Raw genomic sequence first — 144179 nt, forward strand, 5'->3', positions numbered from 1 at the left:
AATGATGTCTATAGCCCTCGCCTTTAAACAGATGAGAACATTAGTATTTAATAGGGCTATTCAGTGTTTCATTTATTTCAAAGTAGGCCTACACATGCACACTGCAAATTTCTTTGCTGTATTCTGTTGTTGTAACAGTTAAAATTAAAAAAAACTTTTAAAAGTTTATAAACTGTATTATGTTTTGCGGCTCCAGACTTTTTCTTCAGTGGAAGAGGGGGCAAAATGGCTCTTTTGATAGTAAAGGTTGCTGACCCCTGACCTAGAGGTAGTATCCTTCTTTCGTGAGAATAGTTTTCATGGACTAATTGCTCATGACTCTGAGTAAACCCTCTGTAACATCCCTTCAAACTACAACTCCCATGCCCTCAAACTCAGTTGGAATGGGAAGAATTTGGCCACCAATCAGTTTTTAATGCAGGAAGTTGCCAAGCAGTTTGGCCTAAAAGATGAGCCTCTTTCCAATTTTTGCAGCTCTCTTAGGTAAGTAGATGAAGTAGCAGCAGTGTGAAGAACACATCTGGTAGTGCCCTAGACCACAAGCTTCCAATTTTAGTCAATGGGAAATTGCAACATATTCTTCAGCCTTTTGATTAGCCTAAAGAATGAAATATATCCTATACACATACTAGCCTCTTTTTAATGGAACAGTCATTGATGTGTACCATCTTTATGGACCCAGCATTTTGCCGCTTTAGTGTTTTCAGTGCTGTGAACATACACCAAACCACTCCAAATTGCCACCCCACCCAATTCATTTCTGTAGAAATTGCTTGTGCCTGTAAATACATTATTGCATTAGCTAGCACTTGCAAGCTGTTCCCATAAGAATGAATTGACAAACATTTTGCTCAACAAAACCTTTGGTGTTCCATTACACTTATAGGAGGGAAAAGATATCATGTTATCTCACGTTCTCCACAAAGTGCACACATATATTCACTTTATCCTTTCCCTTCAGCTTTCTTAGTCTATAATTTGCCTTCCTCTCCCTTGTGCAGCTAAATTTTAACCATATCCTGTCCTGTGTAGTAACCCTTTCCACAATACCCTCTCCCCACTTATTGAAATACATTTTGCATATAAATGTAGCTGCATCCTACAAGTGTTTATCAGCCCTGTCAAGTCTCTATAGTAAAGACACTGGGATGACAGAACTTATCTTTAAAGGAACAGTAACACCAACATTTTTAACACTTAATTCATCCTCAAATAGCTGTAGTACTAGGTCTGGTTTACTCTAATTTTTTTTTTTTTAAATCTTGATCTTGAATCTGACTTCCAAAGTGCTCCATAGCAGAAAGGTGACGGCAGCTTGAATTCCTCTGCTATGCTGAGCTTACAGGAATTGTTCAGTATGAAAATAAAAACTGGGTAAATAGATAGGCTGAGCAAAAAAAACATGTTTATCATATGGTTAGTTAGCCAAAAATGTAATGTATAAAGACTGGAGTGACTGCATGTTTAACAGAACAGGAAACTACTTCCTGCTTTGAAGCTCACTTGGTTTCCACTGATTGGGTTTCTTATAAAACAAGAACATGAGTAGATTTCACTTTCATTCTTCTTTAACTTTTTAGTGTTTCTTATTTGTTCCATTCTCACCCCACCCACCCCATCTATATGTTACCCCTCCCAAATGTGACCAATACCCAGAATAAAGACACACACAAAGCAACTTGATGTTAAATCTGTGTAAGTCACAGTTTTATTGATAATAGTTAGATAAACTGCGCTATTTGATCCAGAGGAAGGCAAAAAACCTATGGCAAGCTTGAGACAATCTGCTTACTAGAGGGGAAAAGTCCTTCCTGACCCCTTAACGGCAATCGGATTTGCTCCCAGGATCAATTCGCCAAATAAAATCAAGGGAAGCAGGGTGAGGGAAACAGAAGGGAATATGGCAGCATACAAGAGCGCCTTTAAGCTACTAGGTGAACACTACATTCCATTCTATCGGACCCCAGGCAGCCTGTAGATCCGGCTGCTGCAGTCTGAGGGATGGAGTGGACAGGAATGCAGGGTCTACCGAGTGGCTTAAAGGTGCTCCTGTCTATGGAACCATATTTAGGGGGAAAGAAGGGATAATGTGGTTGGAATTGCGATGGAGGGAATGGAAATAGAAGGTAATATGGCAGCATACACACGAGCAACTTTAAGCTACAAGGTGAACACTGCATTCCTCTCCATTCCATTGGACCACAGGCAGGGATGAGGGATGGAAAGGAATGCAGAGTCTACTGAGTGGCTTAAGGGTGCTCTTGTCTATGAAACCATATTTAAGTTGTAAGGGGGCCAGCGGGGTGGAATTACGGTGAAGGGAATTGAAACAGAGGGGAATATGGCTGCATATACATGAGCACCATTAAGCTACAAAGTGAACTCTGCATTCCTCGTCATTCCATTGGACCCCAGGCAGCCTGCAGACCCGGCTTCTGCAGTTTGAGGGATGGATTGAAAAGGAATGCAGGGTCTACCAAGTGGCTTAATGGTGCTCCTGTCTATGGAACCATATTTTAGGTGTAAGGGGGGAGCACCACTGGTGGAATCATGGTGTATTGGAGTGAAGGCACCGCTGGTGGAATTGAGTATGGCTCACTCTGTGCCATGAAGATCACCTACACAGATGTGCATCGATACGTGGTACCGTGTAAACTGCAATGGTGCTTGTGGCTGGTGGGCTCTCTGCAAAACCAAAATAACGTTAAACTTGCACCCAAGGGTTTTACCTTAGCAAGTTATATCTCTGTAGAAATTCTATAACATTTTGGGGGATTTTAATCAGAAATATGGCAGTTATGCAAATTAACATTACTAAATGCGAATGTACCATTTCCCTTTGTGATTATGGGACAAGTTGCAAATCGCAGGTTTCTCTGCATTTTTAAGACATTTGATCCCAATCCCAATTCCTTGCCAAAATGATGAAGACAAATACAAGAGTCCTCTGCACTCAACCCATTATCAATATATTTAAGACAGAGACATTTTTTGCATACTGCTACTGAAAAATGCCTTACCCAAAACAGGGATTGTTTTTCCATATATTGCAATATATTTAAGCTGGCCAACTACGTCAAAGTCATCCCATATCTGGCCAGTCCTATGCTCAATTTTATCTGATTCATTAAGAATTCTATTGCTTCATTATACATTTTACAAAGGGACTAAGTTTTACCTGTAACTTACTAGCTGCTTTCAAAGTAAAACTCCCAAACTTGGCTGCCCTTTTATTAGACACCAGTGTGATCACCTGACTATAGCTGGGAAGGGTGGGAGCTACAACATTGAGCTGGTCACTGCTCCTGTATAAACTATAACAAACAAGGGAAAGTTGTGCTCACCACTATTTTTTAAAACCATTAGACGGGGGTGAAATGAGGCTGTGACCACAAAATACATATAGACAAATACAAGAGTCCTCTGCACTCAACCCATTGTCAATATATTTAAGACAGAGACATTTTGTGCATACAGCTACTGAAAAATGCCTTACCCTTTAAACAAAACAGGGATTGTTTGTCCATATATTGCAATATATTTAAGCTGGCCAACTACGTCAAAGTCATCCCATATCTGGCCAGTCCTATGCTCAATTTTATCTGATTCATTAAGAGTTCTATTGCTTCATTATACATTTTACAAAGGGACTAAGTTTTACCTGCAACTTACTAGCTGCTTTCAAAGTAAAACTCCCAAACTTGGCTGCCCTTTTATTAGACACCAGTGGGATCACCTGACTATAGCTGGGAAGGCTGGGAGTTACAACATGGAGCTGGTCACTGCTCCTGTATAAACTATAACAAACAAGGGAAAGTTGTGCTCACCACTATTTTCTAAAACCATTAGGCGGGGTGCAATGAGGCTGTGACCACAAAATGATGAAGATACACTTCCTATTGGTTTCTATGGCATCTCAATAGGTTTCAGCTGCGCAGGATTTATATGTTCTTTTTGTCGTTGTTTTTCACAAAATCACAGCATTGCAATGGCTTTCAATACATCAGCCCTATTACAAAATGGTAATAATTGAACAAATATATTCATTAGATACTGTACCTGTATATGTTTCCATGTACTTCCTGAAAATTGCCCAGTTTATCTCCTCTAGTTGTTTGTAGAGGGATTTCAGTTGGGCTTTGGCCTTCATCTTGTCCTGCAGGACCTCAGCCATAAATCTGATTTTCCACCACCTCGTTAATTCCAGGCTGTCTCTAGCTATACAATAATCATAGCTTGTCCATTTTATTTCGCCAATGATGTCCTTCCTCATGCTCTCCAAATCAGTGATCTTACAGATCCTCTCCTCCTTCCTGTAGATCCACTGTGAGCCCTAGAGAAATGTAAGAGAAATGTAAGAAAAAAGAAGACATTAAGGTTTCCAGCAGTTTGTGTTTAATCCCCAGTAATAAAAGTGACAATTTCTTCCCATAGGCACAATAAGCAAAACAATTGTATTTATTACCACTAGGGGAGCTGTTACATTGATCGTCGTTGCAAAGCAAAAGCTTTTTGGTTCAATAGAAGTGTTGGTGTTGAGGTGGGTAAAAAAAGACATGCTTTTAAGGCTTTCAAGTTAGCTGGGACAGCCGAATCATTTATAAGGTACAAGGAGGCCAATAAATCATGCAAAGAAGCTATAAGGCAAGCTAAAATTAATATGGAAAAGAATATTTTTTAAATATGTTAATAGTAAAAAATGAAGCAGGAAGGGATGGGACCTTTAGTATCAGAGGGTGGTCAGCTGGTTGATGAAAACAAAATAAATGCAAAGATTCTGAACTCATATTTTTCGTCTGTCTACTCAAATGAGGAACCAGTTAATGAAGGTTTCCTTCTTAATAGTCCCAATTTAAGTGATACAACTAATGATGCATGGTTCACACATGAGGAAATTCAAAAGTGACTAGAACACGTTAAGATTAACAAAGGTCCGGGTCCAGATTGTATTCATCCCAGGGTACTTAGCGAGCTTAGCTCTGTGATTACCAAACCTCTTTACTTAATTTTTCAGTATTCATTGAGGTCTGGCATTCTGGGATGGCAGTGGTTACTGGTTAAATAAAGGAATGTTGGCCTGGAACATAGTATTTGTACCTGGATAGCAAACTGGCTAAAAGATAGACTACAAAGAGTGGTGGAAAATGGAACATTTTCTAATTGGACCAGTGCTCGTTAGTGGAGTACCGCAGGGCGGTAATGACCTGGAGGTGGGCATTGAAAGTACTGTTTTATTTTTGATGATACTAAATTGTGCAGAACTATAGGTTCCATGAAGGATGCTGCCACTTTGCAGAGTGATTTGTCTAAGTTGTGAAACTGGGCAGCAAACTGGAAAATGAGGTTCAATGTTAATAATTGCAAGGTTATGTAAAATAATATAAATTCAAGTTATACACTATATGGCGCTGTATTAGCAGTTTCCTTAAATGAGAAGAATCTAGGGTTTTTTGTAGATAACAAGTTGTCTAATTCTGGGCAGTGTCATTTTGTGTCTACTAAAACAAATAAAGTTCTATCTTGCATAAAAAGGGACATTAACTCAAGGGATGAAAACATAGTTATGCCTCTTTATAGGTCACTGGTGAGGCCTCATCTTGAGTATGCAGTGCAGTTTTGGACTCCAGTCCTTAAGAGGGATATAAATGAGCTGGAGAGAGTGCAGAGACACTCAACTAAATTGGTTAGAGGGATGGAAGACTTAAATTATGAGGGTAGACTGTCAAGGTTGGGGTTGTTTTCTCTGGAAAAAAGGCGCTTGCGAGGGGACATGATTACACTTTACAAGTACATTAGAGGACATTATAGACAAATAGCAGGGGACCTTTTTACCCATAAAGTGGATCACCGTACCAGAGGCCACCCCTTTAGACTAGAAGAAAAGAACTTTCATTTGAAGCAACCTAGGTGGTTCTTTACAGTGAGGACAGTGAGGTTGTGGAATGCACTGCCGGGTGATGATGTAATGGCTGATTCTGTTAATGCCTTTAAGAATGGCTTGGATGATTTCTTGGATAGACATAATATCAAAGGCTATTGTGATACTAAGCTCTATAGTTAGTATAGGTATGGGTATATATAATTTATGTGAAAGTATGGAGAAGTGTGTGTATGGATGCTGGGTTTTCATTTGGAGGGGTTGAACTTGATGGACTTTGTCTTTTTTCAACCAGATTTAACTATGTAACTATGATCTCTACAGACAGAGCAAATAACATGGCAACTCTCACTAGTAAGTAACTCTAAATATGGGAAATGTGACACTTAGGGCAAACACTTAACTAAACCCTGTTATATTTCTATTTAATTACATTTACATGGGATGATTGCGACAGTTGGAAAATGACAGCTGGCAAATGACCGTTGGCATTTACAGCAGAGACAGAAAAAATTGTCTAATACTTCAAATGCAAGTAAACCAAACAAGTAAACCAAACAAGTAAACCAAACACCCATTGCCTTAGAACTATAAGGTTTTTTTTTTTCAAAACTTTTTTATTGGTTTACAACATTATATTAATTTATATTGTGAAGTAACCATTTTTCTTGTTTTTTTTCTTTTCAGATAACAGGTGTTCACCTACACAGAGGGAAGCACCAGCATTACAATCAGTTACAGTAAAAGATGATGTGCCATTTTTATATTGCATACCAATAAAATTAGAACTATAAGTTTTTATGGTCTCACTCCCATTAGAGATGGCATATGGGGAGATTTTATTTGACACCCACGTGTTAGTTCTGATGTCAGGGCTGCCATCAGAAACCCATTTTCAGGTGATACCCTGTATAAGTGTAATATCTAGGTATCTGTATCCAGCTAATACTGAGTTTATTTGAATATATGTTCAGTGCCTCTCAACAGGCTGCAGTTCCCGTGTACAATTGCAGAAATTTCACGTTTAGAAAGTAATACCCAGAGAGCACAATGCATCTTATACAATCATAGTGTATTTATTGCAGGAATGTAATGCCAAGTTGCCTTAAATTACCCCCCCCCCCCATTCCTGCTTGTCACACAGATGCCATTTGGAACAGTTTCATGACAAGCAGCTCCCCAAGCAATTAGATTGGTAAGCAGTGGGGCAATTTTGGGAGCGATGGCCCCACTACCCAAGCTACTATAAATGATGGGTGACAAAACCCCCAAAATTGCCCTTTGTATCATCTAAATATGCTCCCCTATTCCCCGTGTATGGATCTGCTGCACTTACCTCGGATTCCAGAAATTAAATAACTGTCATCTGTACCTGAGCCATTAAATCACCTTCCTTGCAGCTTTCAGCCAATCAGAGCTGAGCTGGGAGTGATGTCACAGAGATAAGGCATGATATCCCAGTAACTGACAGCCTTTCGCATACATATCAAACTTGCACATTCTGAAACAACACTAATAAACTATAAACATAAGCAGCTTTAGAACCAGGGCCCCCATCAGATCTCCTGGGACCCCCCTGTCCCCATTTGCTACCATGCTGGTAGTTGTATACTCCAGTATCTGAAATAACATTTTTTCTATCATATTCTTGCATACCAGCTTAGTTATTACCACATTTGACTTTACATGTCTAGCGGCAGGCTGTGTCAGGGTCGGGCTGTTGGTCCGGGGCCCACCGGGATTACTGTCTCAGGGCCCTGCCCCTGCCGTACCCCCCCCAGTGTTAGCAGCTGTCAGTGAGCTTTTGAGAGACACATAGGTACAGAGGTTTTTCTGCTCACAGTGAAAGCTGCAGGGGTCTGTTCTGAAGCACTCACTGAAGCACTTAATTACTCATGTCCAGAGAGAGTCGCTGACTAAAGGTGGCCATACACTATTAGAGGTCACTAAAAGAGCGAATCTTAACACGATATGCCCACTAGGGATGTCGCGGACTGTTCGCCGGCGAATTTGTTCGCGCAAACATCGGCTGTTCGCGTCCGCCGCAAGTTCGCGAACGTCGCGCGACGTTCGACATTTTGGGTTCGCCTTACCTGGCGCTTTTTTTTGACCTCTCACCCCAGACCAGCAGATACATGGCAGCCAATCAGGAAGCTCTCCCTCCTGGACCACCCCCACACCCCCTGGACCACTCCCCTTCCATATATAAACTGAAGCCCTGCAGCGTTTTTTCATTCTGCCTGTGTGTGCTTGGAAGAGCTAGTGTAGGGAGAGAGATGCTAGTGATTTCACTGATTTGAGGGACAGTTGATAGTAAGTTTGCTGGCTAGTAATCTACTTGATACTGCTCTGTATTGGAGGGACAGAAGTCTGCAGGGATTTGAGGGACATTTTAGGGTAGTTTTGCTGGCTAGTAATCTACCTTCTACTGCAGTGCTCTGTATGTAGCTGCCTGCTGTGGGCACTGATCTCTTCTGATCTCATCTGCTGACTGCTGTAATAACCCAATAGTCCTTGTAAGGACTGCTTTTATTTTCTTTTTTGTTGTTTTACTTTGCTACTTTAACAGCCAAGTGCTATTAGTCTAGCAGTGTTGGGGAGTGGGACTGGTGTGCTACTGTGCTGCTCCTAGTAGTTCAGCAGCACCAACCCGAGAATATTTTTTTTTTTTAATATACATATAATTTTTTTTTTATTTTACTTATCTTACTGTTCTTTAAGGTGTCCAGTGCTGTTTGCTGTTCTTCATAGTAGTGCACCAATAGTAGTGCACTTGCAGGCATTATTTGCCCAGTGGCCATCTAGCTGTGTGAGCTTGTTCACATTCTGTCTAAATATCAATAATAATACCGTCTCCAGAAACACCACCTGAGTGACGTTTTTCAAGCAGCAATAATATATTCCGTATCCACCACTGCTGTAGTGTATACGTTGACCTTGTAGGCATTATTTGCCCAGTGTGTTCTTCATTTTCAAACCACTGCCACTTAGCTGTGTGAGCTTGTTCACATTCTGTCTAAATATCAATAATAATACCGTCTCCAGAAACACCACCTGAGTGACGTTTTTCAAGCAGCAATAATATATTCCGTATCCACCACTGCTGTAGTGTATACGTTGACCTTGTAGGCATTATTTGCCCAGTGTGTTCTTCATTTTCAAACCACTGCCATCTAGCTCAGTGAGCTTGTTCACATTCTGTCTAAATATCAATAATAATACCGTCTCCAGAAACACCACCTGAGTTGTTGTTGTTTTTGTTTTAAAAATAATGCCAGGCAAAGGCAGGCCGCCACGCAGAGGCACTAGGGGCCGTGCTGCTATGCTATCCTGTGGCCCTAGGAAATTGCCCAGTTTTAAAAAGGCAATGACCCTGAACTCCCAAAATGCTGAAGAGGTAGTTGACTGGCTTACACAGCACACCCCATCCTCTACCGTTTCTAACTTTACCACAACATCCTCATCCTCCACTGCTATGGGCACCCCACGTAACACTTCCTCCACCACCGGCGCCCCTTCTTCACTGGAGTCAGAGGAGTTATTTTCACATGAGTTTCTTGAACTGAGTGATGCGCAACCATTATTGGCAGAAGAAGATGAAGGAGATGAGGACGTTACACCAGATTTAATTCTGGCAGAGAACACAACAGAGATGGACATAATGAGTGATGACGAGGAGGTCCCCGCTGCTGCTTCCTTCTGTGAGCTGTTAGAAGAAATTGATGCATCTGAGGAGAATGATGATGAGGAGATTGATGTTTTGTGGGTGCCCAGTAGAAGAGAGCAAGAGGAGGATAGTTCAGATGGAGAGACGGAGAGTCAGAGAGGCAGGAGGAGAATAAGACTTAGAAGAAGCAGGGAGGACAGCTCGCAGGGAACAGTAGGGCAACAACATGTATCGGCACCTGTGGTCAGCCGGCCAACGCACCCGCCATTGCCGCCAACGCCGCCGACTTCTACTTTTACCCCCAGATTGCCAGCCTCAAAAAGGTCAGCAGTGTGGGATTTTTTTAATGTGTGTGCCTCTGACAAAAGCGTTGTAATTTGCAATGAGTGCAGTCAGAAACTGAGTCTTGGGAAGCCCAACAGCCACATAGGTACAACTTCTATGCGAAGGCACATGAACGGCAAGCACAAAGCACTTTGGGAGCAACACCTCAAAGGCAACAGGCAAACTAAAAGCCACCCTCCTTCTGGTCCAGCATCTTACTGCTCTACCTCTGCTGTCCTTGACCCGTCTGAACCACCCTCCACTCCGCCTTCCACCTTGACCACCAGTTCCCATTCCCAGTCATCTGCCCCCAGCCAAGTTTCTGTGAGGGCCATGTTTGAGCGTAAGAAGCCAATGTCTGCGAGTCACCCCCTTGCCCGGCGTCTGACAGCTGGCTTGTCTGCACTCTTAGCCCGCCAGCTTTTACCATACTAGCTGGAGGACTCTGAGGCCTTCCGCAAATTTGTAGCAATTGGGACACCGCAGTGGAAGGTACCCAGCCGCAATTTTTTTCAAAAAAGGGAATACCACACCTGTACCACCATGTGCAGAGCCAAGTCACCGCATCTCTGTCACTTAGTGTTGGGCCAAAGGTCCATATGACTACTGACGCATGGTCCTCCAAGCATGGTCAGGGCAGGTATGTCACCTACACTGCCCACTGGGTGAACTTGGTCATGGCTGGGAAGCAGGAAATGTGTGGCTCAACAACGACAGTGGAGTTGGTGTCACCGCCACGGATTGCACGCGGTTCTGCCACCACCTCTACTCCTCCTTCGCTCTCTACCTCGTCTTCTTCCTCTTCTTCGTCCTCTGCTGCTGGGTCCTCCTCCTCCTCCACAGCTGTGCACCCCCAGCTCCCCCTAGGCTATTCGACGTGCCAGGTACGCCGTTGTCATGCTGTCTTGGGGATGACGTGCCTGGAAAGCAAAAACCATACCGGATCTGTACTCCTGTCATCTCTGCAGTCACAGGCCGATCGGTGGCTGACCCCACACCAACTGAAGATCGGAAAAGTGGTGTGTGACAATGGAAGCAATCTGTTGGCAGCACTGAGACTGGGCAATTTAACACATGTGCCCTGCATGGCACATGTTCTGAATTTAATAGTACAACGTTTTGTCTCAAAGTACCCAGGATTCCAGGACGTTCTCAGGCAGTCCAGGAAGGTGTCGGCCCATTTCAGACGTTCCTATACAGCCATGGCACGCCTTGCTGACATTCAGCAGCGGTACAACATGCCAGTCAGGCGTTTGATTTGCGACAGCCAGACTCGCTGGAATTCAACGCTCCTCATGTTGGAACGTCTGCTGCAACAACAAAGAGCCGTCAACGAATACCTGTTTGAACTGGGTGGTAGGACTGGATCTGCAGAGCTGGGGATTTTTTTCCCCCGTTACTGGGTGCTTATGCGCGATGCCTGCAGGCTCATGCGCCCTTTTGAAGAGGTTACAAATATGGTCAGTCGCACCGAAGGCACCATCAGCGACCTAATACCCTTTGCTTTCTTCCTGGAGCGTGCCGTGCGACGAGTGACAGATGAGGCTGTAGACCAGCGTGACGAGGAGCAGGAAGCGCACGATTTCTGGTCGGAATCACCAGAACGAACCCAGGCACCTGCTGCAACGCAGGGAGAGGTGTCAGAAGTGGAGTCAGAGGAGGAAGGTGGCTTTGTGGAGGAGGAGGACCAACAGGAGCAGGCTTCCCAGGGGGCTGGTGGTGACCTTTTGGGGACCCCTGGTCTTGTACGTGGCTGGGGGGAGGAGACCGTGGATGATGCAGTCCTTGATAACGAGGAAGCGGAGATGGATACCTCTGCATCCAACCTTGTGAGAATGGGGTCTTTCATGCTGTCATGCCTGTTGAAGGACCCCCGTATCAAGAGGCTTAAGGAGAAGGACCTGTACTGGGTCGCGACTCTACTAGACCCTCGGTACAAGCATAAAGTGGCAGAAATGTTACCAACATACCACAAGTCTGAAAGGATGCTGCATTTACAAACCAGCCTGCAAAACATGTTGTACAATGCTTTTAAGGGTGATGTCACTTCAGGAACTCATCAACATTCCAGGGGCAGAGGTGCCAGTAATCCTGCCACGAGCGCACCTGCAAGGACAAAGCACTTTGGCCACTCTGTAACGTCAGACATGCAAATGTTTTTCAGCCCAAGGCAGCGGCAGAACCCTTCGGGATCCACCCTCAAAGAACGCCTCGACCGGCAGGTAGCGGACTACCTGGCATTAACTGCAGATATCGACACTCTGAGGAGCGATGAACCCCTGGACTACTGGGTGCGCAGGCTTGATCTGTGGCCAGAGCTGTCACAATTTGCCATGAACCTCTTGTCTTGCCCCGCCTCAAGTGTCCTCTCAGAAAGGACCTTCAGTGCAGCAGGAGGGATTGTAACTGAGAAGAGAACTCGCCTAGGTCACAAAAGTGTGGATTACCTGACCTTTATTAAAATGAATGAGGGGTGGATCTCGGAGGGTTACTGCACGCCGGAAGACTTGTTCTGAGTTTCTGATTCTGACTCCCCATGCAGCTGTCCTTCTCTGCACGCCTCATGACTCCACATACAGCTGTCCTTTAGCGTCCTCCTCCCTCCACCACCGTTACAAACTAGGGTGCAAACCCTACTGGTTTAATTTGAATCCAGGTAAATCCTGAGTTTTTCTGGCCTCTGTGCTTCAGTGGCTGCGACCAAAAAAAACAGAATATTTTCAGCATTTATATGGCATATTTTTTCTGGCCTCTGTGCTTCAGTGGCTGCGACCAAAAAAAACAGAATATTTTCAGCATTTATATGGCATATTTTTTCTGGCCTCTGTGCTTCAGTGGCTGCGACCAAAAAAAACAGAATATTTTCAGCATTTATATGGCATATTTTTCCTGGCCTCTGTGCTTCAGTGGCTGCGACCAAAAAATTGAATATTTTCAGCATTTATATGGCATATTTTTTCTGGCCTCTGTGCTTCAGTGGCTGCGACTAAAAAAACCAGAATATTTTCAGCATTTATATGGCATATTTTTCCTGGCCTCTGTGCTTCAGTGGCTGCGACCAAAAAAATTGAATATTTTCAGCATTTATATGGCATATTTTTTCTGGCCTCTGTGCTTCAGTGGCTGCGACTAAAAAAAACAGAATATTTTCAGCATTTATATGGCATATTTTTCCTGGCCTCTGTGCTTCAGTGGCTGCGACCAAAAAAATTGAATATTTTCAGCATTTATGTGGCATATTTTTTCTGGCCTCTGTGCTTCAGTGGCTGCGACAAAAATAAATGAATATTTTCAGCATTTATATGGCATATTTTTTCTGGCCTCTGTGCTTCAGTGGCTGTGACAAAAAATGAATATTTTCAGCATTTATATGGCATATTTTTTCTGGCCTCTGTGCTTCAGTGGCTGCGACTAAAAAAACAGAATATTTTCAGCATTTATATGGCATATTTTTCCTGGCCTCTGTGCTTCAGTGGCTGCGACCAAAAAAACAGAATATTTTCAGCATTTATATGGCATATTTTTCCTGGCCTCTGTGCTTCAGTGGCTGCGACCAAAAAAATTTATATTGTTAGCATTTATATGGCATATTTTTCCTGGCCTCTGTGCTGCAGTGGCTGCGACAAAAAAAAAATTAATATTGTTTGCATTTATATGGCATATTTTTTCTGGCCTCTGTGCTGCAGTGGCTGCCACAAAAAAATTTTTATATTTTCAGCATTTATATGGCATATTGTTTCTGGACTTCTGGTTCAGTGGCTGCGACAAAAAAAACATAATTTTTCAGGAAAGTACACATGCCTAATTTTTCAGGGTTCTGCAACAGTGGCAAAATCGCATCTTTTATGGTCAGGTGATCAATAAAGTAGACCAAAACTGGGCCCACACTGCAGAATCAGTGTTTTTTGGTTCGCTTCACTGTACATTGAATTACCTCTGCCTGACCGTGCACGTGCGCACAAGCACGGTGACTGCTAAACACACCACTACAGAAATATTGCCACCAACAGGACGAACATCCTGGAGGTGACAAGCAACTAGTAATTAAAAACTATTATTTGCTCACTTGACGGTATCATTCATTAAAGCTCTTTGCGTCTTTTTGCGTTGCAGTAAGCACCGCGTTTCGTCTTTGCATGTGAACAGGCTGTAACTTTTACACGACTTGATTGGCATGTAGACGCCGGACGTTTTAAAGCATTTTATTACACAGGTTTAGAAATGTAGTGTGATTTCTGCCCTTTACAGCACAAAACGCAGCGCTGTGTCAACAATGGATTTTTTAGAAACATTTTTGCCCTTGATCCCCCTCTGGCATGGCACTGTCCAGGTCGTTGCACCCTTTAAACAACTTTAAAATCATTTTTCTGGCCAGAAATGTCTTTTCTAGCTTTTAAAATTCGCCTTCCCATTGAAGTCTATGGGGTTTGCGACGTTCGCGAACCGTTTGCATTTTTGACGCAAGTTTGCGAATATGTTCGCGAACTTTTTTTCCGACGTTCGCTACATCCCTAATGCCCACTAACAGCTGCGCGATATCAGGTTAGTCCGAACATTCAGCCCTGGGGCCGAACGATCAGATTACAATGCTGTGAATGGGCGCCGACGGGTCACAGGACCGCATCAACTAGCTGATGCGATCCTGGATCACAGAAAAAAACAAACTTGCTCGATCTGTATCTGCCCGATTTTTGGCCTGATATCGATTGGGGACCTGTTGGGAGTCCCCACACACGGGCAGATAAGATGCAGAATCGGTCTAAAGGACCCATATCAGCATCTTTAATCTGGCCGTGTTTGGCCACCTTAACTCAGAGTTGGAGAGCTGAAAAGCAGGAAGTTGGGTTCTGTTCTATTCTGTTCAACATCAAATCACTACAGCCTTTATACATTACATTTTTGGCTAACTATATTGAAAACATTTTTTTTATTTTGCACAGTCTATCTATTTACCCAGTGTTTTAATTTTACACTAAACTGTTCCTTTAATATATATGCTCACAATATTACCCCCAAAACTGTCTGAAGGAAAATAAACAGACATTTGAACTGCAGATGCTTAAAAAAAAAAAAAGCTTAGGTGCTTTAGGTCATCCACGTGAAGCTGACTTCTGGTTCAGCACACAAAGGAATTCAAGCGGCCATCACCTTTTCACATTCTGTTATGAAGCACTTTGGAAGTCAGATTAAAACTCAAGATTTACTGCTGACTTATATAGCAGTTTGGGGGGAATTAAGTGTTAAGCTAACTTGGTGTTACTGGTCCTTTAAAAAAAGGTTTAGGGGCAATGATCCTCTCCTTAAATAGAAGTCCCTCTCATGACCGTTATCCCATGTTCTATTACTTGACTGGACGCTCCACATTTTCCGTCAGCTCAGCTCACACCAAGGCAACAGTTTCTATACAATTTATTGTTCCTAAATTGTCCATTACATTATTCTCCATTAAGGGAGACTTTCAGTGCATGGCAGAAAAGCAAAGCCGTTTATGGTTAATGAATAGAATATTATTATGGCTTTGTCAGTATGTCTTGTCTTTCATTTTTATCTTGCCATTGTTGCACCGTAATTGTGTGAGAGTAATGGTAAAAAAAAAAAGCCAGCACCAACAACAATCTTGTAGCTGCATTTGGATGTCTAAATATTGAATAGAGTCTAGCTGACATTCATTCACTGGGATTCCACCTCATCCCACAGAAATTCAGAGGCAGTGATCCCTTCAATCCCTACAAACATCCAGCAACACAATGAACTGCCCCAAAACCTGAGGTAGAGGTTACAACCTGTACTAAACCTACAATACAAGTTGGCAACCCTGGGAATTTAGTTGCAGGTCCTGTCAAAAGACCACAGCCCGCCACTAGTACCCATTACTACTTTTCCATGTTTGAATTTGCCGCTCACGAATAGGTAAGCCGCAGTGGATCACATGACCGTGACGTCAGGGTCCTTTCCAAGGATAGGAACTAGCCGCTACCGTGATCGGCATCAATTGCTGCGTGCGTGTGAGGTAACATTGGTGTGGAGGAACGATTACTAAAAAAAGCTTGTCTTGTCTGCTGCTGGCTCATGGTGCGGGGCCCTATTGGGAGCAATCGGCCTAAGGCCGTCACTGAGGGCTCATACGCGGCACTATACAGTCATATAGGGGGTAACACACTTCCCATACTGCACCGCGCCGCCCCGGTAGAAGCACTGGGAGACGGAAGAGAAAACACATCACTTGGCGCCTACAGGTAGCAGAATATTTTGGCTTAAACCCCATGGACTTTTCTGGTGTTGTCACGAGCTTTAGGCGGCGGCACGGGAGTTTGTTAGCTGTAAAACAATTGGCTGCAGATACAGAAATCATTTTAGGAGAGCTGAGCAGGGAGATGTGAGTGAACAGGCACTGCTGCCTCAGTTAATCGCATACTGGAGAGTGATTTCTTCTGAGCATGTCCTAAAATGGTTTCCGTAAGTGAATCACGCGCGCTCTGTTGGGAAGGGGATGGAAGGCAGATTCTTCCACTCTTGGAATTTGTTTTATAGAAAATTGGTTTCTGGTTGCTGCAGATTACCCCTCCCAGCAGTATAAGGGGAAGGGTTTTATCAATGTACTGCCTACTACCACTCCCCGGCCCCAACTCAATTTCTTACACTCATTTGCCTAGAGTTTGTCACACAGTCACTATTAACTCTTTCCTTGCTTTCTGTGAATCTGTCACGGCTATGACTTCTCAGGGTATTTATATATGAATTTGACACTGTGTCACCCAGCTGTGAGTTTTAGGGATAAACAGAAAATGCAGGGTTAAAGGTCTTCGTACAAGTTGATCCAGAGACGGGTCCAATTGCATCTTGGAGAAGTTTAAGGTGGAGTTTTTCTAATTTCTCTGGATCAACTATAAATTTGTCAGTTTTCACTTAGACCCAAGATTGTCTTTTTTCTTCCAACATAAACTACTGCTCCCACTGCTGTGGTTTGGTTTTCCTGAAAATCCTGTGAAAGCACGTGGTAAAGTGGGTTGTGTCAAAGGCAAGATCAAAAAATTGCAACAGTGCACCCACCGGTAGTCGCCCTCTTCCTAGCCCCTAACCAAAAACATCTGCAGCCTATGGTTACAGGTATGGTGGGATCGTTATTTGGGAATCCAACAACTAGAAACTCTGTGTCCCATAGAATCAATTTTAGGCAATTGATTCTATTTTTCTTTTCCCTGAATAAAACCGTGCCTTGCACTTGATGGAAACTAAGCTTCATGCATTCATAGTGGTGGAAAAACAATCCTATTGGGTTTATTTGCTGTTCAAATGTTTTCAGTAGGTTAAGTAATGGTGTTCCAGAGTATAAAAACACACCATAATAGCAAGAGCCGAGGCTGCAAGCATTCTGGATAATGCCTCCCATACCTGTCCTCTAAGTTACATATCACCTTCATTAGCTCCTTGCTGATGGAAAACACAGTCTAGTGTGTAGTTGTAAACAGGGACGCCATCAGAAATCACAGGGCATATACAAAAAAAAATTCTGGGTCCCCCTGGTCCCAGCCCTAAATCCTAACCTACACCACAATGAAAAGGCCACAAAGACAACCGCACTAAAACAGAAAAAAACACTCCCACAAAAAAAGCCATTGGTGGCCAGGCCCCCACAATGTATCAGAAGCCATTGGTGACCAGGGCCCCCCTATAAGTTAAAAAAATGTGTAAGTTAAAAAAAAATGTAGTGGCCATGTCCAAGGGCCCCCCATAAGTTTAAAAATAAAACTAGCACTGTTCGTCTTGGCAGGGCATGATGGGAATTGGTTTTCATTTTTTATTATTTGTGATTTTTGAGTTGTTTAGCTTTTTATTCAGCAGCTCTCCCATTTGTAATTTCAGCCATCTGGTTGCCAGGATGCAAATTATCCTAGCAACCATGCACTTAGGGTTGCCACCTGTCTGGATTTGACCCGGACAGCCCATTTGGAAGGGCTGTCTGGATTTCCAAATTAGGAAAGCGGGACAGGACGTTGAAATGAATGACATGGTGATCAACCAATCGCTGATTGCCACGTCATTAGTCCCACCCCCAATGTCGCCAACTGCCCCCCCTCTCAATATTACTTGTCAGCCCCTGACTTCATCCACCCCACCCCCTTCACTTTTTCCCCATCTGTAAAATAAGACACTGGAATATGAATAGGAGAGGCCTGATCAGAAAGATGAGTAATACAAAAGTAGCAATAACAAAACATTTGTAGCCTTATAGAGCGTTTGTTTTTTAGATGGGGTCACTTACCCCCCCCCCCATTTGTAAGCTGTAAAGACTCAGAAGAAGGCAAATATTTGAAATATATAAAAAAGAAAAAAATGAAAACCAATTGAAAAGCTGTTTAGAATAGTCCGTTTTATAACATGCTAAAAGTTAACTTCAAAGTGAACCACCCCTTAATGGTCCTGTCCCACAATGACCCTGTACCTGGACTGACAGATGGGCATTGTTATGTCTTCCATATCACTTTCTGTCCTTTATGATGTGCGTCGTACAGGACACGTCACTTGCATCCCATGTATCCTGTCAAATCCCCTTATCCAGATCCCAAGCATTCCATTGAATAGAAGCCATTCCTGTATTATTCTCCTTTATTAATCGTGCATCTCCTTCTAAGTTGAGTCATTTTACATTAACATTACTCTGCAGATCTGGTTTCATTAAGGGAATCTGACTAATGGAATTGGGTTCATTGTGTGGTTCTTTTCAGATCGGAGCACCATGTCACAGCAGAGGAGGAGAGGTCGGCCCAGTTTGCTGCGGGACGTGTCCCACCTGCAGGTAACAGGAGAGGCAGAGACGTACTTATGTACTAGAGCCAATAATCTCTCTAATCTGTATGCGAATGGGGTGCACTCTGGCCTGCAGGCCAGTTAAATTTGGAGTGTAACCATACACTCTATACGCGGGCAGCTGCCAATATCAGTCCTTTAGACCAATTCGGCATCTTATCTGCCCGTGTGCGGCTGCGACCGACAGGTCTTCCCGATCAAAATCTGGCCAAGAATAAACCAGATGTCGATCGGGCAGGTTTGATTTTTTTTCCTGCTATTGAGGACCGAATCGGCTAGTTGATGTGGCCCATTTCCTTAATATAATGCGATTGTTTGGCCCTAGGGCCAAACATTTCGGATTAACCTGATATCGTCCTGCTGTCAGTGGGCATAGCATGACCTCGCCAAATGAACGGATCTTCTAGTGTATGGCCATTTTAAGATTAGTGCTTATTCTGAACTGAATATTAATGTCACCTTCTTTTGCAGTAAGGGCCTCCTGAGCCAATAAATAACCACAACGGGGAGCCCAGTACTAAATATCTGGAAACTTTATAGACTGACTCACAAATTGCACTTTACGGAGCATGGACATTTTAAATGAACAGTTCAGTGTAAAAATCAAAACTGGCTATGTAGGCTGTGCAAAATAAAAAAAGATGTTTCTAATCTAGTTAGGCAAAAATGTAATGTATAAAGGCTGGAGTGATTGAATGTCTAATATAACAGAACAGAACACTACTTCCTGCTTTTCAGTTCTCTAACTCTGAATTAGTCAGCGACTTGAAGGGGGGCCACATGGTACGTAACTGTTCAGTGAGTTTGCAATTGATCCTCCGCATTCAGCTCAGATTCAAAAGCAACAGATATGACCCATGTGGCCCCCCCTCAAGTCACTGATTGGTTACTGCCTGGTAATCAACCAATGAAAACCAAGAGAGCTGAAAAGCAGGAAGTTCTGGACATTGTCACTTTATACATTGCATTTTGGCTAATTAACTATATTAGAAACATTTTTTATTTTACAAAGTTTTTATTTGTATACTGAACAATTCCTTTAATATTTCTAAACTTCTATCCAGATTTGCAGGCAGCCATCCTTCAAAACTGACACAAAAATAGTGATTTTGTTCCTATAGCTGTATTTTTACCATTGCACCACAAGTCTTAAGTTGGGCATACACTGTGGAAGATTCCCTCGTTTGGCGAGGTTGCCAAACGAACAAATCTTTCCCCCGGCAGGCCCACGTTTGGTGGGAGATATCGAATTACAATGAAGGGGATACGAAACATACACTGTGGAAGATTCCCTGTTTGGCGAGGTTGCCAAATGAACAAATCTTTCCCCCGGCAGGCCCACGTTTGGTGGGAGATATCGAATTACAATGAAGGGGATACGAAAATTCAGAGCAAGGACTGCATCAATGAGCCTATCTGGTTCTTGTCCAACATAAAAATCAAGCCTACTCGATCGAGACCTTGCAGATTTTTGCCCAGATATCAATTGGGGAGGACTGTCAGAGGGCTCTATGGGGGCAGATAAGCTATGGAATTGGTCTAAAGTACCTGAATCAACAGCTTAAACCTGTGTATGGCTACTTTTAGGGAGTAAGAATTTGCCAGTGTACTGAGGGGTGCACTTTCCCTGAGGTATCAGGGCTGGTGAATCCACACATACCAACATCCAAATTACCCTAGCAACCATGCAAATTTGTAGCCTTATAGAACATTTGTTTTTTTATATGGAATCAGTGACCCCCATTTGAAAGCTGGAAAGGGTCCAAAGTCAAATAATACAAAAACCATAATAAAGAAAAAAAGACCAATTGAAAAGTTGCTTAGAATTAGCCTTTCTATAGCATACTAAATGTTAACTTAAAGTTGAACCACTTTAAGCAAATATGCTTCCATTGTGTATTATATTTCATAACTATTTTGCCAATGCCACACTGCCGTTCCACTTGGATATTTGTACGTGTTTTTTTTGTGGAGGAAATGTACAGTATGTCTGCGCCACTCTTTGGAATACACATACATTTATTGATGGATAAAGTTTCCTATGCAGATTTACTTCATGCAAATGTGTTTTAGTGGGAAAAAAAAACGAAAGCAGCTGGGAGCAACAGTGTCCGCATTCCATGCTTAAAGGAGATGAAAGAAGTAGCTAGATATGTTGTACATTATGTTTTGGGCTTCTGTACCAGCCCAAGGCAACCACAGTCCTTTAGTAGGGAAGATCTTTGTCTCCAAAGATACCCCAGTAGCTCCCCATCTTCTTTTCTGCTGATTCGCTGCACATGTTCTGTGCTGCTGTCACTTACTGAGCTTAGGGACCCACTGTAATTAATACAGATAACTACTACATGGCAGCACAGAAACCAATGCAATTAGCATTTAATAATCCACTCTGTAGCATCAGTGTATATTACAGACCAACCTCATTTTCTGTTTGATAATTTGCGACTCCCTAAGATTAGCTTCTCAACAGCTGCTCGGAGCCCACTGAGCATGTGAGTGTCTTTCCAAGATGGTGACCCCCTGTGACAAGTTTGAAGTCCTGGATCATTGCTGCTATTGAGAAGCTGAAACTTTAGGCTGGTGCAGTAAGTTCAGTATATAAAATGTAATTTTTTAGCCACATTCATTTTTAGGGTTTAGTTCTCCTTTAAGCAGTGTGGAAAGATGGCTTAGGGGTTTAGTATCTATTGACACTGTAGACTGGTTTGTGTGTTCAAATCCATGTTTTCTCACATTGGTGTGCACAGAGCTGCCTTGGGCGAGACTCCTCCTTGGCTGTTTATAACACACCACACAGTAACTCTGCTCTGCAGTATAATGTGCAGGAGACCCTGAGGGTTGTGGCCTTCCTGCCCTGGAGAGCAGCACACCGTATTTGCCTGTAGAAGATAATCAGGGGGTCTAATTTAGAATCATTTATGTAAAATGATTAAAACAACAAAATTATTCTGATCATTTCTATATACAGAGGAGATGTTGTACAGAGATTGCTCATTGTTATTAGTGCCCACTGTTGGAGAGGTCCTAGAGAAGTGTATCTAGCCAGCCACGTACTGTCAGATTGGGGTGATCATTCAGAGAACATAAGAGTACTGGTCCTGTCACAGAGGTCCCATACCAGAGTAGAGGCATGGCACACGCAGGGAGCATAGGGCAGACAGAGTATGTCACAAGCTGGTTGAGTATGGCACACCCAAGGCGTATAGGATGAGCAGAGTATGGCACACACAGGGGAGCATGGGGTAGACAGAGTATGGGACACATGTAGCATAAAGCAGGCAGAGTATGGCACACACAGGGAGCACAGGGAAACCCATCAGGGCCACTCTAAGATGTACTACATACAGTGCTGGTGCCTCATTAACATTTTGAATAAAATGTGAATAATGTGGGCAGTTTCAGTCTTGGTCTCCAGTGTGAACAGTACAGGGCTTTAGGATGTGAACAATAGAGGTGTCACAGGTGTGAACAATACAGAGGATTACAGTCTGAATTTGAGGCCAGTTAATCTTTGTAGTGATACCTTTTAAATCTTACACATGGTAAGTAGGAGACTTTCATGTGGAGGGCCACACGGGGGGGGGGGGCGTGGGCCACCAGTTGGACAGCCCTGTCATTTGCGATTATTCTTTACTATTTCCTTACAGAGTTCTTTTATTTCCTATATTGAATTAACTCAATCCAGGGAGAAGACGTGGATATGGAGGAAGATTCTATAATGCCGACTCAGTCCTTATCACAGGTTCAAAGAAACCTTCAGAATCATTCAAAGGAACAAGTGGACCTGAAGGTATTTGTGGACGGGTAATGATCTGATGCAAAAACCATTAAAGCTTGATTTACAGTCGTACTTAGAGAATAAAATGTTTAGTGCAATGTGAGGAGCGGCAGTAACTATGGTAACCCACAGATGGAGTAGGTGCACTTTGCAGTCCATAGTTACAATATATAGCAATTGCTCACAGCACACACCTGAACTTCACGACCAACACTCTGTTTACTGGATGCCTTCTCCAGCAATATTTGATCAAAGGTAAAACTCTGTGATACTACAGTTATGGGATTTGTTGTCCGGAAACCCGTTATCCAGAAAGCTCAGAAGCAAACCCAGCCTATTGGGTTTATTTAATGTTTAGATGATTTTCTAGTTAACTTAAGGTATGAAGATCCAAGTTATGGGAAGATCTATTATCTGGAAAACCCCAGGTCCTGAGCATTCTGGATAACAGGTCGAAACCCTGTAAAGTATGAGATTAATTGTGACCATTTCTTAATTTAATTTGAAATGTAATCACAGCTGCCTGGCCTTGCTTTTCAGTGGGAAATTCAAAAAGATTGGCCAAGTTGGCTTTACTCTGCCAGTACATAGTGGTGACATTTATAGTGCATAAAGCTGTTCAGGGTGTCTTTCGTCAGATCGTCTCGCGTCGACAACGCAGGAGACAGGTTGGATGTAGTTGCAGCTGTCCAAATATAGTGGGACTGAATGAAAAGTCACTGGTAAAAACTACATACCATCCGACACGACTGTCAGATGTGAATGCAGAAAGCTGTGTCTTCATCCAACAGTCTTATCGTGTGTAGTTTTTACCTGTGACTTTTCGTTTAGTCCCATTATATTTGGGCGCCTGCAGCTACATCCGACTTGTCTCCTGCGTTTAGTCGCCACAAGATGATCCTACTAAAGACGCCTGTGGAGTTCAGCCCTAAGGCTTCTGGCACACTGCCATCTGGTGGACAAAACACTCTTGTCCGCCTGTCCTAGGTGCCAAAGTACTCACAATAGCAGTGGATTGAATTCAGCCTTGTAATGACTTTTTATCCCCCCCCCAGGTGGGTGAAGTGGTACAGTACCTGTTGATAAAAGATCAGAAAAAGCTCCCTATAAAGCGGGCAGGTGAGTTGATCTGCAGTCTTGATCATCGTGTTGAGGTTATTTTCATACTGATGATTCTTTGTGCTTTAAGGTATTTCTGTTGGGAAGGAATAAGCTGGATCTATACCCACTCGTATAATGTAAAGGCAACTATCCTATCAAAATTATTTTCCCTAATGGTGGTGCAGCCTAACAAAACCCACAAACAGCAGTATTACTTCAAGAACCACCACCCTCTCTTGAGCGTTATTTCCTTTGCTATGAACCAGAGCTCCCACTGCAGGCAGCCTTGTTGGGGCACACACATGTATTATGAGTGCTCTCGCCTGCTCATTAAGCACATGCATGTGACATAGGATTGCGGTATGTGCGGTTCTGATCTACATCACACACATTCAAACAATGAGCAACTTGTTCCTTATAAGTAGGGATGCACCAAATCTAGGATTTGGTTCGGGATATTACTAAGGATTCGGCCAAATCCATCTGCCCAGCCAACCCGAGTCCTAATTTACATATGCAAATTCGGAATTTGGTTCGTTATTCTGCCGAATCTTTCACTAAGGATTCAGGTGTTCGGTTCAATCCAAAATAGTGGATTCGTTGCATCCCTACTTATAAGCATGTCCCAACATGGCCGCCGGCACTGGGCATTCTTTTCCACAAGAGTGAATATCTGTTACATTTATACCCAACAATTTATAATCTGCAAATCATAGTTTTTTTTTATTCAATTTAAGACTAGGCCAATGGCACTATTAAATCCAACATAAAGTTACCTGCAGACTGTATGTTTAGCTTGAAGTTTCCTAACCGGTTTAGAGCTAACAATTACATTTGGGGTGGGTGTATATTTTTCTGGTATTTGTGGACTGTAAAAACTACACACGATAAGACTGTCAGATGTGAATGCAGAAAGCTGTGTCTTCATCCAACAGTCGTGTCGGATGGAATGTAGTTTTTACCAGTGACTTTTCATTCAGTCCCACTATATTTGTACAGCTGACCTAGGCAACCTGGCCGGCCAGCCCGCTATCCACTGTTGACCATAAAAGAGGGGAGGGGAGAGCTTGAGAGGGCAGTGAACACGGACTAGGGATAGGCAGAAGAAGCTTAATAGGTAACTGTGAAGCACCTCGTTATAGTTGCACCCTAGGCAGGTGCCTCCTCTTCCTACCCCTAGTTCAGGCCCTGTTTGTGGAGAGATATAAATACAAACTTTTACAGTGCTTAAAATGTATAAAGTAGTAATGTTGATATTCAGTGCTGCGGTGTTAAGCATGGCTGCTTTGTAGCAACGGGGTCCTAGGATTCTTGTTCAGCCAAAGTACAGGTAAACTGCCTGCTGATAAACTTGCCCCTAGTATTGTGTAAATGTGATGAGGGCCTCGGACTGTAAACTTCACTGGGACAGGAGCTGATGGGAATAACGTGAAAAATGCTGAACAATATGCAAGTGCTATATAAAGGATTATACTAAGTTGGCATGTTAGTCTTGTAGTTATCAAAGTTAATTTGTAAAACCCTCCTGTTAAGATATTGTGAGAAACGTTGTGAAGGAATACAAGGACGTTTACCCCGAAATCATTCACCGTGCGCAAATCGCTCTGCAACAGGTGAGTTAAGCAGCTTTGTGAACTGGAGAAATAGACTAACGGTCAGTCTGGAGGGGTTGGTTTAAAGGAACAGTTCAGTGTAAAAACTGGGTAAATAGATACGCTGTGCAAAATAAAAAATGTTTCTAATATAGTTAGTTAGCCAAAAATGTATAAAGTCTGGAGTGACTGAATGTGTAACATAATAGCCAGAACGCTACTTCCTGCTTTTCAGCTCTCTAACTGAGTTAGTCAGTGATTTTAAGGGGGGGCACATGGGACAAAACTGTTAAGTGAGTTTGCAATTCATCCTTAGCATTCAGCTCAGATTCAAAAGCAAACAGTTATGACCCATGTGCCCCCCCCCCCTTAAAATCACTGACTAACTCAGAGTTAGAGAGCTGAAAAGCAGGAAGTAGCGTTCTGTTATGTTAGACATCCAGTCACTCCAGTCTTTATACATTTTTGGCTAAGTAACTGTAGTAGAAACAAATTTTATTTTGTACTGTCTATCTATTTACCTAGTTTCATTTTTATACTGAACAATTCCTTTAAGTGTGCATGCTATTTTATATTCCACCCAAAGGCTTAATAACACAGAACTGAGCAATGTTTAGACTTGTTTTAAAGGTCAACTGAAAGCAGTTTGGTTATCTGCCCTACAGCCTTGTTGGTGCACCAAGTAAAGCAGAATCTGAATTTAGCTCTTTACTCACCTTGTATATGGCAGACAGGCTGTGTTTTTCATTTAGGTCACCAGGTTTGATCTTGATTAGTGCTGGGTTGCCAATAGCAGGAAAAGTATGCCCTTTTCCCACAGTTATCAGCTGGCATTGAGCAAGCATTCTTAAGTATCCAACAATAGTGTCATGCTTGTATTGAAATTGCAATTCACCCCCATATTGGGTTTTATTTGCATAAACTGTATGTATTATAAACACTGGGCAAATTTTATCCTGGGCAGTAACCTATGGCAACCAATTGGATGTTTGCTTTCACTGGTTAACCTGCAGCTGGCAGAAAAAATAAATAAATTATCGCTGATTGGTTTCTATGGGTTACTGCCCAAGAGCAAATTTGCCCAGTGTTTATAAATGAGCACCACTGTGCCAAAATGCAGATACAAACTCACATAGATTCTATAGAGATGGGCACATAGATCAGTAATTCAGCCAAACTGAAATGTCATTTTCCTTTTGGGGTCTGGATGTCTATACTTCAAACACCAGTAATCCCAAAATCAGGAGCTGTTAAAAGAAATAAAATCTTCTCACACAAGAAGCCCAAAACTTTGTATAATCTTTGGCACTAATAAACACAGAAATTCACCATTTCGGAGTGCTGTAGCGTGAATTCTTCTACTGTAATTTTTCTTCCAACCCCATAGGTGTTTGGATTTCAACTGGAGGAAATTGACACAAAGAACCATATATACATTCTTACCAACAAGCTGCAGCGGGTACAAGGAGATGGCATGAGCGTGTAAGGGATGCATGTTATTGTTGTATGTGCTTTTTGCTAGAAATATTTAAATCTGATTGCCATTGTTTCCCATAGGATAATTTGGGAAAATTTAGGGGGAAAGGATCACTGACATTTCACGGCTTGTTTGAATGAGTGAACATTAAAGGGGAAGTATAGTCTAAAATAGAATAAGGCTAGAAATGCTGTATTTTGTATACTAAACATAAACATGAACTTACTGCACCACAAGCCTAATCAAACAAATGATTTCTGCTTTCAAAGTTGGCCACAAGGGGTCACCATCTTGTAACTTTATTAAACATCTTTGCAAGACCAAGACTGTGCACATGCTCAGTGTGGTCTGGGCTGCTTAGGAATCATCATAAATTAGCAAAACAGCACAAGTCAAAAAAAATCTGACAGAAGCTAATACAGTGCAGTCTGCAATCGGCAGACTGCACTGGGTCCTGTGTTGTCATGTAAATTAATGTGGATTTTATAGTTTATATATTGTTTAATACAAACTTTTTTCCAACTCTGCAGAACCAGTGGCTGCAGCAAAATAATCCTCCAGTTTATCTGTTTTAATCTGGCTCCATGATCTTTGTCACTGCTGCTGGAGTTGGAAACCGTAAAGGGAAAAATTAAATCCAATACAAATCTCTACACAGTGGCCGATTGCTCTACAGGGAAACAAACAAAGCTGCTTGAGTTCTGCACGGCTGAGAAGTAAGGCGGGTGCTCCCCCTGCTGTTGATAAATGATTGTTTCCCTGCAGAGCAGTTAGGGAATTGACAATTCCTATCCACAGCAGTAAATGAAGGGAGAATTTCACTGCATACAGTCAGGTTTCTTATAAAAACGGTACCCATTTTTTAATTTAAGTATATTGGAGATAGGTTTCTTTTTCATTATATGCCCTTTAAGAAATGTACTTATCTATTGTAGGGATGAGAACACATCCAAGCTGGGTCTGCTTATGGTTATTCTGAGCCTCATCTTTATGAAGGGCAATACGGCTAAAGAGTGTAAGTGCATGGTCTACTGTGGGATTCCTTTTATAGAAAACTGTTTCATTTTAATTGTGGGGAAGTGGTGCAAGTTTGCCTCTTATTATTCCGGGGAAATACTAGTCATGTAAAACTGCTGTTTGCTTCAGAAACACTACTATTGTTTATATAAATTAGCTGCTGTGTAGCAATGGGGACAGCCATTCAAAAGAGAAAAGGGTCAGGTTACACAGCAGATAAGCTCTGTAGAACATAATGGTGATCTGTTATCCACTATTTAACCTGTTTCATAGATCTTTTTTTTTTTTCTTCAATTTCTGCCATTGCTACACAGCAGCTTGTTTATATGAACTATAGTAGTGTTCTGAAGCAAACACAACAGATTTACCAGTGCAGGGCAACAATACATTGTATTTTCATTACTTTAAAACACTTTCATTTTTTGGTGTAACTGTTCCTTTAACCATCCAAGGTGCTGCTGTATTGTGTTTAGAGAATATATTAAACCATAGCTCCCTTAAACCATAGCTCCCTCTATTGGATTGGGAAGGTGAATCTGATCCACCTTAGGCCTATCGTCACTGGCTATTTTGACTACTGTTATGCTCAGCTGAGAGAAATTACAGGTGTAACATTCACCATGTCCTTCTATGGTGACAGTCTGCTTTGGGCTTTTTGACTACCTCCACCTGAGCACAGTGCTGTGCAAAATCCCTTAGTATTATAACCAGTAAATAGACTTGCTGAGACCCATTATCCCTCTCTAGAACAACCCTTGATTACATACAGACTTATGTCACACAAAACAGTGGTCACACAACTGGCATGGAGTATGGCATTTGTGTATAATTGTCAGTTGGAAATTGAGCAACTCCTTTTGGAGGATGCTCTGTTCTGCTTAGGAAAAACATTTGAAATCTTTCTGAAATATTTCCTAAGCAGAAGAACTTCAGTGAAGCCTCTTTCTTTCTCCTGACAACTTCCTTGACTACTTGGTGGTCAGACTGGTGGGAAAATGAACAGCAGGTGGCGCTGTTGTAACAATTCATATTAACAGTACATGTAATCTTTAATTTCTTGGAATAAAAAAATAATGAATATACATTGCAAAAGTTCTTAGAATTGCACCCTCATCAATATTACATTCACTTATTTTTAAGGCTTACTTATCCTTTAAATAGGCAAGCTGTGTCTAGCAGTATCCAAAATGCACCTGTACCAATCACACACCACTCACTAATTGTGCTCCTTGTTCTTTTATTGCAGCCGCTATTTGGGAAACACTAAGACGCCTGCGTATTGAACCAGGGTAAGTTTGTGTAAAAAGTACCCACTTTCACGCTGTCATTTTACATATGTTTCAGTCACCTGAATTCTTTCTTTTTTTTTTATACAAGAGAGAAGCACTCTGAGTTTGGGGATGTGAAGAAGCTTTTAACAGACGAGTTTGTTAAACAGAAGTACGTAACATGTAAAGCATCTATTATATAAGCTGCATGTGAGGCTGTCAATAAATTTCTCTAGTTGGTGTTTGGAAAAAGGGGAGAACACTATTGTACTCCTGCATTGTTATTTTATGGCATGGCACACCATACGGTTATACATATACAGGTATGGGTTCCTTTACCTGGAAACCCATTATCCAGAAAGCTCAGAATTACAGAAAGGCCGTCTCCCATAGACTCCATTATAATCAAATAAACCAAATTTTTAAATGATTTCCTTATTCTCTGTAATAATAAAACAGTAGCTTGTACTTGATCACAACTAAAATATAATTAATCCTTATTGGAAGGAAAACCAGCCTATTGGGTTCATTTAATGTTTACATGATTTTCTAGTAGACTAAAGCTGGCCATAGACGCAAAGATTTCATTGTACGAATCTCCGTTTCGTACGATTTTCGAGCTATGTGTGGTGTCCCGACATTTTTCGTGACATGTTGATCGGTCATTCATCAGATCGGACAGGTTAGAAAATTTACCGATATCTCTGCGTCTATTGCCAATCTGACGATATCAGTGGGAGACTGTCACCAGCTTTTGTTGGATTTCACCAGCTTTCTTACAATTGCGGTCAGGGGCAGAACATCATCTTTATTTGATCCGAATGGTCAGTGGCAGGTCGGGAGATGGCATATCTGCACGTCTATGGCCAGCTTTAAGGTATCTAGATCCAAATCACGGAACGATTCCTAATCCGGAAAACCCCAGGTCCTGAGCATTCTGAATAACAGGTCCTATACCTGTAGTAACAGCCCTTGGTAATTTAAAGTTGTCTTCAATATCAAAATGAATGAAAAAAAAAAAAAAAAAATGCCCTCGATCCAGATAGATCCATCGATATGCATGATATCCAGCATATTCATATTGAATACTGAAATTGATGCAGTATGTTCCCTTTAACTGCATTCTTTAATATTGATAACTAAGGGGGTGGCAGCCTGAACCCCAATTAAGAGTAATATTTGGGTCAGAATGCTTCATGACCCTACTTCTGACCAAATGTTAAAAGTTTATTATATAAAGCATAACTGTCGTCTCCTTAGATATTTAGAACACCACAAAGTCCCACACACAGATCCTGTAGAGTATGAATTCCGATGGGGCCAGAGAGCTTTTAAAGAAACATCCAAAATGAAAGTGCTGGAATTTGTCTCCAAGGTAAGGCAGTTCCTGTGTCCCCTTTTGATATTTGTAATACAATTTGCAGGTACCTCTTCCCAACCCATGCTGTTTATAGCCAACTGTATGTTCTGTATGTAGCCAACAGCATGTTCTGATACAAGAGCCTGGAACTTGTTCTCAATGCTTCCAATTAGCATGTTATTGCATGATCATAATATGCAGTAGTCATCATGATTCTGTTGAAGTAATGCTCTAGAGCCCAGGCTGAGTTATCAGTGTTTGCTGTAGAGCTTTTAACTAAAGAAGTAGCTAGAAATGTTGTACATTAATTGTTGGTTTCTGTACTGGCCCAAGGCAACCACAGCCCTTTAGCAGGGAAGATCTGTGTCTCCAAAGATGCCTCAGTAGCTCCCCATCTTCTTTTCTGATTCACTGCACATGCTCTGTGCTGCTGTCACTTACTGAGCTTAGGGACCCACTCACAATATACAGTACACATACAATAGAAATGTCACAATATAAGGCCGATTAGTTATAAATACATGGCAGCACAGAAATCAATGGAATTAGCCTTTAATAATCAGCCCTGTAGCATCAGTTTGTTATACACCAACCTCATTTTCTGTTTGATAATTTGCGACAATCCCTAAGCTTAGCTTCTCAACAGCTGCTCAGAGCCCACTAAGCATGTCGCAGACACTTTCCAAGATGGTGAACCCCTGTGACAAGTTTGAAGTTCTGGATCATTGCTGCTATTGAGAAGCTGAAACTTTAGGTTGGTGCAATAAGTTCAGTATATAAAATGGCATTTTTTAGCCACATTCATTTTTAGGGTTTATTTTTCCTTTAAGCAGTGTGGAGAGATGGCTTAGGGGTTTAGTATCTATTGACACTGTAGACTGGTTTTTGGGTTCAAATCCATGTTTTCTCACATTGGTGTGCACAGAGCTGCCTTGGGCGAGACTCCTCCTTGGCTGTTTATAACACACCGCACAGTAACTCTGCTCTGCAGTATAATGTGCAGGAGACCCTGAGGGTCGTGGCCTTCCTGCCCTGGAGAGCAGCACACCGATTTTGCCTGGAGAAGATAATCAGGGGGTCTAATTTAGAATAATTTATGTAAAATTAAAACAAAATTATTCTGATCACTTCTATATACAGAGGAGATGTTGTACAGAGATTGCTCATTGTTATTAGTGCCCACTGTTGGAGAGGTCCTAGAGAAGTGTATCTGGCCAGCCACGTACTGTCAGATTGGGGTGATCATACAGAGAATGTAGAGTACTTAATACATGGCAGCACAGAAACCAGTGCAACTATGATTAGAATTTAATAATCCGCCTTGTAGCTTCATTTTATATTACAGGCCAATCTCATTTTCTGCTTGACAATTTGTGACGACCCCTAAGCTTAGCTTCTCAACAGCTGCTCTGAACCCACTGAGCATATGAGTGTTGGACACTTTTCAAGTTAGTGACCCCCCTGTGACAAGTTTAAAGTCCAGGATCATTGCTGCTATTGAGAAGCTGAAACTTTAGGCTGGTGCAATAAGTTCAGTATATAAAATATGGCATTTATATATTTTAAATATGACACAGTTTTAAGGTTTAATTCTCCTTTAAGATACAGTGGGCAGAACGATATTAACCATTGCATTTCGGTACAGTGGAACAGCTTTATGTTAAAGGGGTTGTTCACCTTCAAACAACTAGTTGTTATCAGATAGATCACCAGAAATAATTTCTATGTGTCACGGTTTTTCTAATATTGAAGTATAAAGTGTCATTTCTCTCCTTCTGAAGCAGCTCTGGGAGGGGGGGGTCGCCGATCCTGTAAACTGTTGTAAATTGATACATTTAGTTGATACATTTCTTATCTTTGTCCCTGCTGAGCAGAATCTCTGGGTTTCATTACAGGCAGCTGTTAGAATTGATACAATTGTTGCTAATACTCCAGAGATGCTGCTGAGAAATGTATCAACTAAATGTTGCAAAATTGTAACAGTTCAGAATCTGCACCTGGATTACTGAGCTGTCAGACTCAAACACCAGAGACAGGAACATTCAATTTTAAACTTAGATTTTGGAAAAAACATAAAAAATAATGGAAAGTAATTGGAAAAAGTCATTATTTCTAGGGAACAATCTAAAAACAACTAAATTGAAAAAAGTGTTTGGAAGGTGAACAACCCCTTTAAGAGTACCAATGTTGCACTGCCCACACTTGGGATAAATCCCGCTCACCATTCTGATTAAATGGGATTATCCAACCAGTTATCGCCCAGCTCCAACACATTATGCCTTTGTTTTCAGATTCAGCAAAAAGACCCCAAATCATGGACAACACAGTACAAAGATGCTCAGGAACAGACACCGGCAGCAACACAGGTTGCTGGACACTGAAGGAACAAGAGTCTGTTCTGTTACAGGAACAAAGAACATCAAGAAGCAGCGTCAATGACCATCTTTTCATGGGATGTTTATTTAAAGTGGCAATACATCTCCAGGATGTTTGGACTATGTTCTGCATTTTGGTACTAGCGGTCCTCCTCAGTCATAACTCACATGAAATTGAACATCTCAAAAAGCCGTCAAACCCATCCATACTTATCTGTTGCTATAGACCAGACAGGCAATGAGCAGCTGTTTCTTCACTACTGTTCACCTACCAGAGCTCGGCTATGGCCGTCGAACAAATGAGTAGTGTAACTCAGCTTAAATGGTTGCTATTGCTTTCTTAAGCACAGACTTATCACAGCTTGCTCAGACTATGGTCTTGTAGGAAAGTTTTTGTTTTATGTTTTAATAAAATACTATTTCTTTGCAATCTGTCCTTTGTGCTGCTGTGATTCCATTGGGCCCAACTATTCATATTCTAGCAACACAACTCCTGCTCTAGTGATGGATCATTTGCACCCTGTACCCTCCTAAAAAGGAGGGGACTAAATGTACCACAGGGACACCATCATCTGACTGTCCTCCAGATACCAGAGTTTATAAAATTATATTTTAAAAAAAAGTCACTAAACATGAATAAAATAACCAGACCCAAGTATTGAATATAGAGACAAATCACTAAGCTAGCCCTGAGTGTGTTACTGGGTCTCTGCATAAATGGATTATAACATCCAGTGGCCAAAAGTTTCTTGTTTACCGGCTAAAAAATAAAATAATGAACCCCACTGGCTACTCCCTCCTTTGTGCATCCTTACTGCAGTCAATTTGGCCTCTCTCATCATCAACCCAATGGCAAGACCCCCTCCAAGTTAAATACATTCTGATTGGCTCAATTGGAAAATGAATTAAAAATATAAAGATAAACCCTTCCATTAAAAATGTTCAGGTACAGTGTCCAAAGCTTCATCTGGCTCACGGGAAACCTCTACATTCTGAAACAGAGGAGAGATTGACAATTATAGTCACTATTTAATTAAACCAGCCCAGTAATTAACAAGTTATGTATTTGCTTTCAATTAAACTGGACAAAAACATAACCAGTCAAAGAAATTGCCCATCAATTGCCTGACTGGAGTGGGCGTGGTCCCAGGCTGCTACAGGATCCTATTAGAACGGCACATGGTCTCTGGGCAAAATATCCATTTGACCAATGGTGGCCATGCAGAGGAGTGGGGCACATGTTACACCTTGTGGTTAATATACCAATCCGATTAGGGAATTCTTGGGGAAATACAATTTTGTGCTACAACAAAGTTTCATCTAGGGCCATTAAAAGCAATTTTGTGGCTCAAGCATAACAATACAAGACTAGTGTCTGTAGAACCCTAATACAGGAGGCCTGCAAGCCAAATTAAGACAAAATAAAGAGTCACCAACGTGGTGCATTCATATGGTGTAGACAGGGCCAGATTTACATATTGGGTGTCCGTAGGCCAGCCGCTGCTCATTAATTGAAGAATTATCAAATATCCTCTCTTTCCCCAGTGCTTAAGAACCAATGTGGTGCAGCTAGGGAGTATGCTGCCCCTACAATCCTGCCGCCCTAGGCCTTTGCACAAATCCGGGTCTGGGTGTTGATCAAAGTCAAGAGGGTGATCACCATGAAGAATGTGCACTTACAGATGGCTTTACCCGGTGAGTGTTCACTGCCTCTATATTCAGATAAATGGATTCTACTTTACAACCTGGAAACAAAACATAAAAAATAAACGTTACCCCTCCTCATAGCAACTGCAGAGAACCTGGAAGAAATAAAGTGCAGTTCTACAGCAGAACTATGAAAGACCTCACTAGTGGTATTGTGCCGTTCCCCTTTAGTAATGGAACACTAGGTTTATCCAGGACAATTTACAATAAGTTAGAACCTCATTTCCTATCCTTGTGGTTCCTAGATGGAATTAGTCCAGCAACACCTAGAGGGTGATTTAATAAATGGCACTAAGTTTGCCCAGGAGCAGCAACCAATCAGCAGGTAGCATTTACTAGTTGCGTGTTTAAAAGCAAATATCTTTTAAACACGTGAAATTAGATGTTTAAGAGCAGGGAATCTGATGAGGGAACACAGAGGGTTAACTGGAAACACTCACCATACGCCACAGGGGTCAGTTTCAGCACTGTATGGAGGGGGCATTTCAGGTATGGAAGTTCCTCTGGAAGTGTGGGGAGAATAAAACAGATCAGATAAGACTCAAGCTCATGTGTTGCATGGAATGCGATCGCGGGTCTGGTTACCTGCGCTCTTATCCAGGAAGTAGGCCAGCAGGCAACGCATGACCGCTTGATGACAGATGACCAGCACATTCTCCTGCCGCTCCAGCTCCATTATGACTGGTTCCAACCTCTGTACAAGGTCCTCATAGGACTGTGGGAAAATCAAGAAAGGCAACCATGAGAACACGGCTCATATCAGCTGCACTCCCGTAAAACAAACCCCTAGCCCCCGCCAAGCTGAAAATCCAATGGGCAACAGAATACCCTGAATTATTCATTCTTATCCAGTCTGCCATTTACTCATAAACATGTGCAACAGATGCGGGGGTACCTCATCGTTTTCAGCAGCACCCACTCACCTCTCCTTTGGGGTATCTGTACCGATACTTGTCCTGGTCTCTCAGGGCAAACTCCTCCGGGAAGTTCTCTTGTATCTCCTCATACGTCATTTCCTCACACACCCCCTGCCAGTGAGACACAGGAAGCCATTAACCAATCATTAGCCTTGTACCATATACATTTATATATATTCTCTTATAAAAGGGCTGTTGGAGCAGCCTTATGGGGTGAATCACCTTTAACTTAAACTTCAGTATGTTAGAATGACTGATTCTAAGCAACTTTTCCATTAGCCTTCATTTTTTCTTTTGTTTTTTTCTTTTTCTTTTTTTTAAAAAAAAATTTGCCTTCTGGCTTTTTCCAGCTTTCAAATGGGGGTCATTGACCCGATTTAAAAAAAAAAAAAAAAAAAATTCTGTAAGGCTACACATGTATTATTGCTACTTTTTATTACTCATCTTTCTATTCAGGCCTCTCCTATTTAGATTCCACTCTCTTATTCAAATAAATGCATGGTTGCTAGAGTCATTTGGCCCATAGCAGCCAGATAGCTGAAACTGCAAACTGAAGAGGTGCTGAATAAAAACCTAAATGACTGAAAAAAAATACAAATAAAAAATGAAAACCAATTGCAGATTGCCTCAGAATATCACTTCCTTCATCATACTAAAAGTTAATTTGAAGGTGAGCAGTCTTTATCCAGACTCAGCATCCTATTTGGGGTTGGAATTCAGTTGATAAAGAGTTGTAAAGTAAAGGCTACATAATGCCCAGTCTGTGCCTGCAGTGCATTCCAGCTGTTTACCTACTTACAGCATCAATCTCATTCAGAGCCTTCCACTGCTCGTAGGGAACCCCTAGAGCTTCTGCAGTCTGGATGGTGCGTTTCATATGACTTGTCCACACCTTGAGGTCCGTAATTTGCGGTGACTTCACAAAGTTGCCCAGGGCGTGAGCAAACTATTTAAGAAAGAAAAGTGTCAAGGGAAGAAAAAGGAGCCATGGGCTGCACATGCACTGGGGTGGGAGAGCCTTCTACAGAGGGAAGATAATTAACAGCAAGGAAACGGCAGAGAAGAGGGGGCGCAGCAAGAGAAGGGAATCTGATGAAGGGATACAAAGAGCAGGTAATCTCATGAGGACACATTGAGAGAGCAGGAATTGGCAAAGAAGAGGGGACACAGTGAGAGAGCAGGGAATCTGATGAGGATACAATGAGAGAGCAGGGAATTGGCAAGGAAGAGGGGAATCTCATGAATGGACATGTTGAGAGAGCAGGGAAGAGGGGACAGTGTGAAAGCAGGGAATCTCTTATGAATGGACACGTTGAGAGAGCAGGGAGTCTGATGAGGGGGCACAGAGAGCAGGGATCATTAGGGAAGAGGGGACAGTGAGAGAGCAGGGAATTGACAAATAAGAGGAGGCACAGTGAGAGCTGGGAATCTTATGAAGGGACTGGGAGAGCAGGGACAGTTAGAGAGAAAGGAACCTGATGAAGACACATTGACAATGCACAGAATCAGCAGGGAAGAGGGGGTGCAGTGAGACAGCAGGGAATCTTATGAAGGGACAAATTGAGCAGGGAATAGAGGGTGCAGTGAGAGCAGGGAATTTGATGATGGGACACATTGAGAGAGCAGGGAAGAGGGGGTGCAGCAAGAAGATAATCTGATGAGGTGACAGCAGGGGATTGGCAGGGAAGAGAGGGTGCAGTGAGAGAGCAGGGAATCAGCAGGGAAGAGGGGACACCATGAGAGAGCAGGGAATTGGGAGGGAAGAGGAGCAAAATGAGAGAGCAGGAAATCAGCAGGGAAGAGGGGGCAGTGAGAGCAGGGAATAGTGGACTTAGTGAGAGAATAGTGAATTGGCAGGGAAAAGGGGACACAGTGAAAGCAGGGAAGAGGGGCGCAGAGAGAGAGAGCAGGGAATGTGCAGAAAGCAAAGAGATGAGGTTGGGGAGCAGGAGTCAATTTGGCTGGAAGCAGTACTTGGCTGGTAGCAGGAATGAGACATCTAACCTGTTTGCCATGTGTGGACAGCCCCGAATCACCACCGATCCGCCCCAAAAGGTTAAGCTTGCTCTCTCCATGCCGGCAAAGATAGATGGAACGGGGGGCGACGTGGATACTCATTAGGTAGTACACTGCACGGCTCTGTATGTGATCTTGAACCCTGTTTACCAGGTACCGACGCCCAACATTAAAGATTTTGATGTAGGACAAGGAGCTGGAGAAGGAAACAAGATAGGATAGGATTGTAAAAGAATTACAAAGTAGTCTGTTTGGTTGTACTACTTGTTCTGACTCCTGAAACAATGTAGCAGAAGCCTACCAGACCCGGAGGAGAACTGACTTTTGCTACATTGTTTCAATAGTCAGAGAGGGCTGTACACATGTATGGGCATCTTCCTATTCTGTTCAGGGGGGGGGGGAGAATCATCCAAACTGGAACAGTTGGAAGCAAAGCAAAACTGCAGAGATGAAAAGTATAACTCACACAAGACCTGTAGATGCCGGCACTTGACATCACCAGTATCTGTCCTGCTCCTGACCTTCTATTGTTGTAAGGCTACCGTAAGACCCATCTCTCTCTCTCATGGAGTAGAACATAACCTGCTTCTGTCCTGCTCTGCTACAGTAACGGTTTCTGCAAATTCCCATCCAGTAATTACTCTCATCAGAACATTACAGATGCCCATGATTCTCCTGGTCTCCTGCTGCAAGGCTATTATTGACAGGACCCACCCGAGGATCCACAGGTACAAAAACAAATAAAATGTGCATGGTCTGACATTAGCCTTAAAGGAGAAGGAAAGGTTAAAACTAAGTAAGCCTTATCAGAGAGGTCCATCTAAATATACCAGTAAACCCCCAAAGTAATGTTGCTCTGAGTTCCCTGTCAAAAGAAATACTGCATTTCTTTCCTTCTATTGTGTACACATGGGCTTCTGTATCAGACTTCCTGCCTTCAGCTTAAACCTCATTGCCCTGGGCAAGAGCATGCTCAGTTTGCTCCTCTCCCCCCACCCCTCCCTTCTCAACTGTAATCTGAGCCCAGAGCAGGGAGAGACTCAGGCAGGAAGTGATGTCACACCATGTTAATACTGCAGCTCCTATTCTAAACAAACAGAGAGTTTCTAGAGCTTTTTACTCAGGTATGGTAAAACATTCTACAGAATAAATATAGCATTCTAGGTTGCACTATTGCAGCTAATCTATTGGCAATAAAATGCCTCCGTAGCTTTCCTTCTCCTTTAAAGGATAAGTAAACCTTAAAAATAAGTAATTACAAATAAGTGAATATAAAATTGATGAGGGGCTGTTCTAAGCATTTTTGCAATGTACATTCATTATTTATTTTAATTACAAGATTGTATGATTCATGTACTGTTACTATGAATGAATTGTTACAACAGCGCCACCTTCTGGTCATTTTCCAAACAGTCTGACCACCAAGTAGTCAAGAAAGCGGTCAGGAGAAAGAAAGTTTCCTCCCTCCCCACCGCTAATTTGCATATACAAATTAGGATTCAGTTAGGCCTGGCAGGAGGATTCGGCCAAATCCTGCTGAAAAAGGCAGAATCCTGGCTGAATCCTTGATTCGGTGCATCCCTATTTTTAAGGTTTACTTATCTTTAATGCCAAAAATGTGCCCTCCAACTACAACTCCCTGCAGGCTGCCAGAGTCCTGCAACTCCCTTCAGACTGCCAGAGCTGTAGAGTCTATAAGGGTGTGGTTTAGAACAAGGGAAGGACTGCAGGTTGGAACACTATGATTTACGGTAGTTTATAAACACATGTTAAATGGGTAGAATTGCTAGTTCTAAGAAACTTTTCAATTGGTCTTCATTTTTTTCATTTTTATAGCTTTTGATTTGCCTTCTTCTGACTCTTTCCAGATTTTAAATGGGGGTCACTGACTATCTAAAAAACAAATGTTCTGTAAGGCTACAAATTTATTGTTAGTGCTTCTTTTTATTACTCATCTTTCTATTCAGGCCTCTCCTATTCATATTGCAGTCTTATTCAAATCAGTGCATGGTTGCTAGGGGAATTTGCACCGTAGCAAACATGCTTTGATGCTACAGGCCATGCGAGTAACATGATAGCAGCAGACACCCCATGATGCAGCACAATTGGGCTTTACTGTGTCCAAGGCTTTGCATTCCAAACCAGTACAGGGGCCTGGTCTATGGTGGGAGGCTGGGACAGAATGTACAGACACAAGGGGGAAGGAGAACAAAGGTCAGAAAGCAAGAAGGGAACAGGGAGGGGTTGATGCACAAACAGATGCATAGCAGTATATTATCTGACTTCATGTCTGCAGCATATCAGCTTAGAATGAGCAGTTACTGCCTGGGAGAGAGAGAACCCCACTTCTTACAACAGGGGCCATTCTGGGGACCCAATAGTGAATACGTTTTGAATATATGCATGTGTAACAGGGGCTGCCATATTGCTTGGCCCAGCTGCCACTGTCAACAATTGCCCTCCGTGGGCTTGATGGGTGTTTTCAGCAGATCAATGGCCCACGATTAAGCCCTGCCCAACCTCCATATGTAGAGCAATCACGGAGCCGGCAGTGCCAGTAGATACAGGACAGGTGTGTCAGTGTTTGCTTTCCCAATTACACCCTAGAGCCAAGAGCCGGAGCCAATTTAATTTCATAAAACAACAACAACCAGCACAGGAAAGGGGTTGTTCACCTCTAAACTAACTAGAAGTATGATGTAGAGTGATATTATACAATCTCCAACAGACCGCAGCACACTGACACGTTGTTTCTGTGAAACTTTTGTGATGCAACGTTTCGAGTCTCACAGGACCCTTTATCAAGCATGCAGATCAAGCAGATGCTTGATAAAGGGTCCTGTGAGACTCGAAACGTTGCATTTTTGTCTACTGAGCCAATAAATCACAAAAGTTTCACAGAAACAACGTGTCAGTGTGCTGCGGTCTGTTGGAGATTGTATATGATTTGATACCATGGCAGAGTAGGAAATTGACTGCTAAGCACCTGGTCCCAAGGGAAGAGAGATGGGAGGTGAGCGCTTCATTCTTGGGTAGAGTGATATTATGAGACAATTTGGTTTTCATTTTTTTTTTTTTATTATTTGTGGCTTTTGAGTTATTTAGCTTTTTAGTCAGCAGCTCTCTAGTTTGCAGTTTCAGCAATCTAGTTGCTAGGGTCCACATTACCCTAGCAACCATACTTTGAATCGGATAACAGAACGCAATATGAATAGGAGAGGCCCAAATAGAAAGAGGAGTAATAAAAAGTAGCAACAACAATACATTTGCAGCCTTACAGAGCTTTTGTGTTTTAGATGGGGAAACCCTATAAAAAAAAAAAAAAAAAAAAAAAAAAAATCAACTGAAACGTTGCTTAGAATTGGCCATTCTATGACATACTAAAAGTTAACTTAAAGCTGATCCATCCCTTCTCTGCCCCCCACAGGCCAGAGGCAAATGGTCAGGCCCATGTGACTTCATTACCAAAGCCTGCACCTCCATCCACTAAACGTACAACCTGCTTTTAAATCCTAAATATACCCTAACTCTAGAGCAGAGGTCATTGCAGAGTCTGGGGTAGCAACCAATCAGCTCTCAAATGCCACAGACACGATTAAAATAAAAAATTCGCCCACATTAAAGGAACAGTAACACCAAAAAATTACAGTGTTTTAAAGTAATAAAAATATCATGTACTGTTGCCCTGCACTGGGAAAACGGATGCGTTTGCTTCAGAAACACTACTATAGTTCATAACAAGCTGCTGTGTAGCAATGGCAGAAATAGAAAAAAAGTCTATATGGCACAGGTTAAATAGTGGATAACAGATAACACAATTATAGTCTACAGAGCTTATCTGCTGTGCAACCTGAGCCTTTTCTCCTTTGAATGGCTGCCCCCATTGCTACATAGAAGCTTATTTATATAAACAATAGTAATGTTTCTGGAGCAAACATAACAGTTTTACCAGTGCATAATATTTTTATTACTTTAAAACAATTTTTTTTATTTTACTGTCCTGACCATTTTTTTGTTAGTGTTAATTGATGCCCTGGTTGGTGATCCCTTTAACAAAAAAAGGGTAAATTTATCCAAAAGCGACCTTTTTTTTTGGCCTACTTTACAGCACATTCTAAATGAGGTTATTATTTGTACATCTGCATTGCGACTCTTGGTTTAGCAGAAGCTACATTGTTTTGAGAGTCAGAGGCAAAGAACGAGAAGCTTTTAAACACAAAAACAACATGACTGTAGGTTATCTTTGTGGATTTATATGGGAAGGTTGATAAGAATGAAATAAAAGCATTCGGGTGGAATTCCCCTTTAGTCTTGGAAGTAATGTTTGATTGAACAGGTGATAAGTGTCCGGTATAATGAGCCCTGCCCTGCTGAGCTGCATGTTATTGCAGAGGGATCTGAGCCTGTTGTTTAAATTGCCCTTTGAACTGGAGCTGTTAAATGAAAACCCAAAAACAATGCCACATACCTTAACGGCCTATCAACATACAATCACAACTGGTGCTTTAACCCTTTCCTGTCATGCATGGTAATGACCCCCTGGCTGCTCAGCACACTGTACCTGCGCGGGGGGAGGGGGGCACAGCTGCTTACACATTTTCAAGGGATTCATCCATTAATCTCAATGTGTAGGAGACATAAGTTTCATCGTTTCCTATGGGGCAAGTCACATGGAGCACAAACTGTCCCCACTATCATTATATAGCACCACTGATACCGGTTCCAAGTCTCTATGTGTCATTGCCCTTAACTGATCGATCAGAACGACTCGTGAGTCGCACAATAACAGTCTGAACACATTGGAGGACATGCTGCAACCCCGCCTAATCATTTCATTAAAAATACTAGCAAAAATAAACAGAAAAATCTCATTCAAGGCAGGTGCTGCCGGCTAGCTGTACAGATCTTTAGTTAGGATAAACTACAAGTCGGCAGCATCAGTGGCATAACTAGATATTACTGCCCCACAGCAAATGAATTGTAGGGCCCCCAACATATCCAGAGGTTGTCCTTTTTTACCAATATGTATTGAAATTGCTCATTGATGAGAGCCTCCTGGGGCCCCCCTGCAGCCGCAGGGTCTGCTACACCCGTTAGTTAGTCAAAAGGAGAGTCAATGTTCTGTTTGAGGGTAAAAGTGCAAGGACAGATAGAAAGAAACTTACCAGTGGTGGTGCTGCAGCCTGTAACGCTAGGAGTGTTCCTCCTGAGAGCCATGCACAGAGTGAGGCAAGGAATTTGTTATGTTTTTGAACTGAGGAAATGTGAGTGGGAGGAACCCAGGGCTCCACCCCCTGCCCCATAATATAATCAGGCTGGCCCTCAATCCAGACTCCCGGTAACCCTTGTAAAGCAAAGGGGTGGGAAATAGCTCTAGCCCCATGTGTATAATAAGGCAAGATTATGGGGCAATGACTGAGATAGAGGAAAGCAATACAGTGTTTGGAAAGTGTTTGGAAAGGGATCACCACCGGCTCGTTGCTTCCTGTTTTTGCTGCACTACAACTCCCAGCATGCTCTGGCAGCCTTTTAGGTTTTGAATAACAACTAATAAGCCTTGAAGAGAAAACTGGGAAACTGCAGCTGTTTACCCCCAGCATCCCTCTGAGTGCTTAGCTTGCAGCAGAGATGACTGGGCATTCTGCTGGTTTTGCTGCTGGGGCTAATCTATAATAGGCAGCTTATGCTGCTGCAAAGTGGTGTACAAAACACTGGCTGCTCCCTTAGGGACAATACAAGGTCTACAAGCCACGGCCTGTTGCTAGGTTAAATTGGTTACTAGCAACCAGATAGCTCCTAAAATTCCAAACTGGAGAGCTAATGAACAAAAAACAAAATCATTCAAAATCATTTACTTACATTTCTTCAGAAGCAACAGTCTGCTCAAAAGGGTGGTATGGGCATGGTCTAAATTGCCCCAATATTCAACCATCACAGATACCGGCCACCGTGGCAATGAATCAGGGCACACCTCAACTACCTTTAGTTATGCACCTCCTTACACTTTGACAATGGCCCTTGATCTGCCTCATGGGGTGCATAGTAGGTGTGGGTGTCTCCCAATAAATCTGGGGGGTGAAATGCTTAAATTTGCACTTTTTGTGTCATCAAAAAATACTGACACAGTAGCGCACATGCCACTTTGTATACACAACAGATATCAGATGGCGGAACAGAGCTGACAGCAATCATTCAGCAATAGAACTGCAGACTTCTACTTCTGGTGTGACTACTGCTTTAAGGCAGGCAGATGGCTGCCAACAGGGTGGGTCACTAGGGTGCTCTTCAGCAGTCACATGGTTGTGCTACATGAGTCACTAGGGTGCTTCTCAGCAGTCACATGGTTGTGTTACATGGACCACTAGGGTGCTTCTCAGGCAGGCCCGGACTGGCAATGTGTGGATTCTGCCTTAAAGGGGCAGCTATAAGATATCACAGACAGTCACTATTTGGTGGAGGGCTGTTTGGGCCTGAGTACTTGGAATGCCAGGGCCTATTTTGATCCCAATCTAGGCCTGTCCTCAGAAGTTGTGCTATAGGGGCCACTAGGTTGATCCTCAGCAGTTACATTGTTGTGTTAATGGGCTCACTAGGGTGCTCCTCAACAGTCACATGACTATGTTACAGAGATCGCTAGGGTGCTCCGCAGCAGTCACATGTCTGTGTTACATGGGTCACTAGGGTTTTAACTCAGAAATGAAACACTGATGTTATGCATCACATATGGGTCACAAGGATGCCATTGTCCTTTCTTGTTCTAGTTGTACAAAAGGCATAACACAAGCCTTCTTTCTCCAGAACCAGCAACTTTATAAAAAAAAACATGGCAGCATAGATATTCCCTGAGAAGCACCTTGATTTCAAGGAGGTAAAATTGGAGATGTTACTGATGGCATTTCTTTATGTACGACTCATTTCCATAATCGTCGCTGGCATTGTATGACTTTTAATTAAGAAAAATACATATTGGCTGAGGATTGTTTGTTACCTATCGAAGTCATCATGCAGAGGCTGATAATTCATGTTATAGCAGCCAATTCTTTTTAGGAAATCCTCCACCACTTTCTCTCTGTCGCAGTCCTTGTAATCTGGGCTGGAAAGCTTCACTTCCTGGAACAAAAAGAAACGGAGTGTGTAACACACAGACTTGCAATGGCTGTCCTTGTTTCATCAATATCACCATCATCATGTATTTATATAGCACAACAATTTATAACAAAGTAAGGTCTTACACATGTGCAAATCTGCTATTTTGTGATTCAGCCGAATCCAAAACCATCACGCAAGATTCTGCCGAATACCAAACTCAATCTGAACCCTAATTTGCATATGTTAATTCAGGTTAGGGAGGCACTTGGACGTGGGCAAATCTGAATCCGGCTGAAAAAGGTTGAAACCTAGAATCCAGTGCATGCCTAGAGGCCGTCGTGGTGAGTGCACCCTCACTAAGGGGGTTAAGCTGGCAATAGATGCAAAGATCCGATCGTACAAATCAACGTACGATCAGACTTTCTCATCTCCCAACCCTCCACTAACCATTCAGATCAAAGTCTTACAATTACGACCAAATAAAGTAGTAAAAGAACAGATCAGCCAATGTTCTGCCCCTGACAGCAATCGTACGATATCTATGTCCAACCAAAGCTAGTGACAGTCTCCTACTGAAAATCGTATGATCGGCAATACACGCAGAGATATTATCAGCAGCCGACAGAAATTTTCTAACCTGTCTGATCGACCAAACGACCGATCTCCACCGGACGAAAAATGACGGGACTCTCCACACATGGTCCGAAAATCGTACGAATCCACGATTCGTACGATCGGATCGCTGCGTCTATGGCCAGCTTTACTTATTAAAGTCAGGATGCCAAGAAAAAAAGTTTTGTTTACTAAAAATCCGAATTTTTAGTGGAAAAAAAAATAGATTTTTTTTTTTCAAGATTTATTATACCCAGAGGATGGAAAAAGTCCAGTTTTGAAAATCCGGCATCTCAGACCTACCGAGGTTGTATATAAGTCATTGGAAGTTTCTGTGGTCTGTGCTGGAATTTGCCTGAAAATTTGAATATTTCAGACTTTTGGGGCAAAAATCTAAAAAAATGCAGGCTTTTCAGGAAAAAAACAGAAAAAACCAAGCAATTCAGGAAGAAAAAATTTGTACGATTATGATTTTCCCTTGTTTTTTGTCCCCAATCCGATTAAAGTGTGCTTTTTTAATAATAAATAATGTCCAATTGTGGATTCTCCACCATTTTTGACGTGTGTTGATGCAATTGGGCTTATTTAAAAAAGGTGCAACCACTCCCTCACCTTGTTCCATTGTGAAGTGATGGGTTCTGGGACGGATTCTGCTTTCCGTAGTGGGCGATGCTCAGATTCTCTGGAAGACAGATGGGCTTGAAGTCCCAGAATCCATTACTTCACAATAGAACAAGGCAAGGGAGTGGCAGAATGACTCTGCCAGCCTAAGGGGTGGGGAAAATGGTCCCGGGTGTCAGAGGCAGACTATCATGGTTTTTCTTAGGTGTGTCTGTGTAAAATAAAATATATATTTATATCTGGCAGCTGTGATAGTGTTTATGCACTTGTTGTATATAAGCACAACTCTGTGCAGAACTATAGGTTCCATGCAGGTTGCTGCCACTTTGCAGAGTGATTTGTCTAAGTTGGGAAACTGGGCAGCAAACTGGAAAATGAGGTTCAATGTTGATAAATGCAAGGTTATGCACTATGGCAAAAATAATATAAATGCGAGTTATACACTAAATGGCAGTGTGTTGGGAGTTTCTATAAATGAGAAGGATCTAGGGGTTTTTGTAGATAACAAGTTGTCTAATTCTGGGCAGTGTCATTCTGTGGCTACTAAAGCAAATAAAGTTCTGTCTTGCATTCAAAAGGGCATTAACTCAAGGGATGAAAACATAATTATGCTTCTTTATAGGTCCCTGGTGAGGCCTCATCTGGAGTATGCAGTGTAGTTTTGGACTCCAGTCCTTAAAGGGGAAGGAAACCTCCTCGGCGCTAACCCCCCCTCCCGTGTATTGCCCCCCCTCCCTCCTCCCCCCTGGCCTACCCCTCCCGCTGGGCAAATGCCCCAAACTTGTTACTTACCCTTCTGCGCAGGTCCAGTCCAGGGAGTTCACAGGCGACATCTTCTTCCACGCGATCTTCTTCCTCCTTTGACCGGCGCATGCGCAGTAGGATCGTTTCGCCGGTACGATCTACTGCGCATGTGCGTGACTTTTGGCGCATGCGCAGTAGATCCGTACCGGCGAAATGCTCCTACTGCGCATGCGCCAAAACGCCGGTCAAAGGAGGAAGAAGATCGCGTGGAAGAAGATGTCGCCTGTGAACTCCCTGGACTGGACCTGCGCAGAAGGGTAAGTAACAAGTTAGGGGCATTTGCCCAGCGGGAGGGGTAGGCCAGGGGGGAGGAGGGAGGGGGGCAATACACGGGAGGGGGGTTAGCACCAACGAGGTTTCCTTCCCCTTTAAGAGGGATATAAATGAGCTGGAGAGAGTGCAGAGACGTGCAACTAAACTTGTTAGAGGATGGAAGACTTAAATTATGAGGGTAGACTGTCAAGGTTGGGGTTGTTTTCTCTGTAAAAAAGGCGCTTGTGAGGGGACATGATTACACTTTACAAGTAAATTAGAGGACATTATAGACAAATGGCAGGGGACCTTTTTACCCATAAAGTGGATCACCGTACCAGAGGCCACCCCTTTAGACTAGAAGAAAAGAACTTTCATTTGAAGCAACGTAGGGGGTTCTTCACAGTCAGGACAGTGAGGTTGTGGAATGCACTGCCGGGTGATGTTGTGATGGCTGATTCAGTAAATGCCTTTAAGAATGGCTTGGATGATGTTTTGGACAGACATAATATCAAATGCTATTGTGATACTAAACTCTATAGTTAGTATAGATATGGGTGTATAGAATTTAAGTGAAAGTATGGAGGGGTGTGTGTATGGATGCTGGGTTTTCATTTTTAGGGACTGACCTTGATGGACTTTGTGTTTTTTCAACCCAATTTAACTATGTTACTATGTAACTATATAAAAATTGGAAGGGGGTTTGCTATTCCACTGCTAAATCAACCTTGGATAACCGGTATAAGGCCACTATCATTCTTAAAGGAACAGAAACACCTAAAAGTAAAAGTGTTTTAAAAGACAATGACAATATAATGTAGTGTTTCCCTGCACTGGTAAAACTGGTGTGTTTGCTTCAGAAACTCTATTATAGTTTATATAAAGAAGCTGCTGTGTAGCCACGGGGAAGCCATTCCAACACAGGCTACACAGTAGATAACAGATAAGTACTACTATAGTTTATATAAACAAGCTGCTGTGTAGCCATGGGGCAGGCATTCAATCACAAGATACTCAGTAGATAACAAATAAGTTCTGAAGAATCACATTGTATACTACAGAGCTTATCTGTTATCTGCTGAGCAGGCCCGGACTGATAATCTGTGGGTTCTGGCAAATGCCAGAGGGGCTGCTATAAGGTGCCATAGAAAGTCAGTATTTAGTGGGCTGGTGGGGGCTGTTTGGGCCTATGTGTGGGCTGATTCGGCCTCTGTGTACCTGAAATGACAGGGCCTATTTTAATGCTCAGTCCAGACCTGCTGCTGAGTATCCTCTACCTTTTCTCCTTTTTCAGCTTTGAATGGCTGCCCCCATGGCTACACAGCAGTTTGTTTATATCAACTATAATTGTGTTTCTGAAGCAAATACACCAGTTTTATCAATGCAGGGCAACAGGACATTATATTTCATACTTTAATACACATTTTTTTGTTGTCACTGTTCCTTTAGGCTGGCCATAGACGTGCAAATTTTACCCTTGTATCCGACAAACGATCGGACGACGCATTCTTCCGCCCTACCACTAATCATTCAGATTAAATAAAGTAGTAAAAGAACAAATCAGACAATGTAGGAAATTGCAGACAGTAATTGTAGGAAAGTTATGTCTGACAGATAGTAGTGACAGTCACCCATTGATATCGTCAGTGAGAGATATTATAGTTAGCCAACAGAAATCTTCTAACCTGTCCGATCAATTACACAATCGACCGTCATGGTACAAAAAATGTCGAGATGATCTACTCACGGTCAGAAAATCATAAGAAACTTAGTCAGCAGTGAGAACTGCCCCAAACTCTAGGCACAGAGGTTACTTACCCAGACGCTGTCCCTATGCTTACCATGATATTTTCAGCGATTATATCTGGGTCGTCACAAATCGATTCAATAAAAAATGCCTTTGGGAATAAAGAATAAAAAGTCCTGTTACTTTATAGACGAGCAATCACAATACAAGTTTATCTGAACTAGTTCCAATCACACTCATGGGAGGGTCACGTATTTAGTCAGTGCACAGAACAATGAAGTGCTCACTTGTGCAAGTGTAGATCCCTTGCACTGAATAGGATGGTCCTGGGGACTTTATTGCCAGCAAGGCAGTTCCCAAAACTAACAACAGCCCTTGCCACTAGTGACTGGGTGCTTAAAAGAACAGTATACACCCCTTTTCAACATTAGCTGAATGAATAAGTCTTGTGCCGAACATTATTTTTGTCTATTGTTTTAATTGAAAAAATATCTTATATTATTTCTAGCAATAAACTCTTGCACTTTGTCTGTTTATTCCTGTCCCAGATAGCTTGAGACAAGCTAATAAAATGACCAGTCCACTCAGAAGCCCTTAATGACAAGCTGCTAAAACGGCTGCTGCTTAGAGAAACAAATGAAGCTACCCAGCCTAGAACGGCCGAAAACTGAGAAGCTGCCCATGCTGTACCTTGAAGGGTCGCTCCTTGGCAAACTGAAGGATCAGGGACCGCCGCTCCCTCGTGGTATTTGTTGCATCAAACACCTGTCAGAATCAGAAAGGGTGTAGGATCTGTGTGATGTTGTTAATTACAAACTTTAGCAGTAGGGAAAGTTGAGAGTTGCAGTTTAAAACTAAGTACACACAGTTTACAGAAATGACCTGGCTTATGTTTATTAGGATTGTTGCCAACTACAAGACATCCAAGCAAATGATTTTAAGGGATTTTAAGGGCATTTTTATCCCCTTGCACAGGTCTGAGTCAGGCACAAGTCTGTGATGACCCACTACCCAACCGAGACTCGTCTACTGCTTTGCCCCAGAATTAGTATCTGACCCTACCTGCAAAGGTTTAATTTTATCCTGGCGGGAGTAGGGGGAAAATTACCCCACACTTTGCCCACACTTTACCCCAATAGCAAGGCAGGGTTCTTGCACGCTACATGCATGGTCAGGAATCAGGTATTTTACACCTAAATTCTTTGTGGGAATTGCACAGGTATCTTACTTCATACAGAGTTGGTGCAGGCACATGGAAAGGATTTTGGCACCAAAATCTGCTCCGTGTGCCTAACCCTGGGCAGACACAGGGAAAGGCTGATGCCAGCATAGGGGCTGATACTTGACCTGCTTTTTCAGCCACATCTGGCAGTGGTGTCTTTAGGTCTGGGGCCACCCTTGGAACTGGACTTACCTGTGGCCCTAGTTTGAGTAAGTGACATGATGCCAGTGGGTGACGTCACTTCCATTACATATGACATCACGGGAATTGCCTGGCTGACCCACTCAACCCCCTCCCTGATAGATTTATGCAGGTAATTTCTGAAGGTGGCTGAGGGCCACCCTCTTAATACTGCTGCCCTAAGAACAACAATCTCAGGTGCCTATATATATAAATACGGCCCTGATGTCTGGTATTTGCCTTAACAAGGTTACATATACAAGGAAATATCACTTTAACGGCCACTTACTCTTTGTTGTAAGAGTACCTGGGGCAGCAAATAGACATTCAACCCAAACTTAAATGACCTTCTGGGCTTACAGAAGTAACTAGGAGAGCAAACACACACTTTGCTTTAGGCATTCATTGTACAACATGCTCTGTAAACAACATCAACCTCCAGGGTTGATGGTGCTATTTAAAGCTGGCCAAAATGTAAATTTTTTTTAAAAGATCCGATCGTCATCGTGAGTCTACGATTATCTCGAAACGATCGTACGAATTGTCCATCAATGTACGATCATTCAAATCCCACTAACCGCGCAATAATTTCGAAGGATTGGTTGGACTTCGCTAAAATTGGTCGTTTGGCAAGAAAAATCTTTGTGTCTATGGGGAGCTTAAGTCTCAGCTGCTGCTAAGACAATGGAAACTCGAAATACAAAGCACCACTGCTCAGAAATGAGTTGTTTACATTTAAAAACAGAAGAAAAAATTATTATTGTCACATCTGTTTTTTTCCCCATGAAAATGAATGCGGTTTTGTGCAGAGACCCTACCAGGCCCTTACCGCCACCTGACCCTCTTCTTGAGTTAGATATTTGTCGACGTCCCTCAGCGCACTGAGCGCACAATGTCTGCAAAGGAAAAGGACACAGTCATGATATAACAAAGACATAACTTTCCCCTGAGACTGGATATTCTATCTATCCCCAGCCCTACCGATTACTCTTTAAGCCTATTGATTTTTCCATGTCACAGACTGCCCTTCACTAGGTCATGCCCTGACATCTTTTTTTTTTAAAAGGTTTTTATTTTGCATTTTATAACAACAAATAAACAAACATTATATGGTTTGCGGTTCCATCTTCTTACAATTATTATAGCACAGCGTACATATTTAATATATTTGAGTCCTGTACATTTGTATACACTCTATTTCAGAATGGTTCTGAGTCTGTTAGTCCTAAATCCCTTGAATAGGTGGTGCAGCTAGTTCTGTCACTGTTAGCTTATCCCCCTTTATCCTACGGCTCCTCTGTGGCTTCTAGCCAATCTCGCCACACTAGATCATATTTCTGGGGACATCCTCTTGCAGTGTAGGTGAGTTGTATTAGGGGGAGTGTTGCTTTAATCAAGTCCAACCAGCCATTAACTGTGGGGGAGAGGGGGGACATCCAATTCAGGAGGATACATTTCCTGGCATAGAACAGTAATGTACGAAAGAGTATTCTCATGGCCGCCCTAGGGGTGAATGCATACCTGAGGGGTTAATAATTTAGGCAGTGCAATTTTATCCTGGATATAGTTGAGAACCTGAGACCAGAAGGCTTGGATTCGGGGGCATAACCAGATAAGATGTAGATAAGATACCTCTGAGGCCCTACACTTAGGACACTGTGGTAAGTCCCGTCGGTTCATACGGAACAGCCTATTTGGGGTTAAGTGGAGTCTATGTAGGATCTTGAACTGGATTAGTCTATCTCTGGTTGAGACGAGGTAGTCATAGGCCCTAGCAGTCGCCTCTTCTCAATCTTCGTCCTCTAGCCCCGGGATGTCTCTGCTCCAGGCTGCACCCGCTGCATGAAATGGAGGTTTAATAGTATCTAGGAGAAGCGAGTACAGCCTGGTGACAAGTTTTTTGGTGGTGGGGGCTCTAAGGGCTGCTTCTATTTTAGAGGTTGTGAGATCCATGGCGTTGCCTTGAAATTGGGTAGTGGTGGCCTGTCTAAACTTGAAATAGGAGAACCAGGGAAGAAGCTCCTGGGTTTGGACATGTTTAATTTCAGCCCTAGGCCGTATCGCTCCATCTGTAACCAAGTCCCCTAGTTTACGTAGGCCCCATTGTGGCTATATTTTGTATTCTGCTATGTGCTTCAAGTGTGGGAGTAAGGAATTTCCCCATAGGGGTAGTTGGGGCGACAGAAGAGTTAATGCTAGATTGCAAACTTTAAGTGCTGCCACCCACGCTTTGTATGGGGTGATTATAATTCGGTGGGTGGTGTGTAGATCGGAAGATTTGCGGAATGGGATATATGAGAGGGACTCTATTGAGCTTGCCAAAGTGGCCTGCAATGGGAAATTCGGATTATATGGATCTGGATTAAGCCACCAGTGTATATAGTAAATCTGAGCTGCCAATAAGTAGAAATACCACTGCGGGAGGCCCAATCCCCCTTAGCTAACAGGTGCTCACAGTTTGGCTCTAGCAAACCTGGGGGGCTTGTTTGCCCAGAGAAACGCTATTTGGGCCATATCAATAGAGACAAAGAAGGACCGGGGGATGAGAACAGGGGAATTGTGGAAGATGTAGAGGAATTTAGGGAGAAATATAATTTTTAGAAGATTGATTCTGCCCCAGATAGAAATGGGTAGGTTAGCCCACACTTTTAGCTTATCTTTCATAGTGGAGAGAATTGGTTCAAGATTAGAGGGTATAAAGGCGTCTAGATTTCTATGTATCACAATGCCAAGGTATTTGAAGGAATCCACCCAGACCAGAGGGGTGGGAGGAAATAGGTCGGGATTAATGTTGGCGTCAATAGCGAATATGCTTGATTTTCCCCAATTGATTTTTAGTCCTGAAAATCGTCCAAAGTGGTCCACTATATCCAGGACAGCCTGCAGGGAGTTGCCTGGGTTATCCAGATACAACAGTATGTCATCTGCATATAGAGAGATGCGTTCCTCCACTCTCCCCAGGCGGAGACCTGTGATATTATTTGCTTGGCGGACCAGGATTGCCAGAGGCTCCACTGCCAGGGCAAAAAGGAATGGTGATAATGGGCATCCCTGTCGGGTGCCCCTATATGGGTTGAGTGCAGCTGATAGATAGCCATTAGAGTTGACTTTCGCTATCGGCTGTTTGTATAATAGTCTCACCCATCCAATGAATTGGTCCCCCAAGCCAAATCTCCTCAGGAGTTCCCAAAGGTATGGCCATTCTATAGAGTCAAACGCTTTAGCCGCATCTAATGATACTACCACTCGTGAGCCCTGGTTACTATGAGTTGCATGCAAATTTGTAAATAGTCTTTGAACATTCACATTGGTAGATCTATTAGGCATAAATCCAGTTTGGTCAACGCCCTGACATCTTTAATACTGTTTGGAAGGGCTCCTATGCATAGGGTCTGAAACAAAAATTCACAGGAGGGGCTTTAGCTTCCTTGTCCACCTTTAAGTATGGGTCTACTCAATGCTACAATAAGCAGGTTGTATGCTACATTATTAAAGAAGAGAGATTGATCAATGCTTATTCCCTGGTCCCCTGCCAAATAAGTAATCTATACAGATGCATGTATTTACAAAGACAGTGTTTTTTTTTTAGTTACAAAATTATGATTATAAGATTGGCAGTCCCTAACTATTTACCTCTGGTCATAATACTCAAATGCTATAACCTCCCGGCATAAAAGCACTACCTGAAATAAGGGTCTCTCAATCTGGGCATTGGTTTTAATCATAGGGCTTTGTCCTCCCCCCCTCATTAACTTTCAAAGGAGAGAGATAACCTAGACCACAGCATTGGTTCCATGAGATTATTCATCCCCTGCTTGTGGCTTTTAGGAGAGAGAGACTGCCCAGACCAACACCCATTTGCAAAAGCATGTGGCACCATTTAAAGGGACGGATGTGGGGGTGCTACAACCACATGGAAGGCTTCTATGTGGTTGTAGCATTTGAGTATTATGTTATAGTTAGGGACTGCCATATTGATGTGGTATGGTGACTTATCAATCTTATGATCAGAATTTTGTAACTAAAAAACCCCTGTCTTTGTAAATACATGCATCTACATAGATCACTTATATGACAGGGGACCAGGGAATGTACTTTGATTAACCTCTCTTCTTTTTCTGTATGTCTGTAGTTAATTTGGCCAGATCAGTAGCACTTCCATTGTATTTGAATGTATTTTTATTTAGCTGTGGAGTCCTCCCACAACCTTTCCTTTGCATTTTGTATGCTACATTAGCATACGCCATAGAGGAAACACATACTCACTTCCGTATCTTCATTGCTTCCTGGTTATCCGGGTGGAAAAACTCATAGCTCTTGTAGGTCTGCACAACCTCTCGCCGATACTGCCCCACGTTAAATACTGGGAGACATGATACATTTTTTTGTTGGTGACCAAAACAGGAATCAAAATGTTGAGTGCTAATGTCAATTGCTGCAGTGACCAATCATTACAGCCAAATTAAATAATAGTGATGCTGAAGTCCAACCAATCTGATGTTTACGCTATCGGAACTGCAGTAGAGCAATTAGCTATCTGTTGGCTGGTTGCTTCTTCTCCCATTACTACTTAAAGGCAGGTCCTGACTGAGAATTAAAATAGGCCGTGGAATTTCAGGTACACAGAGGCCCAATCAGCCCACACAGAGGCCCAAACAGCCTCCAGCAGCCCACTAAATACTGACTTTCTATGGAACCTTATAGCAGCTCCTCTGGCATTTGCCACAACCCACAGATTGCCAGTCCGGTCCTTCTTAAAGGCAGCCATTCACAGGTTAAAAACAGCTCAACTGGACCCATAAGCCCATTGGCTTGTGTATGGGACCTTTCCAATGTTCTGCTCATCCAACCTCTTGCTAGATATCTATAGGGCAGGTTAGAACTTGTTGGCCAAGGAGCTTTTATTGATGTGTGCCTCTTATGATGGGTCACCATAGGCCTGTACTGTGATTTGACAACTAGTTTGTTGTAATTATCCCTTGCCAAACAAGTGGATCTTCCTGTGTCTGCCTAGCTTAAACTCTCTTTGATGGTTCCAGTTTCATTAACAATAGTGATGGGCGAATTTGCGCCGTTTCGCTTCGCCGAAAAATTCGCGAAATTCGCGCGAAATTCGCGAAACGGCGAAAAATTCGCGAAACGGCGCCGGCGTCTCGTTTTTGACGCCGGCGCCCGTTTTTGACGCCGGCGCCCGTTTTTTCGACGCCGGCGCCCGTTTTTGGCGCCGGCGTCCGTTTTTCGAAAAAAAATTTTTTGACGCCGGCGAATTTTTTGACGCGAATTTTCGCGGACGATTCGCGAATTTATTCGCTGGCGGCGAAACGCGCAAATTCGCCGCGAATTCGCGCCTGGCGAATAAATTCGCCCATCACTAATTAACAATACTCAAGTTCTCTGTTAGTATACTTCTTGTAGTTTCCTGCTAAAGCTCATTACATTTTCCAATGGCGCTATACAGCTTTACCAGAAAAGATGGAAATGTTTGGAAGTGAAAAGCACCAACCTTTTGTTGGGATCCCAATCCAGTTGAGGTAGCGGGTGAGTTTCTTGGAGATGTAAGTCTTTCCGCGAGCAGGAAGTCCCACCATGATGATCATGGTAGGAGAATTGGTGAACTGAGGTATGGAGGCTGTAGAGGGAATAGAAGAGAAGGTTAAATTGTACATGCTGAGGACAGAATCCAGACCCAGAACAAAATGGCTGGACCATGAAAGGCCAAAAAAACTTGGAAGGTAGACGTGTAACCTGAAATCTGAGGCAGATGGGCATATCGGGTGGTGGGGTAATCTTGCCTCCCCTACTAGCATTCAACATGGTGCCATGGGTTTGGTGATTGTGCATTACAATGAGTTGGCACCCCCCCCCAATACTGGACCTTTGATTATTCTTTAACAGCTAGATTTGTATGTATAAGTAGGCTTAGTAGTTACTTTATTTGCTTGTGAATGTTCAGTAGGATATAAAAGCATAGTTTATAGTGAACCTTATTTATTAGAATCAAAAAAGATCAGTGTCCATTGGTTCAATTAGTCCAATCTCCTCAAATAAATCCAGAGGAAGACAAATTAAAAGCAGAATCCGGGCGTCTTTGTGACTCCCCAAGCTTGCCTGTAGACAATTCGTTTTGGCCAAACGACCATTGTGTTATTTTTCCCCCCCATTTCTGGCTAAATATACAAAGGGCGTTTGAGATCTACTGATAATGTGATAACTGTGCCATGATCGCTCTGTGCCACCCAAGTGATTGTGAGAGAGTGTGAAGAGAGTGTGCTGCAATGCTGCATGCATCCTAATGGCATGATGTGATATGTAAATATAAGTAGGGTAATAAAGGTTGTTCGGGCATAGAGCATCATTACCAGCGTAACCGTAACTGTGCAGCTCCAGGATGGGAAATGAAGCCATCAATTATTATTACCATTATTACCATTTATTTATATAGCGCCAGCATACAGTATTTCTCATACTTGCAAGCTGAGTGGATCAGTCTGTGCTGCTTGATTACTGAAACAGTAACTGTGCCCAATGGAGAGACTGGCACACTCATATGGGTATTGTGTGGGGGCACATATAAAAAACAGTGATATCATCGTTTTTAAAAGCAGGAGCATACCAGCATTTTAGCCTTATTTCACCCCAAAACACTCTGAGACATGGAAATGAAATTAATCAATGAGTTTTACTGCCCATCGTAAATATTTAAAGGAACAGTAACATCAAAAAATGAAAGTGTTTTAAAGTAATACAAATAAAATGCAGTGTTGTCCTGCACTGGTAAAACTGGTGTGTTTACTTCAGAGACACTACATTTGTTTATATAAATAAGCTGCTGTGTAGCAATGGGGGCAGCCATTCAAAGGAGAAAAGGTTCGGGTAACAGCTTGTTTATATGAACTATAATAGTGTTCTGGAGCGAACAGACCAGTTTTACCAGTGCAGGGCAACATCATATGATATTTTCATTACTTTAAAACACCTTCATTTTTTGGTGTTACTGTTCCTTTAAAGACATAAGGATAATCAGAGAGTACTGTGTATATACTGTCTGTTAAATATGTGTGCTTCATCACTTTTTCAGTTGACCATTGGCCAGGCCCCCCATGAATGTAAAACCATTGGCTAGGACCCCCCTTGAAAGCACAGACTTTGATCAGGACCCCCCTTTAAGGTCCAACCACTGATTAGGACCCCCTTGATGTTCCAACTTTTGTCCAGGCTCCCCCTTGAAGGTCCAACCTTTGGTCAGAGTCCCTCTTAGTTCATGGAAAGAGTACAGATACATATACAAATGCATATTCCCATAAATATCACCCTAATTGACCTGCAAGCTGGCCGTTCAAGTGTTTATTGAAGAGGCATTCAGGCTGAGCCCCCACTCCCACTACTCCAAGCCCTCCAAGGAGTCAAACCTTACAATTTAGAAGACACTAGTCCATGGAAGATGCCTCAGAGGTAACAACATGGCAACTCCCATTTAACTGCTATAAATGCAAATCTGCAAAAATGGAAAACTCTCCACACGTGACATACAATGCTTTTACACACTTTATTAAGGGAATATATATATATATATATATATATATATATATATATATATATATATATATATATATATATATATATATATATATAGCAAAATTTTCCAGACCAGCACTCCCTTTTGGTGAAAAATCAACAATCTTTTATTGTGACATGGTATCTTATTCCAACGTTTCGATCCCGATAGGGATCTTTTTCAAGGAAGATCCACAGTGCTAACAAACAAAATCTTAAATACCCAAGTGCTTCACAACAAACCAATCCATACCCTGGTGTCTCTCAATTGGTTAATTGATTAAAATTTGAATCAGTGATAACATTTAAAATCATTTATATATGTGCAAAACATCATCTTTTAAAACATATATGTGTAATTTACACTTTAATCCTGTGTTTCATATAAATATGTAAAAATATAAATATATAAAATCTTACTGTTTAAATCTTTTCGTGTCAGTGTGAATTTTTTATCAACATATAAAACTGTAAAACCTTAGTGTCTCCACAAGGTGTCATCAGTGCATTCTATTAGAGTTCGTGTTACAGTGTCCAAAAGTGTCCATTAGTCATAAATCCTAAAAAGAGAAAGATAAATTTGTAACAATTAAAAACATTACTGTAACTACCACATCGGAATCTAGGCATCATTTTTGTATCCACTGAAAAGGTTTCCAACTGCAATAATGTTATTTTGTAAAGTTTCCATTTGCATTACAACAAACAACTGGGTAAAAACTGCTACCTGATCAAGTCAAAAAACAACTCCCATGTGTGGGACATTGATTCTAGGCACAGGTTTCACACACCCACACACTGGCAAAAAGTATGGCATTAGACAGCGGATGAGTTGTGAAACCACAATGGTGGTATATATTATAAAATGCCCCTGTGGGTTGTTGTACTGTGGAAAAACGGTGAGGCAACTAAAAGAGAGAATTGGCATGCACCGATCTAGCATTAGGGCAGCTTTGAATCCAGAAAGGATAGCAAGAGAGGGAAAACAAGATATTGCCCAACAGCCAGTTGCGAAGCATTGGGCTGAGGCCAGGCATGATGCCTCCTCCTTCAGGTGCATGCCAATAGAGCACGTTAAAGCGCACCCTAGGGGTGGTGACACTGAAAAAATGCTTCTAAAACGGGAAGCATTTTGGATTTATGAACTAAATTGTATATCCCCGAATGGCATGAATGGGCAAGTGAATTTGAGTTGTTTTTTGACTTGATCAGGTAGCAGTTTTTACCCAGTTGTTTGTTGTAATGCAAATGGAAACTTTACAAAATAACATTATTGCAGTTGGAAACCTTTTCAGTGGATACAAAAATGATGCCTAGATTCCGATGTGGTAGTTACAGTAATGTTTTTAATTGTTACAAATTTATCTTTCTCTTTTTAGGATTTATGACTAATGGACACTTTTGGACACTGTAACACGAACTCTAATAGAATGCACTGATGACACCTTGTGGAGACACTAAGGTTTTACAGTTTTATATGTTGATAAAAAATTCACACTGACACGAAAAGATTTAAACAGTAAGATTTTATATATTTATATTTTTACATATTTATATGAAACACAGGATTAAAGTGTAAATTACACATATATGTTTTAAAAGATGATGTTTTGCACATATATAAATGATTTTAAATGTTATCACTGATTCAAATTTTAATCAATTAACCAATTGAGAGACACCAGGGTATGGATTGGTTTGTTGTGAAGCACTTGGGTATTTAAGATTTTGTTTGTTAGCACTGTGGATCTTCCTTGAAAAAGATCCCTATCGGGATCGAAACGTTGGAATAAGATACCATGTCACAATAAAAGATTGTTGATTTTTCACCAAAAGGGAGTGCTGGTCTGGAAAATTTTGCTGTATGTCAATATTACCGTGCACCCCTATTTATCCATTGCCTTGGAGTGCGGATACTCATCAAAGAAGTATATATATATATATATATATATATATATATATATATATATATATATATATACTGTATATATATATATATCTCATTGCAGTCCAAGAATTCTCCAGCCTGTGCATCTGACTCTCTGTTCTACTGGAAAATACAGAATGCCTGCTCTTTCTTGTTCAAGCCCCCCATCTGCTGTTCTACAGTTCAGTAGGTCCCCATCTTACCTTGTAACAAAGTAAATCTAGGACAGGGAATAACCCTTGACCCCAAATTTCACCCCCCCAATTTACTGTGCCACCTTAGCTAGAGCTATGTTCCTATGTCTGCACAGAGTATAGCTAATCAATAATGCGGCCAGTAATAGGTACAAGCCACACCAGATTGTAGGTTTATCGTGCATGGGAAAAACTCCCCAGAGATAAGGAGAGAGCAGCACCAGGTTAATATAAGTAGTAAAGCTGGCCATAGACGCAAAGATTTTCGGTCCGTGTGCGGAGAGACCCGACATTTTTCGGCCGGCTGAGATCAGTTGTTTGGTCGATCGGAAAGGTTAAAAGATTTCTGTCGGCTGCCGATAATATCTCTGCATGTATTGCCGATCATACAATTTTCAGTGGGAGACTGTCACTAGCTCTGGTAGGACATAACTTTCGTACGATTGCTGTCAGGGGCAGAACATCGGCTGATCTGTTCTTTTGTACTTTATTTGATAGGAATGGCTAGTGGCAGGTCGGGAGATGGGGAAGTCTGATCGTACGTTGATTCGTACGATCGGATCTTTGCGTCTGTGGCCAGCTTAAGAGTAGTCGTAGCATGTATTTCGGCAGGCACTCACATCCTCTCCTCTGCTGGAGCCTCTCACATTGATGGGGAATCCATATTTTCTGCAGCCGAGTCTGTTTGAGCTCTCGCAGTATCTCAGCCATGTGCTGCTGGGGTGTCCGGGGCACTTGTGCTTCTCCTGCTGCTGTCTGCTGGGGCTTGGCATAAAGCCTGTCCTCATTCTGCATGCTCATGGTTAACCCGTGGCACTTTTTATTTACTTTTGCCCCAACTGTCAGCTGACCCAGCCGTGCCTTTTGTGTGGATGAGCTTGTGGGTTAGTAAGGGGCAGGCGCAGCGCCAGATGCTTCTGACTTCTATGAGATTAGGAAGAGTTCACCTTTCCTCCCTCCCGAACTAGGAAAGGAGCCAGAATGGGAGGGATCTAAAGGCCGACAGCGAGGCAGCAAAACAAACAAGCTAGTCTGCAGCAGCATACAGAAGCCTAGCAACATGCGCTCTGTAGATTGCAAGCTTTGCAGAACAGGTAGAGCAAAACCGTTTAACAAGAACACAATACTATAGACTTGAAGTTATAGTTATAGAATGGCTAACTCTAAGCAACTTTTCAATTAGGATTAATTTTTCTAAATAGATTTTAAATTATTTTTGGCATTTAGAATTTAATAAATAACCCCCTGAGTGATGTGTTTAGTGTCATGTGACAATATGAGGATATTAACTGTCACTTTGACACATAAAAAAGCAGCCACCCTGCGGTTTCATGCCTTTAAATGGCCGTATATAATGGTGACTTCTGACATCCGAATATCATTCCCTATATTATTTAAGGTTCACATTCAGTTAATTGGAAAGACAAGGTCAGTACATGTGTCCCATCACTGGACCGTGCAAACATAGACAAGTAGCCAATGACCCACACCTACTCCAGCAGGTTAGCAAACCTTCACATTCCTGTGCTCTTGTGTCACAATTTGTTCCTGATGCCTCAGCAGTTTTTAACATGTTTCTTGCACAACAACAGATAAATAACGTGCGCCGTACTTCTGTATGAAAGTGTCTATCGGGGGATACAGATGGGGCCTGGTCTCAGTGGGGGGAGCAGGGGGTGCGATTGGGCCAGGGCCTGCACCCCCTCGGGCCCCCCGGCAGCTCACGCGCCACTGACTCTGGCGGAATTCCGGGCGTACGGAGGGGGCGGGGGCCCGGCTGCACGTCCCGCGCCAGGGCCCGCCCTCCTCTAGATATATTACTGCATACCTCCGAGTGGTACAGGTACATGGCCTCCAAATGGCACATGGCTTATTGGATAATGGGTGGGGATTGAGTATGAAAGGGGACGTTTGAGCATATAGGGGTTTGCATATATGGATGAATTCCAGTGAGATGTAAGAATAGGGTATACACAGACTGGCACAAGTCTGTATACAGTATATCTGTTTTCATCAAATAAGGGTTTGCCCAGGCATAATCTATTCAGCTGCCCCATTCTCTTGGAGCCAAAGCAATATACATTTTAAATATCTTTTCACTTGTCCTTTAAATCATTATCAATGATTTTTGATGTATAAAATATCTTCCCTTGTCTATAAGTGACAGATACATTAGCTGTTACCATTCTGTCAAGAGGCCTGTCCCTCGACTGGGCATCCAATGAATGGCACCACTGGCAATCCTCCTATTGCTCCATTTAAGCCCCCCCATAATAACCCCTCCATATACCTACTCTTAGTGCTCCATATATCCCCTCTACATACCTACTCCTTGGGCCACATATAACCCCATAAGTACTCTTATTGCCCCATACTGTATAACCCCACCTGATACCTACTCCTGTGTCCCATATATCCTTTCTACAGTACCTGCTCCTTGTGCCACATATAAACCTCATAACTACTCCAAGTGCTGCATATAGTTTACATAACCCATGTCTATTTCTTCTCCTATTGTCCAATAAACCAACTCCAAATATTATTCCATTGCTCCATATAACTCAGCCAGGCCCAGACTGGCAATCTGTGGGTTCTGGCAAATGCCAGAGGGGCTGCTATAAAGTTCCATAGAAAGTCAGTATTTAGTGGGCTGGTGGGAGCTGTTTGGGCTTCTGTGTGGGCTGATTGGGCCTCTGTGAATCTGAAATGCCAGGGCCTATTTTAATTCTCAGTCCGGACCTGAACTCAGCCTCTAACTATTCCCACTGCTCCATATTTTATAACCATCCCTATAACCTCCACATAACCAATTACTATACCTACCCCTACTTATCCATATAACCCTCTCTTTAACTACTGCTATAACCCTCCCTATACCTTTTCATATTGTTCCATATACCTCTGCATGTAACTCCTTCTACTGATCCACATGCCCCCTCCTGCTTCCCACTGTTGTAACTGAAACACTCTCCATCACTTTGTATGCCTTCAATGAATCCTTAGGAAAAAATAAATGATGTAAACTGGCTCAGACAATTTAATTTTGCAGTTTTCTACCGCTCATATCAGAATTTTGGCTCAGCAGCTCTGCCTATTGATCTCTGTGCCGGTTTTGGATTCTAGCACTGAGCTGATAGCTGGAGGGGGGGGGATGCAGTGCAGCTTTCCAAATGCCTAGTAGTAGTTTATAGAAAATCACCTAAAGAATGTGTAAAAGGACTCTTTACTTAAAATCCTCTAACGATATAGAGCTGCTTAAGTGCCTTGCACATGTTCCATAGTGCTGCTGCTTGTTTACAGTGTTTAGAGTGACTTTACATTTTGCTGAACTCTGACCTAGAAGGATTTTGTAGGGACAGATTGGTTTTATGAGCAGAGGAGGTGAGACAGCACAGCACAGCCGATAAACACAGAGACATGTAAGTTCTCTCTTCTGTCCTGTGTTTATATAGACCTGAAATCAGGTAATCCACGTTAGAAGCTGTAAATTAACATTTAGTATGACGTAGACATAGAGACAATTTGCAATTGGTCTTCATCTTTTTGTTTGTATTTCACCAGCTATTTGCTTGGTTGCTAGGCTGTTATATACCCTAGCAACTAGGCAATGTATTGATTGAGAAACTGGGCTATGAATAGGACAAAACGGATAAAAAGATGAATTAATAGTAACAACAAAAACAATAAAACTGCAGCCTTACAAAGTAATAGTTTTTTTGTTGTTGGGGTCAGTGACCCCCTTTGAAAGCTCGAATGAGGAAGAAGCAAGGTAAAAAATTCAACAACTATATTAAATAAATAATGAAGACCAGTTGCAAAGTTTCTAAGAATAGGACATTCTATAACAAACCAAAAGTTAACTTAAAGGTGAACCACCCCTTTAACTTAACCCCTTACAGCATGTGCGAAGATTTTCACTCCCTATAATACCAGTGCTGTATTCTGATTGGCGCCGGATGCACACACCCCTGACACACCCTCTTCAGGCACTAAATAGAATACTCATCAAAAAGAAGTAAAGAGGAGAAAAAAATCAAATTGAAATTGGCCCAGAATGTCACATACGTATGCTTCCAGTCTTGTGTCTCCCTCTAGTGGTGCAAATGCTCGAATGAGGAAGAAGCAAGGTAAAAAATTCAACAACTATATTAAATAAATAATGAAGACCAGTTGCAAAGTTTCTAAGAATAGGACATTCTATAACAAACCAAAAGTTAACTTAAAGGTGAACCACCCCTTTAACTTAACCCCTTACAGCATGTGCGAAGATTTTCACTCCCTATAATACCAGTGCTGTATTCTGATTGGCGCCGGATGCACACACCCCTGACACACCCTCTTCAGGCACTAAATAGAATACTCATCAAAAAGAAGTAAAGAGGAGAAAAAAATCAAATTGAAATTGGCCCAGAATATCACATACGTATGCTTCCAGTCTTGTGTCTCCCTCTAGTGGTGCAAATGCTGAAGTGCCTGTTACTGTTGATTTGGACAGATATTCTTTGCACTTTTATATTTCCATGCACTTTCCAATGCTAAAAGTCCTCCTCATATTACCTGTTTATGTAGCTCTCAATTATAAGTGTTGGGTATAATGCATGAGTGTTCAGTATTTGCATATTTGTCCTGTGGCTGGTGGTAATGACAGGGCTCGGCTGTACAATGTATGGGGCAGATAGTGGTACACATACCCGTCCACCCATAATATCTACAGTGCTGCCACAAGCAGGGTATATTCATGGAGGAGACAGTGCAAAGACTGCTACTTTCACAGTATGGCAGTGTTACTGCTTTTTTGCACTTTGCAGACCTTGAGGCTGCATTGGATCCCAACAATTTTATTGGTGAAACAGGACAACTTATGGCAGTTCTGTGGGCCCAGTAACCAGTGTCAGACTGGGGGGTCTGGGGCCCAATGGAACTGTTGCCTCAGATCATCTAAGGCAGTGCTGTCCAACTGGCTGCCTGTGACCCTACTTTGTGTGGCCCCCACATAAACGTCTGCCTGCTGTGACTCCTTACCTTGTGTAAGTACTGGCCCCTGCATTGTTTACACCTCAAATTTAGACAGTAAACTCCTGCATTGTTCACACAAATAAACCCCCCCTCACATTGTTCACACTTGTAACACCTCTATTGTTCACACCGTAAAGCCCTGTACTGTTCACACCTGAGACCAGATTGAAACTGTCCACATTGTTCACCTGTTCACACTCATACAAAATGCTGAAAGGGCACCAACACTCACTGTCACTGTATGTAGTCAGTATGAACTGTTCATCTTAGATTCCTGATAAATTTCTCTGCCTCCTGCTCTTTCTGCCTTTCCAACAATCCCTGTGTTTGCCCAGTGTTGGACTGGGACACCTGGGGCCCACCCGAAAATCTTAGACCTGGGGACCACCAAAAGACCTTAGATCAGGGGCCCACTCTCAGTACTATTATAATTCCTCTCCTCATGCAACCTCTATTCTGCTAGTCTCTTTTCTTTACATGCTATAATCTATTATTCAATCTATTTAGTCTCTTTGTTCTCATAGAAATAGGCAATGCCCATGAAATATGCCAAATGTTTTGAAGCAGGAGGGCCCACTGACACCTGGGCCCCCGGGAATTTTCCTGGTATCCCTGTGGCCCAGTCCGACACTGTGTTTGCCATACTCTACTTTCACTATGCTCCCTGTGTGTGCCATACTCTGCCTGTTACTAAATAAATAGAAGGTGGACTGCAAAACCAATATATTAAAAGTACAATTTATTATATAATCACAAAAACACTAGCCAGCCAGAAAACACAGTGAATATATTATGAATAAATAATTCTAAAATCAGTAATAAATACAATCCAGGTGGGCAATCACTGTGGAGAAAAATCAATTGACTGTTCCTTGGTGTTGGTATAAGCTTCTAATTTAAAAAAAAGGATGGTTGTGAGATGTAGTTCAGCAAGATAGAAAAGTTACAGTATTTCCCAAGTTTCTGAAGTAGTGGAGAGTGCAGATTTTGAAGCAGTGGAGTGTGCAGAGTATTTAATTAGATATAGCAAACAGGCTGGCCTGTAGATGGCTTAATTTAGGGAGCAGATAAAAAAAGGGTATATTGCACAGGCCCCCCAAAAAGAACCCCACAAACCCCTTTAAAGGAAAACTTTACCCCACAAACAATGTAGGTCTCTATAAAAAAGATATTACATAAAACAGCTCATATGTAAAACCCTGCTTCAAGTAACTGAATCATTTTCATAATAGTATGTGCCATTGGGTAATCATAAATAGAAAACTGCCATTTAAAAAAAATAAGGGCACACAAACATACCAAACAAACTATACTTGTTAGGTCACATGAGCTAAATTAACAGACAGTTCTGTCTTTTGCTTCCATACTTCTTCCTGTTACAGTTAGAGTTGTAGTATTTCTGGTCAGGTGATCTCTGAGGCAGCACACAGATCATCACGAAATGGGGGTTCAAGGCAAGAGATGTAAAAGGGCAATATTTACTTAAATATTTATATTCCAGTTCGATAAGATTCTTTAATATGCTACTTAATATGCCATACACTTTCTGTTGCTCAAGTATTCATTTTGGGGGTATAGTTTTCCTTTAGCAAATAAAAGGATAGACCTTCTCCTATTCATATTCCAGTCTATTATTCAAATCACTGCATGGTTGCTAGGATTATTCAGACGCTAGCAACCGGATGGCTGAATCTGCAAACTGGAGAGCTGCTGAATAAAAAGCTAAATAACTCAAAAACCACAAATAAAAACTATTTGCAAATTGTCTTAAAATATCACTCTACATCATACTAAAAGTTAGCTCAAAACTAAACAACCCCTTTGTGTGTGTTTTATTTATAATTGTGATGAATGGATACATTTAAATCCATATTTCTATGGTATTACAACTAGTAGGGCTCATTTGCTAACACTGCTCAGATTTGCCCCGCTGCACTCACAGCAACCAATCAGCTTTGATATGCATACTGAGGGTACAATGATGAAAGCAAATCACTGATCGTCAATATGTGTTACTGGACTAGTGGAATTAGGGTAAATCCACACAGGGCGTTTTGGAGAGATTTGGTCGCCTGGCGACTAATCACCTCGTTTTTGTGGCGACCAATCTCCCCAAACACCTTCCCTGACTCTGCGCCGGCTAAAATGAAAAAACGCCGGCGCTAATCACATCCGGCGATTCGTTTTCCGAATACACCCGAAGTTTCCTCGTGAGGCATATACTTGGAAAAACCCTGACTTTAATTCAGTAAGAAATTACTTTTGAGTATTCCAACTATTACACTGCGTATTTAACCCCCCCCCCCCCCCACCAGGAGCCATGTTTACTCAAGACCTTACTAATCCGACAGTAAACAAACTAATCCATCAGCAAAGCAAACAGTTCCTTTCCAACACTTTCACTTGATCTGATATTGTCTCACTGGAAACCCAGCTCTGTGTCCATCAAGAAAAAGGGGGAGGGGGAATAAGCATAACACTACACAGTACAGGTATGGGATCCGTTAACCACAAAATCCGTTATCCAGAAATCTCCAATTTAGGAAAAGACTCTAGACATATATAGACACTATTTTATTGAAATAATAAAGATTTTAAAAATATATATCCTTTTTATCTGTAATAATAAAACAGTAGCTTGTACTTGATCCAAACTGAGATATAATTAATCCTAATTGGAAGCAAAACCAGCCTGTTGAGTTTATTTAATGTTTACATGATTTTCTAGTAGACTTAAGGTATGAAGATCCCAATTATGGAAACATCCGTTATCTGGAAAGCCCCAGATCCCAGGTATTCTGGATAACAGGTCCCATACCTGTACATGATATGCACATTGCAGCAGTATTTGAGACCCACAAGAATTGTTGCAAAGCAACATGGCAGACCTTAGATTCAATGGGGAACACTATGGATGAGAGGGAAACCTGTGCTTAATACTGATCTTTGACAAGGTGTAAGTACAGGGCTCCCTTTTTGTACTCTGTGTCTAATCATTATTATTAATAATAACCAGTGTGCAAATGGAGAGTGTAACAGAACAAATGTGACACAGTTGTACAAACGCAATTATAGTGTACAACTACAGTGCAGCACAGTGGCAAATTATGTAATTTTTGCCTGTTCTCAGTAAATGAGAACCCAGTTGCATCACACTGCAAGCATTTATTTGCAGCAATGACCACAAGCGAAACTATAGAGCCTGTGACTAACACAGGGCAATGGATTTCCATGCATGTTTACAAACAATCGTCCTATTGCCCCTAAAATGATGTTGCTGCGGGGGCCAATAACTTTTAGTTACCCCATATGTAGTTCACTCACCTGGAATCTTGGAAGGCTTATCTTCCTTCATCCTGTTGTTTCTTTGCATTATCCGCCTTGTCCCTTGGGCAGGCACTAGGGTTGCCACCTTTTCTGGAAAAAAATATCGGCCTTCCTATATATATATTTTTTTTCCCTATTAATAACATTGGGATCTACCACCGGTAAAATACCAGCCAGGAGGCAACCCTAGCAGGAACAGGCAGCAGTAGACCCCTCGGTGGCCAGGTACATATGAAAGGTCGGCGCTGACACCGAGCTCTGCCCCACTGCCCTTTATGTCATATGGACGGCAGCTTAATATATTTCTTAGGCACACTCATTAATCCTCTGGCAGCTAACAGGAGCGCAGCATGTATCCCTGGCCAACCACACACTCATCTGACCTACAGTGGAACATGCTGGGAACCTCAGTCTGCTGCTACACGGCTGCTGCAATCGGACACCCCTCCGGCTCATGTGTGGGTGACAAAGCAACGCACTACTCAGGAGCAGCTCAGGCCTTATTCCTTCCCTGTGGATTAAGGATCTTTTCTAGCTGGATGTGCCTTTGCATCTACCACCCCCATCCCCACAGCCTGCAACCTCTGCACTCCCCACTTTGACCTTAGGAGCAGTCATTGGTCACAGGCACTAAACAATAAAAGGGTTATTTACTCAAGTTCGGTCTAAATTTTTTTGCAAAACTTAAATTTTTCTGCATTTTTCAGGATTTATTAAACTCCAATGCTGCAAAAAGCCTGAATCCGAAAATCCGGCATCTCTGACCTTCCGAGGTTTTATATAAGTCAATGGGAGAGGTCCCTATCCTATTTGGAAGTTTCTGTGGTCTGCACTGAAATTAGCCAGAAAATCCAACTATTTTGGGCAAAAATCAGAAAGAAATCTGGCATTTCTGGGGAAAAAAGCCAGAAAAAAATCATTCTTTTCAGGAAAACCTCTGAAAAATTTGTATGATTCGGGGTTTCGCTCGTTTTAATTGAGTCTTCCCCCCGATCCGATTAAAACGTAGTTTTAAAATAATAAATAAGGTAAAAATCTGAAGAAATCTGATTTTTAGTAAATAACCCTCTAAGTGATTTATACTATAGGGTGGCAGCTGAATTAACCCTTCAGTGACCCAAGATAGTTGCTGAGAGCGTGCTACTGTAAGTGTGTTTTGTTATTAGTTGCACAGGACTGTTGTGTGCAATGCTTATGTATAACGCTCTCAATCTGTACTAAGGATGCACCAAATCCACTATTTTGGATTTGGGCGAATCCCCGAATCCATTGTGAAAGATTCAACCGAATATCAAATCCTAATTTGCATATGCAGGAAAGGAAAAGTGGAAAACATTTTTTGTAACTTCCTTAATTTGTGACAAAAAGTCACGTGATTTGCCTTCACAACCCTAATTTGCATATGCAAATTTGGATTTGGTTTAGCCAGGCACAAGGATTCGGCCAAATTCTGCTGAAAAAGTCAGAATAGCGAACCAAATTTTGGATTCAATACATCCCTAATCTATACTATAAAGTCAGAAAGATTTAGACCGCTCCAAACTCACCCTACATATGTACTCCTCAATAAAGCTTAATTTGGTATACCGGGTGCTGTGCCACGTCACCTGACGCGTTTCGGGAATCATGATTAAGGGAGTTTGTGCCCAAAATGCATCATGAAATCTTGGATTCAATACATCCCTGAACTATAAAGTCAGAAAGATTTAGGCTGCTCCAAACTCACCCTACGTATGTACTCCTCAACTGGATGCGTTTCGGGAACAAACTCCCTTAATCTGATTAAGGAAGTTTGTTCCCAAAATGCGTCATGTGATGTTGGTCCTTGTCCTGTAGCAATAAACCACCTTTTTTATCCGGAGTGCCGCCTATCTCTATTTTGTCAAGCACGGTAATCTGTACTATAAACCAATCACATACTGTACATAATATTGGCATCTGGGATGCATCAAATCCACCCCCCCCCAATTGCTTTCATTGGCGTTGCCAGTCGTTATGTGTTTCTCCTTGTTATTGAGTGTTATCCACCACTCTGTAGTTAATTGAAAGAATAACCTTATAGTGTTATGAATATTGCCTGTAATAGAGAAATAAATTTGGGTTGGTAACACCCCCCCCCCCAGTTATAGACTGTGCCAAGACTAGGGCTGTGTTGCTTATATTTTCTGCAAGCACTTGGGCCCCCCTGCAGCTTGTCTGTGTGTATATATAGCTGTATACACATAAATGATATATCCTTGGGAAAGGTCTGAAAACATCAGACATTGTACCAGGTCTGGACTGGGATTCAAAATAGGTCCTGGCATTCCAAGTACACAGACGCCCCCCACCAGCCCACTAAATAGTAAATGTCTATGACAACTTACAGCAGCCCCTCTGGCATTTGCCAGAACCCACCGATTGCCAGTCCAGGCCTGCACTGTACATTGTACTCATAAGGCAGTGCCCTATAATAATGTAATCATTCTGCATCAGGGTTGGATGCGAGTATGGAATATATTCATATATATATATATTAAATTCAATGTAAAATAACATTTACATGTGAGGCTGCAGTTAGTGATGGGGGGGGAGAGAATTGCAGGAAGGCTGGCATCTTGATCCCCCCCGTCCTGCAGCAGAAGACAGGAGAAACAACAAATTGAGGGTCTTGGATTGATATCCCTATGTGTGCAATAAAATGAATATCTAGGAATCAATGTATATCACCACTAGAAATTCACTCCTTCAATAGGTGCCAAGATTTTGGGGCCTAGGGTAAATGTTCCCTCTGTCTCCTACTAAACCAGGCATTTTTTATTTGTGGTTGTATTGTTACAATGTCCTTGCTCCTCCCTGTATCTGCCCACATATACCTACATAGTGCCTGAGCACCTCCCTGTCCCACCCATATATACCTGTATAATGCCTGAACCATTGTTCCCACATATACCTGTAAAGTACATGAGCCCTTCCCCCCCATATACACCTGTATAGTACTTGAGCCCCTCCCTGTCAGGATGGGGAGGTGAAAGGGTCCCTCTTGCTTTAGTTGCATCAACAGAGGGAACCAGGCCCTTCTGGGCCACCAGGGGTTCACAATGACCACACTTGCTTTGTCCATTCTGATCTTCCGTATGACCTTTGGGATAGTGGAATTTCCTGGGGAATAAAAACGCATCCCGATATGTTGTTTGACTGTCTTTTCCCCATGAGCAGAATGTCTGTTTTTTGTTGTTCTGAAATGTTGCCATTAGGTCTATCGAAAATGCCCTCCCCCCCGACTTGATGGCATTCTCAATGTCTGCAATCCATATATTGTTATTTCTGGCCAATGAAGTGGTTGCTACCGCGATCTTGCATGACATCCCTCCTACCAAGTACATCTTCTTTAGTATAGCATCTTGCCTTCTTTCCATAGCATCTTTTAAGGACACTTCCTCATCCACAGGTACTGTGGTTCGTCGAGCTACTCTGGTAATGGTGGCATCCACCTTGGGGGTGGACACCAAATTCTTTACCTCCTGTTCTGAAAATGGCTACATTTTGTTGAAGAGTTTAGAGTCCCCCAGTTTTTTGTCTGGGGTTTGCCATTCTGATTGTAGCATTTTGGAAATAACTTCATGCACGGGGAACACTTGACACTTTTGTCGCTTGATTTGAACATTTTCTCACGTTTTGGTAAAGGACCCTCCTCCTCTAGCTCCAATATGGTTCTCATGTTTTATAAGGGGTTCAATAAATTCAAACTTGAATGTTGTATCATCTATCTTTTCTGTTTCTGAATCAGAGTTTTAGTTTTCAAAATCCTCAGTTCCTCTAAGTGATGTTCTGCCACTGGATGATGTATAACCCTGTTTATTCAGGTTATGCATAACTTTTCCCGTAACCTCTTCCACCATCGTAGCCATGGATTGTTTAAAGTTGGATTGCATCCAGTCCATCATATTTGTCATTTGGTCTTGAGCAGGTTCGCTCGCATCTGTCAGGCATTTTTTACATAGCCTCTTATCCAGCATAGCAGGATTGCCACAAGCCACACATTACTGCCTGGAGCTTTTGCTTCTGCTGGGTTCATCTCTGTGAAAAGAACTCCTATAATGAAAGCTCTCTCCATTCCATGCTTACCCTCTGGAGCCTGAATGTGAGTGTCTGTGACTAATTACAGACAGCCTGCAAAACATATACACATAACAGGTTACTATTTAATCAACCTGAGCTCCAAGCGTGAAACAGGTCCGGACTGAGAATTAAAATATGCCCTGGCATTTCAGGTACATAGAGGCCCAATCAGCCCACACACAGGCCCAAACAGCTCCTACCAGCCCACTAAATATAATCTTTCTATGGCACCTTATAGCAGCCCCTCTGGCATTTGCCAGAACCCACAGATTGCCAGTCCAGGCCTGGCGTGAAAAACAACTCCCATACACCTGGGATTCAGTAGTGCACTTAATGTACAGTTCTGCCTTCTCAAGTAGCAGCATCCAGCTACATATAGATTCAGTGTAGCAGCTTAGGGCTTTTAAAAATATTTTGGCACCATCTCGCCCCTTTAAGGCTTACCTGGAAGTTTGCACCTTCGCATAGCGCATTCGTGATAGGAGCGAGGTAATGAGCGCTCCAGCATCTTGTTGCGCATGCGCCGCCCATTGGAGTGGCATTGCAAGTTATTGCGCTGTTGGCAATGGATGGCCTCCTGCGGCACACATAAGATGCAAATCTCGGCTCAAGAGCTTCAGACAGAGGGAGAGCGACTCTGCTAGTAACAAGAGGGTATTTTTCCACGAAAGGAAGAAAAAGAATGGGCGCCAAGGCGAGGGCAGTCCCTTTTATTTTGTCATTTCCTGTGCCTTCCTCACAGCAGGGGGGATTAACCCTTTGTGTGCCCACTGCCATGTGGAAGAAACAGGTAACAAGCTCTCCTTCTCGCCCTGGAACATATATCGCATAAACTGTGTCCTGAACAGCATGGTGCTTGGGTCCTGTCTGGCGGGAATTTGGAAACATCAGAGCAGCGGAGTTGTGCTGCACGGGTGTTATGTTTGATTCCTTAGCGATCAGGCCTTGCCATATCCCGGGGCGTATAGCAGAGCTGTAGGTTGTCTGCGCTTACTCTGCACCTACAGTATACGTGAGTAATGAATTATGTGTAATTACCTATGCAGGTGGGTAGCAGGGAGGGGGGACTATGTAGGGTAGCGGATAGGGGTTTAAATTGTTGGGGGTTTAGTATTCCTTTAAATGCTAGTCTTGTTAGGCTGTGCTTGAAAAAGCTGGAGACAGAGCTGACAGTAATGTTACATCACAGTGATAGATAATTCTGAACTACACTAACTGATGCCACAAGTATAACTAATCTGGGTAGTTTGTGGAGCCAACAAGTCAAATTTCCCCCAAGAGCTGGATTGTATTTATTAGACAGAATGGCAACTCCTGCTTTTGATCAGGAGTCCTTCTGCAGAGATACCAAGACAATGTTGTTGTGCTTGTGCTCAGGGGACCTGCTGGACGAACCTTCGGCCATAGTGGAAGGATATAATTCCTACATCAGTTTCAGCCGTGTACGGAGCGGTTACTTGGGTAAGAAGAAGCAGCACTGTAAAAAGTCACCCAGCAGGGGGCACTGTTACCTGGTGTCTTTTGTTCTGTGTTATGTTTTGGTTGACATTTAGCAGGGATTCCTGACTGCCCTTACAGTTAAAGGAGAAGTAAAGATTAACCAAAGAAGTAGCTAGAAATGTTGTACATAATGTTTTGGGCTTCTGTACCAGTCCAAGGCAACTACAGCCCTTTAGCAGGGAAGATCTTTGTCTCCAAAGATGCCCCAGTAGCTCCCCATCTTCTTTTCTGCTGATTCACTGCACATGCTCTGTGCTGCTGTCACTTACTGAGATTAGTAACCGACTCAAAATGTACAGTACACATATAATATAAATGTCACAATATGAGGCTGATTAGTCATGTTGATCATATAACTTAGCAGGTGAATAATCCATTGCATTTTCTTAATGAATTTTGCTGTCCTTCTCTGCACATTTTCTGTTTTCTGTAACCAACATGCCATGCTGCTTTTTATAATGCGTGCAAGGAAGTCTAACTACTGTCATTATAATCCAACATGTAGAATGAAAAAAGAGATGGCGACGCCTCCTAAAAAGCATATTGTTGATTGGCATATGCCTGGGCCCAGCATACGTCTTATGTTTGATTTAAAGGGGTCGCAACATTTTGCAAGAGCAACACAACCCCATGAGCAGCAGAGGAAGGGCTCTGGAGTTTTATGTAACCGTTACGGGTTCTATTGGCTGCTACAGAAACACAGAAGAGTCCTTAGAAGAGGAGCTGCTGTCCTTAGACCAGAAGGGTAGAGCAGTACTTACTCAACACTGGATCCTGTAAGTGGCCTTGGTCTGACCCTTAGGCATTATCCTTATTCACTGGACCCATAGAGGGATTATTAGATTGCAAATAATATTGCAAAATGTAAGGAGACTTTATCTGACCCATCTATTTTCCTGTGGGTTTGGCTGGTTTGGGCCGATAAACGCACTCCCAGGTTGGTGCTTGTTACCACTGATACTGCAGAGAGCTGAACTTTTCATTTGTGCCATATGGCTGAGATTCTAATAGCTTGCCCCTTGCTTGTTAAGCTAATGTTCCCAGTCCATTGAATGGGCTGCTGTGACATCACTGACCATACCTCATCTTCTCTGGTGATATCACCAACTCTGAAGAGGATAGTTTGGGTTTTGGCTTTCAAACTGTCATGCACCTATAGGCTGGGTTGGAAACGTTGGGAATAGTCAGGAATGAACTCATCTATGCATCACTAATTGAATGGACAATCATTAATCTGGCTAATTTTAAAAATGAATTCAGGACCATGAATAGCTTCTTATTGGTTGATATGGATTACTGGAACTTCAACACACACAGTACATTTTATAAAAATATTGCTGAGCACAGGTTGCGTATTAATTTAAACATAGGCAGGATAAAATATAATTCGTTTTTGTGGTTCTTATATTCCAGGAAACCTTTGAGGACAATCCGGGACTCCAGTGGCTTAGTCAACTCCTGGGTGATCCCATCCAATCCCAAAAGGGAAATTCAGAAACGGTGACGCCGCCTAGTGGAGGATCTGGCCTCTTCTATGACAGCTTCTGATACTTCCATCCTACCCAGAAAAACGCATTCACTTGTTGGTGTTTGGCCTCTGGGGCCAGGCAGACTAATTCTGGTGCTCGCATTGATTACATCCTGGGAAACAGGAAGCTGGTGGAGAGTACATTTCTGGATTCAGTCAGTAATCATGCCAGAGGTGGAAGGGTCAGAACACTGCCCAGTTAAGGCCTTTATGCAATTCCAGCCAATAGCTTCTAACAAATGTCTGCCACTGTGCACCAAGTATCTGCCCGAATCTGCTGGCAGAAGTTATTGCAATTTCTGGTTAAAAAGGAGAACACTTTAGGGAACACAACAGAGGAAAGCCCAGAATCAGCTGACATCAGTACTGTACGGAAGCGGGGCTTCGATAAAGTGAATGGCATCTCAAAGAAAAAAAAAAATTGGGCAAGGTAGCCTCCTGAGCTTCTTTAAGCTTGACGGGCAAAAATTATCTGTGGCACCAAAGCGCCATCCCAATGAAATGTCCATCTGTAAAAAGGATACTGTCCAAAAAGATTCAAAACCTGCCGCTCCTGCAGTTAAATATAACCAGCCTCAGGCTGCCTTTTGGAAATCCTTGCTCAAGGGCCACCTCCCCCACTCAACTGTAAGGGCCACGGCAAACCCTGTGTTCTGCGGACAGTAAAAAATGGCGGTCCTAACTGTGGGCGTCAGTTTTATGTCTGCACCCGGCCAGAGGGTCATTCATCAAATCCCCAGGCCCGGTGTAATTTCTTTGTATGGCTGACCAAAAAAGCTGGATGTGAGGACAGATTTTTTTTTTCCATGCCAAGAATCCTGAAGTCAGACTTACTGGCTCTTATTGACTAGTATTCTGTTTTATGCTTCGTTCCAACAGGAGAAATCTTATGTACCCCAGCAGTGTTTTCAGTGTCCATTCGCACTAAATCTAGTAACCCCGGCCGATGAGAATAACTTCTCATTTGTCACTAAATTCTATTTGTAGTATTTATACATGTTTGTCCTTGTTCTGTGTGTGTGTGTCTGTCTGTACTATGGCATAAACCACCTTTACCTCTGAAAAACCAAAACGGTTAAGCTCTTGTATTTATAAAAAAGCTGAATTTCGTACCAGTTGCCTGCAATAAAATGATTTTCTTCCTTGTGTTTACTCTCTTCAAAGGCTACTTTGCAGAACTCTCCTCCCAGGTGTCTTCTGCTGGGTGCCTGTACAGTAGGGCATCTTTGCAAGCCTTACTTCCATACTTACCCACCATAAGTTGCTGCAGGAGATACTTTAGAGCAGAGTGTTAATTTAAAGATTTATTCCTTCTACCTTGAGGTACTCTGACTTTACTGGGTGTATGCATGTTACAGATATCTTATATAGAAGGTTTAGTATTTTTATCCCAGATCTATGGAAAATTTAAAACAACCAGCCTGCAACGGTCAAACCTTTAAATGTCTGATGGTCCCCTTTGTTACTCAGCCTTCTCTCCATTCTGCTTTTGTGTACTAATCTTACAGCAGCTAGGAAACTACTGTCAGTTTTGAGGGAAACAGAAGAACACACTGAAATATAGATCAAAATATTTATTGTCAGTTTTGTTTAGTTAAGATCAAATGTATTGCAAAGAAACCCACAGCTAACCCCTATCCACCAGTGCTGTGTCACTTGGCTTTGTCTAAACCAGAGAACTTTCAAAGTGCAGCATCCTGGTTCATGTCTGGTACAGGATTTGTTCTTCCACCAAAACTATAGGGCAGCAGTGTCAGCATTGCTGCACATACTATAAGTGCAATAAGCAGAAGTTCAGGTAACAGTGAGAAACGGAAACTAGAATTTGTATACAGGGCAGCTACAAAGTACATTCCACTAGTTCCCAGTGATTGAGTACTTATTTATGACTGGAAAGAAGATGCAGCCATCAACTGCAGGTTTCTTGTTTGGAATAGAATAATAAATCATGGAATGTCAGATAGCTGTGGTTGGCTGCTGCAGCTAAAAAAATGAAACAAGATGGAAGGGTAAGGTAGGCATATTATATATGCTAGAGACCTGGTGCCTGTGCCTTCTGTATAGACGGTGCCAGTTTTAGTTCAGCAGTAGGGTGGTGGGCTAGCCACAGACTATAGATTCCAGAGAAATTACGTTATGGCTTTTGACTGTGGAATGATTGCCAGGATATGCATTTTTGTGGCACTACAAAGCAAGCAAGAAATGTGATGGTGTAGGTTCAGCTAATGGGTTACAGACCTGGGGTTCTTTATAGTTTTAGGCATACATAGTTATGTATTTTGGCTCCATGTTCCCAAAGTAGGTGCGTTCCCATTCACTCATCAGGTCAAAGTGCAATGGACGATGGCAGAAGTTGCACTCGGCAGCAGATGGTGTGTGCAAGGGGATCCCCGCCTCTTTCCATACTCTCACAAGGCTCTCTGTAAGAAGTAGCAGAGTCAGCCTAGTGTCACATGCTCATCTTCCATTTACCTTCTAATGTATACAGAGCCCTCAATCTTACCATTACAATAAACTCTGTCTACATTCTGACAACCCCCCTACCCATGTTTGAGTCTGGAAAACACATGATTTGTATGTAATGGCACAGCAGCCCTTGGCTTACCCACAAAGTAGCTCATCATGTCTGGTGTATGGTGGGGTGAGGGAGCCAGTCTCAACATTTCTTCTCCGCGGGGGACAGTCGGGTAATTGATGGCTTGAACGTAGATGTTGTGTTGGGAAAGGAGGATGTCACAGATCCTGGTGTTAATAGCAGCATTTCCAACCTTGGAAGGAAATAACAGGGATATTCAATATACTGATATGATGCTAGTTACTACTATAAAGTCCTATACATTCTTTGGGTCCTGTAGTGAAGTCTGGTACAGCCATAAGTAAACTGAGCTTTTGCAAGTTCACTACACTGTAAAAGGCACAGTAGATGATGACATGTATTGTGCTATTTACACAGGCAGTGCAATAAGTGAATCCTACTGCGTGAAGCCATGCAGACTAATGCACAGGCTCAGTGTGATCACTGGCTTTTTTTTTCATTTCTTATTTTCTTTTGATATTTATTTTTATTAGCACTGCGGGGTCCAATTGGTCACAGTCACTGGGAGACAGCTGGCAAGGAGCCTGCATGCAGATCTGGTGTCGCCAGTGGTTCGCGCCAAACTGACCTGGTGTAGAGAGGTTGGGTGCATGTGGATCTGCATGCATCTGGACCCAGGGTCGGACTGGGCTGGAGGGACACCGGAAAAAAACCCAGTGGGCCCCACCGGCCTAGACATGCTCCACTCAGCCTGCGCTCCACCAACTCCACCCCTGCCTGACGCACACCAGTACACGCTGGCGAGGGGAGGCGGCAGAGGGGCAGAGCGTGATTTATGGCTGGGGAGAGGTGCATGGGCCTTGCTCCGCCAGCCCTCCTGGGCCCCTCCAATTTTTCAATCAATTTAAGATGTCCCAAAAATTACATTCATTTTAGTGGTCCCTGGGAAAACATAAAAGATATAAGTTTGGCTGCTTTGCCAGACTATTCAACCCAAATACCCTTTTCATGCATTGCTTTCTTGCTCACCCGTATGGGAATGATGTGGCTGGGGCAGTTAATGACAGGCAGCCCTGCATCCATCAGCAGTTGGCGCATGTGTTTCACATTGCGCTGGTGAGCGCGACGCAGGGCCTGCCCCTCCTCGCTCTTAAGAACCCGCACGGACTCCACTGCGCCTGCTAACACCATGGGAGGGAGGGAAGTGGTGAAGATGAAGCCGGCAGCGTAAGAACGCACAGTGTCTATGAGAGAGGCAGTGCTGGCGATGTATCCACCCACGCAGCCGAAAGCCTTACCTACAAATACAACACACAGAAGGCTTAAAGAGAATGTTTGCCTTTGAGTTAACTTTAAGTATGATATATAGAGAGTGATATTCTGCGACAATTTGCAATTGTTTTTCATTTTTAATTATTTGTGGTTTTTGAGTTATTTTGCTTTTTACTCAGCAGCTCTCCAGTTTGCATTTTCAGCAGTCTGGTTTATAGAGTCAAAATTACCCTAGAAACCATGCATTTATATGAATAAGAGACTGTCAAAAAGAATCTAGCATGTTTGGGGCAAAATCTAACAAAGACTCAGCTTTATGACTTTAATCTTATGACTCAGCCATAAGATTCATTTACTAAAGTACCACAAAGCTCAAAGTATTGGTGCAAAATCAGATGTTTTGTGGGTTGCAAGTATATACCAGCCTGGCCGGTAAAAATGATGACTGATCCCAATGTTATTAATAGGGAAAAAAGATAAATATATAGGAAGGCCTGTAATTTTTTTCCAGAAAAGGTGGCAACCCTAATTGTAAGTGACAGAAATAGATCCTGTGCAGTTCATGCAATATGACAGCTGTTATCGACTGTGTGTGCATCAGGCTGCTCTGAGCTGATAGACAAGGTTTAGGTGGGGACAGATTTGGCTGCCTCACCCAGTAGCTGTGTCATTCTGATGATAGCACATAATTCCACTTCCACAGCACTGACTCTTACACACATGATCACAGAGTTTGCCTTTAGGAGATGAGCCCCCTTATTCTAGGCATCTATACAAAAAGATATAGTATTCCTCACCCAGAGTTCCTGAGATAATATCCATCTTGTGCATCACACCATCTCTCTCCCCCACACCTGCTCCATGCGTGCCATACAATCCCACGGCGTGCACCTCATCTACAAAGGTCAGAGCACCATATTTGTGTGCCACGTCACACATCTCCTCCAGGGGGCAGATTGCACCTGAATGAAAGCAAGGAAGCGCCGCTTAGCAATTCGCAGGAGCACATGACACAGATAAGAAGAACTGGCCTATTGAATGTAACAAATGGAGACCTATAAATTATATAATACCATCTGCTGGTTAAAGATGCCATTACAGAATCAACCTGCTGTAGTTCCAGGGGTACCCAAAAAAGCAAATTTTCACTCACCCCAAATCTCCCCCTAACTGGCCTTCAGGATGGGCCCCCTAACAAGATTACATATATATATATATAGAAACATTGTGGTAACAGTCACCCTACTATAGTTCCAGGGGTACCCAGGGCACAAATGAGCACTCACCCCAAATCTCCCCCTAACTGACCTTCAGGCTGGGCCCCTTTAGCTCATAACAAGGTCATAGAAACATTTGGCTAACAGTCATCCTGCATATTTATAGGGGTAACCAACACAGAAAATAAGTACTTAAAGGGGTTGTTCACCTTTAAATTAACTTTTAGTATGATGGAGAGATTTGCAATTGGTTTTCATTTTTTATTATTTGTGTTTTTTGAGTTATTTGACTTTTTTTCAGCAGCTCTCCAGTTTGCAGTTTCAGCAGTCTGGTTGCTAGGGTCCAAATTACCTTAGCAACCATACACTGATTTGAATAAGCGACTCGTATATTAATAGGAGAGGGCCCTTAATAGAAAGACGAGCAATATAAAAAGTAGCAATAACACTACATGTGTAGCCTTACACAGCTTTTGTTTTTAGATGGGGTCAGTGACCCCCATTTGAAAGCCGGAAAGAATCAGAAGTAAAAGGCAAATAATTGAAAATCTATTAAAAATTAATAATGAAGACCAATTGAAAAGTTGCTTAGCCATTCTATAATAAACTAAAAGTTATATGTCCCCATCTAATGCATCATACCTCCTATAGAGTAAGCCCACAGTTTGAGAACCTCTTTATCAATACTACGTAATATTTAAAATATATAAACCTCACCATCCATAGAGTGCACTGTCTCAAAGGCCACAATCTTGGGAGTTTTAGGGTCTGCCTTTTGAAGCAGTTCCTCAAGATGTGCAGGGTCATTGTGGCGGAAGACAAATTTGGTAACGCCACTGTTCCGGATGCCCTGAATCATGGAGGCATGGTTCCCAGCGTCGGAGTAGATCTCGCAACCTGGACAAGGAAGTCCCTTCTGTTATTGGTTTTCTAAATGTTTTTTTTAGGTCTCTCCTGAAATCTAATATGAATCCCTAAACTAAAAGACCTTCTAATACACGGTGGTGCCTATTTCTAAAGTATCAAGATGAATCTTTGATGGAGAACTTCTGTTGCAGAGGCAACAACCCTCTATTTCTGCTACAAGGGATATGTGAGTAAGGTCTTATCTTGTTTTATATCAGGCTGTGATCCCTAACCCTAGCTTGGCAAGCTCACTTTTTCTGTCCTTACTCAAACAATTTTAGACTGCATTCATTGGCCTGTGAATGGCCACATTTCTTGTAGCTCCATAGTGACTGGAGTAGGCAGCTAATGGAAATGCTCTCAAATTTATTATAAATTATTATACTAGCTGCTGATTGGTTACTGTAGTTCACTGGACCTGGAGCAAACATTCCCTCACACAAAACAGTCAAGGTGATAAGGGGTTCTAGCAGTAGGCACTTTTCAGTTGAAGTAAATGATTATAACAGGTATGTATTATGGCCATAATCTATTCTTAAGGGTCTGGGTCACCTGGATACAGGAGATAATCCAAGCTAGACCCAAGAGGACAATTACTCAAATTTTCTGGTGGACCACTTAATAGGTAGGAACCCTTAGAGTCAACTAGTCAACTGTATGTAAGTAAGATGGACCAGTGCCCCCCCCTTCCCACCTGGCAGCATCTTGGCCAATGTGAAGAGAGCAGAATCATTGGCTACAAAGCAGGAGGAGAAAAGAAGGGCCGCGTCCTTGTTGTGAAGATCAGCTAGTTCACACTCCAAGTCTACGTGATACTTGCTGGTTCCTGATATGTTCCTTGTCCCACCTGCCCCAGCTCCATGTTCTTGCAGTGCCTCCCTAGGATTGGGCATTCACAATAAAGAGCCTTAAGATGACAGTTTTATGGATAAAAAGGCAAGAGGGTGGTGAAGAATAGCTGTATACTCACGAGATTGCTTTGAGCACCTTTGGGTGTTGACTCATGCCCAGGTAGTCATTGCTGCACCAAACAGACACTTCCTTCTTCTCACCATGGAGATCAGAGTAATCCTCAGCAAATGGATAGGCATCAGCCCTGCGGTTCACAGTTTTGAACACCCGATATGTGTGGTCTGATTTCTTCTCTTCAATTCTCCGGCTGAAGAAATCATCATAGCCAAAGGTTTTTCCTAGGTGATAGGAAAGAAATAAGTTAGTGATTGGAGAAGCTAAAAAAGGGAACCATCTGTACAAAGTCCCTGATTCCCACAACTCCATCTACCGGTCATGTTCTCCTTAATCAGATGGGTTGGTATGAGAGGAGCACCAGTTCCTAGGTTCACTTTTTTAGGAGAAGGAGCTAGAAATTTCTTCTTCAGGCTAGACTGGACTTCTATTAGCAGAGAGCTGAAGGCATCTGTGGAGGAAAGAATGGAGATGCTTAGTAGAACAAATATTTAGAGACATGGCCTTCCCTTCCACCCTTTCCCAAAAGCCCAAAAGTGTATTCCTTTCTACTGATCTTGCAAGGCTTTTAAAGGCCTTTAAAACCTATAACCTTAAGGTGTACCAGTTCTTTCCTTTGCATGTTGTAGCCATAGTTTTGCAGTGATACATGGATCAGTCTTTCTACATTGTGTTTTTGATTTGTTGGGTAGATCTTCTTGTGGGAGAACAGCAGAACAGAGATGGTATGCAGTCTTTCCTTTGCAAAATAATATAGTCTTGAGAAATGATGCCATATTCAAGCACTGCCTAATTAAAGTATCTGTGATTGTTGTAAAAACATTAACATTCCCGGCATGTTTGGCTGATCCAATAACTTTTTTGCTTATAAAGATGTAAGCCTCTTTATGGTTTATTGGTCTATATAACAGCTGTATAATTACCATGAGAATTCTCTAACTATTAACCTCTTCAGTTAGGGTAATATTCCTGCTGAACTGTACTTACACCATGGGTATACCAGTCTTGTTATTTGGAGATCATGAACAAACTGGGAGAGCAGAAGGCATGGGTTTGAACCTAAGAAGGTCAGAGGTTTTTGGACTTCTTTGGTTCTCCCAGATTGTTCAGGATCCCCATATAATGCACCTGACTACAATAACAAACCACAATGCAGAGCCATCTAATGAGTGTGAATACGGTTTACTTTCCCTTTCTATTTCTATGGTACCTTTTTGAAAAGCGCTGATATCCTCCTGGACTTGTGGTGCAGCCCTCTGCACAATGCTGCCCTCACCCTTCCCAATCTTGATAAATGGGAACGTTACATTTGCAATGGCAGCTTGAGGGGCTACCTGAGCAAGGGTGCGTCTGTTGGAAGCTCCAGTTGATACTGAAAACATCAAGACATTGATCAGATTCAAGCTCCCTCTTTTAAGGACCACCATTTTATTAGGGTCCCACCATAGCTCATACCAGGTGGTTTTCAGAATTTTTATGTTCATTCGCTAACTTTAAAGGACTGACATTTTATTACGGTCCCACCTTAGCTCATACCAGTTGTTTTTCAGACTTTTTCTGTTCAATACAAGACATTGATCAGATTTAAGCTCCCACTTTTGAGGATCACCATTTTATTAGGGTCCCACCTTAACTCATACCAGGTGGTTTTCAGACTTTTTATGTTCAAGCGCCCACTTTTGAGGACCATTGTTTTATTAAGGTCCCACCTTAGCTCAAACCAGGTTTTCTGATATGTACACTCAGGAAGTGTATACACTTCGCCAGTATGTAGGACAGCAAATCAAATACATGTTACCCCAAATTTCATCCTAAAAGGCCTTCAACCTGAACTTTAAGGAGTATCATTGTTTTATGCCCACCTGAGGCAGGGGCAGATCCACAGTGCTTGAACCAATGGTTTCAATGCTTTTCTTTAAGCCCCATAAAAGGTTTTCAGGATTTTGTCACAAGAATCAATGTGTAGTGGCTGATAAGGGATTCTAGCAGATTCACTTGGCCAAAAAGTGTGCTTTGTGAATAGCTATGGGGCACAATTAAAGGTCATAACTACTCTAGAACGAGTATTCCAACATACTGGTGAGTTATGACTGTGTTATGGATCCCCTACAATTAAAAAGAGGATTTTAATTTGCCATTTGATGGCTTAAAAGTATATCTCACCTCCAGTGGTTGGTGGGATGTCCTTAGCTCTCTGCTCACATCCTGGAGAAGTGGACAGGCTGTGGGTTACCATGACTGGGCAGCGTTCCGCACAGCGCAGGAGAAAAGGGCGAGCTACCCTTAGGAACAGAGTAGGGTCCCGGGTGGCATAGGGACAACGATTGATGAGAGAAGCCATGTTCACACGTCAAGGTGTCTGCCTCATACAGAGAGATAAAAGAAGGAGAGATTGAATAAGAGAAGTCATGTCTGCAAGGATGGAGTTGGTGGGCCAAAGGCAGTATAAGACGATTCTGGTGCAGCTAGTCATAACTTACTCTTTGAAATTGATAAGGTAGAACAATGCACAACAACAAAACAAGTATCAAACACAGTAAATGCCTGGATAGAGTTGCAATGTCCATGAGAGATAAGTGTTATCTGTCCCCATCACTGCCCAACCTTGCCAAGGCACATCCATCCCAGACAGCCCGAATAAATGGGGTTGGTAGGATGCTGCCTTAAAGGGGTTGTTCACCTTTCAGTTAACATTTAGGGGCAAATTCACTAAGCGCCGAAGCGCCGAACGCTACAGTTAATTCACTAGCGTTTGGCATTTTCGTTACTGCGCAAATTCACTAACGAACGCTGGCGTAGTTTCGCTAGTGTTACTTCGCACCCTTATGCCAGGCGAATTTTTGCTAGCGACGTAACTACGCAAATTCACTAACTTGCGCAGTTTACTGAACGCTACCTTTTGCGCTAGACTTCCTTCGCCACCTCAGACCTGGCGAAGCGCAATAGAGTAGATAGGGATTGTTTCAAAAAAAGTCAAATTTTTTTCTAAGTCCCAAAAAACGCTGGCGTGTTTTCTACATGATGGGTGATAGGCTTAAAAAGATCGAAATATTTTTTGGGGCTCCCCTCCTTCCCCCCTACATTTCCTGACTCATGGCAACTTACTTAGACAGTGGGCACATGTGTAGGGCAAAATAAAATTTTTATTTGCTGATTTGAAGGTTTTGTAGGCATTTGTAGTGCTGATACGTATTCCTCCATTGAAATTTGAATTTCGCGCCGTATGCAAATTAGCCTTCGCTAGCATAACTTCGCTTTACATAGCGAATCAACGCTAGCGCAACTTCGCAACCTTATGCTACCCCTGAGCGCAACTTCGGATTTTAGTGAATTTGCGGAGCACTGGCGAAACTACGCCTGGTGAAGTGCGGCGAGGCGCGGCGAAGTTGCGCCTGGCGAAACTACGAATATTAGTGAATTTGCCCCATAGTATGATGTAGAGAGTTATATTCTGAGACATTTTGCAATTGGTTTACATTTTTTATTGCATGTAGTTTTTGAGTAATTTAGCTTTTTATTCAGCAGCTCTCCGCTTCTATTTTAGCCATCTGGTTGCTAGGGTCCAAATTACCCTAACGACCATGAATTGATTTGAATAAAAAAAAACTAAGACAGTAAAAAGACAGTATTTAAATTTGTTCTTCTGTCAAATGACACAATTCTTTCCAGAGCCAATATGATGAAGTGCGAGAGATTCAGACATATCATATGGGATCGTCCCTGGGTTGGGCCTTGTGCAGAACATGTGAGAGATAAGAAGTCTGGTGCTGGGAGGGCAGAGATATGGTGTCCACAATATTTGGTGATGTAGATTAAAAAAAGAAAAATCCAGAACAGAAGGATCCTGAGTGTACACTTGAGGAGTGAGTTAACATCGAAGCAGACATGACAGGCTCCACCATGGAAGTGGGTGGATCAAGGATTCTCTTTGGTGATGTTAGTTAGGGGATCCTAAACCTATGGTCCCACAGCTGTATTACAATGCAGCTCTCTGGGCCTTTTAATGTCACATGCTGGAGAATTTGTAATTCAACATCACAGATATAACTATATAACTATAACTGCGATCTGGGAATCCCACAACTATCCAACAGCCACACTCCCTTCTCAGAGTCTAGTATCCCCACTGTTACTATAGGCACCATCTCTCCCTACTATACCTGCTTTCCCACAGCCACAGTCCCTTCCCAGAGACTATTATCCCACTGCCATTAAATGGCAAAGTGGCTCCCAGCATTAAATGGCACAGTGTTTCCCAGCATTAAATAGCACAGTGACTACTAGCATTGAATGGCACAGGGACTACCAGCATTAAATGGCACAGTGATTCCCAGCATTAAATGGCACAGTCAGGGCTGCCATCAGGGGGGGACAGGGGGGAGAGTTGTAGGGGGCCCTGAGGGTAAGGGGGGCCTGCAACGCCACACTTGCTTGATTAGCAGGGCTCCCCATCTTTCTGAGAGCTGCTGACTTTGGGAAGGCATGGACGTTTAAGGGGCCCTGGCCACCAATTTTCTTATAATGTGGGGGGGCCTGGCCACCAATTTTGACCACCAATTTTTTTTTCTCATGTGGGGTCCTAGCCACCAATATTTTTTAATGGGGGGGCCCTGGACAAAAATGTTTTTTATGGGGGGCCCTAACCACCAATATCTTTTTATTTTTTTTAACATGTGGGAACCCTAGCCACCAATATTTTTTTTGTTTTTTTACTGTGTGGTGGGGCGAAGCTGTGGGGTGGGGAGGGCGGACCTGTAGGTGGGGCTTGCGGTGGGCGCAGCTCAGGGGGCCCAGGAAATTTTGTCGTATGGGGCCCTGCGATTTCTAATGGTGGTCCTGGGCACAGTGACTACCAGCATTAAATGGCACAGTGACTACCAGCATTAAATGGAACAGTGACTACCAACATTAAATGACACAGCGATTCCCAGCATTAAATGGCACAGTGACTACCAGCATTAAATGGCACAGTGACTACCAGCATAAAATGACACAATGATTCCCTGCATTAAATGGCACAGGGGCTACCAGCATTAAAAATGGCACAGTGATTCCCAGCATTAAATGGCTGCAGTGATGCCCAGCATCAAATGGCCCAGTGACTCACTGCAGTAACCTAGAGTAATAAATAGCACAGAGACTACTTCAATCAAAAGGCAAACTAACCCCCAACTCATTCACCTGCCCATGTAGAATGCAGATTAACTGGAAAACAGCTCACCTCTGTTAAACAGAAATTAGTCCACCATATAGCAGCAAGGAGCTGAGCAACCTATTAGAAAATGGGGTGGCCCCATTGTTAAACCAGCCCTGCATACAGTATTAGCACTGGCATGGCAGCACTCTCTAAAATCCAGGGCTTATTAAGACTGCCTTAACATCACTATTATGATTGGCCTTATTCCTATAAATGACATGGATGGTGCACTACAATAATCTGCAATCTACAATCCATGGCAAGTCTGGTAATGCCACATATCCAAAAAACTGATCTATAAACAACAAAAAAAAAGACATTTTGGAGATACTAAACACACACCTAATAACTACCTTTTGGATCATGGCCAAATTCAGTTTCTTGTATAAATAGGTATTCGATAAACAGTATGCAAATGAAAATCGTTTAAGCCATGCTGATTCCCACCCTTGTTGTGACATGATTTTCCTATATTATGGGGCACCTAACCAGTGCCTGGGGAGGCTGTGTTCTGCACTTTGTGCTGTAGTTAGAACCTAGTGCAGCAGCAGCTCTGTAGAGTGCAGGGATGTACAAGTGGAAAGTACAGAGTTCCACTGCACAATGTGGCATCTGCATGTCTAAACAATGTCAGACTGGGGGGGTCAGGGGGCAGCGCCCAGGGTTTCTGGCCAGGAAGAGTGTCTGGATTGGTGGGGTCCTCAAGGGCTTATTTTCCTTGTTTTCCGTTGTCCCAGTCTGAACCTTTGTTTGAATGATAGACAAGCTAGGGGGTGTTTGAGGGGATGCCCTTGTGCCCCCACCCCACCTAACCTTTCAGAATGCAGCACTGCAGAGCAGCAGCACCTCATTCGGAATGGGTAATAACTCTTTGCACTTTATTCTGTAAGTGCAAAGAGCTGCTACCTCTCTGTACTTTATTCTGTAAGTACAAAATGCTGCTACCTCTCTGCACTTTATTTTGTAAGTGCAAAGTGCTACTACATCTCTGCACTTTATTCTATAAGTGCAACATGCTACTACCTCTCAGGATGGAACATGCAATGTGCAAAAGACAGGTGGCTTTGCACCAAACTGTACCATACATTGTAAATTACCCCTTACAGCTTTCACCATACTCAGCATAACCCCGAAGTTGCAGCATGTCAATGTAAGTGTCTGCAGAACAAGGGCCTCTGTGTGCAATGATGGTGCAACTGCTCCTTATTGTCTGCAGTGTTGTAACAGCCACTGTTCCTTCTTTAAAAAATCCCACAGGAAGACAAAACTTAACATATATCAAATGCAGTAACAATAACAATTGTGTTTCCAATGAATACAGCCATGGTTTCTTTTAAAGTAAAAATAAAAAAATGAAAGGTGCCCAAACTCTGACTTGGAGAATTAACCCTTAAATGGGCACAGCTTTCCCCTCACACAGAGTAACCTTCCATCTACAGAATAAAATAATTACAAAATACTGCCAATGTATATGCCATTATAAAAGGGGGAAATGTCTTACATACCTGTTGCCCTGCACTGAGGACGAACACAAAGTGACTGTTATCTCTGAGTGCTGATGAGAGGGGCCTGGTTTGGCACAGGCCTTGGACACATTTCATTGGCTCAGGAAGTTTCAAAACTTTAGGGTAAAAAAACCCAAAGAGAAACAAAACAAAGGACTTTCAGATAATGTTAGAAACACATTTTTTTTAAATGAAACACTTGTGGTCATGAATTAACCACAATCGGTTTAATCCCGATGAAAAAAAAATTCAGTTATATTATTTATTGAATGCGTTTTATTGAACGTAGAAAAAAATAAAAAAAACATTTAAAGGTGGAACTTTCTAGGAAAATGGAATCGTTCGGCCAGCCTGCCTTGTGTAATGCTAAACAGGTATGGGACCTGTTAACCAGAATGCTCAGGACCTGGGGTATACCAGATAAGGGATCTTTCCATAATTTGGGTCTCCATTCATTGAGCCTACTTCAAATTAAATTAAAGATTAAATACACCCAATAGGATTGTCTTTCCTCCAGACACTTTTAAGGATTAATTATATCAAGCTACTGTTTTATTATTATGAGGAAAAAGGAAATCAATTTAAAAAAACGGAATTATTTGATTAAAATGGAGTCTACAAGAGACGGCCTTTCCGTAATTTGGGAGTTTTCTGGAGAACGGGATCCCATACCTATACTATGCACAGGATTATGATAAAGCACTGCCAGTGTATAACTGACAACATGAGTAGAAGAAAAAGAAGACTAAAACCAGTCTGTAGTTGTTATCTGATTATCAACTGGGTTCCGTCTAAGGTCTCTACTTTTTCTGGACAAAAATACCTGCCTTCCGATATGTGGATGCTTTTGCCTTATTAATAACATTAGCATCAAGCAACCTTTTTATCAGTCAGGCCTTGTCACAGGAATCCTTCTGCTCTACAAGGTGGTGACTGATCTTATCTAAAAGAACTGGCGGCACTGGCAAAGACCCAACATGTGCCCATGCCAGTGGTGTCATTGACCCAACAGGGCTGGGCGCAGGAGTCTTTTACTTGGATACCAACTTGACCAATATCATTAAGGAGTTCGTATGACAGGGATGTTAATGTGTAGGTAATGACAAGAGGAGGAGCAGTTGTGTTGTGGTGCAGGGATTGGGCAGATTATGAGGTCCCAACAGCGGAGTTACAGAACTATAAAACCAAACTGTCTTGTTTAAAGGAGAAGGAAAGATCTTTTAACTTGGGGTGCCAAAAGTTAGGCACCCCAAGTGTTTGAATGTACTTACCTGAAACCCGGGCGGTGCACCTATTAGGAGAAAACTTCATTGGTCCAGACAGGTCTGGACTGGCAGTCAAAATAGGCCCTGGCATTTTAACTGCACAGAGGCACAAACAGCTCTCCACCAGCCCAATAAATAGTGACTGTCTGTGGCATCTTACAGCAGCCCCTCTGGCATTTGCTAGCACATATGTCAACATTTTTATGGGCTGGTGGGAGGCAAATTGTGTGTTTGGTGATCAGATGACCCAATATACCCAATATGTAACTCACTGGTTTTGGTACATAGATGATCTGGTGTTTTTGTGAACTGGTGATGAAAAGTTGTTGAATGAATTTTTAGTCCAGCTAAATAATAATAATCTCAACATTAAATTTACGCATACTACTAGTACCACCAGCATAGATTTTCTTGACATCACAATGACTATGAATGATGGACGATCCATAGGTACTGATTTATTCCGTAAAGCAACAGCAACTAATTTGATTCTTCATTTGGTCAGCCATCACCCTATGGCTACTAAGCGGGGGATTCCCGTAGGTGAATTCCTATGCTTGCATCGCAAGTGCTCAGATCTCCAAACATTCAAGAAAAGATCAGGTGAACTAACGGAAAGGCTGATTGAACGGGGTTACTCTTTGAATGTGAGTCACAAAGCTCATTCCAGAGCTATCAAGACCCCTAGGAACACATTATTAGAGGGACATAAACAACACTCACAGCCTAAGGAACAACCTGTAAGGTTCATAGGTACTTTTTGCAAGCAATGGCCAACTATCAATGCAAGCTTGAATAAACATTGGAATATTTTGCGGACCGATCCAGTGTTAACCACACTATTGGGTCCTCGCCCTTTTACTTGCTATCGAAGAGCACCTAATCAAAGGGATAAACTAGTCAGGAGTCATCTGCCCAAGCTCTGTAAAGAGTCATCTCGCACTGGCACCTTTGCATGTGGCAAATGCAAAGCATGCAAGTATATGCACAACCAGAATACTGTGGTGGATAGATTTGGGAAGGTACATCGAATCACACAGGGATTTATCTGCACTACTAGTAATATAGTGTACATGCTAATCTGTCCTTGTGATAAGATATACATTGGCAAAACTAATCGTGCTTTTAAAAAAAGATTACTGGAACATATTTCAAGTATCGATAATGCACCAGATCTCATAAAAGCAAATAAAAAATTACCACCAGTAAGCGGTTACTATCTAGAACACCATAATCACTCCAGCAATGGTCTCAAAGCCATGGGCCTCTCCAAAATTTCTTTGGGAATTAGAGGTGGTGACCTTGAAACAGCCCTTCTATCTAAGGAGAGTGAATGGATCTTTACTATGAATGGACTTAGCCCTATAGGCTTGAACGAGTATAGTCATGAATGTATGTTTGTGGAATCCTGTGTGAGATACAATTTGTGTATCCCTTATTGTGTTACATTCCTTAATATGAGTTGATACATATATATATATACATTTTTTTGCCATGGGTGGTATCTAATTTATGTATCATTTATAACGTCACACTGGTTATCCCATTTTTCTATCTTTGGGTGCACTGTAATAAATGTATCTTTTTCTTTTTTAGTGATACATCTCTTCCATCATTATATAGTTTTTTTTATTAAATCACATTTTCGTTTTCCTTGTAATCAGTTGATGTTTTGGACCTTAGTGTGACAAGGTACGTTCTGACACTCTTGCACTAGGTCTACATCGCAGTTCCGTTTTGGTTAAATGTGATTGGCTCCGCCCCCTGTGACATACAACAGAATGATTGGCCAGTTTTTATTTCCAATTGCCGTAACGACGGTTATAAATATTGGTGCAACGTCGGCATTTCCTTGCCTTTGACAAAGCCCATGACACTTGGGTGAAACGCGCGTCAGGCGCTTTATTGATTTTAAAATTGGTTAGGCAGGGCTTCGGAACGGACTAAACTTAAGGGGCTGACACCACTAACTGGGATGGCAAGGTGCAGAGGGTGAAGGGGTTGGTACGGAAGTGGTTTTTCAGGCATTTCATAATTGATCCAGATGGCAGTATGCCATTAGCAATAGCTACTCTTTGCAATCGCCACCATTGTGTTACCAAGGGCAGATCCTTGCCAATTGGGAGGGCTACGCTGTGGGTGAAGGGGTTGGTTTGCAAGGTGCCATTCAAAGGGGCAGCTTTAATACTCTATCAAGGGCAGATATTCGCTAATTGGGAGGGTTACGCTGTGGGTGAAGGGGTGATTTGCTATGGACTATTCAACGGGGCTGCTTTAAGGTGTGACAGAAGCTCAAGGGCTGATTTACTAAACCTGCCTCTCTAACGATTAACAGCACCTCTACCCACACTATAATTTTGTGCAGTGTTTGAGCTAACCAAGAGAGCGATATTTAGAATCCCACCGACTCAGGCCCCACTAACCCCTTGGGGTATGTGATTTTAGGTGGGTGAATCGTGTTGAATAGTATTGGATGTTTTCCATGACTCCGACTACCCCTACATTTGCTTATACCTGTGATTCAAAATGAAAAAACAGGTTTTTGGGGTGATCTCTCTGATTTAATACTGTTATTTATCGGTACCGCCAACCCACCACCCCAAATTAATCCGTCTCCCTGGTCCTAACCGAGTTTTAATTATCACTGGACTATTTCATTTATTTTATTAGTAATAAAAGTTATGTTTTAAAGTGTGTATATATACTAGTTTGTGGACAAGTTTTGATGGGAGGGTGCAAATACACGGGTCAGTTCTTTCTCGTTCCCATCTTCTTGTGATTTATTACTTGACCTTGCACACCATCTTCTGTTTTTCACATTTGATTGGAGGTGCTCCCCAACATCTTTCTTACATTTGCTAGAACCCACAGATAGGCAGTCCGGGCCTGGCTCCAGGGGTTCTTCCAGTGAGCATCACAGAGCAATCGTCTTCCGACTTCTTCTATCTTCAAATTTCCAGGGGCAGAAGCATGCGCAGTAGAATGAAATAGGCAACTTCTTATGTAAAGTTCAGCTTTTCATGCTACATGCTACAGCGCAGCCGACAGAAAAATGAAGAAGCCAGAAGACTATCACTCTGGGGTGCCCGCTGAAAGAATCCCAATGGTGCAGTTTTCTCCTAATAGGTGCACCGACCAGGGGTTTCAGATAAGTACCCCCCCTGAATAACCCACTAAATAGTTCCTGTCTATGGCACTAATCCACAGATTGCCAGTTGGGGCCTGCCTCCAATACTACAAAAAGGATGTTAAGATTAGAAACTCTTCTGGGGCAGGGACTCATTCCCAGCATCATACTTTATTGATGTGTTCCGTCCTGTACCTAATGCTGTATCCTTGGCATCACCTTTCCCCTATTGTTCTCTGCTAGAAAATAATGCCAAGTGACACATATACACTAGTACCAAGAAAAAGGCAATAATCATAAATTGTGGTTGCGGTGTTTATACAAATGGCCTGTAAATGTCACTGTACCCAGACTTATACTGTGCATACTTCATACAGCTTAAAAGTTAAAGTGAAAGTTACTGTTGTGTAATGGTTGCGTGAGAGCCTGCTAAAAAAAAGCACTGTTATACTCTACTTATCCTCGGCTACCCAAAACATAACAGATTGGCGACAAGGATGGCACTTCTACCTCTGCAGCAGCCTGCACCCTTTTCTTCCAAACCCTGGTGAGCCTACCATACCTTCTACTGTTTGGATCCGTATGTTTGAAAATTACATTATTGCTGCTGACCAAGGGGAGATTTCTGCTGCTAGAAAGCGTGCTTTACTTATTCACTGCCTGGGAGCAGAGGGACAGTGTATATCCTATACATTACCATTACCTGATGATACTTATGAAACTGCTCTTACTGCTATAAAGAACTTTTTCGTGCCAAGAGTAAACGTGGTTGCTGAAAGATATAAATTCCGCCATGGACAGCGTAATGGCCAATCCACAGAACAATTTGTAGCAGCTTTGAGAGAGCTGGTTGTTACCTGGGAGTTTGGGACTCTAAAGGTGGCCATAGACTTAAAAATCCGCTCGTTTGGCGACATCGCCAAATGAGCAGATCTTTCCCTGATATGCCATTAATGAGCATGGCTATATCGGGGGTAATCTGAACGATCCGATTACGATGCACAATGGGCTCTGGCGGGATCAGTCGGGTCAAAATCAAATCCTCTATTCGTACGATAGGATCTGTGCGTCTATGGTCAGCTTAACAGATGAAATGCTAAGAGACCAAATAGTGGAAAAAACAACTCACCTCTCATTGGAGAGAGAGACTGCTCCTAGAGCAGGATTTAACCCTTGCAAAGACTATTACAGTTGCTAGCCAAATTGAAACAGCAGTGGCAGAGGCTAAAACTCTCAGTCAGGGAACTGCTGGGAATGTACAGATTGTGAATTCAACACTGTGGCCTAATAATGCACAGTCACAGGCAAAATACAGTGCTAAGGAAAGGGATTCACCTACAGTATAAAACCATACAGCAAATACAAATAGAAAATACTGCTTTCGCTGTGGTTCAACACAACACACTGCAAATCATGTTACATGTCCTGCAAGAGCTGTACGGTGCCGCAGATGCACAAAAGTAGGACATTTTGCTAAGATCTGCCGTAGTTCTGCTAAACCATGTTCATGAAGTCACTACTACAAATGTTACAGTATTAAGTGTGGATAAAGCTGGTACATTTATTCCAGACAAGTTTATATGCACTGTCAGTGTCAGTACTGCTTCTGCTGACAAGGGACACTCCATTAATCTGATGCTTGATACAGGTTCAGCTGTCTCTATACTACCAAAGGATATTTTCTTGAAATACTTTGCAAAAGATCTGCTTGTTGCACCTGCCCTGAAACTGGTCAGTTACTTAAAGGATCCAATCCCTGTGCTTGGTTGCTTGCCAGTGACTGTACAATTTGAATCAAATACTGCAAAATGTGATGTTTACATTGTGAATAAGGTTACTGCTATACTTGGAAGGGATCTCTTTGCTGCATTAAACCTACAATTAGTTGATAGTCTCATTACTAGTGATAGGCGAATTTATTTGCCAGGCGCGAATTCGTGGCGAATTTGTGCGCTTCGCCGCCAGTGAATAAATTCTCGAAAATTCGCTGGCAAAAATTCGCCGGAGTCAAAAAATCTTTTTTCGCCAGTGTCGGAAAAAATGGGCGCCGGCGTCAAAAACGAGAAGCCGGCGCCGTTTTCACAAATGGAGAAAGCAAGTGATTCAACAGAAGTCTGAAAGAAGCACTACAAACAGCAAATCTTACCAGGAAACCATGGAAAGTACCGTATATACTCGAGTATAAGCCGACCCGAGTATATGCCGAGGTACCTAATTTTACCTACGAAAACTGGGAAAACTTATTGACTCTAGTATAAGCCTAGACACAACTACAGCCCTGTCTCCCAGCAGCGCACATTCTGCCAAAGCAACCCCCCCAGCGATCAACCGGACTTCTTTGCAAAGTTGATTTTGATAGAGAATTGCCAAACGGATTACTGTGTGCATTGTCCCACTGTCCCACTACCATGTGCAGAGGGTGCTGTTTGATATTGCCATCACTGTTAATCTTTCGTATAACCAACAGAGGGCGCTGTGTGATATTGCAGTCACTGTTACTCTTTCATATAACCAACAGAGGGCGCTGTGTGATATTGCAGTCACTGTTAATCTTTCATATAACCAACAGAGGGCGCTGTGATATTGCAGTCACTGTTATTCTTTCATACAACCAACAGATGGCGCTGTGTGATATTGAAGTCAGTGTTATTCTTTCATATAACCAACAGAGGGTGAACTGTTATTCTTTCATATAACCAACAGAGGGCATTGTGGGATATTGCAGTCTCTCCCCAAGTGTACTGTTGGTATAGGAATGATTAAAAGTGACTGCAATCTCAGCTACTCGGGTCGGGTACCGCTGACCCGAGTATAAGCCGAGGTAGACTTTTTCAGCACATGCTGAAAAACTTGGCTTATACACGGGTATATACGGTAGTTACAACAGAATTCCTACATAACTACAGAGCAACGTGCCATGCAAAAACCCAATCATCTCCAGCTGAATTATTACATGGCAGACAGATGCGCACTAAGTTACATGTTGCAGACATCAAACTTCCACAAAATACTGTGCCTAAAAAATCATTTACTGCTGATATTGTGAAACGTCAACAAGCCAAATGTAAGGCTTATACTGACAGAAAACGTGGTGCCAGAGAAGTACACTTTCAGCCTGGATCTTTAGTCAGAATTAAGAAACCAGGAATACTGAAACAAGGACAATCTAAATTTACTACACCACTTGCATATGGAATACAAGTCGTCTTGCTCCTGTTAGATATGACTTTGGAGAAGCTCCCTTTGATGAAGGACATTTTCCTACTCCTGATGTCAAATGCAATAGGCCTGAAGAAAGTGAACCTATAAGGCGTACTGAGAGAATCAGAAAACTACCTGCATGGACCCAGGACTATGTGATGTGAATAATGTATATTATGGCTTTAAGATGCATTGTTGTTGTTTATTACATTTGCCCAAATGCTTTCCTACTATAGGGGGAATATGTGGTGTTTATACAAATGGCCTGTAGATGTCACTATGCCCAGACTTATACTGTGCATACTTCATACAGCTTAAAAGTGAAAGTTACTGTTGTGTAATGGTTGCATGAGAGCCTGCTAATAAAGTTATACTCTACTCATCGTCGGCTATCCAAAACATAACAGTGGTGTTACTAGATAATGCTGGGCCCCATAACAAATTAAATGTAGGGCCCTATTCAATCAAGATATATTTAAATTGCTTACTAGTGACTGCAGGGTCTGCTTCCTCTGTAGTTACATCCCTGATCAGGAACACTATATAGAAGTGGTTCCCAGACTGTGGGTTTGGACCCACAGCAGGCTTGGAGCAGTGACATTTGGGGTAAATTTACTTTTCTCGATAAACCTGAATGTCAATTAGGGTTGCAAGTAAAAATGTAATAGCCAAAACGTATGATCAGCACAAACTGTATTTGTTGAACTTGTGTAGAAAATGGGGGGTGGTATACCATCCATTTACATTTTAGAAATGCCATCACTTTAACTTTCATTGTTGGTATGTACGCTTTATACTGTCTAATCCTTTTATGGTGTGCCATGTAATGTTCATATCGAGGAAGTGTGTGTGTGTGTGTGGGGGGGGGTTAAAAGTACTGAAAGTTCTGAGCATGTGGTTGCAATTTGATCCTAATTTGCAAATGGAGAATATTGGGTATTTTGCAGCAGGCCTCCACCTCCAGCCCTGCCCTGTGTTCCAAAAAGGAGTGCAGAGGTGGAAGGCAGGGTGCCAAGGGCAAAAACATAATGGATTTTGCACTCTGCACCTTGTTTTCCAGGTTGTTGTATTGCCCCTTCTGTGCAATAGTGAAATATTCTACAATGTTTTTTTGATAGGGAGGGGGGCATTGCCCAGCCCACTGTTGCTTATTGCCCCCAGCTGGCACCATGAATATAAAGTGCTACTGTCGCTCTTTGGTCCCTACCATTGCCGAGTCCTCCCCACAGCTGTAGACAGACTGTAGACAGTGACCTCTTTATTATTCAGATCAGTCACAGGTGATGTTCATAATGAAATGCATACAATAGTTGGACAGTAGAATAAAAACAGATATAGGTGGCACCATGTTCCCATGTACAGAATATATAAAACATCCTATAACATAATGTTTTCCAGGCTGAGTGGGTTCCATTTAAGTTCATACTGCATATTACACAGGGAAGTTCTTGCCGACCAATATGTTAGTTATTGTGCTTAGAAGCTATCCCTGTGCTGTACATAGGGACAATCTTACTCCACCTCTTGTATTGGGAATTGCCCATCTCCAGAAGCTCGCTGGCCTTATGCATGAAAACCTTGATGAGCGTCAGTACATCACCCTCTGCATAGTGGGAGTCAATGGGTTCTTTCCCAAACAAGCGCCGATAGAGCCCTGGGAGAGAGTGAAACCCCTTGGGAAACTCTTGGTACCTGCTATCTTGCTGGTCAAGCTGCCGAAAAGCTTTGAGGGAATCCAGACAGAGCAAGGAACTAGGCAGCTCCTCATTCTGCTGCTGGAACTCTGCTTTGAGCAAGGGGAAGTCATAGAAAAACCCATTGTGAGCAACCAGGCAGACGGGCTGAGCCTGACGATTCAAAAACTCCTTTACAAGTTGAACCAGGTTCAGGTCAAAACACGGCTTCTGGCAGTTGGTCAGTTTTTCATTACTGAGCCCTGTGATGATACAAGCCTCCTTCGTGATGGGCTTCGCTGGATCCACACACAGGCAAAGCTTGTCCAGCACACGGGGCAGTTGCACTTCTGATATGACCGTTTCTGGGTTCTCCAGTGAGGAGACATGGACGGCCACCAGGCAAAGCTCTGTTATCTTCGGAAGGTCGTGGTTTAAGCCGGTGGCTTCCAGGTCGAGGAAAGCAAAGCTTTTGACGGGAGACGACATGCTAATCTGTAATTAAGAGTCATACCTAAGTCTAAATAAAAGCACAAGAGAAACTTAAATATTTATTTTAATAAATGTGATTTAATGAACTATACATTTAAATAAGAGTCTACTCTTTTCATGATGTCCAAGCAGGCAACTATACAGTGCTGGACTGGGGGCCCAGGGTCCATCAGCCTCCTCAGGTCCCGCACTCCTCCCTGACCTCCCATCCCAGCCTCAACCCCCCTCCATAATCACATATACATCCCAATAGGTACGTTTCTCTTTTTTTGTTGTACTAAACCCAAGAGCAGCATTTTCTGTGTACATTTCCTTCTTCCTCTGATTAATCCCATTCATTCCTATGAATGGAAGCTGCCATAGTGCTTGCCTAGGCAGAGGCTTTCTCTTAATGATTTGCTCTGTGCTACTGATGTGCAGAGAGAGAATGGCTTGGCTGAGCAAAGCACTTTGGCAGTTACTCACTCATGTAAAGAAGAAATGTTCTATACACTCATTGCTCATTGTGAAGCCTGGAGTTATAATGTAGGAGCTTCCTTTTTCACTGCATTAAGTTGCACTTTTAGAGAAAATTAGTGTTCTGGTTTTTGTTGCTCAATTGCACATTATTTGCATTTGACTGAACTGAAATTAAAACTGGGCTGAACTTATAGAATAGGTAGCTGAGCTAAATATAAGCTAAATTAGTCACTTCCCTAAGTGTGCATGAACATTTAAGCATTTTATGGAAATCTACCCGTGTTTATATGACGAATGCCATATTCCCCCATGGGGAACAGGCATGAGACCTGTTATCCAGAATTCTCGAGAACTGAGGTTTCTGAGTTATTTAGCTTTTCATTCAACAGTTCTCCAGTTTGCAATTTTAGCAGTCTGGTTGCTAAGGTCCCATTTACCCTAGAAACTAGGCTTTAATTTGAATAAGAGACTGGAATATGAATAGGAGAGGCCTGAATAAAAAAGATGAGTAATAAAAGGTAGCAACAACTATAAATGTGTAGCCGCACTGCTATCTGAAAAGCTGGAATAAGTCAGAAGAAGAAAGCAAATAATTGAACGACTATAAAAATGAAAAAATGAAGACCAACTGAAAAGTTGCTTAGAATTTGCCATTCTATAACATACTAAAGGTTAACTTAAAGGTGAACCATCCCTTTAGGACTGGTGTCAGTTGATTTTCTGCTGGCTGAAATACCCTGATGGAGAAACTGCCCTTGTTCCTTAGGTACCTACCCAAAGTTTTCTAGATGCCTACATTGGCTTCAATCAAACCCAAGACTCAAGGCTTGAGAGACACTGCTTAGATCTTTAAAAATAAACCCCTTAAAGGACCAGTAACATCAAATTTTTTTTAAAAAAAATTCGTTAGTAAACATCAAAAAATAAACACCAAGACAAATAAAATTTTAAAATTGCAAAGCCTTTATTAAGAAATAACTTACCGAAACTCCACTTCCTGTCCTCTACAGAAAAGGCGACACGGCGACCATCCATGGTGCGGCGCTGGATTTCTCCTCCTTGGCTCTGTCTCATGCTGTATTGACAGCATGTGAAGCAGCTGCTGCATCAGGGAGCGTGGTTTCCATAACCGAGGATTGCTGGCTCATCGGCGCATCTGTAGAGTGGGAAGCTGTAAAGAGAGGAGCTGGGCCACATCGTGGATGTTTGTAGTTCCAGGCTGATCGGAGTTCCCAGTCACTGTCACGTAGCTACTCTCAACATGCGCTGCTTTCCGTATCGAGCGCTTCTTACCGACCCGAATTCAATGCGCTGCTTTCTGTGCTATCTTAAACCCGCACTGTGTGTCCGCTTGCAGTTTAGCGCTCGATAGCACGCAGCCACGCTCAGATGCGCTGCTTTCCGTGCACACGTGTTTAAGAAAGCAGCGCATTGAATTCGGGTCGGTAAGAAGCGCTCGATACGGAAAGCAGCGCATGTTGAGAGTGGCTACGTGACTGGGAACTCCGATCAGCCTGGAATTACAAACATCCACGATGTGGCCCAGCTCCTCTCTTAGCAGCTTCCCCACTCTACAGATGCGCCGATGAGCCACGCTCCCTGATGCAGCAGCCGCTTCACATTCTGTCAATACAGCATGAGACAGAGCCAAGGAGGAGAAATCCAGCGCCGCACCATGGATGGTCGCCGTGTCGCCTTTTCTGTAGAGGACAGGAAGTGGAGTTTCGGTAAGTTATTTCTTAATAAAGGCTTTGCAATTTTAAAATTTTATTTGTCTTGGTGTTTATTTTTTGATGTTTACTAACGAATTTTTTTTTAAAAAAATTTGATGTTACTGGTCCTTTAATCCCCCAGACTCTGGTTGTTAGGCTACACTGTGTATTTGGGAAGCTAGCAGTTCTGATGGGTATTAGGAACCAAGCAGAGGAATGAGTACCCACGGACAGACAGGTCATCAGAGAGAACAAATCACTTACCTGCAGCAGCAGGAGAGGAATATTCGGGAGTGTCAGTGATTGTACAGTGATCTCCCTTCAGGGGAGACAAAAAATAAAGACTGCTTTATTGTCTCCTCTCCGCCCACCATGGTTTGTTTAAAGGCGGGCCACCGAAATTATGTTCTCATTTCACTTGCTCTTTAATGAAAAAGGAAGTGTCTTTCCAGGAAATAACTCTAAAGAGCCTGCAGAACACAGTCGGGCTCTAAGCATGGTAATACTAATTCCAATCTGACGTATACCAAGCAGGCCCGGACTGGCAATCTGTGGGTTCTGGCAAATGGCAGAGGAGCTGCTGTAAGATGCCATAGAAAGTGACTATTAAGTGGGCTGGTGGGGGGCTGTTTGGGCCTCTGTGTACTAGGAATGCCAGGACCGCCCTATTTTAAATCCCAGTCCAGTCCTGATATACTAAGGTGCCACCAGGAAGTAGATCTTCTCCTTATGCAATTGGCTTTGCACCTTTAATGGACTTGCAGGTGTAATTGCTGTGAAAATGAAGCAGTTGCCCAGCAAGGTTGCCAACAGTGCTATGGTAAAGTAGTGGGGTGATGTATGGGGCCAGGGTGGTGATATAAATGGTGTTAGGATGGTGGGGCATGACTTGGTGGACCGGTGCAACTGGTCGGATTGTTTTGAATCAGTGGTGTAATTGGTTGGGAAAGTAACAACAGGGCTGCCTACAAAATAGGTAGTGATTTTGACAGTGGCTTAAGCAGCTGAGGCGGGGCATGGGTGCAGGATGTGCCCCCACCGCACCCACCCTCCAAATTCGTGTTTTCTACATGTGCCACTGAAAGATTCCCCCACCCTGACACCCATGATGTATTTATCTCAGTCTCACCCCCCCCCTGCACTCTTGGTAGTTACGCCACTGGATTTTGACCTTGCTGCCTATTAAGATGTGAATTATGCTGCCTTGGAAGGTAGTTTTGGGAGTCAGTCTGCACTAAAATAACAACAGGGACAGTAATCCCCATTGGGGAATTGAACCACAGTGGAAGAAAAGAATCCATGTATGAAGAAAGAGACCCTACGGAATCCAAAGCAGGAGTCTTGCTACACAGACTCTCACAGTGTACTAAGTGGTAAATGGCCTGGGTGGCATGCCAAGCATAATGCTGTATGTGTATTTGTCTATAGAATTCTTCCAGTGCAAGACCACCTGCTCCTCTTCTGGAGAATATAACCTAATGTGAGCCTCCCAAAGTTACATAGTTAGTTACATAGTTAAATTGGGTTGAAAAAAAGTCCATCAAGTTCAACCCCTCCAAATGAAAACCCAGCATCCATACATACACCCATCCCTACTTTTAATTAAATTCTATATACCCATACCTATACTAACTATAGAGTTTAGTATCACAATAGCCTTTGATATTATGTCTGTCCAAAAAATCATCCAAGCCATTCTTAAAGGCATTAACTGAATCAGCCATCACAACATCACCCGGCAGTGCATTCCACAACCTCACTGTCCTGACTGTGAAGAACCCTCTACGTTGCTTCAAATGAAAGTTCTTTTCTTCTAGTCTAAAGGGGTGGCCTCTGGTACGGTGATCCACTTTATGGGTAAAAAGGTCCCCTGCCATTTGTCCCAGTAATGCCTCAAGCAATATGGTAGCACACAACTGGTTAAACTCTGAAGCTACAGCCACCTCCAAGGGTTCCTATAGTGGGTTGCTTCAAATTGCTTATATTTTTCTGGCCCTCTAATACTTGCAGGAATGCAGATAAACCAGCGTCTCATGTTACCCTGTGCTGCCCTCTAATGGTTTATTTGTTCAATCTCTTGATCACACACAAACTGGGCAAACCCACCCCAAATTATATTACCCCAGAATATTTAGGAAAAGGTCAGGGTATCTGATAACCATTTTAATACATATTGCCCCAAATGCCAGAGGCCCCAAGGCCCCATCGGGGGGGCAGATGGGGGGGAAGGCATGTCTCCTAGTTACGTCACAAAATGGAGCACACTACCTTCACTATTTATCACATGCCATCAGTTCCTACCCAACTAGTATAAAACAGGGTAATGTAGACTACTGAATATGTTTTTTACTGCCATGGGATTAGTGGTCAGACTCTATTCTGGGGTAGGGGCTTGGGGCCCACAGATGTGGGGTGCACCTTGACCTGTGTATCCAAAGTAACTGTTGGAGCTCTGGCACCAAAGGTGTTTTGATCACAGCAGAAATAAAACACCAGGGAATTGCCCCATATTGCTGCACACTAACTTCAATGAGATGAACCATGGATAGATCTGAATCTTGATTGAAATGGAAAACGGTGCTGGTTTGAATGTGCCAATGTGTACCATATCGCTTTCTCCGTGTCTCCTTCACCTGCCCATGAACTTGCTGAAATCATCCTCTCCCAACTTTGGGGTCATTCCAGCTTTGTAGAATAAACTACATGCTCAAGCATTCTGATTTCACCATATGCAGAATTTGTCCTTTTAGGAGCTTTTGAACTACAGTCAAGAGGTTCCATCCAACTATATAATTATCTATCAATCAATCATTTTATCACTTGGTTAGGCAGGTACCAGAATAAAAATACATGCCTGAATAGCTCATACCAACAAATGCCAAAGTTTGGTGGATGAGTAGTAGGTCTGGGGCTGAATTTCATGGTTTGAGGGCTACAGACTTTGGTTCCAGTAAATCCAAAATGAACATTATAGTAGATGTTCCAGTATCTACTTGAAGCTAGGGTTGATGCGTTTATAAAACTTTATATCAATAATGTTAAATAGGGTCTTGCCTCCATTAAAGGGGTGGATCTGGGGCTGCTACAACCTAATATTATCCTCTATTATCATGCAATCATTGTCCCTGGGCCCAAACAATTGGAACAATTGGATCAGCCCTACCTGACCCAGCACCAAGGAGCACTCAAATTCATGTTCTGCTTGGATTTAAAAACAATATATAGAATTATGACAGATTATGGATAACACCAGATTCCTGCTTGCTTAGAATGTAAACTGATGCTCTGTTGTCCCATCCCTGCACCTAAATGGCAATACGAAATACCTGGGATGTACAGATGTACCTGGGTTGGTAGTTAAAGTATTACTTCCAAGGGCTGAGAGCCACAGGACGGACAAAGGTCTGACATCAATCCATACTGCATTCCATCAGACCCACAGTGAAAAAATTTATTTACCTGTTATTACTTGGTGTTTACTCTTGGATTATTCTGTGAATGACTTGGGCAGCATAACTGAGTTCTGTAAGATCCAGCATCCAACTGTAGACCTAGAACACTGCAATAGTCTGTTTAAACTTAGGTTCTCTTACCTGTATGTCTTTAATTCTTTAGGGGCAATGAGGTTCTTGGTGTTAGCGGACATGACGGCCTGCTTCCTAAAGGGCGGGTTTTGCATTTATAATCGCCTCCTTTAATATACAGAGATTTAGCATGGCGAAAGTGGATGATCCAGTTGTGTTAGAGCTCTTGATCCGGGTAAGAGTCTGAGCAAAGTCTTTAACTATCCTGAATGGAAATAGATAGTATTAAAGGCTCTTATTCTTGGGCAGAGAACATGCGAGGCTGCTCATTCTGCTGACATGCATTGGTAAATGAACAATCACTGTCTAGTTAAATAACTGAGTAGGTTTAGTTGTACTACATTCCACCTCTTTCCTACACCCCATTGGACACCCCTTATTACTACTGCCAACCCCAATCACCTTCTTGCTTGTTGTCTGGGTGCATAGGGCAGCAGCAGGTATATGCCTGGATCCTAATTCCCCCTCCTTAGCCCTTGTTGTGCTCTACACCTGTTCTTCTACGGTCTACCCCTAATTCTGGCCCAGCTACATGCACACCTTTTTAACATGGAGTGCTGATTTGTCCAGTTGCACCTGCTTTGTCGTCAGACAATTACCACATATATAATTTTATATATATTTATATATATTTTACGGTTAAAAAGGAATTGCTCCTCCATTGAAATATTCAATGGAGGAGCAATGGAATAATCCATTGATTTAAAAGGGAGGTTGAAAGCAAGAGGCTATTCAGGAAAAAGTGTGAAAGCCTACCATCAAGCTTTGTGGTGTACAGATAGATCCAAACTATTGGAAATGAAATACAAGAAGACCAATGATAATATAGTAAGGTTCATTACCACATATAGTACAAATAGCTCCCAAATACAAGATATCCTAAACAAACATTGGTCGGTACTATTGGAAGATAGTACTTTGAGGTCAGTTCTTCAAGACAGGGTATCTATAGATATAGAAGGAGCCCCAATTTAAAAGACATTTTGTCCAGAAGTCACTTTCAAGAACATAGACAGCAAACCAGAAACCATAGATGCTTTACATGTGGTGAGTGTAATATTTGTGATAACATATGAAGAGTTGTCACATTTACAAACAGATTTGGCAAACAACACAAAGTAAATGATTATATTAAGTGCAAGAGCCAGGGTGTCATTTACTATATAGAATGCCCTTGTGATATGAAATATATAGGGATGACAACCCAAATGCTCAAAACAAGGATACAACAACAATGCAGTTCCATCAGAATGGCCGGCAATCACAATAAATCTGTAAAGACACTTTCCACAGTAGCACAGCATTTTAAAAGATACCATTCGATGAGTCCTTCCAATCTCAGAGTGTGGGCAGTAGAAAAAGTTCACTTAGGTATTAGAAAGGGGAACCTAGAACAAGTATTATTGAAAAAAGAGAGTTATTGGATATTCCAAATGAACACTGTTTCACCCCATGGTATAAATGAAAATAATCTTTTTACACCATTTATTTAAATATGTGCACCATTTAAAAGAAATAATTAATATTTTAAAGTATGGATTAATAAAGATTAATAAAGGTACATTTGAATGACTTTTATATACAGAATTTTAATTTTGATACAATTGAATCTACTAATGATTTAAATAATTTCCCATTTTTATCCCTCAGCAAGATAAGGCTGCATATTAAAATAATCCGGCCGGTAAGCAATAACAAAGATAAAAGGTAAAATATAATTGAATGATGCATTTTGAAAACTGTTTGAAAATCTTGTGATATTTGGAAGTTAGTTTAAGTGGCATCAAGCCTAACCCTCTGTGAACGTCTCAACGTGATGACATATAGAATTTAGAATTACGAGATGACAAGGCGACATTACGCTGCGCCAATTGAGCCAAACCCTCAGTGGAACGCCTGTGATGAAGCATTGAGGTTAGAGTAACGTAATGACATGGCGACATCACGCAACAGCAATTGAGGAACTGATAAATAGTCAGTGTATGCAGCCGCATGTATTGCCTTGACAAAGCTATTTAGCGAAATGCACGTTGGCACATATTTTAGAATACCATTGGGTTTTTAAAAAAGATTTTCTTAACTCTGGATTTTATGCTTTTCAAGTGAGATGTGGGTGGTTGTAGTTTATGCTCGTTTATTTTTCCTCTCTCTGCAATCTCTCCTTCTTAATCATCTCCACTAGCTAGGGTAGATTAACAAACGAGACTACAGTCTCAGGTATTGCTGACATCTCCATCTTTGTGGTGTCTCATAGATAGGGTAGATCAGTGCTGTCCAATTTCTGTGGTACAGTGGGCCAATGTGGTGGAGGGCCGATAAAAGAAGTCAGTGTTGGCCACTCCCCCTTTTAAACCACACCCACTGTAAACCACACCCATGTTACAACAATAACTTTTTGGTTGGTGCTCACTGCAGGGAAATCCCTCATCACTCATATGTGAAAAATTTAAGTCATGTTGAAACATATCCTTAAATCCATATGCCTCATCCTCCCCAGTGGATAATGCAACAACCCCCCAACACATGATTAAACACCTTAGGGGCCCTTAACAACAATTTCCAAATGCTAACAAATCCCAAGAACAAACCCCTAACAGGCTTACATTCCACAGGTAGCATAGGGCAAGCAGAGAATGGCAAACGCAAGCAGCACTGAGTAAGCAGAGAATGGCACACACAAGCAGCACTGAGTAAGCAGATAATGGCACACACTAGCAGCGTTGTGCAAGCAGAGAATGGCACACACAAGCAGCACTGAGTAAGCAGAGAATGGCACACACAAGCAGCACTGAGTAAGCAGATAATGGCACACACTAGCAGCGTTGTGCAAGCAGAGAATGGCACACACAAGCAGCACTGTGTAAGCAGAGAATGGCACACAAACAGCACTGAGTAAGCAGAGAATGGCACACACAAGCAGCACTGAGTAAGCAGAGAATGGCACACACAAGCAGCACTGAGTAAGCAGATAATGGCACACACTAGCAGCGTTGTGCAAGCAGAGAATGGCACACACAAGCAGCACTGTGTAAGCAGAGAATGGCACACAAACAGCACTGAGTAAGCAGAGAATGGCATACACAAGCTGCACTGGGCAAGCAGAGAATGGCACACACAAGCAGCACTGAGTAAGCAGATAATGGCACACACTAGCAGCGTTGTGCAAGCAGAGAATGGCACACCCAAGCAGCACTGTGTAAGCAAAGAAAGGCACACAAACAGCACTGGGCAAGCAGATAATGGCACACCCAAGCAGCACTGGGCAAGCAGAGAATGGCACACCCAAGCAGCACTGGGCAAGCAGAGAATGGCACACCCAAGCAGCACTGTGTAAGCAAAGAAAGGCACACAAACAGCACTGGGCAAGCAGATAATGGCACACCCAAGCAGCACTGGGCAAGCAGAGAATGGCACACCCAAGCAGCACTGGGCAAGCAGAGAATGGCACACCCAAGCAGCACTGGGCAAGCAGAGAATGGCACACCCAAGCAGCACTGGGCAAGCAGAGAATGGCACACCCAAGCAGCACTGGGCAAGCAGAGAATGGCACACCCAAGCAGCACTGGGCAAGCAGAGAATGGCACACCCAAGCAGCACTGGGCAAGCAGAGAATGGCACACCCAAGCAGCACTGGGCAAGCGGAGAATGGCACACACAAGCAGCACTGGGCAAGCAGAAAATGGCACACACAAGCAGCACTGTGCAAGCGGAGAATGGCACACACAAGCAGCACTGAGTAAGCAGAGAATGGCACACACAAGCAGCACTGTTCAAGCAGAGAATTGCACACCCAAGCAGCACTGGGCAAGCAGAGAATGGCACATACAAGCAGCACTGAGGAAGCAGAGAATGGCACACACAGGGAGGGAAGGCAGAACAGAGCAGGAGACAGGGAAAGCTATTATTTTAATATGTACTACTTACAGTGACACAGTGCTGGTGCCCCATTAGCATTTTGAATAAGGTGTGAACAATGTGTGCAGTTTCAGTCTGGGTCTCAGGTGTGAACAGTACAGGCTTTAGGATATAAACAATAGAGGTGTCACAAGTGTGAAAAATGCAGGAGGATCACAGGTGTGAACAATACAGGGGATAACAGTCTGAATTTAAGGTTTAAACAATGCAGGGGCCAGTTAATCTCTGTAGTGATACCTTCTAAAGTATACATATGGTAAACAGACACAGCATGTGGGGGGCCACAGAAGGGGAGGTTGCGGGCCGCCAGTTGGACAGCCCTGGGGTAGATTAACAAACGAGACCACAGTCTCAGGTATTGCTGACATCTCCATCTTGGTGGTGTCTTATAGATAGCCAAAGAACAAGATAGTTTCTTTGGGACAACTCCACCATCTATATATTTCATTTTCCTAACTTTTAAATTAATTGAGCCTATTGCTAATTTATGTTGTGAATTAGTCCAACTTACTTTGTTATTTTATTAACACAAGTCACTTTATAATTAAGTATTGGATTTCAATGCAGCATTAATTGATTGGAGTGTATGCACTTTAGATACCTCAATCTAATGAAGGTCAATTAATTGTATTAATTCATTGTGGATTAATGATGGATTATTATAAGCACTAGCCACTTTATAATTAAGGATTGAAGTCTAAGGGATTGTTTATTTATTTAAGCACTTGCACTTTAGATACCTTAGTGTACTAAAAGAGGTTTAATTTATTATACTAATCTATGGTTAATTAATTGTTAGTTGCTAGTTATTGTTGGGTCATTGGGGGAACACCAAGGAAATTGGAATTTAACCCTAATCAGGGAAACACATTGGTTAATAAGGGGTTCTTTTTCTCTATAACTTATAAACTCAAAAGCAAACATGGTGAGGACCAGGTTAGTAGCACATAACTGGCATTGAAAGATGATATAAAGTTCAGTCCAACAAGAATATTGTAAAGTTAAGCCATGCTCCATTATTCACAGTGTTGTCATTAAGGTTAAAATCTTAATGAAAGAAGCACAAAATGTAATAATCAAAGGGAGATTCATTCAATTTTCAGGGACGTATAACTGTGCTTGACACTGTACATTATTTTTCAGTGGTGCATGGGCTGCCGGGAGGGCCCTGAGGGGGTGCGGGCCCTGGCCCGCTCGCACCCCCTGCTCCCCCGGTAGTTCCGCCACTGGCTGCACAGCCTGCACCCGGGGCTGGTTAGTTACATTACTGTCAAAATCCTCCCCTGCAGCACCCCGCTTCTGATGTCACAATCATGGCCTCATAACAACACCTTCCCATCTGGAAAGTGGGACAGGGAAAAGTGGCAACCCCAGCCCTATATCTGCTCAGCTTTCACTATAGGCCCTATATCTGCTCTGCTTTCTCTATAGGCATTATCCATAGATCTGCTCATTTCTATTACTCGTCCACCTAACCAGGCCTCTCCTATTCATATCCCAGTCTCTTATTCAGATCAGTACATCGTTGCTAGCGTAATTTGGACCCTAGCAACCAGATGGAGGAAATTGCAAACTGCGAGCTGCTGAATAAAAAAATAAATAACTTAAAAACTGTAAATGATAAAAAATGAAAACCTATTTTAAATTGTCTCAGAATATCCCTCAATGCATCATACTAAATGTTAACGCAAAGGTGAACAGTGCCTGTAAGTCGAGTATGAAGAAAACACTCCTAGATAGTACAGTTGCAAAACTAATGGCAAGCAGTACAGAAATTGCCACTTTTACATTTGAAGGGGCAACTGCAAAGTAAGAATGGTGCCCAGAAAAAGCTCCTTAATGATATACTAATGTCTGATTCAATAAATCCACATGCAGCACCCATAGCCAACAAGAAGCGCTGCAGTAATGCACCTAGCCTTACCACAAGGTGGCACTTTAAGACAGTGTTGCAAAGACATCTGCTCTGCATTACTTTGCATGACTCATTCTGCCTGACTTACAGTCGATGCAGCAGAGCACCCTGCAACCTGGGGCCTTTATATAACTGACATGAATCAGCTAGCCGTAACTGCCTGTGCTTCGAGGTGAAAAGTTGAACGCAATGGAAGGGCCTCTGTTTCCAATCTCCCCCATGTTGGCGAACATATGGAACACAAATAATTATACTCTGTCCTACACAATTAACTCTCAGCACATACTTAAGCAATAAACACAATTAGGATTAACATTGTGATTGGGCAGGGTAAGTAATGTTTAGTCTCAAAGGCTGAGGCTTGGAACATTCTAGTGTTTGCACTTTAAAGGGCAAATTAACATGGGGCTTCTGCATCCACATCCAGCATCTGTAGGCAGTTTAATCTCAGCTTATCTTCTGGGTACTTTCTCTGGCTCAGATGGTACAGTAAATACACACTGTAGTCAGGGCCGGATTTAAATAGTGGGCACCCCTAGGCCCACTACCGTTCGTCGCCCCTGTCCCCTCCAGGGGGACAGGAGCAATCGGGATTGGCGCACGGGATTGTTTCTCCATCGCCTCTCCTGTGTTTTTGAACCAATGTGGGTGTGATTGGGCAGCATGCCGCCCCCCTGAAATCCTGCCACCCTAGGCCCGGGCTTAGGTGGCCTTTCCACAAATCCGGGCCTGACTGTAGTATGTAATAGTGATGTGTGAGCTGACCCGATACCAATGGGTGGGGCACGTTCGGGTCGACCTTGCTGTGATGTTTGCACGGCTGGCTTCCGACTTCCGGTTTTATAGGCGTGTGCCTACCCACGCCCGCCCCTTTTGTAACATCATCAGTGTGGCCGGCGGGCACAGGTCGGGCGGGTGCAGGTTCGGGTCCCTATATGTTCTGCTCATATAGGTAGGTTATCTATAGCAAAGCAAGAGCAGCATCCTTTGGTTCAGCATTTCTCAAAAGACTAGCATCACAATTATTTGGGGCTTTAGAATCGGCTGCAGTGGAGAAACTAACCTTTTTTTAAATTATGGAACATGATTTGGCCACTAGAGGTCGCTGTTTCCTTCTGTTTTTAACCAGGATATTTGTACCTTAAAGAGGTTGTCCGCCTTTAAATTAACTTTTAATATGATGTATAGAGTGATATTATGAGACAATTTACAATTGATTTTACTTTTTTATTATTTGTGGTTTTTGAGTTATTTTTCTTTTTATTCAGCAGCTCTACAATTTGTAATTGCAGCAATCTGGTTGCCAGGGTCCAAATTCCCCTAGCAACCATGTGTTGATTTTGATAAGAGCCTGGAATATGAATAGGAGAGGGCCTGAAAAGAAAGATGAGTGATAAAAAGTAGCAATGGTAATACATTTGTAGCCTTACAGAGATTCATTTTTTAGATGGGGTCAGTGACCCCCATTTGATAGCTGGAAAGAGTAAGAACAAAAAGGCAAATAATTATAAAAAGTATAAAAAGTAAATAATGAAGATCAATGGAAAAGTTGCTTAGAACACAGGGGGGGTTATGCCTGATATAACTACGACATGCTGCATTTATGGCTGCAGTTGTCACTGGAAACCCTGGAGCTTCCTCCACCTATGGAGCTCCATTGTGTTAAAATGACCTCTTTACAGTTAGCTGTGATCCAACACGAACGTTAGAGGGCCAACCTATGTAATCCCTCTTATCATTCTTCCGTTCCAGTGATGAAGGACTTTGCCCTGATCTCCATTCACACCAGTCCAGATTACGCTGTCATGGAGGTGGACACCCTGTATGATGCATGGGTAGATGCCAAGCAACGGCTGAAGATGGAAGTTACATAATTGTTACTGTTTCTGTTCCCAACCCATTGACATCTTTTCAAAGGCAGTCTTGCCAACAATGTAGCTTTGCCTATCAATTAACATATCCTTTCGGTGATTTGTATGATATATGACATAACCAGTGTCCGACTAGGGAGGTTTGGGCCCACCGGAGCTGCAATATCAGGGATCCACCACCCAAACCACTGTATGACCCACAGCCCAAAACCTCACTGCAAGGCTTGGGCCAGCCGGGTGCCCTAGGCAACTTTACAGGCCAATGGTGAGGGAGGGTGGTAACATCAGGGGGGGGTAGGAAGTGGGGCGTTTTGGGGGTTGGGGAGTAGACATTTTAGGGCACAAGGAATGGGTGCGTCAGGGGTGTGATATGTGCATGGTGATGTCAATGGGGAGGTCCTGCTCTTGGAAAGCAGGTCGGCACACTTAAGAGTAAGTGCTGCAGGGGGAGAATTTATGAAAACAGCACCAATGAGTAATTTACCAGTGATTATATTGCTGGCACAATATACTCCTCCTCACTTGTGGCCTGGATCTAGGGGAACACCTGCATATCCCAAAGCAGAGTGTATGGACTGGACTGGGCCTACAGAGCCCACCAGGTATTTTCCCATTGTCCCGCCGAACCAGTCGACCCTGGACATGACTTTCTTTTGTAACAACAATTGACATATCTTACTAAAAGTGCAATTCCCAACCAAGCAACACAACTGTCTTCTCAGTGGTAGCCTTCCCAAACAAGTACTATAACCATCTCATTAAAAGTAGCGTTTTGAAAGTAACTTTACTATCTTCTCACATTCCCAACCAAGGAACATTACTGTTCTCCTCAAAGGTAATCTTCCCAAACAAGTGGCACAACTGTTTTCAGATGCAGTCTTGCGACTCACTTGACATGTTTTCTTAAATGTAGTTTTTCAACGATATGGTATAACCGTTGCTTCTCAGAACTCACCCCAAAAAGGATATCTGTATTCATAGAAATGTTTTAAAGGCGTAGCAGCTAAACAACTTGGTGATCATTTTGCATTTAAAGGTCATCTTTCCCATCAAGAGACATGTCTAGACTCTGATCTCAAAGACACAGCCAAGGAACATTCCTACGGAGTATCTTTTTATGCTTCAAAGGAACTAATCTAAAGAAATTTAGATATAGTCATCTTAACATTTTTCACTTTTGTTCATTTTTGGAAAAGGCAACTATGTTATATAGTGCTTAAATTTATACTACCACTCTTCCCTAGTGCCAAGTTTTGAACATACGGTTTATGACACCATGTTTGTAATACCAGCTTTGGCCTGGCTCTGCAGTGAGAGTCCATTGTATTTATACTCTTATACTTAAAATTATAGATGGGATCTTTTTCAACTGACATTGGGCCAATTCTTGATCTGGCACAATACAATTCAAGAAACTAAAGCTGAACTCTGCATTTGATATAAAATAAACATTCCATCCATCTGCTTACATATCTGCCTTTATGCCTTCTATTCGACATGCCTTTGCCTATGTTATAACTTCTAGCCTTTCTTTTTGCACCTGGGAATCTTCCAAGCCAACATCTCCAACTTCTCCCCTAACCCAACTTCTCCAGCTTCTCCCCTAACCCTTAGATAGCAAGCTCTCATGAACAAGGTACTCAGATTCTCCTGTTTCATTCCAAGAGCCTTGTTATAGTGTTGTACGTGTTGAGGTTATGCATAAACTAGAACTTGTAAACATTTATTAAATATAATACAGACTGTAAAGTGTCCAGGAATGTAAATGTTATATAAATGCTCACTTATTAGAGTAAGAAGTCATTTGTTTTTCCTCTAATCCTAAAATGCTGGAGATAAAAAGACCTATTTAAAGTGGTTGTTCCCCTTTAAATTAACTTTTAGTATGATATAAAGAGTGATATTCTGATACAATTTGCAATTGGTTTTCTTTTTCCTTTTTTTTTTTTTTATATATTTTTAAGTTAATTTTTAGTTTTTTAGTTAATTGGCTTTTTATTCAGCAATCTAGTTGCTAGGATCCAAATGAACCTAGTAACTATCAATATGAATAAGAGACTGGATTATGAATAGGAGAGGCTCTGCCTATAAAGATGAGTAATAAAGTACAGGTAATGGGATCTGTTATCCAGAGTGCTCGGGTCTTTCTGTAATTTGGATCTTCATGTCTTAAGTCTACTAGAAAATTAATTAAACATTAAATAAACCCAATAGGCTGGTTTTGAGTCCAATAAGGGTTAATTATATCTTAGTTAAAAGTACAAGCTACTTTTATTTTTTATTTAAGTTTTATTATTACAAAGAAACAATAAATCATTTTCAAAATTTGAGATTATTTGATTATAATGGAGTCTATTGGAGTCGGGCTTTTCGTAATTCAGAGCTTTCTGGATAACGAGTTTCCGGATAACAGATCCCTTTCCTGCAGTAACAACCTGTAACCTTACAGAGCATTTGTTTTTAGATGGGTCAGTGACCCCCATTTAAAAGTTGGAGAAAAATGCAAATAATTCAAAAGCTGATAAAAAATGAAGGCCACTTGAAAAATTGCTGAGTTAGCCTCTCTATAAAATACTAAAAGTTAACAAGAGATACCCCTAAATGCTTTCTCCCTCTTATCTTTATGAATATTACTCATACATTAAGCTGGGGATTGGGCTATGCAAACGGATATTCTAGTGGTTATGTCAAGTAACACTTTGGCTGATAAAACGTTAAAGATGGGTTTGGGGGCACTGAAATAACATCTGTAAGACATTTAATTTCAAAGCATTGCTCTGGTTTTAATGCTGGCTAGATACAATTCAGCAGATATACCAAAATAGATGTTTACAAAAATCTAAATAGGAAAGTTTCTGGTACCTTGAATAAAAACAGCCTGTGGTCTCTCCTAGAGGTAACAGCAGACAACTGGGAGGCCTTGAGTCCCCATCACATAGACAAGCACATGTTTTTGGCTTTACCCAGCTTGCTATGTATCTCATTATCTTTTATTAGCTGCCAAATCCTGCTCTTGCATTCTTTGTGGACTATAAACCACCAATAAAATTTCTGCTTTAGAATATTTCCTAAGTCTTTCATTAGTAAAAATGTAGATTTTTGCTCATGTATGTATAAACTGTTCATATTTTACCATAATAATATTTATCTGATTCTGTATAAAGAGGTGACACTACAGTGGGCTTTATGAAATGTCCTCTATAATGTGCTGTATTGGCTCTGTAATTAGAGTTAGGGTTAGAAATAGTGGTAGTCACATGCCTTGAGTGTTACTACAATAAAAGGGGAACAACTGGATGGAGGGAGTTATTTGGAGCAGTGGTGTAAGTGGGTCTGCTTCCTCTATAGCATTAAGAAATTCCCACCTTCCCAGACGCTCTGTTACTTACTTTGTGCGCACAGCCAGGATTAGGGAAACGGGTGGGAAAGAGGTGATGGCAGGGACAGGTAGGTGTGCACCAGGCCCCTCTAAAAAAAATTTTTTTTGCAGGTGGAACAAGGGTGCTGTTGTTATGTAGCTAGTGGGAGCCTATTTGAATGGTGATGGGCATTGTGGCTTGTGCATTGCAGCCGGAGCAGGGAGGGGTGAGCTATCAGATTTTGTACAGGTTTCAGACTTTTTAAATCAGACAGCCTGTGCTAAACTGAACTGTCCAGTTCAAAAGCAGCCCTAGTTACGCCCTACCCAGGTCCCAGGCATTCCAGATGACAGGTCCCATTCATGCCCTCCCAAGCGGGGAGGAGATGAATGGGGGCTATTAGATGGGGACTCTCTTGGGGGGGTGGGTTAGTTCTCTTTTAAGTGGAAGAAAAGTCTTCCCAAAAGAATCACATTTTGAAAATACTATTTTTTTGTATTATTTAGGGCTCATTTACGGGCAGGGAGAAAAGTGCAAAAACATAGTCACTCACAAACTGTCACTTGCACATTTGCTGCATAATTATGCTTATTAGCACTGTATTCATAAGGGTGGGCAGGGGTCACCGCAAACCAATCCCCCAGTCCCACAGAATGACACAAAGCAGGCGTGGGACAGCAGGCCCAATGAGGGCCGGGGGGACCCCACAATTTCTTCAGGTTCCCACTGATCCAGTCTGACCCTTTTAAACCCCTTAGTGTTATTTCACACAAGTAAATTACCTCAAAAGCCTCCAGCCACATCAACCTGACCCATATGTGATTACAGTGCATTGGCTGCTCTTCTTGCTCTCTGCAGAGAAAGCCAATCAGAAACCAACCAACCAGTAATGTCACTCTTCCTGGCCCAGAGAGAAAGCGCACAGTCACTGCCCACTTAGATTTCAAGAAATCGAAATGTGTCTTGCACTACAACAAATCAAAGACATCTATTTTATTGCAGGCCAAAGCAGTGCCTGACCACTACCCTGTTGAGATGGAGTTGTACGATGAAAGTGAGATGTTTACTACATGTATGGGATCTGTTATCTGGAAATCCAGTATCCAGAAAGCTCAGAATTATCCCACCTAAGAAGGCAGCAGCCTGGAAGTTAACAAGGATGACGAAAAGCTGTTCTTGGTAACTTATAGAGCCAAAATCTTTGAACTAGCAATGCGGCTGGGGGGTCAGCATTGGGACCTGAAACTCTCCTTGTGGGAGAGATGTGAGCCTCAAAAGGGTGCCATTGAGGTGTTTTCTTCCCCAGTCTTACAATTTTTTTTGCTATGGGTTACAAGTAACATATACAACTATACCCCCAAACAATGTAGGTCTCTAAAAAAAGATATTGCATAAAACAGCTCATGTGTAAAACCCTGCTTCATGTAAATAAACCATTTTCATAATAATATACTTTTTAGTAGTATGTGCCATTGGGTAATCCTAAATAGAAAATTGCCATTTTAAAAAATAAAGGCCGCACCCTGGGGTCGTAGGATTCACAGTTCACACAAACATACCAAACAAACCATACGTTAGGTCACATGAGCCAATTAACAGACAGAGTTCTGTCTTTTGCTTTCACACTACTTCCTGTTACAGTTAGAGTTGTAGTATTTCTGGTCAGGTGATCTCTGAGGCAGCACAGAGACCATCGCGAAATGGTGGTTCAAGAGATGTAAAAGGGCAAGATTTACTTAAATATATATACCAGTTTGATAAGATTCTTTAATATGATATAAATCAGTTGCTTAAATATTCATTGTGGGGTAAACTAAAGTTTTCCTTTAACTTTGTTCCCACAGATATTCAAATCTATCAGTGCCCCACTGCTAATTAATCAGAAAAAATCCCAAACTGCTCTGGGCATACTAAGGGAGTTGGCAGTTGGTCGTTCCCTAAAGGAACAGTAACATAAAAAAATTAAATTGTTTTAAAGTAATAAATATGTAATGCAGTGTTGCCCTGCACTAGTAAAACTGCTTTGTATGCTTAAGAAACAATACTATTGTTTATATAAATAAGCTCTGTAGAACATAATGTTATCTGTTATCCACTATTTATCCTCTGCCATATAGCCTTTTTTCAATTTCCACCATTGCTACTCAGCAGCTTGTTCATATTAACTATAGTAGTGTTTCTGAAGTAAACAGATCAGTTTTACCAGTGCAGGGCAACATTACATGATATTTTCAATACTTTAAAACAATTTCATTTTATGGTGTTAATGTTCCTTTAAAAGCTTTTCTCAGGGGACCCAGATATGATATAGGTGTCAGCTCCCCAACCCAAGATATGGCCTTGGAATGAATCATTGTTTCAACTAATATTTGCATTGCTTTAACTACTATGCCATTTTGAAGGGATCATAGATATCCAACCCTGATAGCATGGGGACCAAAATGAAGGTCTAGCAGATGACAGAGGTCACAAAACTAGTGGATATTTGTCCAGTAAGGTCACCAAGTTGGAGAGTCAAATTCAACTGAGCCTGATCTCTTTGTTTTTCCATAATTTTTATGCCTCACTCCTAGATCTGTCTAGACACCACAGTCAATCAAGCCATGATTTTGGTCCCATAAACCCTCTTCTTCCTGGTCTTGCTAGTATGCCAGTAGCAGGTTGTGGCAGGCATCTTCTCCCATTGTTCTGAGATAATGGGCACCCAAAATATAAATGCTACTGTAGAATTATAAGCATATTTTGTCCTTGTTTTTTTTTTCACTTTAATTGGAAAATGCTTAAAAGGCTTAAATACGCTGGTAGAGAAACCACCACATGTTGGGGTGTCAGGACATGCCATTCCAGTGATTGAGAGGTGGGGTATGGAGCCATCAGTCTCATTTAATTAGATAAGAATCCTTCATTGCAAGTTTTAAAGCATCTCTGGCAAGTTGTTTCTCTTGGTCTAGTCAATGTCTATTTCCAAACTAATGTTGCACAGTAAAACTAGCCACCAGATGTGAAATAAACCTGAGATCACATGGGTTTAGCTATTTCCTGTAGTTCATAACCAGATTACAAGTTTCATGCATACCTCCTTTCATTTGCATAAAACCTTCTTACTCTCTCTCCTAGCTTCCTTCAGTGGCCAGCGTTTTGAACCCAGGGGCAGCATTGGGATGGATGGTGGCATCTCTCTCAATGGTCCATGTACCTGTGAAGAGGTAGATTTTACAACCTGCCTTGGGCGCTGCGGGGCCTACTCACAATTCTTCCCCTGTAATTGTAATGCTGCATGTGCTGACTATGTTAGCTGCTGTGATGACTATGTTGGTTACTGTAAACTATATTCCCCAATGCAAGCATGGGCCCACCAAGGGTCTAAACTATGAACACACTCAATAAACTACACACTGCATATGGGCTACAAATGTTTCATTTTTTTCCTGCTACCTCTCATACCTAATCCAAATGAATAAACCATGTGAGTTTTGCTGGGGGGTAAAATAAGGACACAAATCAACTTGTTGAATAAATAAGGTTATATGGATAGACTTGATAGATTTGTTCAGTTGTTGATGGGAGTCATCCATGACATCTGCTGAAAAATGCAACATGTCATAGAGATGCCAACTTTTTAATATAGATGTCCAGTCATAAGTGATAGGCTTAGTGCGCTGCCAACAATGTGGGCATTGCCTATATGCATGGAGGCCCCACCTTGTCCTTTCCTGTGGACGTCTAACAAATAGCCAATCAATGCAGAATTATCAGTTTGTTCTCCATATGAGTGCAGAGCCGGGCCAAGGTACTTTGGCACCCTAGGTAAGGGCTTTAATCAGTGCCCCCTCACCCAGTCCTGCATTACATTTTCCCACCTTACCATTCATATTGCCCCCTGTACTTGTGCCAGCAGCCATTGTGTTGCCTCATGTACCTGTGCCAACACCAATAATATTGCTCCCATTTGTACATGTGCCAACTGCAGTCAATCCATCCACATATTGTTACCCCCATTCTGGTTGCCAGCGGCAGCCAAAAAAATCCATCATATTGCCCCTATTTTGTACCTCTGCCATCAGGAGCCAAAAATCAATCATATTGCCCCAAACATCTGTGTAGCCACCATATTGCCCCATGTACCTGAGCCAGCATCAGCCAATCACTTATATTGCCCCCGATCTGTACCTGTGCCAGCAGCACCCAAAATATCCACAAACTTGCTCCCAAATATGTATCTGTGCCAGCAGCAGCCAAAAATCCATCCTATTGCCCCATATCATCTGTTTACCTGTGCCAGCAACAGTCAAGATATTGCCTACAAATATGTACCTGTGACAGCAGCTGCCAAGAGGGAGGTGGGAAGTGCTTCTGCCTGCAGTACAAATCACGGACAAGAACAGGCAGTTTATAAAATTGAAAAACTATTAAAGATCAAGCAAACCAAAAAATCCCCCTTTAAAAGTGTGCCCTTTCCATGATGGCGCCCTAGGCAGGCGCCTACTCTGCCTAAAAATTTTTTTAGTACTGACCAACTGCTGCAGTCTGTAAGGCCTGTCCAAAGGGCCAAAGTGCTGGAATATAGCCTCCAGCTCAAAGGGCACATGTATCAGATTCAAAAAATATATTCCAAGGCATTCTATAAAAGTTAAAAAATCAGTCTTTATTTAACATCAAGTATTAAAAAGTAGGCATACAAACCAATTGACGTTCCGCCTATTCTGCATACCCCTAGTTCCGGCCCTGTTTGAGTGTGGCTCATCGTTATTAATGGTTGGAGATGCCTGATCTAGAGGCAACTGAGTCAACAGTGTCAACTTGTGTATAGAAAGCTTTACAGGGCAAGGATGCTACCTACTTGGGTTGTACTCTGCCCTTGAAACATCTCCACCAAATGAGGAACCTGCACTTCCTCTTTTTTCTGCCAATGCCAGAAAACTTTTTGTATTGTTCTGGGATATTGAGTATCTAAAATAAAGGTTGAATAATAAACAACTAAATACATAGCATAAATACACAGGGAAAAGTTTAGCAAGAACTGCAGATGGACTATCAGTTCTTTCTTCCATCTACCCAGTATCAGAGAACTAAACAAATCACACATGAGCATCATCGATGTCACCAAAGAAGTTGACATTTGCTAGATCTTGGCCTACAGATGACCAGCACCACAACTGCAGTAGAAGTAGAATACAGGTGTGCGGCAGAATTCTTACATTTGCTAGTTCTTTACACCAAGGTGGTGGATCAAGTTGAGATGATAAAATTGTTTGGACCAAAGGCCAACCAATCATAATAGGGTCTAGAAAAACCCGCTGGGAGTCCTCATCCAATAGGATATCTAAGTATTAGCTGGGTAATTTGTCAATTTGGCCCTTTACATAGATCAACAAGCTGCCAACTCTGATTTGACAGCATCAACACCTCTAAAGCTTTTATAGGGTATGTTCCAAGTGCTCAAGTTATTTCCTGCACCTGGAACATCTTCACTATTGGAGAGACCTCTGCTTCTTTTTTTTCTGGTCTTCTAAATTAGGATAAAGAATTCCTACTGACTGGTGCTTACAATGAAAGCCAAATGCATTGCCGCTGGCTCCAGAGACAACTGTGTATGACCACTGGGAAATGCAAATCATGCCACTGCATGGTTCAACAGGCATGTTGGAAACATTTGAAAGAGCTAAAATCTATTCAAGACGAATTTGAATAGGAAGTTGAATAGCAGCGGATGTACCCAGTGGCATAACTAGATATTACTGGACCCCACAGCAAGTTATTTTTCAGGCCCCCAAAATGTCTAGAGGTTGACCTGTTTTACCACTACATATTGAAATTGTACATGAATTAGGACCTGGTGGGACCCCTATACCCCCTGGCCCCCCTGCAGCCACAGGGTCTGCTTAATCTGTAGTTACACCCCTGGATGTGCTGTCTATTCCAACTTGATTCTAGAGTCAGTCCTTAATGCATCTTCAAAGCAAATTGGGCAAAAATGCAAGTAGGCCTCACACAGCAATACTAGAACCTCTTTGCACAAAGACGTGTCACAGTAATAATAAAGAATTATTACTACACTTCGGGGAGTTACCTCTGTAGCCAGCAGAGCTTACATCAAGAGGATTCAATAAACTGCATATGATGCATACAGCAGGATATTGCAGCACAGCCATATAAATCTGTAAATCCTGTGCACCTGGAAATGAAACAGCACCAAATAAATGTCATTCATTTAGTATAGAAACGAGCAATGTGTGAAGTATAGGGCATCTATGATGTGCTGGCAGTAAGACAATATTGCATGCCCTCGTGATTGTTTATACCTTATTAAATGCATTGTGACAATATCTTGTGTGTTTGTTTTATGTGTATTACAATTGGGAGGCAAAAGCAGTTATTTTACAATATGGATGGGCACCTTCCACAGTGATGCACAATATTACATGTGAGTCTAAGGGCATGTGAACATTTCCATACCTCCCAACATTTTGGAAATAGAAAAGGAACAAAAAGATTTTGCGTGAGGATGGTGGGGAAATGTTTTGACCACACCTATTTTGTTGCCACACCCCCTTATTTCTCAGTGCCAGCATTTTCTTTTCTGTGATATAATAAACATGGCGCCAGCTAACTCACTGCACATGCCACAGATCTCTTCCTTCCCCTGGATACAAGCATGTCTACAAAGCTCATGCGCTGTTACAACTTGGTACAAAAATGCGCATGAACTACACAGACTCCCTGGTCTCAGTCTTACTGTAGGAACGTTGCATGCTGGGAATTTCAGTTCTGGAAGTCAGTGTTATTTTTTTAATACAACGCTGCTGATCTGACAAATGGATTAACACAGAGCGGACTTTAAAAAAAAGGATGACAACACAGAGAATTATAATGGACAACTTATTCCAGGCCTGAAGATATTATGTTCTACCATGCCAACCAGATGTACTGCACATGTCTCTTTCTGGGGAAGATCAGTGCTCATTTCCTGCCCCATGACACCTGCTTACGGCAGGTATGGAGTTCCTGGTGCTCCCCAGACTGGCACAAAATAGTCTAAGAAATGGGCTCCAGCTGGATCGCCCCTGGTTAGATACAAATGCTTGTGACTGAACTCCAGATGAAGTCCTACTTTGCTTGCCTCTCATCATTCCGAAAATGAAATCCCCATAATAAAGGCAAGGCTTCCAGCTGTAAAACATCAAAGAGTTCCCTTTAGGATTATCCCTTTGCTAGTAGCTGAGGAAAGGGAGGTTCCCCTTTAAGCAAAAGGGGAAATGAAAGTTGAATAGCTTTGGCGTGACTACAGGTCTAGACTCCTTGGCAAGACTTGGGACGAGAGTCAAAAAATAAGATGGATAAACAAAGCGCCGAATGATTTCTGAAGAAGAGAAGTATGATTTAGGAGATGGAACTAAAAGATTGCCGGCACATTTTTCTTTGTCTTGGACACTCCGTGTGCATACCCTAAAGCAAATATTCACTGGTTATATAGAAATAGAAGCCAATGAAAAGACTTTACCAGCCACACTCAACTGGCCCTGGAAAGCAGGGTGCAAATTGCATTGTGCAACCAGTGAGGCAGTTGGGCATACCCTCCTTATTGCCCCTCCGGCACTACTTTTGTGTTATTATTCCTGAACAAGGTACCTGAACATTGCTAAAGTTAATATATTAGAGAGCCCACCAAGCTTCCACATCAGGACCTCCCCCACCAGCTACAATCCCCCTTCAGCACCCCCCTTCCCCTGCACATTGTGTACCTTCTTTCCTTGTGGACATGATTGTGGTCAGGCGTGAGGTCAGGAGGGAGAAATGTCTCAGATAGGTAGTAGGTCTGGATCAGCGGGGCCAATAAGGGCTGGGGCCCATCAGGTGTCCCACAAGCCCAGTCCAACCCTGAGCTACTGCTACATGGAAACATTCTTTTAAACACTTTGAAGAGCTCCAATGAGGGCAATGGTTTGAGCCTCACTTCCTCCTCATTAACATGGTGGATTTCAGGTTATTTTTGGATCGGCTAGTACAAACAGCCCTATTGCACACATTGCACTAGCAATGCGGCCCCCTTTCAGCAGTCAGGGTGTTCCTTTTCCTGTCTATAGAATGTTAGTTCTAATATCATATACCAAAAGGGGTCTCATGGCCTTGTTCCTTTTTTAACAACATCTAGCCATCCGGAAAATTTCATTTTCTAAAGTGATTAAAGATCATCCAAAAGGTTTCTCTCCCCTGTTACAAAGGAAAGTGTCTCTTCCATGTTGATGCATATCTGAACATGCTGCATGTATCTGAAAAATGTGAAATTTCACAAGAGTACCTCAATTATTCCACTCTGCTATAAATCTTCAATACTCATTTGCCCCTCTGCCAAGCTTTGACTATTAAAAACATGTGTCTGAGAGTGATGAATGATTCCTCTTTTATTTAATTGAGAAGATTGTACATCTAGGGAAACAGCTCCTTTTATCAGATGTTGAAGGCCGCCTCTAGCCAGGCTTTATAGGGTTATAAAAGCCCATTTTATCTAAATTGGAACAGGGTCCAATGGAAGGATGATTTCAGGCCTCCATGAGCAATAAGGCTTATAGTGATCTGACAACATCTACTACTTTGAAGTTGGTTTGGATGGTGGCCATCATGGTACATGCATCTATTTAGCAGCTCTGGCGTGTGCTGATTATTAAACTGTATTGATTACAAAGCTAGGGACACATAAATATTGTACCTAACCAGATATCAAGTGATCGAATACTCGCTCATGCCTTCTGCTCTGTAAGTTCCTCCACTGTTACCCCTCAATAAAAGTACAGTTTCAAAATAAACACATTTACAGGGGTGTGGGGTCCACTCTGAATTCCATATGAGATGACCATTACCAAGTTCCAGTTGAACAGGAGAAGCTGACTCTTGTTCTTAATTCCCATACCATAAGGACTAGCACGACCTTACATCTTGCATAGTAAATAATAGTTTGACCTGACTTAATTAGTCATGTAATTATTAGTGTGTGGATAAGTTCCGACATATGTTCCAGATTTCGGAACCTCTGCACATTGCAGATATCTTTCCATTGAGACAGATGATCATGTGTTGGAGGTTCTTGGATGCCAGCCTATAGAATTGGGCTACACGCAGCATGAGTGCAAAAAGTTCTAGTGAGGTTAGAGCACACCATGTGAGAAAATAATATTTTTTCAGTGCTGGGCCAATCTGCCCAAATGCTATAGTACCTTAGTCAGCTAAAAGTTTGGCAGGACATCTGGTAGACAGTAATAGACATTTACCAAGAAGACAGTCATGTGATGATTTTTGCACAACGTGGACATCTCCTTCACTTTTACAAGTTTCTTTATCCAGTCTTGGTTTGAAGCACATGCAAAGTATGGCACTATAACAGTGGGAAGTTTGGCAGTTTAACAGTCTACATGAATGATGGTTCTAGAAACCAATATAATGTAATTGGATCAAGTAACAAAAACTCAAACAAGGGGTTGGAAAATAAAACCAGTGTTGGCTGCTTGGTGCTAGATATTCCTCTATATATTGCACACAGAGGGAGGGTTTTTATTGTGGAATTATCGGGTTTTCATCAACTAAGTGAATTTTGGATGCACATGAAGTTGGAAAGAGAATCAAGTCTCCGAGGATCTGTGCGTTGAACATGTGAGCAAAAGCCTCCAGGAAAATCCCTTTACCCCAGCATGGTTTGTTCCCAAGTATAGGGATTTAGAGCAATCAAGACATGGAATACGTGAAATCCAGGTATTCTCTGATCCCATCTGTTAAATGTTACATGTTAGTAGGGCTGCTAAGCATTGTTAAAAATTGCTAGGTTCACCAATACCATTGTGTTTTTTTGGTATGTCAGCAATTTTTCCTTCAGATCCCAATGGAGTGAGAATGTGTCCTTTTAAAAGAATTAAGTTTAAATGCAGTAATTTTCTTTTCACCTTCTTTGATCTATATCCTTAGATGGTAGAAGTGTAAGCTATGATAATGCTAAGTGCCTGGGAAAAGGTATAATTCGCATAAATCTTTTACTAACTTTGAAGCTTGAGTAAGCAATGCCTTTATAGTTTAATACATATTTTGAGGAGACTGAAACAGCTCTGTCATTGGTTGGGAATAAACCATTGATCTGTTGGTTATATACAAAACCATTTTGTAACTGTACTTTGCGCATCAAACTTTTGGGCCCCACAGACTCAACAGCATTCCTGGCTACGCCAGCCTGGCACACTCGTGCGCGAACAAGCATGGACAGGTTCTCTTGCACACAATTGTATTACTGGGGAGAATAATATCATCAGGGACATGGGTCCGGACTAGGGGTAGGCACAGAGTAGGTATGTGTCTGGCGACCTCCCAGCTTTGCGTCCTAGGCACGTGCCTCTTCTGCCTACCCCTAGTTCCAGCCCTGCTCAACAATGACACTGGACTTCTGATACTCAGACCTTCTCTGGGGTTTACTTATCCACTTACTTGTCCGCTTAACATCCTTAAAAAAGATAAGTAAACATTTTCTATTATCAACTCATCTGTTGGTCAGCCATAAGGATTGAATCAGGTTATTGTAATATGAAAACTTGGGAGTACCAAATCATATTACTGTATTAAGGCCTTCCAAGGTCCTATTTCAATACTAGAGTATGGAATAACTAGTTTTGTCAAATGTATCTGCTTTAGGTCAAAAACCCAAAAATGGTTACTTTTTGGTGACTCGCAGGGTAAAATTCTGCATTGGGCGGGTATAGGGTTTCATTGGTCTACTCTGTAAAATACCAGTCAAGGTTGGGTCTGCTATAACATGTAATTGTGGGTTGGTTTGTGATCTCCAGTGTTTCTGCCCTCAGATCATCCTAATGGCCTACCAATCTCCCACTCCATGCTCCCTCTCTATTCTCTGACAGATTTAGGAACCTCCCTACTTACCTAATCTCCAGTCAATATCATGTCATAGTTCTACCCTGTTTGTGTCAAAACCATACCCATAAATGTCACAGCTGGTCCTCTCACAGCACACCCTTTGAATATCTTCTGAGCATGCGAGTAGTCTGTAGGCACCCTGCAGGGAGAGTTGGATTGAGATGTGGACTGCCTAGTTATGAGAATAAAAAATTAGTAAATTTTCCTACGTGGGTGATCCACCCAGGTGTGATATCACTTCTAGTTCACTTCTTGCTGGGTCTATGTCAGGAGTAGGCAGTGTCGGAATGGCCCACCAGGATACCAGGAAAAGTCCCGGTTTGCCCAGGTGTCAGTGGGCCCTCATTTGGCCTATTTCATGGCCATTCCCTATTTCAATGAAAACACAGTGGCTAAATAGATGGAATAATAGATTATAGTATGTGAAGAAAAGAGACTAGGAGAATAGAGGTTGTGAGAAGAGAAAGAATAATAGCAGTGAGAGTGTGCCCCTAGTCAAAGGTTTGTAGGTGGGCCCCTGGTGTCCCAGTCCGACACTGGGAGTAGGTCTGCTGACCTAGACCCATGCAGGACTCTACAGCAGGACAAGGCACTGAAAATGCCCTTTGTTATATCCCCCTTCAGAACACACAGGTTCTCTGACCTGGTACAGGTTAAGGTCACTCAAATGTAAAACCCTGTTTATTAGCCGAAGATAATATTGACAGCTCCTGGGCATCTTTTCCTAGACTTCTTGGATGTTCAGGCCTGGTCTATCTTCACATAAACATGGAAGCAATTCTTGTCAAGAATATGCCAGTATTCCATCAAAATATATTTAAAAAGAACAGAAAATAATATAACTTTGGACCTTTTCCTGATTGTGATTGATGATATGAAAATGCTAGGGCTCAAATTTATTTCCAGGATGCTTGTCAGGGAGTTTACTTACTGTCTGGCTGAGCTCTACTGAACAAGCTTAAGTTATGTTATATTATAAAATTTCAGCCCTAAAATATTTATACAAAAGTCAAAATATATACTTAGCAACCTTGGTTCAAGACATTCCAAGACAGAAGAAGATACACAAAACATTACGTTTATGCGACTAGGAAATGACTCTACATTTACAAATATATAATAGAGTAATACTGTATAAAAAACACTTGAACAAAAGCATAAAAACATAGAAACTAATAGATGGGATAGGGAATGACAGCATGTTTCCCTGTCTTCTCTATGCAGCACCTGGTAGAGCAAAGTAACTTAATGTTGCTGGTTACCTAACAATCTCATTAAAAGTTGTTTCACAGCATTTCTGGTTTATGGCATTAGGGTATTTGAGACCCCTTCCCTTGCAAGATCAATTGATTTCATATTTCTTTCCCCAAAGAAAGTGGGTAGAGAGTTAGAGCCCATCAGAGATGCTTGACATTGAGCCATTAGAGATGCTTGACATTGAGCCATCAGAGATGATTGACATTGAGCCATCAGAGATGCTTGACATTGAGCCTGTTACTAGAAGGCCAGAAAAAACATGAAGCATGAAGGAAATAATGACATATTCAGCTCTCAAGAACACTGATTTAGGTAAAGAATTATGAAGGCATGCTCGACCTTTAAATCTGGGTGACTAGTCTCTGGCAATCTCATCGGGCCATTCCTACAGGTGACTACAGCACCAGTCACTTAACTTTAATAAGAGAGAATCCCATATTCTCTCTTATTACAGAGTGTATGACCCTGTCCATGTCAGTCTTCCGTTAAACACAACCATTATCCAGCTGAGGACAATTGCTCATAAAGGGCTATTTAATCCTGCTCCCGCCCAGACTCCCCAATGCTGGATCATTGGCCATCCTGCCTTATCCCAGCCTCATATTGTGTTCCTGATCGTTATTTGCTTTGCTTCCTGTGATCTTGTTCCTGACCCTGTTCCTGATTCGGTAACCCTGTTCCGGTAACCCTCTTCCTGTCCTGTTCTATCCTGTCCCTGTTCTCTCTGATCTCCTGGTTTTGAACTCAGCCCGTTAACTGACTGCAATTCTTCTGCCTGTCCTGACCTTTGCCTGTTCCTGGTTACGTTTGTCTGCCTCCCGTTCTTGAACCTCGGCCTGAACTTGGAATTGGTGTGTAAGTATTTTCTTTATTAGAACTGTTGTTACACAGCACATCGGTTCCAATCTGTTTAATTACCAGTAATATTCTTAGCAGGCTGCCTACAATTAAATGTCTGATTTATTGCATTTAATTGTAGGCAGCCTACAATTAAATGTCTGATTTATTGCATTTACGTGTGTTTTTTTTTTGTAGATTCAACATGAATTTCTCTATTTTAAAGGAACACGATTATTGGTTTGAAATGTTGTATTTTATACTTACCGAACAGTGCCAGCAGAGAGGTCCAGCTGCTCTAAAACAGCAGTCATTCAGACCTTCAATGATATCCAGGAGCTTGCTATCGTCTTTCTGGTTAGGCCACATTTTGAGTGTCAGTGGCACTGCACATGCTCAGTATTCTCTGTTCTGCTGCTAAGAAGCTGAGCTTTGGGATTGTTGAACTATGAATATTTTATATATAAACTACATATCATGAGTTGGTCTCTAAATTTAAAGGAGAACTAAACCCTAAAAATGAATGTGGCTAAAATACCACATTTTATATACTGAACTTATTGCACCAGCCTAAAATTTCAGCTTTTCAATAACAGCAATGATCCAGGACTTCAAACTTGTCACAGGGGGTCACCATCTTGGAAAGTGTCTGTGACATTCACATGCTCAGTTTGTTTTGAGCAGCTGTTGGGAAGCTAAGCTTAGGGGTTGTCAGAAATTATCAAGCAGAAAATGAGGTTAGCCTGTATTATAAGATGATGCTACAGGGCTGATTATTAAATTCTGATGCTAATTGCACTGGTTTCTGTGCTGCCATGTAGTAATTATCTGTATTAATTAATAATTAGCCTTATAGTATGACATTTATATTCTATATGTACTGTATATTGTGAGTGGGTCCCTAAGCTCAGTAAGTGACAGCAGCACAGAGCATGTGCAGTGAATCAGGAAAAAAGATGGGGAGCTACTGGGGCATCTTTGGAGACACACATCTTTACTGCTGTGGTTGCCTTGGGCTGGTACAGAAGCCCAAAAGATAATGTACAACATTTCTAGCCTACTACTTTAGCTAAGCTGTAGTTCTACTTTAATGGCAGAAACCAGAGATGGGCCGAGCCGCCCTGCCACCTCTTTCCCTCCTGCGTGTCTGCACAAATGAGCATGCGCACATGTGGTGATGTCACTTGGGGGCGCCAGAGCTCACAGATACTTACCACAGCAGGGGGATTCGGGCCTGTAATTGGGGAAGCAGAGTTACATGCCTAGCACAACCCCCCCCCCCCTCGCCTTTGCGCCCTCGGCACATGCCTCTTCTGCCTACCCCTAGTTTGGCCTTGGCAGAAACCCAGAGCATCTATCATCAAAATTGTAACTAGGGGTCTGCAACAGAATTGTGTGCATTAGACATAACTAGAGGGGGTGCAATTCTCTCCCAAAATTTTATATAAGGAGCTTGGAACACCAATGCTAATAGAGGCACAGGAGAAAGCACATGAAGTGATCTGAACTTCAGCATCAATCCTTAACTCTCCTTTTGCACCATCTAAAACAGAGCCAGACGAAACTGATACAGAACCAGGTTGTCATCTCCGCACTTGGTCCCTGCCTGCTCTGCAACTTACCCCCACCTGCTCTCCAACTCCCCCAGAAGAATTGGCAACATCAACTTTAACCGTTACACTCAAAACTCATCTGTCACCTTTGGCTGAAGTGCAGGGTCAGAGTTAGATGAGGCCACCCCACTGCCCGCTCTAGGCATGTGCCTCGTCACACACTGTAGGGTGGTGAGATGGTGATGGGCGACCAAGTGAACAAGAGAGGGTGGTAGTAGACAATCATGTGGACAAGCGAGAGGAGGGAGACTGGCCTAGCTCTGTGTGCAGCAGCAAAGAATTTGGGGTGCTAATGGGGGTATTTTCAAAGTCAAAGATCTTTACTGTTAGGGCTATAGTGGTTTTGGGTTGGTATAGAAATCTAATACAAATGAATTACCATGTCTAGACTAACTCTGGGTTGAGCTTTAATTCTCCTTAATTATTCCTAATCTAATTTAATCCTAATCAGGGTTGGACTGGGTTGGTGGGACACCGGAAAAAAGCCTGTTGGGCCCTCATATTCATGGGCACTGCTGGTTTTGAGCAGAAGGGTTGACAAAGGGAAGGGTTGACAAAGGGGCGTGACCCCGAAACGTTGCTCACTTCCGCATTAAACGTGCAAGGGGTTCCTTGCTTGCAGCAGCCTGTGTGCCGTGGATTTCTTCTTTATTAATTCAATTGTGAGGTGGCCGAACCTCTACCACTGAGCACCAGACTTCGCATCTTACATTGGGTGTGCAAGAGCCAGCATTTGTTCTACAATTTGAGCAGAAGGGGGCATAAATGGTGTGGTGCTTCAGGCAGATATGAAAGGTAGTTCATGACAGGGTGCGGGCATGAGACAGTGACCCCAGATTAACACTGAACCTAATAATGCATGTTTAAACCCTTGGACACAAACCACTCATAATAAGTGCACCCTAACCTGGGTCTCAACCATGTCCTTTAGCTGCCTTTGTTCCCAGCTTTGCAAGCACAGAAGGCCCAATATATGCCCAGGTTGCTTCCAACGTTAAACCTTTCTCCTCGAGCCTAGCCTAAAATACTAGGGCAAAAGAGAGCTACAGATAGAAGGGATAGAAAAATAAAATTGCATAAACTGTAGCTGAGAAAATGAACCCTTAATTTAAACCAGACTGTAGACTGTGCAATTTGAGTCTGAAAGCAAACAAAACCTTAAGATGGTTTTTATTATTCAGCATTCCCAGGTTAACAAAAACAGGAAAAGGAGAAATGAAAAAAAAAAAAAAAAGATTTCTGGCATGGATGCCTCTTATGAAAAAAAAATATATATAATTCTTGTACATTTACTTTGATTTGTGTATGTGTGTTACAGGGAGGTAGGACATGTGCTTGGTATTCATTTCATACACTCAAGCTTATGGGGGGGGGGCATGCTCTTGGGACCCATGAAATGAAAAGGCTAAAACAATGCATTTCCACTAATATGTCACAAAGGTAGCTGGGAATGATTGAATACAGGTTCAGGTATAGGATCCATTATCCGGAAAACCGTTATCCAGAAAGCTCCGAATTACGGAAAGGCAGTTGCCCATAGACTCCATTATAATCAAGTAATCCAAATCTTACATTTTTTTTCCGTTTTCTCTTTAAAGGGGACCGACCTGTCACCGGAAAAAAATATTATGAATCCTATTTAATCACGTTAATCAAGCAAAATAAACTTTAATTACACTATACAAATTTTTTGAATCTTGTTTCCTTTGGTCTGGGAATTCATAATTATAGCAAGCAGGCAGGAGCCATTTTGTGGACACTGTTATTGAGGCAAGCCTTACATCAAAATCTTGTTTGTGCACCAGAATGGGGGACCTGATGTCCATCCCCATGTATGAGTTACACAGCTAAATGGTAAAGCGAGAGGGGAATGTGTGGAGAGCAGTGACATCTAAGAAGTGCTGAATTGAAAGTGAAAGTAATTGCCTGCCCCGCCTCTATGCCTGCTATGAATGCTTTTACAAAAAGAATTTGGATTTCAAGTTTAATTTAAAAAGGACTTTTATTATACAGCTTTTTATGTCTGGATGGCAGGTCCACTTTAATAATAAACAGTACCTTGTTCTTGATCCAAACTAAGATACAGTATAATTTATATAATAATATCCTTATTGGAAGCAAAACCAGCCTATTGGGTTTATTTCATGTTTACATGGTTTTATAGTAGAATTAAGGTATGAAGATACATAATATTCCATTATTCGGAAAACCCCAAGTCCCAAGCATTCTGTATAACAGGTCCCATACCTGTAATAACTAAGGTTGGAGACATAGGTTGGAAATAATAAAGCTCTCTCATTTAATCAGGCTACTTCTGAAGCTTTGTTTCTGGATCAGAACTAAAGTAATAGAAAATCAATCTGAGGTTCAGTTATGGATGTTGTTTGAGATGAGACTTTGCAGAATGAGTGTATAAACAGTTGGAACCAAATGTACAGAATAAAACTGGGCAAGCACCCTAGCTCTTGGGCCTTGGGTTAGATTCCTATCAGGGCAATCATGGCCTGGTTCTCTTTTTCAATATTTAAGTATTACATGGAAGTCAAAACAACTAAATACAAATTGTATCTCTGACCATTGTTAGTGTGGGTTTCCTCTAGGGGCTCAGGTTTCATCCCACCGTCCATAGTACAGGTATGGGATCCATTATCATGAAACCCGTTATCCAGAAACCTCTGAATTACAGAAAATCCATCTCCCATAGACTCAATTTTATCAAAATAATCCAAATTTTTCCAGATGATTTCCATTTTCTCTGTAATAATAAAACAGTACTTCGTACTTCATCCCAACTAATATATAATCAATCCTTATTGGAAGCAAAAAACAGCCTATTGGGTTTATTTAATGTTTTTATGATTTTCTAGTAGACTTACAGTATGAAGAGCCAAATTACGGAAAGATCCGTTATCCGGAATACCCGAGCATTCTGTATAACAGGTCCCTTACCTGTAGTAGGTAAATTGCTTAATGCTTTCACTAATCATGGTGTAAGTACAGATATGGGATCCCTTATCCAGAACCTCATTATAATGGAAGCTCCAAATTATGTCAAGGCCGTCTCCCATAGACTTCATCTGACCTAAATAATTCAAATTTTCAAAAATAGCTTGTACTTGATCCCAAGTAAGATATAATTAATCCTTATTGGAAGCAAAACCAGCCTATTGGGTTTCTTTAATGTTTACATGATTTTCTAATAGACTTAAAGTATGAAGACCCAAATTACAGAAAGATCCGTTATCCAGAAAACGCCAGGTCCCAAGTATTCTGGATAACAGGTCCCATACCTGTATATGGAAATTAGGTTGTGCTCTATGGAACATGTCTACCTTGCCTACCCCTTTTTTCAGTCATTTAGGTTTAAATTCACTATAAGGGATTACTTATTTACAACTTGCAGGAACAAGACTATGTGCAAGAATGGTATTAAACTATCAAACAGAGTTTGCTCCTAGTCTTTTGTGCCCTTGGAATCAATAGTTCTGTACAGGGCCACCATCAGGAACCATGGGGCCCACTAATAAGTTAGCTGGACTGTCCCACAGGGGATGCCCAATTACTAACCCTGAAAGCAAGTAAAATGGGTCCTGCACACATAAACATGTCCCTTTACCATGTCCCTGCCCGCAGTACCCCCATGATGACAGCCCTGCTTCAGTACCTCCCATTTGTTCCAAATTCTATAGTCTACAGTGGACTCAAAAAGGGTCTGCAATAGGGTACCCACTTTCCCAGACGGTAATTCTGGGCAGGGGATGGGGCGATGATGTCACGGGTGGGGTACTGACATTGTGGGCAGGGTAGTGACATTGCAGGGCAGCAGAGCTATAACGTCACAATTGGAGGATCGCTTTGTCAGTCTTTGGGAATCCTGCCTGGTTTTCCAAATTAGCGAAAACCAGGCAAGCAGTTTTGACCCAGACAGACCGGCTGTCCGGTTCAAAACCCAGACAGGTAGCAACCCTAGTCTGCAATAACCTGGACAGGGTTTAAGGAAGAATAAATCATACCGGAAGGGTATTAACTAAATATTACTAAGGTGTAACCTAAATTGTCCCTTATTCTAAAAACCATATGTTAGGAGTTATATACAGATGGGACCTGTTATCCAAAATGCTTGGGACCTGGGCCTTTACGGATAAAAGATCTTTCTGTAATTTGGATCTTCATACCTTAAGCCTACTAGAAAACAATTTAAATATTAATTAAACCCAATAGGCTGGTTTTGTTTCCAATAAGAATTAATTATATTTTAATTTTAATCAAGTACAGAGAAAAAGGAAATCATTTTAGATTATTTAGATAAAATAGAGTCCATGGGAGGCAGCCTTTACGTAATTCGGAGTTTTCTGGATAACGAGTTTCCGGATAATGGACCCCATACCTGTACTTCTGTTGCACCTTACTGTGGTGAGGTCAAACATTTATGGAAGCTTGCTGGAGTTTTGGGATTAAGAAAGTGAAGAGTTAAAAATGTCGGGAGGTCAAGGGCTGATTCTCCATGAAAGAAATCAAAGCAGAGACTGCAGAAATCTGGGCTCGTGTTCCTACGCCGTGTCCAAGTGTTGGGTTTCAGTGGACGCATGCCAGCAGCACTAGGGCACAGACAGGGAGAGAGGAGATGCCAAACATTAATGTCTAGGGACTGATTTCCAGTAAGGCTGCGGACCACCAGGCACCGCAATGTAATATTAAGGCTATGAATATTCCTTTTTTCCACATGGTTTATTGATCAGTTGAAGTCATAGTATTTTAAAGGTACAGCCCCTATAGCTGCTCATTGGAACATGCACATCATTGGCTTGCCTAGATATTACTGGGCCCCACAGCAATTCATTTTCAGGCCCCCAAAATGTATAGAGGTTGACCTGTTTTACCAATATTTATTGAAATTGTATATGAATTAGGGCCTCATGTGGGCCCCTTCACATCCTGCCCCCCCCTGCACCCGCAGGGTCTGCTTTCTCTGTAGTTACACCCATGATGCACATTTATCTCTATAAATGTGCAACAGTACTTTCCCATAAAACACATCAACAGAGAGGCCTAATTACTGAAAGTTCACCCAAAAAGGGCACCGGACCACAGTGATCTTCAACCTATGGCTCCTCAGCTTAAACTGCAGCCGGCTCCATGCAGATGTTGTTTGTAATTCATGGTGGGAGCTGAAATGTAATTGTGGAGGATGAAGAGAACATGGATACCTGGTGATCCTGAAAGGCTTTCTCTGTGTGGATTGGGGGGTATCGATGTGGTTATAGAAAGATCTAAAGGAAAGTGAGAGTGTGATTTTGGGGTAAATATTTTTATTTTATGTAATAGACATTCCTGGAAGCTCTGTCTGGTGGCCCCTGAAGGGAAAGAGGCTTGTATCCAGAAATTGTGGAAAAACACTTGTTTAGAGGAGAAGTAAACTTTAACTAAAGAAGTAGGCTAGAAATGTTGTACATTATCTTTTGGGCTTCTGTACCAGCCCAAGGCAACCACAGCCCTTTAGCAGTAAAGATCTGTGTCTTCAAAGATGCCCCAGTAGCTCCCCATCTTCTTTTCTGCTGATTCACTGCACATCCCCTGTGCTGCTGTCACTTACTTAGCTTAGGGACCCACTCACAATATACAGTACACATAGCATAGAAATGTCACAATATAAGGCTGATTAGTAATTAATACAGATAATTACTACATGGCAACAAAGAATCCAGTGCAATTATCAGCCGTGTAGCGTCATCTTATATTACAGGTCAATCTCATTTTCTGCTTGATAATTAGTGACGACCCCTAAGCTTAGCTTCTCAACAGCTGCTCAGAGCCCACTGAGCATGTGAGTGTCGTAGACACTTTCCAAGATGGTGACCCCCTGTGACAAGTTTGAAGTCCTAGATCATTGCTGCTATTGACAAGCTGAAACTTTAGGCTGGTGCAATAAGTTCACTATATAAAATATGGCATTTTTAGCCATATTCATTTTGAGGGTTTAGTAGCATGGCTTTAAAACTAGCATAGAAATGCCTTTGAAAGTAGTAAAGAACGAGTTATCAATGTGAACAGGATTTTGGAAAGGTGGTGGTTGAGCTGGGTCTCGCCTAGCGCTCCGGAGGTCAAACACATGGGCATAGTGGCAAAACACTGCAGTGGTTTGAAAGGATAAAAGAAAAAGCAGAACTGGAAGTAGGTGCATATAACAGCAAGGATAGTCATCTGACATTTCACCAAGATAAAAAGAGAAATAGGGTATTATAACAGTAGATAATCGTGGCTAATCTTACTGTCTGTTCATTTAGTATGGATAATAGGGTGGGGTACATTCCAGACAAGGAGCAGCAATGCCGGAGACATGGAGGGGGCTAAAGTTCTCTGTCATATACTTGTCCTTTAAGGCTGGTGAGGTGGCGAGTACTAAGTTAAAGGAACAGTTCAGTGTGAAAATAAAAACTGGGTAAATAGATAGGCTGTGCAAAATAAAAAATGTTTATAATATAGATAGCCAAAAATGTAATGTATAAAGACTGGAGTGACTGGGTGTGTAACATAATAGCCAGAACACTACTTCCTGCTTTTCAGCTCTCTAATTCTGAGCTAGTCAGCGACTTGAAGGGGGGCCACATGGTACAAATCTGTTCAGTGAGTTTGCAATTGATCCTCAGCATTCAGCTTAGATTCAAAAGCAACAGATATGACCCATGTGGCCCCCACTCAAGTCTCTGATTGGTAACTGCCTGGTAACCAGAGTAACCAGTCAGTGTAAACCAAGAGAGCTGGAAAGCAGGAAGTAGTGTTTCGCCATTATGTTAGACATCCAGTCACTACATTTTTGCCTAACTAACTATATTAGAAACATTTTTTATTTTGCACAGCCTATCTATTTACCCAGTTTTTATTTTTACACTGAACAATTCCTTTAGGGCTGTAAAGACTCACTGCTGCATCCATGGCCTTTATACGGGTGCTTCCCCTTTAAGTTGACTTTTAGTATGCTACAGAATTGCTAATTCTAAGCAACTTTCCAACTGTCCTCATTAAGGGGGTTATTTATTAAAGTCCAAATGTCAAAAACTCTGAAAATGAAAGTTTTTTCTTTACCGTAAAAGCTGAATTTTTAGTGGAAAACAAACTTTAATTTTTCGGGATTTATTATACCCTGAGGCTGCAAAAATTCTGAATCTGAAAATACTCAATCTTCAACCTGTCAACCTGCAATGTGAATATATTATGGTCTGCGCTGGGTTTTGTATGATAATCTGAACATTTCCGGCTTTTCAGGCGATTCCTCCAATTTCACGAAAAATTCAGACTTTTAGGGCATCAGATCTGAAAAATTCAGATCTGATCCAATTTTTTCCTGTTTTTTTAAAGATAAATAAGGGTTAATCGTGGATTTTAATTTGGTCGGACTTTTTTATTTAAAAAATTCGGATTTTGATCCCCTTTTAAATCTTTCTTTCTTTCTTTTATTTTTATATATATTTGCCTCCTTCTTCTGACAATTTCCAGACTTTAAATGGACCCCATCTAAGACTACTCATGTATTGTTATTGCTATGTTTATTGCTCATCTTCTATTTAGGCCTCTCCTATTTACATTCCAGTCTTTTATTTAAATTAATGCATGGTTGCTAGGGCAACGTGGACCCTAGAAACCATATTTCTGCATCAAAAGATAATTAACAAAAAATAATGGGGGGTGGCAAGGGACCGTTTCAAGCACTTTGCAACTGTCTCCACCCTGAATGCCATTAAAGGACACCTGTCACCCTAACCCACACTCCGGTTGGGGGAAATAGTCGTTTTTTTTAAACAAAAATTTCCAGCACTAGGATCCCTGGTTCCCAGTGCAAGTGGCCATGTTGTGTAGCCTTGCATGCCTATAATGAGAGTCTGACATAGTGGGCGCATCATAATCTGATGTCACAAGCATCTGCATTATGAGTGAGTGTGCCCCAAAATGGCTGCACACACCATGAGCTCCCTCCCAGTACATGTCCTACCATTGGTGAGTGCAATTGAAAAAACAAAAACAGCCAGACTCAACACCTATTGTGGGGAAAACTATTTTAGAGTGGCATGTGCCCTTTAAGCAAAAAACCAATACATGCAATCACATCTATATTCTCTGTGGTACTCTGTGGTACTCCACTGGACCACCAGGGTAAACGCTATTTATTATAAAGACTACACCTTTGCCCCTGAAGAAGCCGTTTTTACGGCGTAACTCGTCGGGCAGCATAGGTGGACGGTGGGGGAGAATCTCCCATCCGTTCCCAACGTAGGTAGGCAGCATTGTCCTTTATTCGTTTTTAAGGCAACTGTCCTTCACTGCTTGTACTGAACAATGGCAGTGGGTCTGTAAACTTCTTGGTTTGGTGTGCTGTGGGCATGGCCCTGTATATTTTTGTAATTTAAAGGCTAAGTTTTAACCTATTCGTTACTCCCAAGTGATTTTGCTAATCACCTGAACTGGTTTGCAAGGTAGCTGAGGGTATGTCCCTATACTAGTGGGAGAAATAACCTTAAGGCTCTCGTATAATTTTTGTTTGTTATACAGGTATATCAAACCTGCGGGTGTATATAGCTTCTTTTAAACTATTTGGCTCACTAAATCTTTTCCTAGATTGTTACAAAGACTTGACAGACTAGGGGTAGGCTGCATATGAGGTACGTGACTGGTGCCCCCCAAGCTTTGCACCCCAGGCGTGTGCCTCTTCTGGCTACCCCTAGTTCTGGCTTTGAGCAATGCCTGGGAAATAGACTGAAATGCACTTTGTGTGTTTGTGTGCACATTTGATAGTGGAACAAAAGCCACAATGTGGTACCACACTATATAGAGGTAAGTTGTAGATGTAGAATTCCCTAGGGATACAGACATTTGCCTTTAGTCTTATATAAACCCCCAGGCACACAGTTCTCTGGGCCCTCCCTCCTGGGTTGTACATGCCTTTTTCTTTCATTCTTCTTCCCACTTGTCCAGCACTCAGAAAAATGCCGGAGAATCATAAATAAAAGATAAAAAGGTAGGAGAGCAGCTTTCATCTACCCTTACTGATTCTGCCTCACTATGTTCTCATGACCTCATACTTATCAATGGATAACACATTGTTCTTATATAAACTTCTGACAGATTATTTCAAGGGGTTTCCTAAGGAATGTTTATTCTTTCTATACAAGAGGAATGACCTCGATTGAACTTCCCAGTTAGTACTAACTTGACCTACTCTTCTCCATTACCCTCTAATGGCAGTAGGTGAGCCCACCGGAGCCTCTTCTTCTACAACTGCACAAAACAAAGAACGTTCCATTCATACATCATTATTCAGACTTCCCAATGGGTTTTATGGAATTAACAGAAAAGAATGAGTTCTGCAATGTACTATAGCTCCGCCTTGATGCCTCGTATTCCTGATGCCCCATATACGGCATATGTTGTCGCTAATATACAATATTCTTATAGACAGAAATCATATCCAGGCCCCACCATTCACAGAAGCCTGGGGAAAGAATCTCAGTATATCACTAACCAATGAAAAACAAATCAAAACAACTAAATGTTCAATGAACTAAATGTTCAATTACATAAATTACACAGAAACCCAGTAATCCTCAATTATATGGGATTACTAATTTTGCTGGCGGTATCAACACCACTCAGGTTCAATGGAACATATATGATTAACATGGCCCAAACTTCAAAAATATTGAAATTAAATATTTAACATATGCTCAACAAGAAACAACAACTGCCACTGCCATACTATTATTTCTTATATGCACAACACCTATATACTGTATTTCACTAAAAGAAATCTCCTGCTACAGGTATGGGACCTGTTATCCAGCATGTTCGAGACCTGACGGATCTTTCCATAATTTGGATATTCATACCTTTAATCTGCTAAAAAAAGAATTTAAATATGAAATAAACCCAATCATCTGGCTTTGCCTCCAATAAGCATTAATTATATCTTAGTTGGGACCAAGTACAAGTTACGGTTTTATTATTACAATGAAAAAGGAAATAATTTTTAATGGAGTCTTCAGAGCTTTTTGGATAACGGGTCCAATAACTGTACAACGCTTAAAAGCTAAAGAACAAATACCTATGCGATGGTGAGTGATACCTATCCCAGGTGAGTGAGTCGCCTATGGGGTTACTAAAAGTTATGGGCCCCGCAGCAACATCATTTTAGGGTCAATAGGATGATTGTAGAAACATACATTGAAACTTTTTTGCTGCACCAATGCTAGATTCAGGTAAGTAGCACCTTCTAACGCAACCCACAAATGGAAGCTTGGAATACACACAGGCACATTCTGGTATAATTCAACAGCAACTTCATATGCCCCAACTCACATGGACCAATCGCCCCCTTCTTGGACTGTTCACCACCTTCCAGTCCTAGCAGTCCTGCGACAGCTCCATGTCCCTCTGCCCTACTCCTGATAGGAATTTCCAGCGTGCCACCTTCTGATCCTAGCAGCCCAGAATTCCTCCAACACCCTCTGCCCTACTCCTGATAGGAATTTTCTTGTCCTTGCCGAACGCTGTCCCAAATCATCCTACTGCTGCCACTTTGGCCCTAACTGTGGATTAGCCATGGTTACTAAGCCTTTATCTCCTTGTTGGGGTTTGGGCTACCCATTCTAGCTATCCTGTCTAACTGAAGTACCTAGTACTTCCCACAATGAGACCCTCTCTGTCTGTACCAGTCTGGCGATTATGAGAAAAATAACCCCTCCCTGGGTGTGTCCTCCCTTTTTATATCCTTGGCATTCTATCTCCCTCTAGGGGATTGGGTGTGAACTACACATAAACGTAAATTTCCTATTGGCTAGTTTAACACAATACAACTGTTCTCTTTATTTTAACATTAAACATTTCTTTCATAAAAATTCAAAACAAATAGCACTCATTCCAGTTTTTTATGAAAATAACTTCCATTCTATGGAATTACTGCATTCCTATTTCCCTTTATTAGTGGTGCTTGCGAAGCAAAGCATCACTACTGTTATCTTGCAAACTTATTTTTTAGTGGTGCTTGCGAAGCAAAGCATCACTACTGTTATCTTGCAAACTTATTTTTATTCTTCTTCCGTATGAAAGTTTGGCGCGTAACTAGTCCCGCACCGTTTGTCCTAGACCCATGAATGAGGTGTCAAATCGTGCGGCTTAATCGGGAATGGGGTGGTATGACTTTTCTAAGGGGTGGGTGGTTAATTGCCCCTTGCGGGGGCAATTAACCACCCCGAAAAGTCCCATAGATTAACATTGAGGCCAACTTTTGACGGATTCTAGCGCAGAGAGGGAATCTTGTAGAAACGTTAAATTTAGCACATTTGAAGAGGTTTGCGACCTGTGTCAGATGATACCCCACACGAGGGTATAAGTTTTACCCCCGGGGCAGGAGAGGTCCCCAAATTTGCCCCATTGACTTATAATGGGGAATTTATCGAATAATTAGTTTGTCGCAGACCCATGAATGAGGTGTCAAACCGTTCAGCTTATTCGGGAATGGGGTGTTGTGACTTTTATGTCCTATTTTGGGGACCCAAAAAAGTGAGCGGAGCCGCAAACAACCAATCAGATTTTCCCTATTGACTTCAATGAGAAAATGTAAACAGCTGTAATTCTCACAGTAATAAAGCCAGAGCTCCCAAACTTGGCACCGTGGGTCACTGGGTGACTGCAGCCAAAATTTACAAAAAGTGGGCGGAGTCTACAACAGCCAATCAAATTTCAGCCATTCAATTAAATAGGAAAATTTTAAACTGCTGCCGCTCTTAGACGGTTAATGGCAGGGTCCTCAAACTTGGCACAGTTGGTCACTGGGGGACTGGGATTAAAATTAAGAAAAGTGGGTGGAGCCAAAACCAACCAATCAGATTTCTTTGATTGGTTTTAATGGGAAAAATTAAGAAGGCTGCCATTCTCTCAGTATTGATGTCAGGGACCTTGAATATCACAAATGTGGTCGCTCGGGGTTTCCACTTCAAGTTTAGAAAAAGTGGGCAGAGCCACCAACAACCAATCAAATTTCATTCATTGATTTTCAATAGAAAAAAATAGAAATGCTGCCATTTTTACACATTAAATGACAGCATTCCCAAACTTTGGTATGTTAGTCACTGAGTGACTGTGGTTCAGAATTAGGAAAAAAAGGGGCGGGGCAACAACAGCCAATCAGATTTGGGCCTGAGTTTTGCCACGGCAAGCACCACTCACATTTTCTTCAGGAAATGTACCTCTCTAGTTATTATTATTATTAGTGGTGCTTGCGAAGCAAAGCATCACTACTGTTATCTTGCAAACTTATTTAGTGGTGCTTGCGAAGCAAAGCATCACTACTGTTATCTTGCAAACTTATTTTTATTCTTCTTCCGTATGAAAGTTTGGCGCGTAACTAGTCCCGCACCGTTTGTCCTAGACCCATGAATGAGGTGTCAAATCGTGCGGCTTAATCGGGAATGGGGTGGTATGACTTTTCTAAGGGGTGGGTGGTTAATTGCCCCTTGCGGGGGCAATTAACCACCCCGAAAAGTCCCATAGATTAACATTGAGGCCAACTTTTGACTGATTCTAGCGCAGAGAGGGAATCTTGTAGAAACGTTAAATTTACCACATTTGAAGAGGTTTGCGACCTGTGTCAGATGATACCCCACACGAGGGTATAAGTTTTACCCCCGGGGCAGGAGAGGTCCCCAAATTTGCCCCATTGACTTATAATGGGGAATTTATCGAATAATTAGTTTGTCGCAGACCCATGAATGAGGTGTCAAACCGTTCAGCTTATTCGGGAATGGGGTGTTGTGACTTTTCTGTCCTATTTTGGGGACCCAAAAAAGTGAGCGGAGCCGCAAACAACCAATAAGATTTTCCCTATTGACTTCAATGAGAAAATGTAAACAGCTGTAATTCTCACAGTAATAAAGCCAGAGCTCCCAAACTTGGCACCGTGGGTCACTGGGTGACTGCAGCCAAAATTTACAAAAAGTGGGCGGAGTCTATAACAGCCAATCAAATTTCAGCCATTCAATTAAATAGGAAAATTTTAAACTGCTGCCGCTCTTAGACGGTTAATGGCAGCCTCCTCAAAGTTGGCACAGTTGGTCACTGGGGGACTGGGATTAAAATTAAGAAAAGTGGGTGGAGCCAAAACCAACCAATCAGATTTCTTTGATTGGTTTTAATGGGAAAAATTAAGAAGGCTGCCATTCTCTCAGTATTGATGTCAGGGACCTTGAATATCACAAATGTGGTCGCTGGGGGTTTCCACTTCAAGTTTAGAAAAAGTGGGCGGAGCCACCAACCAATCAAATTTCATTCATTGATTTTCAATAGAAAAAAATAGAAATGCTGCCATTTTTACACATTAAATGACAGCATTCCCAAACTTTGGTATGTTAGTCACTGAGTGACTGTGGTTCACAATTAGGAAAAAAAGGGGCGGGGCAACAACAGCCAATCAGATTTGGGCCTGAGTTTTGCCACGGCAAGCACCACTCACATTTTCTTCAGGAAATGTACATCTCTAGTTATTATTATTATTGTTATAAACCCATACATAAAGTGGCAATATATTCTGCAGCACTGTAAAAATGGGTGTACACATTGAACAGACAAAAATACAACCGCAAGTCATACAAGTCAGGATAGTGAGGTTGGGGGATGCCCTGCTGGATGATGTTGTGATGGCTGATTTTGTCTTTAAGAGGGGTTTGGATGATTTCTTGAACAAGCATAATATCATAGGCTATTGTGATACTAAAATATACAGTTAGTTTAGATATTGGTTATGCGAGTGTATTAAGGGGTCGGTGTGAGTGTGTGTATGTATGGGTTTCATTTGGAGGGGTTGGGCTTGATGGACTTTGGTCTTTTTTCAAGCCAATTTAACTATGTAACATCATAGAATACCACTAAGTTTTTAACATTTTAGTGTATCAGAGATTCTTCTGGTAAGTGCTTGGTAAAAGCCTCTCTGGTCGTTGTTCTGGTGTCATAATATCAGGTTTCTGATCTCACCCTTTTGGTCTTTGACTTTTGCCCAGACTTTGTTTACTGCCTGCCTTGATCTTTGCTCCTCAACAGTCTCTTGTTACCAATTCTGTACCCCCACCACCACCTGTCTCAGAACATGGTCTGTCCCTTGATCTTAACATTGCTGTAAAATCTCACTTCATCTCTGGATGTATATATTTGAGCTCCCAGTTTAAAAGCTCATCTGCTGTATGGCTAAGTCTTGGAGCTCACCTGTGCCTAAGGGTTCAAACTGCACCTAAGGCATCAACCTGTGGACATCTTCCCCAGCATTAAATTGACAGGTACACGTTTTGGTCTCAAAATGTTATATTATTGAATTAGAGAGGGCCCAGAGAAGGGCAACTAAGTTGGAAAATCTTACCTATGAGGAGAGATTGACCCAAGTTGGGGTTGTTCACG

General features: G+C 42.1%; 4 protein-coding genes and 1 pseudogene across 10 annotated transcripts; 2 read left to right on the top strand and 3 right to left on the bottom strand.

Moving 5' to 3' along the window:
• Positions 1-15747: 15747 nt before the first annotated feature.
• Positions 15748-33075, top strand: LOC108699990 (non-structural maintenance of chromosomes element 3 homolog). Of its 4 annotated transcripts, none has more exons than XM_018232791.2 (11): positions 15748-15879; positions 18596-18666; positions 22363-22467; positions 23511-23574; positions 25090-25169; positions 26536-26630; positions 27561-27640; positions 28889-28931; positions 29020-29082; positions 30171-30285; positions 32562-33075. In XM_018232791.2, the coding sequence occupies exons 2-11, from the start codon at positions 18607-18609 to the stop codon at positions 32649-32651; spliced, it is 795 nt and encodes a 264-aa protein (XP_018088280.1). In that variant the 5' UTR covers positions 15748-15879; positions 18596-18606; the 3' UTR covers positions 32652-33075. The 4 variants fall into 4 exon arrangements, with proteins under 4 accessions (XP_018088280.1, XP_041430946.1, XP_018088279.1 ...); XM_041575012.1 differs by lacking the exon at positions 15748-15879 and adding an exon at positions 15886-16105 and having other exon boundaries at positions 22363-22481; XM_018232790.2 differs by lacking the exon at positions 15748-15879 and adding an exon at positions 15966-16105.
• pfkfb1.S (6-phosphofructo-2-kinase/fructose-2,6-biphosphatase 1 S homeolog) lies at positions 32707-67974 on the bottom strand. Of its 3 annotated transcripts, none has more exon segments than NM_001095066.1 (14): positions 32707-33637; positions 34326-34390; positions 34793-34855; positions 34938-35067; positions 35276-35380; positions 36069-36215; positions 37274-37481; positions 44274-44395; positions 48505-48561; positions 49101-49175; positions 50642-50708; positions 54079-54175; positions 55316-55441; positions 60108-60317. In NM_001095066.1, coding segments are annotated over 14 exon segments (1413 nt in total). In that variant the 5' UTR covers positions 60199-60317; the 3' UTR covers positions 32707-33577.
• A 5261-nt stretch (positions 67975-73235) lies between these two features.
• Positions 73236-76076, top strand: LOC121397615 (annotated as a pseudogene).
• Positions 76077-76518: 442 nt separating this feature from the next.
• alas2.S (5-aminolevulinate synthase, erythroid-specific, mitochondrial) lies at positions 76519-88645 on the bottom strand. 2 transcript variants are annotated; one of them, XM_018232785.2, is made up of 11 exons: positions 88559-88644; positions 84020-84215; positions 83067-83228; positions 82173-82307; positions 81861-82080; positions 81585-81769; positions 80702-80881; positions 79565-79729; positions 78525-78793; positions 77565-77727; positions 76519-77379 (listed from the first exon to the last, which is right to left on the bottom strand). In XM_018232785.2, exons 2-11 carry the CDS (start codon positions 84195-84197, stop codon positions 77216-77218), a joined length of 1821 nt encoding a protein of 606 aa, XP_018088274.1. In that variant the 5' UTR covers positions 84198-84215; positions 88559-88644; the 3' UTR covers positions 76519-77215. The 2 variants fall into 2 exon arrangements, with proteins under 2 accessions (XP_018088274.1, XP_018088275.1); XM_018232786.2 differs by having other exon boundaries at positions 77280-77379; positions 77569-77727; positions 88559-88645.
• An 8559-nt stretch (positions 88646-97204) lies between these two features.
• trex2.S (three prime repair exonuclease 2 S homeolog) lies at positions 97205-101074 on the bottom strand. The gene is made up of 2 exons (XM_018232792.2): positions 100752-101074; positions 97205-98319 (listed from the first exon to the last, which is right to left on the bottom strand). The coding sequence occupies exon 2, from the start codon at positions 98311-98313 to the stop codon at positions 97615-97617; it is 699 nt and encodes a 232-aa protein (XP_018088281.1). The 5' UTR covers positions 98314-98319; positions 100752-101074; the 3' UTR covers positions 97205-97614.
• Positions 101075-144179: the final 43105 nt, after the last annotated feature.

The sequence above is a fragment of the Xenopus laevis genome, chromosome 8S (genome assembly GCF_017654675.1).
Source record: "Xenopus laevis strain J_2021 chromosome 8S, Xenopus_laevis_v10.1, whole genome shotgun sequence".
NCBI classification, from domain to species: domain Eukaryota; kingdom Metazoa; phylum Chordata; class Amphibia; order Anura; family Pipidae; genus Xenopus; species Xenopus laevis.

Coding starts and splice junctions, on each gene's coding strand:
- LOC108699990 (XM_041575012.1), top strand. CDS start 15,939: ATGGTGCGGGGCCCTATTGGGAGCAATCGGCCTAAGGCCGTCACTGAG. Junction 16,106..18,595: donor ACATCACTTGGCGCCTACAG/GTAGCAGAATAT, acceptor GGTTCTTTTCAG/ATCGGAGCACCATGTCACAG. Junction 25,170..26,535: donor CGCAAATCGCTCTGCAACAG/GTGAGTTAAGCA, acceptor CCAACCCCATAG/GTGTTTGGATTTCAACTGGA.
- trex2.S (XM_018232792.2), bottom strand. CDS start 98,313: ATGTCGTCTCCCGTCAAAAGCTTTGCTTTCCTCGACCTGGAAGCCACC.
- alas2.S (XM_018232785.2), bottom strand. CDS start 84,197: ATGGCTTCTCTCATCAATCGTTGTCCCTATGCCACCCGGGACCCTACT. Junction 79,730..80,701: donor GACAGTGCACTCTATGGATG/GTGAGGTTTATA, acceptor GCTTTCATTCAG/GTGCAATCTGCCCCCTGGAG. Junction 77,728..78,524: donor GCCACATCATTCCCATACGG/GTGAGCAAGAAA, acceptor TTTCCTTCCAAG/GTTGGAAATGCTGCTATTAA.
- pfkfb1.S (XM_041574292.1), bottom strand. CDS start 67,876: ATGCAAAGAAACAACAGGATGAAGGAAGATAAGCCTTCCAAGATTCCA. Junction 50,709..54,078: donor GAAGCAATGAAGATACGGAA/GTGAGTATGTGT, acceptor TTTCCTTTGCAG/ACATTGTGCGCTCAGTGCGC. Junction 35,068..35,275: donor ACAGATACCCCAAAGGAGAG/GTGAGTGGGTGC, acceptor ATTTTCCCACAG/TCCTATGAGGACCTTGTACA.